Source organism: Camelus dromedarius, chromosome 16, assembly GCF_036321535.1.
Source record: "Camelus dromedarius isolate mCamDro1 chromosome 16, mCamDro1.pat, whole genome shotgun sequence".
NCBI lineage: Eukaryota > Metazoa > Chordata > Mammalia > Artiodactyla > Camelidae > Camelus > Camelus dromedarius.
In genome coordinates this window covers 47,573,561-47,714,799 of record NC_087451.1, presented here as the reverse complement: position 1 = coordinate 47,714,799, position 141,239 = coordinate 47,573,561, and the positions used below count along the sequence as shown (strand labels likewise).

The 141,239-nt window shown below is 51.1% G+C and overlaps 2 protein-coding genes and 1 non-coding gene across 15 annotated transcripts; 2 read left to right on the top strand and 1 right to left on the bottom strand.

Moving 5' to 3' along the window:
- The first annotated feature begins 11,820 nt into the window (after window positions 1-11,820).
- Window positions 11,821-24,352, top strand: PIPOX (pipecolic acid and sarcosine oxidase). The gene is made up of 8 exons (XM_010978952.3): window positions 11,821-11,999; window positions 13,235-13,383; window positions 19,598-19,811; window positions 20,086-20,268; window positions 20,795-20,947; window positions 21,335-21,493; window positions 22,083-22,158; window positions 22,457-24,352. The coding sequence occupies exons 1-8, from the start codon at window positions 11,886-11,888 to the stop codon at window positions 22,585-22,587; spliced, it is 1,179 nt and encodes a 392-aa protein (XP_010977254.1). The 5' UTR covers window positions 11,821-11,885; the 3' UTR covers window positions 22,588-24,352.
- Window positions 24,353-35,316: 10,964 nt separating this feature from the next.
- MYO18A (myosin XVIIIA) lies at window positions 35,317-126,764 on the bottom strand. 13 transcript variants are annotated; one of them, XM_064495859.1, is made up of 44 exons: window positions 126,667-126,764; window positions 115,892-116,970; window positions 80,276-80,419; window positions 78,338-78,425; window positions 78,022-78,128; window positions 77,739-77,915; window positions 77,171-77,384; window positions 76,773-76,915; window positions 76,067-76,167; window positions 75,169-75,232; window positions 74,822-74,966; window positions 73,202-73,213; window positions 72,441-72,617; window positions 72,131-72,221; window positions 71,679-71,871; window positions 70,798-70,884; window positions 69,309-69,450; window positions 68,998-69,157; window positions 68,589-68,775; window positions 68,027-68,270; window positions 65,477-65,586; window positions 63,411-63,476; window positions 60,183-60,311; window positions 59,321-59,464; window positions 58,841-58,930; window positions 58,584-58,703; window positions 58,277-58,388; window positions 57,817-57,944; window positions 57,359-57,513; window positions 55,414-55,537; window positions 55,125-55,325; window positions 54,457-54,567; window positions 53,903-54,007; window positions 53,506-53,652; window positions 52,982-53,095; window positions 51,513-51,629; window positions 51,239-51,322; window positions 50,677-50,814; window positions 48,437-48,622; window positions 47,911-48,050; window positions 47,118-47,162; window positions 43,782-43,904; window positions 41,238-42,514; window positions 35,317-36,699 (listed from the first exon to the last, which is right to left on the bottom strand). In XM_064495859.1, the coding sequence occupies exons 2-43, from the start codon at window positions 116,888-116,890 to the stop codon at window positions 41,242-41,244; spliced, it is 7,437 nt and encodes a 2,478-aa protein (XP_064351929.1). In that variant the 5' UTR covers window positions 116,891-116,970; window positions 126,667-126,764; the 3' UTR covers window positions 35,317-36,699; window positions 41,238-41,241. The 13 variants fall into 13 exon arrangements, with proteins under 13 accessions (XP_064351929.1, XP_031324291.1, XP_064351936.1 ...); XM_031468431.2 differs by having other exon boundaries at window positions 80,384-80,419; XM_064495866.1 differs by lacking the exons at window positions 41,238-42,514; window positions 47,118-47,162; window positions 115,892-116,970; window positions 126,667-126,764 and adding exons at window positions 81,610-81,687; window positions 83,538-84,239; window positions 86,633-86,692; window positions 95,009-95,029.
- Window positions 126,765-133,217: 6,453 nt separating this feature from the next.
- LOC116157981 (small nucleolar RNA SNORA72) lies at window positions 133,218-133,349 on the top strand. Its single transcript, XR_004142211.1, has one exon. It is a non-coding gene; the product is annotated as a small nucleolar RNA SNORA72 (small nucleolar RNA).
- Window positions 133,350-141,239: the final 7,890 nt, after the last annotated feature.

The following is a 141,239-nucleotide window of genomic DNA, read 5'->3' as shown; positions in this document are numbered from 1 at the left end:
AGCAGAATCACAGCAGCTTCCTAGAAGGCAGGGGTGGTGGGGGCCTTGGGGGATCAGGAAGCAATCTTTTGTCCTCTTGCTCCTTCTGACTGGGTGTGGCCTCCCTGCCCAAGGTAACAGCCTCTGACCCAAGTTCTGAGAGGCAGGGTCTGGCAATGGTGAAAGTACACACCCACCCACACAGACAAAGACACAGACACAAACACACACACACACACTTACTTGTAAAGCAGGAGCTGAAACAGACGGAGAGAAACCAAGGAAGAAAGGGAGAGGCAAAGAGAGAAAGGCTGAGACAAGATCCAGAGCTTCGAAACAGTGAAAGACAGAGATGGGGAGAGTCAGAGACAACGAAAAAGGAGAATTCAGCAAATTAAAATTTTTACAACTATCCAGCAAGTTGGCAAAAATGATCTCCCCTGCGGTCTTTCATTTATCTCATTATCTGACTCCTAATGTGCTTTTCCCCCCCTTTCTTTTCTCGCCACACTTGGTGCAGAATCTTATTAGCTTTTTTTTTCTGGCAAGGGCTTCATATAGTCTTTTTCATTACATTTCCTAATAAAAGCAATCACTCGGACGGCATGGCTGGAGGATTAAAAAGCCACCTCAGCAGCCTCCTGGCCAGCAAAGCCACGACTTGCTGTAGCCTTGTTCATGCTGCTGGGGGACCCGCCAGCCCCAGCAGGCCAGGTCAGGGAGACCGAAGCTGTGTTGTGATATGTTCCAGGGCTGGGAGAGGCATTACAGCAGCCGTGGCAGGTGCACAATTTTATGGCAGGTGTGAGAACAGAAGACCTGGAGGAGGTGGCCCTTTCCCAGAGCTGTTTCAGGGCAGGAGCCTGAACCCTGTGTTCTGGTTTTGCTCCAGGGCAAAGAATATGTGGGGCCTTTCTCCCTGGACCTTGACTCACCCTGTAGCAAATTCTTTTGAATATCAGCGATGTCAAGTCTTCACCTTTTGAAAGTAGATTTGATTTTGTTATCTAAACTTTTTGTGTGTGTGGTAAGATTCACATAACATAAAATTTACCACTTTATTTTTTATTTTTAAATGTACCATTTTGACCATTTCAAGTGTACAGTTCATTGGCATTAAGTACATTTCAATAGTTGTGCAACCGTCCATCTCCAGAACTTTTTCATCATCCCAAACTGAACTTTGCGCCCATTAAACGGTAACTCCCCATTCTCTTCCTCACCTGCCCTTGGCACCCACCATTTTACTTTCTGTCTCTATGAACTTGATTGCTCTAGGCACCTCATATAAATGGAATCATACAGTATTTGTCCTTTGGTGACTGGCTTATTTCACGTAATATCTTTAAGGTTCATCCTTGTGGCAGCACATCATAGAATTTCATTCCTTTTTAAGGCTGAATAATGTTCCATTGTATAAATATACCACATTTTGTCTATTCTACATTTTTTAAAAAACAGGAACGTTTCTATCCACTTGAGGAAAGTGAAAAGAGAAAACCCACCCAGATTCTTCTTCCTTTTGTGTTTCTTTCTTTTGCTAATAACTAAACAACCCTGTTCTTCAAGGACCATTCCAGATCACTCTGAGAAAGCAGCTTGGCAGAGGATTTGGTACTTGGAAAGGGCCAAAAGTTACCAGGAAACAGGTATGATAAATCAAATTATGGGAAAGGAAGGAACCCTCTATAAGGTAACATGACATTTTATCGCCCAGGTTATAAACTGGCCCTAAAGGTATTTCACATCGCCCTCCAAGATGATTTGGGCCACACACTGAGTCCCACTGGATTAACGACACAATCTCTCAGGGTAGCGGGTGACTTTGAAGAGAACAATGGTCATTTGGAAATATTTGGTTTAGTATGTTTAAAAATAAAAGTACAAAAAAATCAAATTAAAAGCAACTTTGAAATGGCTTGTTGATTTGGGGACCACTAAAGCCATCCCTGGTTAGCTGCTTCATTTCTTAGATATTCAGTCAGGGCTTTTGGAGTTGGTCCCAACCAGCATTTCTCAAAGGCCAGAGGGCATCACAGATTTAGGAGACCATCAAGGGTGTGTGTGTCAGCACCTATGGTACTTCAAGCTGCTCCCAGGAGGGGATCTCCAATCTCAGCTGCTGGTTCAGTTAATAATGGTAATACCCTGTAACTGTGTGGCCCTTTGGGAACCTTTACCTTTCATTTCTTTCCACTTTCCTCCAGGACCCCTTTGCTCTAAGTCTCTGCTGGCCTCTGTCCCTGTCTTAGACCCCATAAGATAGCAGATTCTGCTTAGGGAGAGTAGAAGCCCAGAGGTTACAAAGGCAACCTCACAGATGCCTTTTCCTTCCCTCATCTTGTGTCAGAGCCCCTGAAATGAACCATGGATTTCACTATTTTCCCTCTCGCTACAGAAGTAGAATGTATTTATTTTCCACATGGCCTTAAAAACTGGATCTTTTCCCTAAACATTCACATATACATACACACACATACACACCCTCTCTGTTTCACCAAATATCAGCCTTTTCTAGATCACTCCCCTTCTATTCCTGAGAAGTTGCCTCCTCCCTTACAGGAAGGCTCCAGGGGGCTTTTATTTTTCTTTTATTCTCAGCTCTCTATCAATCAAGGGGAGGGGGAAACACTTTATCTGAACCCTTGGTGAGCAACAGCAGCAACCAGCAGCTGCCAGGGCAGTGGGAACTTCATTTCCAGCGCTGACGTTTATAAATGTGGCACAGAATACCAGCAGGGACTCGAATAAATCAAACAGCTTCTCTAAAGGTCCCTGGGGTCTATTTTAGAATTTCTTCCCATTGAGGGTCATGCTCCTTCTCTTTTTTTGCAGGGGTCAGGGTGGGGAATGCTGTGGTTTGCAACATAGAATGAACCACACTCTTGCCCATTTTCCATGTAAGCACTGATCCTGGCACCCAGGATGTTTCGAAGCAAGAGTGTTGGGCCAGTCTCTGGATGTGGAGTAAGGCTTGGGGCTTGAAATCCTGGCTGGGGGTTGGAATGCCAGCTCTGTTACTTACTAGCTATCAGTCTCCTCATCTGCAAATGGGGGTAAAAATGCCTGCCCCGCCCACCTCACAGGGCTGTCGTGAAGGTTGAATGAGATGTCTATAGAGTGAGGGCCATGAAACCTTTAAAAAGCTTATGCAATGTGGTGAGGGGTTATTAAGGAGCCATGATAATAACCAAGGTTGTCCAGACCCCCGTCGTGTCCAGAGAGCTTTCTGGATGGCCTCCAGGCAGACCTCTCCCAGCCCATTCCACAAAACTGTTTTCTCCTTTCCTTTAAAATTCTGGGCAAGGAGCACTGATAATCTGTTCCAAACACAGCTGGACTCTTCCCAATATCTTTTCTAATACTTTCCTTCTTCTGTCCCTCTAAATATTGAGAAAATTAAGTTGGACAAGTATGATAGGTGGAGAGAGAGGGGTGGGGGACCCTGAGAGAGAGGGGTTTCCAAGGATGAGTCAGGAAGGCAGGATACAGGGGGTAGTTGTTTAATAATCTCCATGTCACTGGGAACTCAGCATGGATCCTTTCAAGATTCTGTATGAGATCCTGCTCAGTGAGGTGGGACCCAAATCCCACTCCCCTTACATTCCCTGCGTTTTCAGATGCTGCACACCACCTTTCACCTGCTTTCTGGCCCTTCTGTGGATTTCAATCCTACCAAGGCCAAACCCTGCCTGTGGTTGGGAGCTTAGGTGCAGGCAGGATGCTGAGGATGCCCAATGTCCCTCGCCCCCCCAGGACAGCAATTATCTGTACAGTATTTTCTTCTAAGCCTTTTCCTATATAACAAGATTCCACCCAGCTTCGTTCCCCAGAGGCAACTAGTGTTGCCAGTTTCTTGCTATCCTTATAGAGAGAAAACTGATTTTTCTTTAAATATTTGTTCAACACTTTATTTAAAGGGATTAGGTGCTGCAAAAAGGAAGGCTGAACAGAAGGCTGTGTTTCTTCATTGTTCTAAGCAATTCAGCTCTAGTGGACAATTGCATGCCCCATTCTTTGAAACAAAAGCTGTGAAGGAAGTAGGACCCAATGTCAGCTGAAAGCAGTTACCCTGGCTGGTAGTGGGGGTGGTCACAGTCTATACCCACACATTTTCAAAATAGTTTTTTTTTAATACAAACATAGTGATTCTCTAAAAGGCATCTGGTCAGCAAAATGCTCTTCTGTCTTTTTACAATCATGGTGATGCTTTATTGTTGCATGTATGTAGATCCTTCAGCCAAAGCCTCACTGGTCCCCTCCTAGATCTGACTCTCCTGGGGGCTATTATGAGATTCCCACTCTTGTTGCCCTCTGAGGTCATTCTTGTTGAAAATTGCCTTTTTTTTTTTTTTTTTTTTAAACTCTTGGTATCTGAGGAGGGAGGAGACAGGGGAATGTAAATGGAGGACATGAAGGGGTGACGTATTTTGGGTACTAGTAATCTGATTGCAACTGAGGTTGCAAGCCTGGTTATGGCAGGCTGAGTTATTTGGAATAACTATCTCAGTAAAAACAACTAGAAGTGCTAGATAAAATATCAAAAACATCTTAAAAGCCCCAGAGAGTTGACAAAATAGCAAGGAATTAATGGGCCAACATGAAAGAGAAAACCAGAGCACAGATGCCACTATTCCCTGAAAGAGCATCTATCAATCCTAGCAAATCTGAACTTTCATTTTGATCACCTGGAAGAGGGAGGGGGTGAGAAATCCAAGCTCAGTGTCGGCATATGGTGGAGAGTCTAACAGAAGATCTTTTCCTCAATACTCTGAGGCCCCAGAGGGCGACATCATCAGACTGAAGTCCTCCAGCCCAGGCTCACATTGCCTGGGTGATCCAGGGAATCTCAAACCAGGAACTTGGTTTAGACAGTTCAGGCCTGGTGGTACCCCAGTACCTGGTGGAAGTAAGCACAATCTTCTTTAAAGGAACGCCCCTTCATATCCAAATTATTCCTATGTATTTAGAATAATATATAATAAATAATAATTTGTTCAAGCGCAGTTACCAGAACTTGGTTAAAGAGAGCCAAGCCTACAAGAAAATAAGACTCCGTAAGTAAGAATCTAGAAACAAGAGACAAATGAAAAACAGCCGAGACTTCACACATTTGAACAATCAGATTTAGACTATTAATCATGCTTCCTGTGGTCAAAGAAAGAAAAGCTTGAAAATATTCACAGGAAATAAGAAATTGGGTAAGGTGACAAAATGAACTTAAAAAAAAAAAAAGAAATTCTGAAAAAAAAACAAACCCACAAGAACTGCAATTAAAACTCAACTCATTAATTTAAAGGCACCTGGATGAAGTGGAACAGAGAATTAGCAAAGTAAAAGGTAATAGTGAGAAATTACCCAGAATGCAGTACAGAGAGGGGAAAAAAGGGAGGGAGGAATAGGGAAGCTAAGAGATACAGTGGATAGAGGCCTGATTTAATTAACATGTTTAATTAACATCCCAGAAAGGGAGGAAAGAACAAATAGGGCAGAAGAAAATATTTGAGACGAGATAACGGTTGATCAGTTTCCAGAACTGATGAAAAGGCTCTAGTCCACAGATTCAAGAGGTCAGTAAATCCCAAGCATGGAAGTCCTGTCTAAACCAGCAGCCAAATGAGACAGGAGTGGGTGGTACAGCTGAGAGTTTCCTTCCCAGGCAGTAGGCTAGACTCCATAAAGCCTCCCACTAAGAAGCAGAGCCATGTGGCTTTGCTGCCTGAGATTCCCTGGCTCCCTTAGGCCCTTCTCTCTTTTCCACTGCCTTGAGGCCTCTCCTCCAGCCAGGCCCTGATACCATACCATCCATCCATCAAAGCCTTTCCTCAAACCTCTTTTTCTCGCCTGACCTCAAGGCTCAAGGCAGAAACAGAAAAAAGAACAAAAGAATAAGAACAAGTGAGAAAGCAGAGTAAGAGATGACTCTTGCAGGCATTATCACTTAGGAGATGGGCTAGACTGGCTTTGGGGGCGGCCTGGAGGCAACAAGCAGAAAACAGAGATTGAAGATGACTTAGAAGTTGCTATCCAGAACTCTGCTTCCCTTCCCTTCCCTTCCCTTCCCTCCTTTTCCCCAGGCCTCCCTCTGATTCTCTGCCTCTGTGACCTTACATCTGGCAGTACAGTGTGGGGAGGATCTGAAATCCCATACTCATCTACCTTCCCTAACAAACAGCAACATCAGTAGGTCAGGCTGCAGAGATAGGAGAGGGGAAGATCACATCTACTTGAAAACTGGAAAATACCGAGAGCTGAATCCCTGGAGTTAATCTTCCTGCATGCTACTGAATTTCAGTTGCTATTTGTCACCTGTCAAGCCAGCCCAATCCATGTGAAAACTACTTTCCTTTCCCTGCTCCCAATTCTCACTCCTCCCTAAGCTCCGCACCCCAGAGTTTCCAGGCTAAGAAGCATGGGAAAGACATGGAAGGGCAAGTGTTGGGAGGCTTCTGATAGAGGATTCATATGTAGTCTCTATTCCGGACACATCCTCACCTCCAAGGAGCGGAACTGGGACACCAATTCTCAGCACTCTGATTTGTCAATTCCTCCAATGTCTGCTGGGCTTTAATGGGACTTTCTCCAAAAGTCTAACGGTGGAAATATATCCATTAAGATACACATATATGTGAAGATGGCTACTTAGTGAACAATTGGGTATATCTTAGCGAACCACAGTCAGATGATTGTGCAAATATTGCACACTTATTTGTATAGAGCTGGGATAGAAAGACCTTGAGACAAGATTAAAAAGATTCTATTGTTCATCTTCAGGGACGTTTTTCCTTAAGACAATGAAAACACCTCCTCCGTCATTTTTATTTCATTTCCTCTTGTTCCAGTGAGATCTGAGGGCATCCTTCCATAGGTGGATTCCCCCATGCTCAGGCTAAATGATGATTTAATATTTTCTCAGAGGTTTCAGCCCTAATTCTAGGACTTACCTTATTTCTTCCTCCCTTGGAAACTGCCTAGTAATTAACTCTTGTATCTTGAGGGAGCAGAGTTGAACCTAATATTTGCAATTTAACAAACACAAAACAAAGGCAGAGCAGGAAGCAGAAGCCAGGGTCTCTGGGGATTCCACCCTCTACCTCCTGGCCTGAAGGAGGGTACTGTCCTCAGCGGCTCACAGAAGACGCTGTCCTCCTTTAATAAACCTTGCTGGGCCAGCCCAGAACAGATCTCTCGCCTCCCTGAACACCTAATACCAGCTGGCTGGCTAGAGAGCCACATGAGTGTAAGGTGCCTGTGACAGCCAGAGAAACCCACAGTCCATTCAGCAAACATGTATGGGTGCTTCTCTGTCCCAGATGCCTCCTCCACACCGTGGAATACTATGCAGCCATCAGGAATAACGCGCCAGTCCCAGATAACTCATGTGGAAGTTGAGTATAGGAAATGGAAACAGCAAGATGCTGTATAGTGTGCTACTTCTGAGACTGAAAAACAAAAAGGAATAAACCTATGTTTGTATACCCATAAAACATCTCTGGAAGCATACAAAAGAAAATAGTGACACAACATTGTAAAATGACTATAAATCAAAAAAAAAAGTTAAAAAAAAAAGAAAATAGTAATAGTATTGCATGTGACGAGGGGCAGGAAGTGGCTGGGATAGGGTGGGAAGGAGACTTCCTTTTCACAGTGTTCCCTTTTGAACCTTTTAATTGTTGTTCCATATGTCTGTATTACTTATGAAAAATGACAATCAAAAGAAGACCCCTTCTCCTTAAGGGGGAAGGGAGACATGCAAACAGTTACAACATTCCATGCTCATTGTTATCATGGAGATGTAGACAGGGTGGGAAGGGACTACAGGAGAGAGGCCATCCAACTCGGCTTGTGGGTGTGGAAGAATTTGGGATCATCATAGGAAATGCTGGAACCTCTCTCAGCTCAGACTTGCCAGAGCCTAAAGAGCACAGCGAGAAGGGACCCGCGGTAGAACTGTAGGAGCAGATAGAGGCCAGCACCCCTACTGCCTTCTGTGCCAAGCTAAGAGGGTGCAATTTTATCCTAATAGGAAATGGGCAGCTATTAAAGAATTTTCAGCAGGGGAATGACCTGTTCAGATTTGCTGTTTAGAGAGAGGATTCTGGCAGGAACACAGAAGTATAGTTTAAGAGGGGCAAGGATGGGGCCGGGAGACTCGTTATGAGGTTAATGCAGGAATCTAGGTGAACGAAGTAAGATGGACGACGCGGGGCAAAGGGAGCCAGGATGGAGGAGAAGGATGAAACCCAAGACAGGTAATAGGCTCGAAATGTGTATGGAGACCACATGCAGATCCAGCTCTGCTGCTCTTGGTTTTCTCACGCTGGCATTCTCTGCACATTCAGGGCCACAAACACCCCCTAGTTGGCAGGATGGGTCTGAAAGGGCTGCTTCCAGGTCAGCCTGCCTGTCTCCTTGCCCCAGGCTCCAGCTCCTTGGCAAAGAGGTGCAGAGAAAAGAGAACAGAAACCTCTCCCTTGCCATTCAACTCCTGGGTCTCTCTTATTTATTCCACGCTCTCTCTCTCTCTCAAGATTCAGGTCCTCTCATTATTTCTGAGCTGTACAGCTTGCTGCTTCCCTGGCTCGGCTCTCCCACCCCTGTCTGCGAAGTGTCAATCAAACCATCAGATGAGCAGTTCAGCCTTACATCCTTTACATCCTTGGTGGCTCTGCCCCAGGACACAGCAGCAATTGCTGACACACAGCAGCACGGTTAGGGCTGCTGGCTCTCCCTTTAATGGTCTTCGTATCCAGAATGGGTGTTAAAATGGAATTTGAGGGGATCGCTTCTCTCTGCCTGCCCCTATCAGGACAGCCACCGGACAGGCAACCCTGATGGAGAGGGGAAGCCTTCAGAAGCTGGTTTGCTTTTCATTTTAAGGTTGGCCAGTGTCAGCTTTCGGAGGAGTCGTTTGAAATTCTTAACAAGAAGCAGAATGCTTGAGTCCAGGAATCCAGGGCAGGCTTGTGAAGTAGGGATGGGGAAATGGAATTGTTATTTTATTTCTGAAGATATATTATATTAAACAAAGGAGAGGTGGGCTACAGAGCCGCTTTGTAGTTTCCCTGGAGGATGAACAATAAGAAATGTCAGGGGGCAGCTAGGAAAACGGAGATTAGAACAAAGGAAGAACTTCCCCGGGCCCTGGAACCAGTGACAGGGAGATCTGAAGCATCTGCTTCCTCAGGGGATTTCTCCTTATCCTTTTGCAAATTGTGAATGGAAGCGCAATTTTTATAGAGTATGGAAATTAATGAGCATTAAGCTCAATTACCTCGCCAAATTCTCTTTAGATCTTTGATAACACACACACATAGCTCGTGGTTGTGATCTGTGTGCGTCCATTTGTGTTCTGCTTCCCTTCCTCAGTATGATTTCACTTACTTACACATTTCTGCGGAGCCCACCGTGCTCACACTTGTCATTTTGAATCCTACCTAGTATTCCATTGTGTCAACATGCCAGAGTTTGTTCGGCTATCCCCTGTGGCTGGATTGTTTCCAATTTTTTAATATTGTAAAAGCACAGCTACGAATGTCTTCATACAAATGTCTTTTTCTCCCCTTGGATATTTCCTTGGGGTATAGTTCCCCAAGTCAAATTTCCAGGTCAGAAGCTTTGAACCATTTTACGGTGCTTGCATGCTCTCCAGGAAGCCCAGACAAGCTGAGTTGCCACACTACTCTCTCTCTGTCCACGCGGCACTGACAACATCAGATTTTATCATTTTTATTTATTTTTGCTCATTTAATAGGCACATAAGCATACCTTGAAGTTATTTAATCGCCATTTCTTTCACTGCTAGTGAGACTGGGCACACTTCCACGTGAGGATTTATTGTCTGCTTTTCCTCGTGTGTAAACTGTTCATCTTCTCTGACATCTTATCAAGAGAAATCCGGGGGCTGACCTTCTATATTTATATCAAGGCTTTACATACTTAAATAGTACATTTTTCTTGGTTATGTCTGCCATTTTTTACCCTAAGGGAGCTGTCCTGTTGTGAAGTGGATGCTATCTGGTCCCAGGTAGGGTGGGGTTGAGGTGACTTCTGGATTCTAGAGAAATTTCTTTTTTGAGAAGAAAGCAAAGCCAATCATATTACACCCCCTTTCTGGGCCCCCATCTTCCTAGGAAAGGAAGGGTTGGGCTGAGGATTCTTTGCTGGGGCTGCACATCTTCCTATGGTTATGTAGATTTCCTGGTCCATTATTTTCTCCCACTCACAGTACAGCCATGAGAGAAACAGCAAAATATTTAAATCAGATTCATCATCACAAGTCTGACTACTCTTCAGTTTGGCACAGTGGTTAAGGGAACAGGTTCTGGAGCAGAAAAAATGAAGTTCACATCTCAATGCCTCTGATTACCAAGTGTGTGGCTTTGGGCCTCTGTCAGCCTTAAAGTCTTTGGCATAAAGTGGTGTTTCAGTTATGGCTGCATAAAAAACTCTCACAAATCTTAGCTAAAAACAACAACCGGTTTATTCTATCTCATGATTTTGTAGGTCAGGAATTCAGATGGGTCTTGGCTGGTTGAGTCTTCTGCTCCACGTGGCCTTAATTGGGTCACTCAGTGGTATCTAGCTGGTGGCTGGACTGGGCAGGAGGGTCTAAGATTGCTTCATTCTTATATCTGGCTCTCTATGTAGTCTCAGGGCCTCCTTACGTGGTCTCTCCAACAGGGTGTTTGGACTAATATGGTGGCTCAGGGCTCCAGGAGTGAGTGCTCCAAGATAAGAAGAAGAAGCTGCTTTTAAGGCCTGGGCCAGAAAGGGTACCAGTGTACTTTCCACCATATTCTATTGGTCACGTGGTCACAGATCTTGTGATGGGAAGAGTGACCAAGAATTTGGGGCCATCTTTAATATGCCAAAAGTGGGGATAAAAATATTTTCTCCTAGGGCTGTGAAGCTTCAACTAAATAATGCAAGCAGAGGCTGATTTATTGTGAAGCTAATGAAACTTCAACCACCGGGCTCCTTAATTGTATGATTTCTTCCAAGTTCTAGCATCTAATTTTGTATTCACAGTTTTTCTTTTTCTTTTCTTAAAGAGGATCCCCAAATTGTATAAGAATTAGGCCCTATAAATCTTAGTTCTGTCCCAAATGTATGTTAAAGAACTCATTTAGCACACTGCCTGGCACAGAGGGAGTGCTCACTACAGGGGCCCTCATGCCCTAGGCTGGTGCCCGGTCCCCTTCTGGGCCTCAAGAGAAGGCTCCTCCTCTCACTCTGCCCTTTCCATTTGTTCAGGATCATTTCTCCTTCTCCTTTTTAAAAGATGAATGTAAAACATGCGGAGAATAATTTCATAATCACAAAACTGCCCTCCCAATTGTGGCCCCTGCGTCTACCCCACTAACCTCACCACCCACCAGAGGGGTGGGCCTTTCTCTGGGCATAGTGCCAAGTTCTTAGCTCTGATCTCTAGAATCTCCAAAGGAAATCAGGCTGGAGAGAGGGAAGCCAGCAGGGAGAAGCAGCATTCCTGGTGCCCAGCTTGGTCTAGGAGGCATTGAAATTCCAGGGCCGAAGTCCTGAGACAAAGATCATAATGAGACAGGAAGGTGGCATAGGAAGGAGCCCATTTGCATGACAATAATTGAGCCAAGAATAGAAAACTAAAGGGATGCAAGGGTGAGGCTGGCAGCTGAGCTGGGCTAAACCTCACAAATCAGACTACCCAGCTCTGCTCTGCAGGGGAAGCGGGGGTTGAGCCGGGTCGGTGCCAGGCTTTGGGGGTTGGGAGAAGTGGGGAGAAGGACTTGGCCCCAGGGGACTGTGTGAATGCTGGCCAGGATGGACTTTGCTTTACTCCTCCTCCTTCAGGCCAGAGCCTGCCTTCCCTTGCTTTCTTCTTTATATGTGGGCTCTGAGGCTGTAGGGCTAACTCGGTGGGCAGGATGGCGACTCAGAAAGATCTCTGTGACACCATCGTGATTGGAGCAGGCATCCAGGGCTGCTTCACTGCGTACCACCTGGCCAAACACAGGAAGAGGGTCCTCCTACTGGAGCAGGTACTGTGTCCCTTCTGCACTCTTAACCTCAGGGACTGTCCCTTTCTCCTCCCCTTTTCTGGAGCTAGCAGCTGTAGGGTGAAGGCCAAAGGCCTGATTATCACAAATTCTGCACAGTTTGTAGCTTAGCTGCCTGGTGTGCTTCAGTACAATGCAAGTAAAGTTTCATTCTTTCTAAGGTTCACTTTGGATTTCTAGGCACATTTCCTCCTTTTGCTGCTCTCCAGCTCCCACCCTTGACCAAGAAGTGTTCCAGGTCCCGTTCTCTTCCTTCTTGCCACCCTGTCTCTTCTGTGCCAAAATAGTTGATTCTGGCCCAGAAAAACAATCAGTTCTGCTTTGGGTAACCTTAAGTAAAGATAATTTTGCCTAGAGGCAAAGACTGATTTGTCAGCCTAAGAGGTAGGATTCTTTTCTGCACATTCCTGGCCTCTCACCCTGGAACACAGAAGAGGCTTCCGTTTTTTCTGCCGCCTCCGGATAGTAGCAACCTCCTTGTCTGACACGCAGGAAATAAGACTTAGGTCTTTTTTTTTTTTTTTTTTCCTTGTAGAAAAGGTGACCCCATGCAGTGCAGTCTACAGTGGCCACTGCACTGGAGACTGTGGGTAGGCCCTGAATATCCAGAGTCCTTTCCAGGGTAGGGCCACCCAGCCCTCCAAAGGTTTCTACCTTCCCATTCTGCCTCTATCTATCCAGGCTGGTTTTGGTTTACTCTTCTTTGTAATGAGTTGGATTGGTTAGAAAACTTTAATTTCTCTGTCAGTTTTCTCAAAATCTGAAGGATTTCTGGTCCAACCTTGCAGGAAACACGCCAACTTTTGCTAAATCCCAAGGTGGTTCCCAAGGTGGTGTCCTGAGTGATCTGAGGCCACATAGAAAGAGTCATCATCAGTTTTCTTGTCCACAAAATGAAAAGCCTAGACTAGAATGATCTTGAAGGTTCTTTCTAATTCTGCTCCTCTGTAAGTCCAAGTGTAGGGGAGGTTGCAGCAGGATGACTGAAGACTAACTAACAGAGGGACTTTGGGATGTGAATGATGTTAGCAAGAAGGAAGCCTGAGTTAGAGCTGCTGAAGAACTAGTATTCAGAAGCTGAGTCAGTAACTTGGCCATAAAGGGAGACTGTATGGAAATATTTGAAGAATAAGTGCTCCTGGCTGAGAGCACATGATGAGCTGGCTCCTAAATGCCAGGGGTGACAGCTGCAGTTGTCTCTTATTCTCCATTTCCAGTTCTTCCTCCCACACTCCCGAGGAAGCTCCCATGGGCAGAGCCGGATAATCCGAAGGGCGTACCCTGAAGACTTCTACACCCAGATGATGGCCGAGTGCTACCGGATATGGGCCCAGCTGGAGCATGAGGCAGGAACCCAATTATACAGGTTGGCTTGGGAGGGGAGATTCCTTGAATGATGGGGCTCGGCACCTGGGGGTTCTTTTACTTATGCAAGTGGGCAGTGCCACAAACACACGAACACTCAACATCCAGTGGAGGGACACAGGGCCTCCGGAAGTGCCAGGCACGTGGAAGCTTTCTGCTTGCTGTCATTATGATCTCTTCATAGGTCCCGCTGGCTCTTGCCAGGCTCTGAGTTCCAGGGCTGGGTTTAGACCATGTGTCCAAGGCTTGCAGAGGTTGTTTTGGGAAAACTGCTGGAAAAAAGACACTGGGCAGATGCCCAGAGCTAGAGTTTATATCTACATCTCTGTGGAGCGGTTGGAGACTCTCTTGGGTCAGGGATTGAAACAGAGGAGGAGGCTGCTGTCTTCTTTTTATTCCTACTAGTATCACAAACTTTCATGCTGGGTCCTCACCACCAGAACAACCCTTATAAATCCGTTTCATTCCCTCTGAATACCTCCTCCCATAGGAACAAATGGGGATGCTCCTCAGGCTGCATTGCTTGCCAGGGAATGAGCCCGCAGCTATTTCCCTATTGCCCCCATGGCCCTCTCCGGCCCTTAAGCCCTCCCTCACTGACCTTTCAAATACTCATGGGCAAGGAGGCAGACAACCCAGGAGGCAAAGAGAACTTTAACCACCCATCCCACCATCCCTCCCACCTTCTCTGTGGCTCCTAACTGAACTTCCTACAAAACCACGGCTCTACCCTACAGGGTGGCAGTTATTTTAATGGCCAGGAACCAAGAGGTTACTGTTCTGTTGCAAAAACACCATTAACTTAAGAACAAAGTGAAATCCATTATGCAAATACAGCTAGGGCAGCTAATTACAGATTTATACCAGAGGCAGCTAATGTACCCAGCACCCAAATAAAGGAGCATGTCTTGCTGAGGGGTGGCCTAGCAAAAGGACCCCTCTCTGTCAGCCATCTGTGAATACTGCTGAGTATCTTGTGCTAAAAGAACTGCCGAGGACTTGGAGGGCACACTTCGTCCCAGCAGACAAGGAGGCAACTAAGGATGTTTGGAGAGTGTCTGGCATCTTTCAGAGGGAAGACAGTTCTGGAGTCAGACAGGCTTGAATTTGACTTTGTGCTCTACCTCTTGTCAGCTGTGTGACCTTGAAAAAGTTTCTGTACCTCTCTGTGCCTCATTTTTTTCTCATAGGCCTTTGTGGGGATTAAATGAGACTCTCACAAAATACTTGGCATTGTGCCTAGCACCTTTGAATAAATGGCAGTTCCTACCACCTATTCTGGGTCAGCGGTATCCTATCTCCATTGATCAAGGGGGAATAAAGGCAAGAGGAGACATGGGATGCAGCAACCCTGGACATCAAGGGGAATGGCTGCTGAAGACAGGGAAAGGGACCCTCAGGTGGGAGAATCTCATAATGTCACAATCCTCCTCTTTGGCAGAAGGACAGGAACTTGGAAGGGCTTTGGAACCATGCAGGCCTGGCTTCTACATATCAGCTCTGACATATTCAGCTACCTGTGAGACTCAGTTTTCTCATCTGCAAAGTAGGAGTGTAATAATAGTATCTATTTCATGGGACTGTTGTGAGGATAAATACGTAAAGGGCTTAGAGTAGTACCTGACAATTCATCCTCATCATCACCACATAGTTTAGTGCTTATAATAAGAAACTCATGCTGTTCTAAAAGTACTTGATATATGTTAACTCATTTAATTCTCCCTACAACCTTATAAGAGGGTTTCTACTGAGTAGTCAGGGTCTTAACTTGTTAGTGCAAATTGTGAATTGTGCTACTTAGTCTAGAACAAGGCTTGGCAAACTTTTTCTGTGAATGGCCACACAGTAAGTGTTATAGGCTTTGCAGGCCATATGGTCTGCTACAACGATTCAACTCTGCCAATTACTCAGCTCTGCCATTGTGAAAGCAGCCACAGATAACATATAAACAAATGGGCATGGCTGGGTTCCAATAAAATTTCTGATAATTTTCATGTCATAAAATAGTCTTCTTTTGCTTTTTATCAACCTTTTAAAAATATAAAGATCATCTTGGCTTGTGGGACAGATGAAAACAGGTGGCAAACCTGACTTGGCCCCTGGGTCATAGTTGTTGGCTCCTGGTTTAGAAAATACCACAGACTGGTTACCTTGTCCATCCCCTGTCTCCAAACAAGTTCATGCCTAAATCATCCCAGGTCAGAAGACTGCTAACATATATTTAAAGACTGGGACATATCATAGCCTCTCTTAAAAGCCTATACCTATGCTTCACAGCCCCATTTATGGAAAATGAAGAATACAGTGAATGTTCTTTGAAAAATCTTTACAGTTCTATACAGTGCTAGGTACTCTTATTGTTGTTGTTGTTATTATTAATGAGACCTTTCTTATGGCTAATCTAATTTACTCAGGCACACTGATTAATTTGGTTCTTTTACTTAGTAGAGACACAGAACAGATACTTCCCATTCCAATTCCTTTAGCTTTTGTTCCTAATGCTGATTTTCTAAATGATTCATCAGCTGTGTGGTTCTTATTCTCCTAGATTCTTCTGGAAGAACCAGCACAATATCATAATCGAATGGATAGATATGAACATATTTCCTTAATGCTATTTGATGACAATTAAAAAAAAAACCTATATGAGTTGATAGTTAAGGTAGTTATACAATTCTTTTTGTTCTGTTCTGTCACTTTCTGTGACAGTGGCATACTAAATATGGGTGGACTCAGGATATTTGCATATATTCTGGGAAAAGACAATGACACATGTGTCAGATCACAAGGTCTGAATCTTTTGTGATGTGTACAGCCAGAATGCTGAAACCAAGAGCAAATCCCAGCTCTGTGGCCCATCTCTTTCCTGCCCCGCCTTCCCCCTTTGAGTCCTACTATCTAGCTCCTGACCCGGGCTGCCCCTGCTTAGCTGACAATATCAGACAAGATCACAGCCGTAGGCAGTACAGCTGCTGGCAGAACCTGGTGGCCCCCTCCGCAGCTGCTGCTTCCTGTGTCTGCAAAGTGTCTGGCTTGTCAGCCATGTCCCCTCCCCAGAGCAGTCTCTGTTAACCAATTCCACCTCGCCCCACTGAGCGGAAGATGAAACGCCAAGAGCTCCTCGAAAACCAACAAAGACAGAGCCATTACCAAGTCCCTGTTGGAGTCCCTTTCCCAAGGTGACTCTGAGAGCTGGCTTGCCTGGCAATTTTAACCCAGATAGGGAAAAGCTGGAGCTTGGGATGGGACATAGCAGGTGCAGGGAGAGCTGTCTGCCCCTCCTGATTCTTCCCCACTCCATCCTGCCTCCTGTCCTGCTATAGTAACTGGTGGAAATCCCTCATCACCAACTCCTGACATCATTAGAGGTTTTAGTCAGGCCATAGAGGAGTCAACAAGGCCCTTGGGAGGAATCTTTGATTACCTCTTCTTAGTACTAGATCCAGCTAGGGTTGGGAGGAAGGCAGAGTTAGTACCAAATGCTTTCCACATAGGTGACAGTGTTCTGGGACTTGGGAGTTCCTGGCACCCCAGCCTCTCTTCAAGGTGCTATCTTTCTAGATCAGCTCTGACCAGTCATTTCCTGGCCTTTTTTTTTTTTCTTCCTGTAATGCCCTTGTCCCTTCTCACCCTTCTCCTCCTCAAACTTTGTAGCCTGGGTCTGAGCAGAAAAAGAGAAGAGGGAAGCCCCGAGCATGGGGGTGAGAAATTGATGCAGAATGAGTAGACTGTTTATTGGGATCTAGGAAAAGCCATTAAGAAAATAAGCACTTAAATGATTTTCAATCTGCCCATGGAAGTCATCTATCTTCATACTGGGGGGAAAAGGCCTGTTCTCCAATCCCGGTTTTGACTGACTGATTTCCAATTCTCTAAGCATTTCCCACAGGAGCCTCTCACCTATCTCCCATAATGACAGGCCTTTGCATTTCCAGGCAGTGTTTTACATTTATTTCCGATTTTGCTCATAATGGTCAAAAATCTCTCTCCAATCCAAGGCATTTCTCCAGCAGTGCATTTCCCTCAGGCCAAATAGTTCAGCTGTGATCCACGGAAAATGAGAATTTCCCAAACGCATCTTCAGACTAGGGGAGGGTCCAGCATCACAAATTCAGACGGAAAATTTCCCACTGTTAGATCAATATCTGGGCTAAGAAATAAATGCTACAGGGGCAGAGAGCTGGAGCAAAATGATTACAATTGGCACAATTACATTCACCGGCAGAATCAGCTCGCTGATTACTCCTTGGGATGGGGAGACCCTGCTTCGTCCACCACAGGATGGCTTGGGAATTAGAACATCACTCAGCATTTCATAATTCGACAGATTTGCCCATTGTCTTGGCATGAGTTCATTCTCCCCACACCGTACATTCTTGTAAGAGGAATTCTTATTTCAAGGAAAAGAGGAAGGAAGGAGGGAAGAAAGGAAGGAAGGGAGGGATGGAGGGACAGAGGAAGGAAGGAAGGGAAAGTAACTAAATCTCAGAGTACATGAGAGACCAAGGCTGGTATGTTGCAGATGGGGGTTAAAATATGCTGCTCTGAAATTTCTGGGCCAGGGGTCTGACATTATGGCTGCTAAACTGAAGATTAAGCCAGGTTTTTCCCAGAATTCTACCTAGCCACAATCCCATTAGGTACAAAGGGCTCAAGAACGTACATTTGGGTGACTTACTTATCCTGTTGACCAAAGAGTTTCCTAGGCAAGTTTTCATTACCTGAGAACCAATCTGAAGTCCTTTTGGGGCCACAGGAAAAAGACTGCTGGCGTGGAGATTTCTACAGTGTCTTTCCTTTGCTGAGCTTTGAAGAGGCAGAGGCACTCACTGCTTTCTCACCAGTGGTGAATGCTGGGTAGGCGGGGGCCATGGCAAATGGATCGGGCACGCTGCGCAGCTCTGTGTACAGACACCGGCCCCAGGGCCCGCTGTGTCCCTACCCCCTTCCAATCTTCTCTTTAATCCCCCCAACCAGATAATGTGGGATTTGGAAGCATGTAATATCCATGAGACTCCATTATAGGCTATTACGAGCTTTATATACAGTACCTGGGGGATGCGTCAGGCTGATGCTGGTCACTGTGGCTGCTGAAACTGAGAGGGACTACAGGAATGGTCCCCAGGGCCAAAGTGACCTTTCTATTGTTTAGATCAGTTTCCACAAAAAGGGAGCTCTGATCTCTTGTGACAGAGAGAGAGAAAGCATTAAAGAGAAAAGGCTTTTACTCTCTTATGGAGTAAGAAGCAGAGAAGGATGTACAGGGAGAAACAAAATCACTGAATCACTGAATTAATTGCTGGAGCCCTAAGAGACCATTTACTGGTATTTCTACATGAGGGCACTATTGGCATTTGGGTGGAATCTTCCTGAGCACTGCAGGTTTAGCATCCCTGGCCCCTGCCCACTAAATGTGAGTGGCAGCCCCCAGCATTGTGACAGCAAAAAAAAAAAAAGAAGAAGAAAAAAGAAAAAAAAAAGGGTCCATGCCATTTCCACATACCCTTGGGTTGGGTCTGGTACCATCTGGTGTGGAACCACCAATAGTCCAACAGGCCTGTGTTACAAAGGAAGAATCTGGGGCCCATAGCAGGGAGCAACCAGAGCAAGGTCACAGAGGGGATGTCAGGACTGGACCTAGAGCCAGAGCTCCCAATTTAGGACCCTTTCCACAGAACAAGCAGCCTCTGAGAAGTCACCAAGAGATAGACAGACACACAGGAAGGGACAAAACATTATATGACAAGAAAAAGGGACAGGGAAAAGAAACAGCAGAGGGTGGGATAAGGGGGAAGGGGATAAAGAATAGAGATAAAAACAGTGAGTAGGGTCAGGGGACTGGAAGAAGGGGAAGAACTCATCAAACTCAGTGAACACTTACCACTTCCTAGTTGTAGAGAAAAAAGAAGACTTAGGCTCTCTCCCTTCAAGGGCAGGATGGATCCTGAGGAGGGAGGATGGATGGACTAGCAAACCAACAGTGAGAGCCAAGGGCAGATTTGGATGCACATGAACTGGAAACCAGCTCAACAATACTGGGACTCTTATGACAGAATAGAGGTGACTTTATCTGTGTTTTGAATGTGAGGCCAGGACTCCCCTTGATGCTTGGCTCCAGGTCCCTTGCTGAAGACTGAGAGAGAATGGCCTAGGGCCTGGATGAAGACACTCATCCAGGTGTGTGTGTGTGTGTGTGTGTTTTTTTTTTTCAACAGGCAGACTGGACTACTGCTGCTGGGAATGAAGGAGAATCCAGAATTAAAGACAATCCAGGCTACTTTGTCTAGTCAGGGAGTGGAACACCAGTATCTTCCATCTGAGGAACTGAAGCAACGTTTCCCTAATATTCGGTTGGCCAGGGGAGAAGTGGGGCTGTTGGACAAGTCTGGAGGAGTTCTCTATGCCGACAAAGCGCTCAGAGCCCTCCAGGTGATATCGTGCAACATTAGGGGTAATTCAGCTCCTACTCTGGGCAACCTGGGTCCCCATCAGCCATCCCCCAACACCCAGAGTCTTTGCCCTTTCAGGTTTAGTTTTGACTTTTTGGGCAGGGGAGTTTTATATACCCTGCTAGCCCTGGACAATATGGGAGAGGAGGTCTAGATTCTGCACTCTCTTTTCTGCCCTCATTGGAGGACTCTTTGTCCACTAGGGTGAACCACATACATAATGGGTTCACCCTTCCCTGCTCCTGTCCTTTCAGGATGTAATCCAACAGCTAGGAGTCATAGTACGTGATGGAGAGAAAGTGATGGAGATAAAACCAGGGCTACCAGTTGTGGTGAAAACCACCTCCAGGAGCTACCAAGCCAAGAGCTTAATCATCACAGCAGGTCCTTGGACCAACCAGCTCCTCCGTCCCTTGGGAGTTGAGCTGCCTCTCCAGGTAAGGGGAACTGAAAGCCTGAGAGCTGGTGCCTAAGAAAAGAAACTTTGGACCCACATGGACTTGAGTTTGAGTTCTCGAACTGCCACTTTCTAGTGGATGACTTTTGACATTTTACAGGTTATAAAATTGAGGCTCAGCAGACTCACCTCAATGAACCTCAATTTTATAACCTGTAAAGTGGGTGATAGGGCTGTTGGAGAGTTAAATTAAACGATATATGTAAAGACCTTAAGAGATGACCTGGCCTATAGTAAGCACTCAATAAACATGAAGTATTATTAACTCCTGGAGAGACAGAGAAGTAGGACTGGATGCAAGTATGGGAGAAGATTAAGAATGAGGGAAGAGACAGAGATTCAGAGATTTTTATGCATTATAACATAATGTAATATGCAAATGACATGAGAATTGAGTGAAACAAAGATGGCTGAGTTAAGCAGAGCATCTGGGCTTATATTAAAGGGCTACAGGACCCCAGAAATGCTTTCCCTCTTCATCTTCCACTTCTTCTCCCTGCTCTAAGACTCTGCGGATCAACGTGTGTTACTGGCGAGAGAAGGTTCCTGGAAGCTATGGTGTTTCCCAGGCCTTTCCATGCTTCCTGGGCCTGGACTTCAGCCTGGCTCCTCACCACATCTACGGGCTGCCCTCCGGAGAGTACCCAGGGCTGATGAAGGTGAGCGAAGAGGGCAAGAGAAGGCTAATAGGGGCCCACGCAGATTTGCGGCAGCTGTTCCCTCTCAACAGACTCCCCCAGATCCCAGTGGGCAGCAGCAGGAACCTACTTCACTATTTACAGTGTGCAGAGCAAGCCTCCCCCCAACCCCCCCGTCACACACCTGTGCTGGGCCCAGCAAAGGGAGCCCTTCCTTTGCACACATAGGGTTAGTGGGGGAATGGACAGCTAGGCAAACTTGTGTGGCAACAAACAGCATCTGTCAGGACTGGGGAAGGCTGGGATGATGGATAGGGGGCATTCTGTGTATAAGCTTGCCCCCCGGGCTGGGGGGAGTGTGCATGGGGGCTGGCCCTCCCAGCTCACACTGCTCTGATTGGGAGCCAGGTCTGCTATCACCACGGCAACAATGCCGATCCCGAGGAGCGGGACTGCCCCACAGCTTTCTCAGACATCAAAGATGTTCACATCCTCAGCCACTTTGTCCGAGATCGCTTACCTGACCTAGAGCCCGAACCTGCCGTTATGGAGCACTGCATGTACACGGTAAGGGTGTGGGCAGCCGGGCCAGGACCTCCCGCAGCCCTGGAGAGCAGGGGAATGAAATAGACCAGCCTTGGGCTGATCAGGCCGGACTCTACCTGACCCCAACAGAGTCTGTGACTTGACACAAATGAGCTCATTTCTGCGGGTCGGTTCACCTCCACCAGAGAGGGCCCATTAGAAGTTATTCATATTCCTTTTCATTAGGAAACTAGGCTTATGTCTGGCAGTCCTTCACTATGTTTCCCAGAAGAGCTCTAAAAGAGTTTTTGGCAAGATGTTCTAGTTGAGCAGGCCTTAGGGACAAAGAGAAGAGACAGATGTCACTAGGGCCTGAGGCATCTTGGCTAAAGTTAGTTTACATGCATTAACTGAGTGCCTACTGTGTTCGTAGCTCTATACAAGAAGAGACAGACGGACGAATGAGAAAGACGGGTGAATGGAGTTACCTAGGGCACTGGCATGCAGAAAGCATTCCTGTGCCCTATTCTCATTCTTTCTGGAAAGAAATACAGTCGAGGCCCCTCCCTTCTGAGCCTGCAGTTCTTCCTCTACCCTCTATCCTCACACAGGTGTGATTGTTTCTTTCTAGAACACTCCTGATAAGCACTTCATCCTTGATCGACACCCAAAGTACGACAATATTGTCATTGGTGCTGGATTCTCTGGTGAGCCTGAGCAGCAGAAGATGGGGTGCCTTAAAGCTGACCTGCCTCAGTGCCAGGCAAAATGGTGTTTTCCATGCTTTTAGCTGAACCAATAGGGGCCAAAGCCTAGACCTTGAGTGTATAAGGGGGCTGGGAAGGGCTATCAGAGAAGAAGGGGTGCTCATGGTGGGAGGCAACTTCAGGTTTTGGGATTTGGCCAGTGGGAAGGTTAGCCCTCTCTGGGGACCTTGTGGGGGACTTCCAGGAAGCCCAGCCCCTCTCTCTCAGGATGCCTGACAACCTATTCTCCTTTCCTCAGGACATGGTTTCAAGCTGTCCCCTGTTGTGGGGAAGGTCCTGTATGAATTAAGCATGAAATTAACGCCATCCTATGACTTGACACCTTTTCGAATCAGCCGCTTCCTTGGCCTGGGCAAAGCTCATCTTTGACCTCTGGCCAGCAGCCTCCCTTCTGCACACAGGAGCTGTGAATAAAACCCTTTGCTGGGAAAGACTTCTCAGAGGAAGGAAGGAAGGATGTGAGATGTCATCCTTTTCTCCTGCCTCTCTTCAGACACCCACAAACACCTGCCAATTGAATTCACCTTCTTTCCCTAGCCAGCACCCCAACCCCACTACTTTTTTGCTTCAGAAGTTCAATTAGATATTCAATAATCACAGAGTAGCAAGGACCTTTGAGATGGATGTCTCAATAAGGAGGGGGCATAAAGAGACCAAAGCACTTAAAATTCTCTTTGCTGAGGCATTTGATGAATTTGGGATAGGTTTGACTAAAGCTGCCCAGGGGAGGGTAAACAAGATGATCTGTAGACCACTAATGACCTTGGAGTTCTTTTTCATAAAACCAGAGCCGTCTTCTATCACAAACTTCCATAAAATCTGGCTCATCTTGGGTGCACAGTAAATGTTTGTTGAAAAAAAATGCGTTGAACAAACAGATAAGTGACTGCATTGCATGAAAGTCTGTGGGAGGCTTTATTTTCCATGTGACCTTGTTTCTTACAGAGTTTAGTTATCTAAATTAGCACCACAGAATCCATTACCCCAGGACTCCTTGGGGTCTTTATCCCCTCAATGCACTGCACCCTTTTTCTCTGGATTCTTTGTCTGGTTCTCATCCTCTCTCTGGTGCTGTAAAGATGCTCAGCTCCCAGTCTCTCATTAAGGTGTATTGTCAGGTCTTTATGAAGATGAAGCTGTTATACCAGAAAGGAAGAGAGAGACACACTCGCTTAGAAACCCTGTTCAATGTTTGAATGTTAAATGTGCCATTTTATTATCATTAGGATTGCTCCCACTTAATGAAACGGCATTAACACCGAGGCGGCTGGCCTCCTTGCACTAATTGCTTTGGAAGGAAACAGGCTCATAACTGCCCCAGGGTGGGTGGAGGGGTGAGGGGTGTAAACAGAGACTCAAGCAAGGTTAAGTGCACTCAGATGAAACCCAGGCAGGAGGATCCCCATACCCAGCCAGTCTGACCCCAGAGAAAAGGAGTTAAAGTGCTCTGCGGAGAAAAAAAACTGGGACTGGGTGGGGTGGAAATGTTCCGGGGAATTGCTGCGGGGATAAGAGTGGGAAATGGGAATAAGGAAATACAACACAGAGGAAATTACTCTTCAATTGCCATATAGGCCTAGGCACATGATTAGCACTGATTTCTCCCGGGAATTATAAAAGCCAGCCAATCCCATCAGCCCCATGCCAAGACTGCATTTTGGGTGCTCTCACTTGGTTTCCTGAACCTCAGCCTCTGTAAAGGGAATAATCCTATCTGTAAAATGGGAAAAATACTACATCATGAGTCAACCTAGAAGATATGATGCTAAATGAAATAAACCAGACACAAAAGGACAAGTACTAGATGATTCCGCTTGTGTGAGCTTCCCAGATTAGTCAAATTCATAGAAACAGAGAGTAGAATGGTGGTTGCCAGGGGCTGGGGGGAGGAGGGAATAAGGAATTATTGTTTAATGGGCACAGAGTTTCAGTTCGGGAAGATAAAAAATTCTAAAGAAAGATGGTGGTGACGGCTGCACAACAGTGTGAATATACTTAATGGCACTGAAGTATACATTTAAAAATGGCTAAAATGGTAAAAATGAACTATACATTTAAAAATGGTTAAAATTTTATGTTATGTACATTTTACCATAATAAAATAAAAAAAGAGTAATAATACTGACCAACTCTACAGGAGTGTGTGAGGATTCAGTACGATCCTTCATTCATTCATTCAATACACAAACATTTATTGAGCTTCCACTATGTGCCAGGCACTGTGATAGGCATGGTGAGTGTATCCATGAAAAAAACAGATGAAAATCAATACTCTTGTGGCATTTACAGTCCAGTGAGAAGAAGACATGAACAATACATATAAACAAGTTATGGCATATATTAGAAGGTGACAAGTGCGTTGTGGAAAACACAGAGCAGACTGAGGAAGATACAGCATGCCAGGGGAGGGGCTGCTCTTTTCAATGGATGTCAAGGTAGGACTCATTGAGGAGGGAGCATTTGAGCAGACTTGGAAGAAAGGGAGTGAGCCATGCAGATATCTGGATGTATGTAAGAGACTGTAGTAAATTGTAAAGCAAGGTATTGTGTTATGACTGAGAGAGGGAAAAATGAGGTACAGAGAGGGATCAAGATCCTGCCAGCTCCCAACGTGGCCAAGTTGGGGAGACAGAACGTTGGGGGCCTCTCCCCGCCTCTCATTCCATGGCTGCCCACAGTTCCCTGTGCCTCTTCTTCTCTCAGTGCCACCCTCCTCCCCCAGCCAGCTGCAGCTCCCCTTCCAAAATATCCAGTCTTATTCAGCTTGCTGGTGACAGCTAAAGGAGGGGACCAGTGTCTAGAGGAGGCTGAGAAAGGACAAGTGGGGGATGCTGACAAGCCCTGCCTGAGCTGGTGAAGGCCTCGACAAATGAGCTGGTGTGTCCTAGAAACAGAGTGCAAGGAGGGGCAGGGGCATGTGGGGTAGGATGGGTGTGTGTGGGAGGGATGAGGTCAAGTCAGAATGGAGAGAAACAGGAATTGGATAAGAAGAGACTGGCAACGTGCAGGCCAAGAAGGCAGGCAAGGACCTACAGGGATGCTGCACACCCCCGGAGCCAAAGGCAATGGGTCCAGAAAGCCCAAGTGGGAGGAACTGAGCATGTCTTTACTGGGGGTGGGGTGGGGTCACAGAGGGGCAGAGGGGGAGGTAGGGAATAGAGTCTATGGGTATGGGGGAGAGGACCAGCCATTGCAGGTGGGCTCAGAGGACAACTTGGGGGTTTTAGTAACACTGGAGGATTTGCCAAACAGACCCACTAGCATTATCTCTCTGCTTCCTTGCTTCCTTTCTGCTTGAGCGTGGCCAGGCATCCACTTTCAGGCAGACCCCACCTATCTTCAAGATGGAAGAAAATCAAAATAAATCAGGCAGGCAATAAGAGACCTCTGGAGGGGCAGCTGGGGTCTGCACAGGCTGCAGGGGAGAGATAAGGGCAGCAAAGAGAAAGAGGCCCGCATAGTTGCCAACCAGACTAAGGAAAACAGAGGCAGGCTAAAAATAGATTGGAGGTGGGGAGGAGGAGAGCCAGTCCAGAAAAGAAGGGAAAGCAGAGGCAATCGATGCCATTGCGACTCTGACCCAATTCTTCATCTTTCAGCTGCACCAAACTGAAAAATTAGGAGGTGATTGGGGGAAAAGGGCAAGACTGGGTACAGAGAGAGGAGGGTCAGTGGAAAGTAATTTGAATCCTAAGACCCTGGCAATTGTGGGATACAAATCAGTAATCACTACAAGGAAAAGAGGAGGTACATAGTGTAGTTAGTACAAGTTATACCCTCACCAGAGTTGGTATCCCAAAATAGGTTTAAGAGCTTAAACAGTATAAATCTAACTTGGAAGGAGATTCAGCTATCTGGAAAGGTATGAGGAGGCAACAAGGATGACTCATTCTAGGGACAGTAGGCTGGAGTGACTTGATGCCTGTGTTTTACTTCTCAGAAGAGTGATTAAAGAGAATTTGGTTATTGGATGTTTTATTTCAGTGGTGGGCTTCCAGTGTAGCAAGAGATTTAGGTCAGACCTCAGGAAATTCATCCCACTAAGTAGATTTGTGAGATATTAAAACATGTATATAAGCACTCTTACGGTATTCTTCCCTTGGAAATCTTTAAAAATGAGAAACCTATCTATTTGGGTATATATAGTCTTGCCTGAAGGCCAGGACCTCCCAACAAACCTCTGGAAGATGTCTGGCTAGAGAGGAGATCTAGAATTTGTGTTACCCTGGAGGTAGGGTCTGAAATGGATATCTGGGCAGGGCAAATGAATATAAGCACATGGTGGGGAAGGGGAGACCTAAGGCAGGCCGGATCTGTCAGGCAGGAAGAAGCAGCAGGGACAAGGGGCAGGATTCTAACACGCAGAACCCAGTGGCATTTACATAACTTTGAATAATGAATAAGCCCAGCTCTGGGGCTCCTAGTCAGCATGCTCATCTGCATCTTTATTAAGCTTTATAAATGATTCAGCTCCCTACCCCTTCCTCCCAGCCCCTGCCCAGCCTGCCCCAAGCATCAGGGTAGTTGATTGCTCATTATTTTAGACTAGATTTGTTTCACCAACATTCATTGAGGCATGGAGTGGGGGACACAAGAGAGAGGAACAAATCCAAAAGGTGGGCAGAGTGGAGGGGTAGGGGAGAGGATAGAAGCAGCCACGGGAAGGCAGGCAGACAGCTGTGAACTAGGGACGTGGGCATAATCCTCTAAAGTGCTCCTGGGGCCAACATCTTCAGGAGAGAAAGGTTTCTTAGATTCTCTGAAATGTGCTGGGTTCAAGTCCCACTCAATCCCAGGTTTCCTTTACATCTGCTGCCAAAACCCCAGCAGGCTCCTCTCTCAGCACCATCGCAGCACGGAGCCACTTGAGCAGCCAAATGAGAACTGCCCCCAGGGAAGTTCTCACTTTTTCCTGAGGCAGGAATTTTGCTATTCTCGTGCAAAAAAAGAAAATCTGCTACGCTTGCAAGGCTAGAACAGGCACCAGACATATTAGGGGAGAAAGTGGTACGAACAGACCCACATGGTATGTGAATCTGTAGAGAAAAGGAACACTTGTGTCCACAGAGAGTTCGAGCCTACCTTGAAAGAGAAGCCTGGAAAGGATAGGATACCTCGACTCCTCCAGTTAGGCACGTTAGTGCCAACTGCTCTGGTCTACTGGCTAGAGGCGGGAGAGGTATTTAACAGCCTGGACGAGGAGGAGTTGGCAGGAAACTGGTAGGGGGAAAGGTAGAGCATTTCTCAACTCTGGCTGCACATTAAAACCACCAAGAGGGTTTTGAAAAATACATGCTTGGGCCCCACCCAAGGCCAATTAAATCAGAATCCCTGAGGGAGAAGGCCCTGGGCACAGTAGTATTTCTTATATAGCTCCTCAATGTTGTTTGGATCCTGACTTGAACAAACTAACTTTAAAAAAAAAAAATATATATATATATACACACACACACACACACACACACACATATGTAATTTATTAAATTATTAACACATAAAAATTGAGGAAATCTAAAATTGACTGGCTATTTGTTATTAAATAATTATTGATAAAATTTTAAGGTATGATGAGTATTATGATTATATTTTTGAAGAGTTATTTTCTTTTCTTTGAGGCATAGATATTAAAAAAATTATCTTTATCTTAACAAAGTGATGTTATATCTGGAGTCAGCTTCAGAATAATCCAATGAAGGGAGTGAGGAAGTGAGTGGGGTGTAGACGAAGCAAGATTCACTCTGTGTTGATAATTGTTGAAGCTGTTCGGTGGATGAAGTTCATTGTACTAAGCTTTTAAATTTCTGTACACAGAACAAAACAAAAACAACTCCTTGAGTGTTTCTCATATACAGTAAGGTGAGAACCACAGCGCCAGGCACTCAGCAGGACAGGGGCCACCATGGTACCTCTGTGAGCACAACCAAGTTTAAGGAGACCAGGTTTGTGTGACCTAAATGACAGGCGCAAGTCCTGTCCTTGAACACACTAGGCCTCAGGCAGAGCCCCAGTGACCACTTGGGGCGAAACATATCTGGCAGAGATGCACTGGGAAGTCCAAGAGTTCTTTAGGCTTCTTCCCCAGCTAGCCCACCGTCTGGGGACTCAGAGCCCAGGCCAGGCGGTTGGACCCAGGGGAGCTTCCTGCCTGAGGCACCCAGAGCAAGCAGTCAGCCTCATTCTTCTGAGTCCCTGCCCTCTCTTGACTGACTCCACAGGAACCGGACCCCCATCTCAGCCGGCACCCACCCCCCACTACCCTCGCCACTGCCCGTCACCACTGCTTCCCAGAGCTGTCACTCCCTCGACGGGCTCATCTGCCTCTGCCAGGGCACATTAGCCCAGCTGACTTCATCAAGGACGTGAGGGGAGGCTGAACACCAGTCCACAGAAGTGCCGGCACCCAGGCAGCCACCCCCAGCGGCTGCCAGCGGAGCTGTCTGAGCTGCCGAGAGATTCCCCAGTAGCTTGATCTCATTTGCATATCACTCCTTTAATGAACACATTCAAATGAATCCCAAATTCTCAGTTTTCTACTATCCCCGACAGGCTGGATCTTCTCACACTTGTTCTTAACATGGGCCAACCATTCCCACGTTCTCCAGATGCTTTTGAGAAATAACTTCCTGCCCTGCTGAAGTGCAAGCTTCCCTTGCCACCCGCCCTGCCCCCGCCGCCGCCCCGCCCCGGCAGAATTCAGCCCCACACCCACCCCACCCTCACCCGCGGCACCACCAGCTCCACCATCATGCTCAGTTTGGGGCTCTCTCTCTCTTCTCCGCTCCATTACCTTTTCCTGATGGCCTCTAGGGGCTGGGGAGGGGAGAGAGTTGGAGGGGGTCTATTTAAGAGATTTTTGGAATCTGTGCCTGCGCATCACCCGCTGCCATGAGTTATTTCAGCGCCGATGTTTGTCTCGAGCTGATTATTCCAGCCTGAGAACAGGTGGAGCAGCCTGCGGTGGCTTATTCGTCAGCCAAGGCCATCTGTTCCCAACAAGCTGAGATTTGTAGCTGATTTCTACTGGGGAGCAAGGAGTGGGGGTGGGGAGGGAGATGAAGATCACCCCCGCCCCAGGGGACTTATTCCTCCCAGACCTTCTGCAATGACTGAACCCTCAGTTCTCCCCTTTTAATGCCAATACCTTCTCATTTTCTCAGAGAACTCACCAGTCACTTGACTCTCTGAAACAGCAAAAATACTTCTTCCTTAAGGGGCTAAACCTTCTTAGATGGAATCACATATGAAAAGCACGAGTCCATTAGCTAGGCACAGTCTGGCCATTGAGTCATGTTCGCCCTTACAGATCTTAAAAAAAAAAAAAAAGTATATAATCATGACACAAATATCCTAAATGACCGGCTTCTCCTCACCCCACTCCATCATCAGTCCCTTCATCAATGAGTCTCCTCGCCTAAACCTGTTTCCTGCAGGGCGCAGGCTGAATGGGAGGCCGTGTCTGGATGCTCTTCTCTCCCCCATCTCCTGCTGCCCTTCTCCCCTAAATACCCTGTTCAAGTTCCACCCTCCAATCTGTTCCTCTTCCAGCTTCCACTCTCGTTTATGCCAAGAGACGCCTGCTGCTTTAAGAATGGCTTTCCCTGAACAAGGAATCTAAGCAGTTTCTAAGTAGCTTTGCCACATGGTTTACCCCCACCACCCCATGGCTACTATTTCTATATATGAAATGCCGGGAAAGAAGCTACTCTTAGAGTCACACTAATATGACGATTTGGGACCTTCTTTGGTGTTTGACACAGATACACATCAGCACTGACTTAAAAGAAAATTTGTATGAAAACTTTATTATGCAGATACTTCATCCATAACCCTACATCCCTGAATAAAGCTCTCTCTAATTTTCAGAAGTCCCTCTAATATTTATTTATCTGCGTTTTCACACTTTTTTTTTCACATGTACTTTTGTCATGTGTACATGTTCCCTTAAGAACCCATTCACAGAGCTGCAAGACTGCCTCACTTTAGTTGGTTCTCTAGTCTTATTTTGCCAGTCCTGCGGCAGAAGCTCCTTTTCTACCATTAAATCCTGTCCAGTGGCTCAGTATATGGTCAGCTAGAAAGACTAGCCCCTACAGATGAGCTCCAGGACCCTCAAAGGCAGGCCATGGACCTGTGCTTCTAGTGCAGAACCTTTCAGGGCAGTGCTCTCCAGAGGACAGTATTCCTGTGGGGGCCAGAAGTAGCCTTCAAGCAAGGGTGCCAACCTTCAACTGATGCCAGTCCTCAGGATTTAATATGAGCCGTGAGGTCTATTTCACCACATACAGTTTTATATTTGCCTGGTTATCAGTTGTTGACCTGTCTTTCAAAAAACTAATATTTCTGAAGCTATTGGCTGTATTCCCATACCAGGATTTTTTTTTTTTTAATTCTCCACTTTCAGATTCCCTAGTGTCCTTTCTTTCCCAAATCCATTTGCTTCTTTCCTTAATCTCGTCAGATCATAGATGTGGCACAAAACATATAAAAATTTATTAAAATGTGGAAACTCTTTGACTCTTAAACCACCTCAAATATAATTTGCCTGGATGGTGTCAAAACTTAATATCCTTTTTGAGGTTTTTTTTTTTTTTTTTTTTTTTTTTTTGGTAAAACTGTCATAGCTGACTTTTGATATCTAAAGCAAATTCTATCCGCACATTTAAGTATTCCACTGGGAGATTTATGTCACTGACTTCAATTGCAAAGCACACATCCTTTTTGGAATCTCCCTTATATGTATAACCCATCACTGGGGCTTACACTACAGAAGACTCAATTTCTCTGTAAAATTCCTTCTAAATAAATCTAGCATCCTTGTTAACTCCAAAATGGCTATTGCTCTGGAAATCACTCCTCCCAGATCAAATCCTAGAGAATGGACTGGATTGTTCCATTGTACTGTAATGAAATTAGACTGAGGTGAATATAGCTTAAAATATGCATTCCAGGCCATGAGGAACTGTTACTCATATTGTTGGCACAGTGTTCTTGAAGCACAAATGTTATAATGTATGGGGGTTGCTCTGAAAATTGTTAAGGAGCAACAACAAATGTGAGGTTATTTCCACCCCCAAATTGTCAGGAAGTGCTTCCTTCCGAAGGGCCGGCCTTGGTGAATACCTGGCACACAGTGATTTGAGATAAGGCGCATGACAGCGATTCTTGGCTTTCTCCCCTCCCTCTTCATCCTCTGATGGAGCCAGAATAGCTGGGAGACGCCTGGCCAGTTGCTGAAACAGAGTTCAGGACCCTGCTAAAACGGGCGTCACCTCTCTGAGCCTCAGTTTCTTCAGGGGACAATGACACTTCACAGAGTTGTGATAAAGATTAAATGAGATTGTGCAGGCAAAGTGCTAAGTACTGGGGACACAGTAAGTGCTCACCAAATGGGAACTATTATTGATTTCCTTCTCCTCATCCTCCGAGTCACTGTCGACAGGCCTTGCAGGGCCCCTCAGCCCCAGTCGATATGTCAGCCTCAGCTCCTGCCGAGGACTTCCAGGAGCCCTTGAAAGGGCCGGAAATGATGTTGTTGGGTTGCTGAGCGAAGAGGCTGGTCCTTATGCTTCTAGAAGGTCAACGCTGACGGCTCGGCCCTGTCAGCAGCTGGTGAACCTTTTCAGGGGAGCGGCTTCCGGGAAGAGCAGGAAGAACCTCCAGGTGGGGGCGGAGCCAGAGGCCCTGTGCTCGAGGCCGAGGTCATGCAAATAAGATATGAATATGCTAATATGCCCGGTTTTCCAGGGAACAGGAGGGCACTGCCTGGACAGGTAGAACTCACAAGGGAAAAGGAAAGGAAATGAAGAGGACACGGAGGCTCATCCGGGCTGCTGGATGGAACCAAGTCCAGGCAGCTCTCACACTGGGAGAAGACGTCTGTTTCCCAGCATGGGGGTCTCGCTCGCTGTTCCAGCGGCTCCTCACCAAGGGTGATGAAGAGGTGGGGGTGAGAGGTTCTGTTGGCAGCATTAAAGGCTCTGCCCGAACTTAGGAGCCAAAAGGTTCCTGCCAACAATATCACCTTGTTTTACAGATGGGGAAACTGAGGCTCAAGAAGTCAAGGCCCTTCTCTAAGGTCCCAGTGCTAGTGGCAGAAGCGCTCAGTTTAGCAGTTTTTACTGGTCTGGTTTTGTTTTGTTTTCACTAGGGCACGTGGACACCACTCTGTAGGTGAAAAAGCAGCAGCCCCAAATGCCGCAAAACTTGGTACATTACCAAGCATGTCCCGGACTACCCACCAGCCTGGAGGATTTAGAAAAGACTTCCTGGGGAAAGATGAAAGGCATTGGGGTGGCAGCCAGTAGCAGTAGCAGGCAAGGACAAATGATCATAGACTGGTCTGGAACATGTTGCTATGTAAAAGGTGATGAAGTGTTTCAGCTTCCCTGAGAACCAGCTCCGAGGAAATGAAAGGGGAACAGAAGGATTAAGGTTAGATTTAAGGCAGCACTTTCTCCCAGGGCTGATAATGGGGCCCTTTATTTAATGACCAAGGAAGGCTGTGGGCTCACCCTGTCCCTCCCACTTCTGAGGCCTTTGGGAATCCATCTCCCTCCAGCCCCACACAGGCCTGCTTGGAGGACAAGAATGAATGACTGACTTTGAAAAGTCCCCACCACTCAGGTAAGAGATCCTTCCCCTGGATGGGCCTCCTGGGCTCTTTGCTGAGGGTGAGGACAGCAGACGTGCTGGCTCCGGGGCCCTGGGGGGAGAAGCAGCAGTCATGGCATCTCTTGCAACACGCTCCCTGCCAAATTGATTCAAATTGGCTTGGATATGAACATATGATTAAAGGAGCGGCACAATTCATTTATCAGGAGAGATTAAAGAGCGGCATCTGCGCAGCCTAGCTGGGGGACAATTAAGGAGCAAATCGCTAAGTGTCTGTGCCACCAGGCATGGGGGCGGGGCACGGGGGAAGGACAACTGGGATAATCTGCCAAGGGGACACAGGACAAAAGGAGGTAGTTCAGGAGTCACTGCATGCTGCTGTTGTTTCTGGGCACAGATGGGGCACCATGGGGAGCCCCACAGGGCTTTGGTCCTGCTCATGCCCCTTATCCAGGAGTCAGAGCAATCCTGAGGGTCTGAGATTAGAGAGGAGGATCTAGCAAGGCAGCTTTGAGCCTGTCAGTGACAGATTGCTGCCTGTTTTGCGGGAATCACTTAAATCTTAGGAACAATGAGTGTGTAGTTGAGGGCAGGAGCTTACCAAACTGTGAAGACACACTCAAAATGAAAATGGGCTTTGATGGCCCTACAGGCTTCTGGACTCCCCTGAGGAGTGGGGTGGAGGGAATCACCTCCTTCCCAGCCTGGAGCCCAGCACAGTGGCCAAGGGGCTTTGCTGCAGCTTGGAGAAGTATTGGTCTTGTGAGGTGATGTCTGGCTTCCCCAGACAGCCTGTGGAGTTCCCTACCACCATCTTTCCCTGCCTCAGTGCCTTTGCTTAGGCTGTTCTTTCTTCCCAGCACAACTGTCCCAGCAATATCTACCTGTGGAAGTGCTGTCCTTTCTTCAAGCCCCAGCTCAAAATACCAGCTCCTTTTAGAAGCCTTGCCAGTCCCTCCCACCCATTCTTAGTGAGTGTCTCCTCCCCACCCATAAAATGCCAAATGCAACTTCTTTGTCCTATTATGTCTCATATAATTATTTCCAAAGGGATCTGCCCTAGCCCTAATCCACAAACCCCTGGAGGACAAACACTATGATTTACTTGTCTCTACTCATCAAAAGCTTGCATATATTAGGAGGTGCAGTACCTACTTTGTGTGTCTAACTCCTCCACTAGAATATCCCCTGGATGAAGGAAGGGACCTCATCCATCCTCAGCACTTAGAACAATGCCTGGACCATAGCATACAGTTCTGAAATAGTTGACTGTTGAGTGAATGAACAGATGAATAATACACATTTTCTGACTTGAACACAGCTCTGTGCCCCAGGCCAGGCTATTAGAGACTGATGCTGGGACTTTCCCGTTAAACAGAGGCCTGAATCAGCGTGGGTGAACAGAGCTGGAATCTTGTCTGCAGGTGGCAGGGACTTTGTCACACTAGTTCCTGTGAGAAAAAAAAAAATGCACCAAGCTATTTGAAAGCAGGATTAAAAAAAATGAAAGAAAGAAAGAAAGCAGGAGTAAAAGATGTGAGTGACAGAACAGAACATGAGGAGCCAGCAGTTCAAAAATTTAAAAAGTAACTTCACTTTTACTACTTTCTCTATTCAACCTTGGAAGGGGGCAGTTTCTTTCATTCAAGGTGGATCCACTTCACACTTCTTTTCCATTCACTTTGGGGGTGACTTTTCTTGCTACTTTCCTTTCTTGCCCCTTTCTGGGTGGCTGACATCACCAGAGCATCAGCGTTCGGCCTGATACCCTTTCCTGCCTACCTGTCCAAACCAGGGGAGCCTGATCGACCAGCTGTAAATACTTGATGCGTGAGGGAATTGTAACCAGTCGCATTACAGAAGGTAGAGGAGGAGGAGGAGGGAATCATTTGTTTCCTGCCCTTCTGCATGAGCTGCTTCTTAGCTGTCAGTGAGGGGACAAAGTGTGGACTGGGGCACAAAGACAGAGACTGTGCAGGGCAGAGAAGCCAGCACGCCCAGCCTATTCAAGTTGCCCTATAGCCAGTGGGGTTGGGGGCCAGAGTGAGTTCTGCCAAGTTCTGATCAGAAAGTCATCTTTGGAATGACTTTTGGAACTTAAAAAATATATGAATAATAAGAAAGGCTTGCCTCCTAAACAAAACCAAACCACCTAGAGAAGACAGGATCTCTGTAATTGGTGAGATTTAACAATCAGAGGGACCTCAACATTCTCAAGTGGAGGCCAGGGTAGGATGAGGCCAAACTAACAAGCCACAAGTTCTTAAAAGGTGGGGCTTGTGTCTTCCTTGACCATTCCTCACATCAACTGCCTCTCCCTGCTCCAGGTGACCTGCCAAAGCTCTCTGAGTTGCTGGTCTGACGTAGAGGTGGGCCAGAGACCACGGTGATTCCCCCAGGTCCTCACCAGAATCCTCATGCTGCTCCCCTGTGGCCACCCTGGACTTTACCTGAGCCTGAGGGAACAGGCAGGAAAATTGGCAAAGCCAAGAGGAAAAGGACATTTATTTCCATACATCAGGTAAACAGGGAAGAGAGCACAGCCCAATGAGTACAAACCAATTGCAGGAAAGGAGGGGGACAGCAGATGGGAGCGGCACCAGGCACTGCCCTTGGGCCCCCGAGTCTGGTGGTGTTGGTGGGATGACCTTTAGGGTGGAGGCGGGGACTGTCGGTCCGCATGTTGTCATGTCTGGGATAAGCGTGTGTGGGCAAGGTGACTGGAAGAAGAAAAATGACTCAGGCTCAGGACACAGGGTGAGGACTCGTATCTAATATACTTTAGTACTGACCAAAACTTCCATCTTCAGTTTTTCTGATCACAAGCCCTCAACCCAAGGTCTTCCCTCTTAAGCTGAGCTTGTCATCCAGGAAACTTGGACAGAGGGGTGGGAGGCAGTGCTTGGATAAGCCCTGAACTGGTGTAGGTGGAATGGGTTTACTTTTAAATAGGTCATTGCACTTAACACACTGATGAGACAAAGAGGGGTGGGGGCTGGAAGTTCCGGCTGGTACGTATGCACCCCTGTCTGTGTAGGCTTGCTCACCCCAAACCCAGAAGCACCTGAGAGCCCCTCCCTACGAGGACTCTTAAGAACCTGGATCCACCTCTGCTCACCAGTCTCTCCAGCTGCACAGAGAAAAGACTGATCTCTGAAGAGTGAAGATGAAGCTGAGATTCCCCTAGTCATTCCCGGTGTGAGGAGGCGGGCTGGCTGCCACCGCAACCCCCTCCCACTCTCAGGGATGCAGCTGCGACAGAGAGGTTGAGTATTTAAATTAAAAAGAAAAAGACAGCAGGCACTGAGAAGAAAAAGCCCTCACCCCAAGCCAGGGGGAAGAAATTGCTGTTCCCTCCCCAAACTCCTCCCCATGGACCCAGCAACCCAAAAACGTCCCAGTAGGCAATCTGTCCACTGTCCCTGAGCTGGGGGCTGAGATGGAGGTCAACTTGCTGGCTCCATGCAGTGCCAAGCCACCTGCTATCGCCCAAGGTGGCCTAAGGCAGGAGCAGAAAGTTTTTTCAGAACTGCTTTTCCTCCCACCTCTTCCACGTAGAGACTTCAGATACCCACAGCCTTGGAAGCCCCCTGACCGAAGAAGGTCGGTGTTTCCCATGCAGGTCCACAGTCAGGTGGGGGAGACTCGTGCCCCACCATTTCCCGGGAGAGGCGCCGAGGCAGCGGTAGGCCGTGGGTGGGAGGGGTGTGCATCACTCCCCTGGGCTATGCATTGGTCTCTGTCTGCTTGGCCTCTGTGTCGCTGTCACTCAGATAGTTGTGGGAGTATCGGGGCCTGGAGGTGCTGTCGAGAAGGTCGTGCTCATCATCTGACCGGTCAGGGGCAAGGGACTTCCAGTAGCTGGTGGGGCTGCAGGGAGAGAGGAATGAGGTCACAGAGGAAGAATGCTCTTTACCTTCAGCAGCAAAGCCTTTGGTCCTGAGGAGGCCCCCCAAATCCTGTCACAGCATTCCCCCAAGGCCACAAATTGAGGAGTACAAACCTTCCCTGGATTCCCCAGAAGATACTCAGAGCAGTAAGAGAAAGGAGCACATCATTTTGACTCTGAAAACTTTTACAACTCCGAGGAAAGTGATGCCAAGAGCAGTGGGTCTCACACTCGCGTGTGTTAAGAATCAGCTGCAGATCCTCAGGTCCTCCCCCTGAGAAATTGATTCGCTAGCTCTTGGGTGAAATTCAGGAATTCTGCCTTTTCAGCTCCCTCCCCAGAAGATTCTGATACAGGCAGTCCATGGACCACAATGACTTGGAGACCGGAGGTCTGGTGATTACACAACTACAACCTGTCGTAGTAAAGTTATTCCTAGAAAGGTTCCTTCCAAGAATGAGGGGCTTTCCCCATTGAATTCTCCCAGATCATAACTCTTTTGCCTAATTGGGTTTTCCTAAGGCCAGTGAGAATTTCTGCCCTTGATCATGGCATCATCTACTCACAAGGAATGGAGACTCAGGATGTAGAAGCTGGCAAGACCTCTGTTTCAGGGTGGCATAGTCATCCCTTTTGTGGAACCATAACCCAACCCTGTAGAGTTTTCATCAGGCGACTGTAAGTCTTAAACTCTCCCCCAGCCAAGATGTGAAGAAGCATTAACCCTTGGATGGAGCAGACTCATGGCATCGAGCACGGATGGGACCTCATTTCCACCTCCAGTTACCTTCTCCTTTCTTTTCCAAACCTTAGCGCAGCCTTCCCCCGCCCCTCCCACCTCCGCTGCCTCTGCCAGTCCAAGCACACTGTAATTTCAGCACTGTTGGAGAAAATGCAGCCCAGGGTGGCTCACCCCTACCAGTGAGCTGCACTCAGTGGGTCCCTGTCCTGTGCTCTCTGGGACACAGACCCCAGAGAGCTTCATCTCAGATAAACAGGAATTCTGTGATCCCGCTGTCCACAATTCTGATTTAAGAATCTGAGGAGGGCCCTTGTTTACCAGCCCTTTTATAGTTCTTCTATCTCCAAATCAAAAGAGAAGGAAACAGCATGCTGCAAGAAAGAATCACATTCTAAGCTTTTCCAACTGCAGTGAAGAAAGGATTTGGTCACTGAGTACCTCCTGTGTGTGACACTGTCCTAGGCGCTCTGGATGTGCTATCTTATTCTTCACAATAACTCTGTGAAATGTCATGCAGAAGCTGGTTCAAAGAGATGAAGCATCTTGCCCAGGGTCACACAGCCAGTATGTAAATTTGAACCTGGGACCTTAGACTTCAAAGCCTTTTAGACTCCACCTCACTGCCAGACCAGTGACTACAGGAGAAAACACGACAAAACCTGCATTCTCCCCACAGGCCTGGGTGAGAGCCCGGGGGTGTGTAAAGATAGGTCTCTCTTGTTCTCCGTGGGGAGAAGGAAGAGCCTGATAGAATACATGTTCAATTATGCAAAATGGTTCAGGAATGGGGCGGTCTGGTTAATAGTTATCGTATTTCTCATGAATGAATTACCATTTTTAAAGGAATCAGAATAGCACAAAAAACATTTAATACAAACTAGACTGAACATAAATGAGTCTTACTTTGATGGGCCAAAGGCACTTAAAGACTCTGGGGTGTCTCAGGGACAAAATTACAAAGCTTAACGATGACTGTGCAACATAGAAAAAATTGGGGTTATTTTAGCTTTGAGGTTGTTTGAATTCTGAATTAGTGGGAGCCTGATTTTGTTTTCATTTTTCAGACAGAATTTCTGGGCACCCAATGCTAAGGTCTGCTGTTGGGCAAAGGAAGGACTGGCTTTGTGCAAGTTCAGTGGGGTTCTTTTGTGGGCAGAGGAGGGGTGAGGTAGACGGTAGAGGTTTGGGACCCAGGTGCAAATGGGGTGCTCCTTTCCATTCTCACACCTCTCCTCAGAGTGCAGCTGCAGCCCCTACTTCCATATTCCTGTGCCTGCCAGGCAGACACCTGGATAAATGACAGCTGGGTTTCAATACTGTTCCAACCAGATGCTGGGTGCAGTAGCAGAGGCAGCCGGGAGGGGTAAACACCAGGCCTCCCTCCCGTGCTCTGTGCAGTCACAAGATCCCCCTGCTCCCACCTTGGGTGCTCTTTAGGCAGTCTCCTTCATGGCTTCTACTGCCACAGCTGTCAGAGAGCCAACAACAGGCAGCTAGCCCCTTCCCCAGGGCAAGAGTCAGGGCTGCAGTTTGAACATTTTAACCAAATTGTTTAAAAAGCTTTTCTCCCCACAAGCCAGTGTCTCCTGCTCCACGCTGTCACAAACGATTTGGTGCATAAGCTAATTCCCGCTGGGCGAGCCCAGGGTGGCAGCCCCCTCCCTTTGCTTTGCTATGAATGAGTTCGTGTTCTGAATTCTCACGGGTCCCCATTGCCAGGTGGAAAGCTAAGCCACCACTCTGCCCTGCCCCCACTCTTGCCAGTTTGTTCACCCAAAGCCAGTTCACGCTGAGTCCAACTAGGTCCTGCCAGCTCCATGTTGGTTGGCTAGCTTCTGGCTGGGTGCCCATCTCCCAGCAGTGAATCCAATACTCGTTGGAGGTGGTGGTGTGCAGGGTTTCAGGACTACTGTTTTCCTGGTGGACAAGAGAAACTATGCTGGTGGCTGAGGAAAGAAACAGGCTTTGTGTTTTGTTTCCTGCAGGGTCAAGGGTGACCATGGGCTGAGTCACTGGGGTTTGAAATGCACCAGTTGCTGGTCAGTGTGGGATGGCCTGGTCAGGTCCATGTCTCTCTCTTCAGGTATTGGTGCAGTGCTCAGAAGGGCCTGGCCCCCTGTGCTTTCCAAATCTCCCTCTGTGGCCCATCAGCTGACTTCCTGCACTGGGGGAGCAGGGCACTCAGCAGGGCTGCTGAGGGGAAGGCTGAGGCAGTAGGCACAATATTATGACTCCTGTCTTTTCTCACTGTGCCACTGACAACAGCTCCCTAGTGCAACTGAGATGTTTCCTGCTCTTCCCAGAGCATCCTGCAACCACGTGCCACATGGGGGAAGCGACAGAGCAGGACTCAGCCTAAGGGCCTGGTTTCAGAGCCGCTCAGGGCCCAAGGAATCTGAGTTGACCATGAGCCTGGTCTGGGTTCAAGTTCTGCCTCTCCCACACCCCCTCCGCCAATCCCATCCCATCACCACCTCTAAACAGCTGCAGGTGACATTCACTTCCACTGGCTCCATTCCTTAAAACATGACTGGTCCCTTTCCATAGAACCCAGCCCAAGTCAGCATGCTTGTTCAGCTGCTCCACTGCACGAGAAGCCCACAAGCATGCGACAGGTGTGTGTTAGTTCATGCATCTAGGAAACACTGCCCATGCCCCAGGGGGCTGTGTTCTGGGGTCATACCACCTGGGAAGCAGCAAGCTTGCCCTGGGAGGATACTGTGCTGAAAACAGCTTCACATTACCACAGTGATCCAAATGTCACCGCCCACCAGGGAAACTGGCAACAATGGGATTCCAATGAGTCAGTCTTTGCCTTTCTTGCCGGGTAGGGGTGTGGGCATAAAGGGCCTAACAGCTAGATCTCCCTTCCCACAGGGAGAAGGCTGGGGGAGGCAGGAGAACCAGGAGGGGGCTGTCACTCAGCAGCTGCTAATTTCTATTCATTAAAACTTTACAAGAAGAGCTAAGACGAGGTGACGCCCATGTGTGGGCTTCAGGTGGGAGGGGTGGGGAGAGAGTCAGGCATCTCCAGGTCTGCTGCAGGGTGCAGTGCTGTGGAGGCTGCAGCTCTGTGAGCTTAGCACTCCTGGGCTTGAGATCCTTTCCAGAGTGGAGGGTAACACTGCTGGATGCGAGGAGAGCTGAGCAAAAGGCCCCTTAATAGCTGATGATGCACCAGCCCACACTTGGAGGGTCAGCTAGAGCTCTTTCCTGGGCCCAGCCTGTCAGGGTCACGGACAGAAGCTCCCGCATGGGTGCTGTCAGCCACACAGGAAACATTTTGGCCATGTGCTCTGCCTTGGGTCCTATGGAGGAGTGGTTAATAGCAAGTTGAAAAGACTCTTTGAATCCTGGCAACATCATTTACTAACTACGTAACCTTGGCAAGTGACTTAACCTCCTTGAGCCTTGGCTTCCTCTTTTTCTATGAAATGGGGCTAATCAGACCTTTGTTACGGAGTTAGTGTGAGGATTAAGTGAACAAAATGTGGCAAGTATCAGGAAAGGGGTGGCCCTTGGCCCAGGGTAAGGAATTGATAAGCAGGAACTGTGACTGATAGCACCCTCAAGCCCAGCTGATTGGGCTCAGGGCTCAGAATGACTAACCAGCTCAGCTGGCCCCTGCTCCCTGAGGTGGCCGGAGGCTCTCTGAGGCCAAGTCTGCCCAAGAAGAATGCGGGAGGGGCCCGGGTGGTGGTGGGTGGGAAGGGAGCACGTTAGTTCACACCGAGTGGCACACGCCATGCTCTGCACCCCACGCCAGGCACCACCTACTGCACTAGTCGCTCTCGGGCCGGTACAGGTACCGCATCATCAGGCTGTCCACCTCTTTCTTGCGCTTCTTCTCCTCCTTCCGAGATGGCCGGTGCACCTGCCCAGCCTCCTCGTTCTCTGCAGCTGGGCCCTTCTTCACGCTTGAGCGGCTGTGGCCCGAGGCAGTAGAGCCACTGGATGTCGACGAGGAGGACTCAGACTCCGTCTCTGTTCTCTTTCTTCTTGATTTGGACTTCTTCTTGCTCTTTCGAGAGCGCCCCTTCTTCCGCCGCCTGTGTTCCGAAGAATCTTCTGAGCTGGAGCTGGAGCTGGAGCTGCTTCTTCTCTTGCTCCGGCTCTTCCGGCTGCTGTGGGACCGGGAGACATCAGCGGCAGAGGCTGAGCGGCGGATGTTGGTGGACCGCTCTGGAAGGTCCAGTTGGGCACTCCGGGTACTTTGGATGCTCTTCCGGTCGTCATCCTCGGAGTCAGGCTCCAGGCTCCTCCGGTGGAATGGGACGGGCTTGTAGCTCAAGACTTCATTGATGGCAGCCTCCAGGTCTGGGTCCAGGTAGGACTGACGGCTGACAGGGCGGATGCTGGAGCCAAGAGGCTCATTCTTGGCAGAGGCCGAGACACGGGGCTGCGGTGGCACCGACAGGCTGCGGGCCAGCGACGGGTGGCTATACTGTGAGTGGGCCTCACTCAAGGCCACACTGGCTCCATCGTCCCAATCATCCAGGCAGCTCTGGCCCAGGGACAGGCGGGAATCGGGGCTCTCCCGACCTAGGGCCGAGGCCCGGCTCAAGGAAGGGCTGAGGGTCCTCGACAGGCTGTCGAGCCGGGAGCTGCTGCGGCGGGAACTGGGTGAGCCTGATAGCGAGAAGCTCATGGAGGAGCGGGTCCCGTCCTCACCGGAGCCACGCCGTGTGGCCGAGGAGGCCCGGCTGACGGGCGCAGAGACGGTTGAGGCCCGGTCAAAGTCTGAGCCCCACCGCTTCTCCAGCCCCCTGCTGGCACGGCCCCCGACCCCAGAGAAGACAGAGCCGCATTCATCAGGCTCCGAAGACTTCCTGCCCTGGCTCGGCTCCTCCCTGGGGCCCCCGCGGGCCTTCCGGGGGGGCCTCTCGGGGGAGGCGGCCCGCTCACTCAGGGTGGTGAAGAGTGAATCCTCGTCCCCAGTGCCCCCGATGGAGTCCTTCAGGGTGAGCCGTTTCCGATAGCTCAGGGAGCTCAGCACGGAGGCCGGCCTCTCCTCCACCCCTTTGCCCTCCTTCCCCTGGGTGTTGAGGGCCGTTCTGCCAGAGGGAGGTGAGGCCAGGGAGGAGAGAACCATGAGCGGGTTAGGGGCAGCAGAGAGAAAATGAGAGAGAGAGAAAGAGAGTTCGTGTTAAACCTGGAGAATAAAGGCACAGGGGGAGGGAGGAGAAAGGAGGAGAAATCAGCAGCAGCCCCGGCAAAGTGGCGGTGAGAGCGGCGGAGGAAATGAAGCAAAATAATTTGCGTCAGTGAAAATAGCTTCATGGAGAATGTCATGTAAATTAGACTATTGTTCTATTTCATCACTTTTTCCCCTCTAAAACGTTTAGTTCAATTTATTTCATTGTCAACTACCTGGAGCCTCATGCCACGCCGTGGTGAACGGCAGTGGGGCGGGGAAGGCGGCATTATCTGCAATAACAAAATGTTGTTTGGCCGAATAAATTAAACCAATTAGAGGGGGCCGCTGGGTGCTTGTGGTGAGGGGCTGGACTTGGGAAGGGGCCTCAGGGGACTTAAAGGAGAGGGATTATTTTTTCCACCCAGCCCATTGACTGTCTCTGGGAGGGAGTTGGGCAGGGTATGCCTTGGGGGATCAGGATGGCTCTGAGGTGGGAGGGGGGAGCCAGCAGGGAAGTGGCCACAGGAGTGGGAGCAGAGGGATGAGGGTGAGGTATGGAAATTGGGGTCTGGGTTCCAGGTAGCTGTGTGATCTGAAGACTGTGACTGGGCTGGAAAATAGGTAAATCCCTCCAGTGGATGGTTGTCAGCAGAAAGAGGCGGGTGGGGGCAAGTGAAAAGATTAGAGGAAGAAGAGAATGGGCAGAGACAGACAGAATTGTGTCTGTAGCTATGATGGAGTCAGAGGAACCAGAGCCTTCTCTGCTGCTGTTCCTACTAAGACCTCAGAAGTCCATGGCTGGCCCGGACCAGCTCTGTCCAGGGTTGTGGGATCCAGTGTCACCCTGTCTTGATTCCAACGGCCCAAACTATCAGGTAGTTTGATCAATATTTGTTAAGTGAGTAAGTGGGGATAAGGTTAAACTATACAAAACCAAAGCCCTGAGCCTGGTAGGAAAACATTGCCTGGGGAAAATAAGGGCACTGCAGACCCTGACTACGAAGAAACTGGAACATCCTATTCTCATTCCACATGCCGGGGGTGGGCCTGGGTCCCTCACGCACACACCATGCAAGAGAGAGGCGCAGGTGGTATGAGGCCCGCCCTCTTTAGGATCAAGGCGCTACCAATCCATCCCTAGGGCACGAGGTGGCTTTTCCTCCCAGCTAAGGCCACATGCTCACCTGGAACTCTTCAAGCTGCCATCATCAGAAGCCGTCTTGGAAGGCCCCTTGTTTTTCGACAACCACGACTTGACCCCGTCGACCCGGTCCTCCAGCTCCGAGTCCACATCGGAGTCCCCCTCACTGTGGGATGAGGAGCAGAAAGGTAGGCAAGGCTGGGAAAAGGTGATCACCCTCGGCCCAGGAGGCAGCACTAAAGTGGCAGCAGGTCTTGGGCAGAGGTGCGGTGTGGGGCAGCATGCGCATCAGTAAGTCAGAGAGAACAAGAGAGGTTAGACAGAGCACGCCATTCACAAGGACCGTGACTGGGCTCAGCAAGCCACGCTGTGTGACAGCCACCAAGAAGGCCCTGAGGAGCATGGAGGCACCTCCATCCCACTTTCTGCGACAGGCTGCTGTTCAGCCAGCCAATCCGATGAGAACGACAGGGAGGTCGTCCATTCCTCAATTACAGATAAATGGCTCTCGATTAAAAAGAGGAGTCCTGGGCCCTTCAGCTTCTCCCTGAGGCCTGTTCTGCTGTTTCTTGTCTGCCCACTCCCCAGAACGTGGCTACAGCTCCTGCCACTTTCTGTGCTTTCATTGCAGGAGCTGGGCTGCTGGCCATGGAGCAGAGAAGAGAAGGGCCTCATCATGACTTCAGGTGAGCTTGACCCTGGAGTCTCCTGAGCTGAGGGCAATGCCAACCTGGGCACTACAGTCCATATTTCAGACCCATCCCACAACTTCCCTTGGCTCTCAAGAAACAGAGAAAAGACAAGGAGAGGGCAGCAGCATTTCCCACAGGGCTGGCAACAGCTTCAGAACTTAACCTGCACCCTGGAGATCCAGGGGGGACCAGAAAATTCCAGACAAGGGCTCTGTCTTTTCCAGTCCCCTCTTCCCTCCCTCAGGAAACCTCCAGCTCCTGCTCCCCAGGGCTTCTTCTGGTCAAGCTGGCCTGAACCCTCTCGACTTGCAGGAAAGCAGGAAGGAGTCAAATTCTGACTCTGGAATCATGGTAAACTCCTCACAAAGCAACAAGGGCTTAGAGACAGCTTCTGAGGGAGAATGCTTCTAGAATTCTGCAAAATGTCTGCTCACCACATTCCCTGCTACAGATATGCTAGGATTTCTCCTTGATATAAATTTCCTTTCATCTATGTCAACAGGAGCAGCCCCATTCCTGAATTATGTTCCTGAATAAATAGCCACACAGGCGTGTGTGTGTGTGCATGTATGCCTGTGTGTGCATACACACACACACACACACACACAGACCACACACACACCGAGGAAACCACCAGACTCCTGTTCTGGGGGCTGTGAGGCAGCATGACTCGTGGGGTGGGCAATAAAGAGGCATATTTTATGGGATTCTGTCAAACACAGAATTATAACAAAGACGAGGCTGGCTGATGCCCCGGGTAAACAGGAGTTTAGGAGACAGCCCCGAAACCGCTAATGCAAGCCCTGTGCCTGTCCAAGCCTGGCAGATTTACTATGGTGCACGGGCCCCATGGAACACCAATACCACCTAATTTATACACCCGCGCAAAAAACCTCCTTCTCTAGCTTTAGAGTCTGTAATTTATCACCGCCGTTCATAACCATATTGATTGCCTTTAGAAAGGAGGTGCTGTATGCATCGCAAAATCTATGCCTACATGTTAAAAGCGTTTCTGTATAAATCTCCCTTAATACTGTGCTGTTTACTGCTTTCATTAAGGTTATGGCAATAACAACTGTATCTCTAAGTAAATCGAAACATTATTTTTCTGCCCGCCTTAGCACGCTCGCTCAATAACTTGGACCTGGGGCCCAGGGTTGCTGAGGAAAGACCCACACCACCCCTCTGCCATCAGCGGGAACCCAGCTAGGATCGCATGCCCCTGTGTGCCTGCGTGAGTGCACACTGGTGTGTGTGTGTGTGTGTGTGCATGTGCAATAGTTTAGAATATATCTTAAATGTGCATTTTATCAGCCCTCAAAGCTCCTACAGCCCAAGGATAGCAGGGCTGGTACACACTGGGGACAGACAGTCATGGGCCTGGAATACGAATTTGCCTCCTTATATTCAGAGCAGCGAATGGGCTGAGAAGCTGGCCTGCCTGCCCTTGCCTTCCCTTTAGTCTTAAGCCTATAGAGGATGTTTGGATTCTTTTCCTTAAATAATCAGGCCCGTAAACAAACTCCAGGGGCAGGTAGGCTCAAGGGGCAGTTGAAATTTTAAATGGTCGGAATTAAACCTCGCGTCAAATACAATTTATGTCCAGGCTCATGTGCTATTAGTTAACTGGGAGCCGAATCGCGGGGGAACAAACAAACGGAGACAGAACGGCGGGGGATATTAATTGTGTGTGACAACCGGGCTCCAGCGGCCCTCTATCACTGTTACACACTATTACATTTATCATTAGCTCTCGCGGAGTCCTTTGCGCTGCCGCCAGCCCATCCCGGCCAGGGGAGGACGCCTGCCAGAGGAGAGAGAGTAGGGGAGGAGACCCAATGCCACACTAGAATAACAACCTCTAAGACCAGCCCTGCCCAACCTGAGGGAGGATCACCCAGATGCACCCGGAGGCCGGCACATCTGCATCTCAGGCCTAGCTCCCACCCAGAAAGGAGGAATGGAGACGGGGTGGATTTGCTGGGCTCCCCACCACCTGATTGACAGCACTGGCACAAATGCCCGGGGCGTCCTTCTGCCCGCAGTGCCCACAGGGAGTAAAGTAAACACATCTGGCTGCGTTCCCTTCCCCTGCCATGGTAGAGCAGCCCGTGATTAGCTGCCTGAATGCTTTCTCCAACAAAAGATGCCTGTTAGATGCCCCTCACCTTCTACCCTTGTCTGCCAAAAGAAGGTGATGGACCTTTCAAAGCGAAACATACCCGCTTCTTTCAGGCAGCTCAGGCTCCAAAGGAGCCCAAGGATGTGGATAAATCCAGATCAGACTTTTCCCCAGAGATAAGGAGGCCAGGAAGTGGCTACACTTGGTTTCTGAGGGAGGAGAGGGCTGAAGCTCAGGAAGGCAGACTGTGGGTACCACCCCATGAGGCTGAGCTCTCTTTTCTGATGGAGCCCCAACCCTGCCGACCAACGGTGTGAGGGTCGGCTGAGCCTTCCAGTGTCGGGGCACCCTCACTGTCTGCCCCTCTACATCTGATGCAGGGCCCAGCCCGCCGCCCTGCCTCCCTCAGGACAGAGTGAGCCACGTTAGTGTGAGAGATCAGCTCAGAGGAAGAGCTGAGGCTGTGGGTCCACATGCGGCATGCAGTGGGGCTGGGAGTCCAGTGTTAGGGGTGGTTAGACACCACGCGAGGAGAGGCAGAGAGCGCGTGCGCTCCAGTCCTCACGGTTTATTCTTTCTTTTCTGATACTTTGTCACCATGTCCTGCAAACTGGAAACAGAAAGAAAATGGTGGGCATGGGGGCCAGAAGAAGACAGAAAAGTCAACCGGCAAACCAAGGTGGACCCCTCAGTTGAGGACTTCCTCTTTCCTCAGGAAGACACGGCTCTGGACAGCAGGATAGTGCTGTCCTCAGAGGGAGGTCCAGGCCTCCTCAGCACCTTTCCTCTGCTCCAAAGGAGCAGGCTCCCTGGGTGGCCCAGGAGCAGGATGGGGTCCACGTGGGATAGGGGCAAGTCTGGGGGTCTGCCCAGGGCAGCCTTGGAAGCTTCTCCAGGGCCTGACCCCACTGTCGGTCTGCCTGCCTCATGACTTCCTCCTCAGCCTAAGACTACAAATCTGTCTCTCCTAAACCATTCCCTGGGTGGGTTTTATGAGAGAAAATCTCTGGCACGGTAACAAGGCACCATGGCCCTTAAATCTCTGCTCTCCCCAGAGTGGGGCAGGCGCCATCGGAAATGCAGTTAAATGGGGGAATAACTCATCTTGAACAGGCAGAGCTGGAGAGCCAGGTCCCTGAGAGGCCTGGGGAGGAGGACCAGGAGGAAGAGGGGAGGACGTCTCACCCAGGCAGCACCTGTCCTGCCCTCAGCCACTGCAGGACAGGGTCCATGCTGGGGTCTGGCAATTACGGGAGGGTGGGTTGGTGGCTCAGCGGCAGGGAGACCAAGGTCGCAGCCGTTCTACCTGGTCACGAGGGCTTCTGTGCCAGCTGCAGCAGCCATCGAGGCCCCCTCACCTGTTGATGAGGTCCTCGTTCTCATCGCTCTCCATCTCATCCTCAATGGCAGCCTGTAGGTCCCCGATGCGCTTGAATGCCAGTTTCAGATCGGCCTGCAAGCTCTGGTTAGCAGCTTCCAGACTCTCCAGATCCATCTCCTAGGAGGGAGAGGGGGCAGTCTAGTCCACAGGAGGGCTAGTCTCTCATCCAGCTGCCCCAGAAAAGGCCGGTTTCAGTCTCTCTGGGCCAGGCAACAGTTACATGGGTGCTGCCGTGAGCCTACAGGGTTTTCTCTCTGATGTTGCTAGGCTGTTGGTGCCTGGCTTTACCTGATGGAGACTCTGGTACCACACTTGGCCCCCTGGCCCGCCTGCAGGGCTCTCGATATGTCCTCTTCCCTTCAATTCTCTAAACCATGGCCCTTAAATCTCTGCTTTCCCCAGAATGGGGCCCACCCCTACCAGCCCAGGGGTGAGGTTTGTGCTTGGTAGTTTCTCAGAGGGCTGCCGGCCTGAGGCCTCGGGGTCGGTGGGGCGGGCATTACCAGTTCATGCTTCTTGCGGCTTGCCTCGGCCTCCTTCCTGGCAAGCTCGCTCATCTCCTCCTTGGTGTCCCGGAGTTGTCGCTGTAGCCTCTTGTTCTGCTCCTTCTCCCGGTTCTCAGCTGCTATGCGCTGATCCCGCTCCTCGGTCAGCTTCTCCATGTTCTCCTTGAGCCGGCTGCCCAGGCTCTGGACAGGGCGGTGGGAAGAGAGGCCCATCAGCCAGGAGGAGAGCAGGGTGTGGCAGAGCTCTGGAGTCGGGAGGCCTTGGTCCAGCTCCAGCTGCCCCGCTCACTGGCTAGGTGGGCAAGCAACTAAAGCCCCCAGAGGTGGCTTCTTTTGCCTTTCCGTAAAAGGGGGAGAATAACACCTATTCCCCAGGGGTCTTTTAAGGACCAAACAAGGTAATGTATGTGAAGGCACTCTGGAAGATGAAAGATACTATCATTATCATTATCGCCACCCAGGTCAGAGGAGGACTCTGGCTAGAGCCTGGGCCTGTCCATACTGACACCATGTGTGGGGCCTCCACGGGCAGCAGGGCTTCCCTCAAGAGACCCTAAACCCAGAAGCTCCAAAGGCTAGATCCTATGCTCAGAGGTAAATGGCTTTACCGAGAATTCTGGATTAGAAGGAGACTAAACAGTCATCATATGCCAAACACAAAGCCAGCCCTCTAAGCCTGATGAATCTCTCTTTCCCCAGAAACTTGAACACATCCTTCCCTTCTGGGCCATAGTATGCTGAGCAAAAAATGACTAGGAGATTGGGGCAGAGTGTGAGGGCAGAGTCCTGCTTCTGGTCCTAATCCTAGTTCTCCACTCTTGGCCCCCAGCCCTGTGTCTCTAAAACAACAGAACTAGGCCACATGATCTCTGAGGGCCATATGTGCTTAACATTCTGTGTGTCTAGACCACAATACTGCCTTTCTGAGCAGAAGGGAAAATGAGAGAGAGAGCTGAGGAGAGGGATGGGGGCCCACAAGAAAAGAAGGCAGATGCAGCAGGTCTGCCCTACATCCACCAGACCAATGGCCTCCTCTGCCCCTTGGCAGCTTTGTGACCTCAGGCAAAGTACTGGACCCTTCCTGTATGTAAAATGTGAATCAAAACATCACCAAGGCAGAACATGGACTAACTCTCTCTAGCTCTCCTGAGGACTGTGACCCTGTCTTGGGAGGTTCAGCCATATTTTCTTCCTAAGTCAATGGTATTGATGCCCTCCGATGCCCAGTGCCAGCCCCAAAGTCACCTGGTTCCATCCCCACCCTCTTGCCTGCTCCACTGACTAAGGGTTGATGGGGAGGTGGCAGGGATGTTCCTCAGGACCCACACCCTGAACACGCTTCTCCTGGAGGCCCATCAGTGCTCAGACAGACATCTACACGCTCAAGATGGAGAAGAAGAACTTAAAATAGGGCGAGAGGGGTGTAAATCCAGAGAGATCATTCTGCAGGCCTCTTTCTTCCTACCTGCTCTGCTGGAGAGGGAGGGGGCTGGAGCACACTGGCTTCCAGAGAGTAGAACCGAAAGGATTAAATTAAAATTAAAGGAGATTACAGTTGGGAGGAAGGAGGGATGAAAAGGGAAGAAGGAGGTGAACAGGAAAAGGAGGAGCGTTGAAGGGAAAAGAATGAAAAGTAGAGGGAGAGGAGAAATGGGGTGGGGAGAAAGGAAGAAATAGGACAGGGTAAGAAATGAGATTGGGGATAAAATAAACATAGAAGGAGAAGAAAGAATGGGGCAAAAATGAAGGATAATGAAGGGAGAAGGAGAAAAAGCAGAGATGGGAAGAGTGGGAAGAATTGAGGAAAAAAGGGAAAAGAAAAGGGAAGGGGGAGAAAGAGCGAGCAGTGAGAGGAGAGGACAGACTCCAGCCCTCGCAGAAGTGGCGCCATCCGCTGCATATTTATGACCCTGCCAGAGAGCAGTGAGGGGACTGGCGCGGGGAGCACACGGTGGAGGAAAATATGAAGACGAAAAGCTAAGCTGCTCTGGTCCCTTGGCAGAAAACAAGCACGGAAACAGAATGTAAAGTAGGCAGGCTCCGCGATACCCAGAGAGCGGGCTGGGTGGGCGGGGGAGAAGGCACCCGCCCCGTCAGCTGGCCTGGCAGCTTGGCAGAGGCCTCTGAGGAGCGGCCGCAGGCCTGCCCAGCTCTGCTGAGCATGCGTGACTCCAGCTGCTGGGGCTGCTCTGACCTGCTGCTCACTGCGGACCAGACTGGGGGAAGTGTGCACCCACCTCCAGCCGCTTCACTTGGGTCCTTTCGAACTCCAGGCGTGTCTCCAGCTCTCGGATCTTAGCTTCTTGTCTGCTCACCAGGGACTTGTCCACCATGGACTGCTCCAGGAACTCCACTTGGCTCTGAAGGGCTTGTAGCTGGAGGGTGCAGGGCAGGAAGGGAAGAAAGAACTGAGCTTAGAAAGGGAGGGAGCAGGGTCTGTCCCCCCTTCCCTGCTGCAAGATCACCATCGTGACTAGAAGGCCGAGGGAGGGAGAGATGCCCAAGGGAGGTGGAAGGATGGGCCCCTGAGCCAGAGGCATTCCCCATCTGGCCCAGCACTGGCACGGATTTTGCTAAGGACCAGAGAGGGAATAGAAATGTGAAATGAGGCAGTGGAAGCCAAAATGTCTGCTACGGTGACATGGCTCTAAGCCTAGGCCTTTGCACTTGCTGACGATGCTCTGTGGATGACGGATGGCAGAGAGAAGCGGGTGCTGGTCTGTGAACTCTCGGGGGTTCATCCCCCCCACACAGCAATCCTGGCACCCTGTCTCTACTAAGGGAGACCCTGGTCTCTACCTTTTCCTGCAGCTCCTGCTTCTCTTTGTTGGCTTCTTCTAGCTGAGCTTGGAGATCATTCATCTGAGCCAGGTCCCGGGAGGCCTGGGAAAGGAGAGAGTGCTGAAGCAGGATCCCCTACAAGCACCAAATTCAGCCCACTCCACCCCACATGGAGGGCCAGGGCACGCAGGCACTGCGACCTCCCAAAAGAAGTGGCTGTGCTGGGGGCCTACGAGGAGGACCAGAGGACAGTGCCAGTGTAGGGTGTGGAGGGGCACTCCTGGGCAGGCACCTGAGCCACGGCTGCCTTGTGCTTCTTCATCAGCTCATTCATGTCCTCCTGATCCTCCTCCAGCCGGTTCTGGATCTCATTCTTCTCCCGCTGAAGACGGCTCAGCTGCTCCTCCAGCTGGACAGAGGCAAAGACAGATCAGAGAATATTAGGCCTAGTGTGCCTGATGGTCCTCAGTGGGAAGACTGAACCTCCCCCAGGCCACTTCCAATGGGAGGGGCTGAAGACGGGGCCAGGCCCACCTGCGGGAGTAGGTGCCAGGACCAGTGATACTCAGAGAGCTACCTGTCCTGCTCTGGGCTGGGAGCTGACGGAAAGAGCTGTCTTCACCACTCAGGCAGACCCTGGGCTAAATAACGAAGTTCTTTGAAGGCTAATGACAAGGCAGAAAAGGTTGGTCCAGAACCAGCGACACATCCTCCTAGCAGTAGCATCTAAGCTCTAACCTGTGCACACTCTGCCCCCATCAGGCCCCAGGGAAGGACCCCTCAAATCTGTAAAGCTCTCCTGGCATGGACTCTTGTTTCCTCTGGGACTGCCTGTTTCCCAGCCTTCCAGCCCCCACAGCGAGTCCACTCCTGGGGGGAAGGGAAGAGACAGCCAACAGCAGCTTCAGGAAATGAATGAATCTATTAGCCTGTAATTCCAAACCAAAATGACTGCGTTGGCTCCTTCTCTGCCCCATCCATCTTGTTACCAGGCTGTGGGGAGCTGGGGAAGCCTCCGCCAAGAAATTTATTAACTTGGATTTAAATAAAATGGTAATTTTATAACAGCCTTTTTTTTTTTTAACACAATTAAAGAATTTGAATTACTCACCTGAAAACTGCTGAGGAGCACAAATGTCACAGAAATAAATCAAGCCCAGGAGATTGGCATCTCTCAGCAGCCAGGTGACCAGCTTGGGGGCCAGGGAGCCCAGAGTCAAGCCCAGCCTCCTCCCCTGCCCCATTCCCTGCCCGAGGAGGTACTGGTGGCCGCATCCCAGTAATGAGTTTTCAGCCGATGGATGGGCCGTGGGAGAGGTGGGGAATTAAAAGGGAGGCATTAAATAAGCGCTCTAATTAGCTGCCGCTTGGGCTTGTCAGTGGGTTGGCCAGGGGCAGGGGAGGGAAACGGAGCCATCCCATCCTCTTATCGGTACTTCTGCTAATCTCTAGGTACCTGTTTACATCTCTCAGCCACATTAGCTGCCTTTATTTATGGTGCTGGGGCCTGCGGCCAAGCTCCCACAGGCAGGTGGTTAAGCAGGGAGATGGGCCCTTGCTGGCTCCCTCCTCCACCTCACCCCCTCCAGGTCTCTGCTCTGAGTGGGGAGAGGCAGAGGGTAGGGGCAGCTCTCCCTGCAGGAAGCCCCGGTGAAGGGGCTGAGCTGGGGAAGGAGCCCTGTTGAGGGTAAAGGGAGCCGACGTCACAGCTACACTCTCCCCCAGTCCCTGAGTCTGGCCCTGCACACCCTGCATTCTCACCGCTGTCTTGGCTTTGGCGATGTCATCGATCTGCAGATGCAGGTCTTCAATCTCCACCTCCATTGCTTTCCGCGCTTTCACGGCTGCTGCACAGGTGAACTCTGACTCCTCCAGCTGGACACAGAGCCACCCCCGCCCCAGAGAGAGAAGTCAGCCATCCCCCTCGGGGCAGGAGGGCTGTGCCAAGTGCTCACGGGGAGAGGGAACCCAGGAGCTCTCCTTCTCCTCCTTCGTTCACTTGAGACCCCAGGGCTGTGATGTGTTGTGGTGAGAGCACCACATCTCCTCCCGTGATGGGGTGGTAGGTGCTGGGCCCGCCCACAGCATCCTGGGCTTGGCGGTCATGCATACTGCATGGGCAGACCCTGGGGAGTCTGGGTGCTGCAAGTGGCTTCTCCCCACTTCTCTGTCACCTTCCTTCCCAAGGACTCAAGAACCACTGAGAGGCCAGAGGGAGAGAAAGAGAGAACTGAAAAACTAAGCTTGGTTGCCCCTGGAGCTTATGACTTCCTGTCTGCAGATACCTGGTTCTTCAGCTGGGCAATCTCCCTCTTGCTGGGTGCGTTGTTCTTCAGGTGGTCCAGCATGATCTGGGCATCCGCCAGCAGGGCCTTGGTGCGCTTCAGGTCCTTTCGGAGCCGCTTCTCTGACTCAAAGTCCCGCTGGTTCACCTGGGTGGACACCAGAAGCTGGGGCTTCCTCCTGTCTTCCCCAAGTCCACTCCTCACCCTGCCCTCACTCTCAGAGACCCCTCATGAGCAATGAAAGTAAAAGTGCCAGGATCACGCTGGCCAGTGAGAAAGCCCTGGGCTGCCATGGATGGTGATCACCCCCTCCCACAGGTGATGACAGCAGGCCCTACAGAGCCAGCACCCCTCCTGTTCCCAGCTCTCCCTGTGGCAGCCAGCAGTCTCCACTCACCTGGTCACTAAGTGTGGCCAGCTTGCTCTCCAGCTCCCGCTTCTCCCGCAGCACCTTCTGCTTGTCCTCATACTCCTCCTCAAGCTGTACTTCCATTTGCTTTAACTGAGGACAGGGGTCCATCAGTCCCTTTAGTGTCCAGTGGTAGCCAGCCCCTTCCCTGCTGGATCTCTCCATCCCAGGAAAACAGTGGGCCAGGGCTGAGCATGGATGACCCCAGAAGGCGTCAGACCCTGAATTTGAAGTTCCTAGAGTTTCAAGGCAGCTTGGGAGGGAGCCCTTGTTCCTAAGTTGGCAGGCTCCACTGGGCTAGGCTAGTTGCCTGCTGCTTGGCACAGAAAGGAGGGGGCATTAGCTTCTCAAAGGCCTGAGCTTCTTTACAGACCCTGAGAGCACATATCTCAGCCAATGCCAGGATCCTGAGTGGAGCTTCCCAGTCCTGAATGGCAATGGAAGACAGTGTGGCTAAGGTAGGGAAACAGAACAGCCCTTACTTTAAAGGAGTGATGGGGAACTGGTGTTTACACTGGACAGGTAAGTGCCCACGGCCTTACCTTCTTCTGACACGACTGCCGGGCCTCTTCTACCTCCTCATCCCGACTCTCCATCTCCTTGGAATGGGTCTGCCTCATCCGCTCCATCTCCATCTCGAGCCGCAGCTTGGCCTGGAGGTGGGTGGGAGTAGGGACTGGGTTTCTTTCCCAGCAGTGCCCTGACCCCTTCCCACCACACCCCAATGGGCCAGTCTCCCCAGGCTTGGGAGCAGGGAACATCTCTGCCAGCAGTTCCCTTTGCTCCCACCTTGCTCCTGCAGCAGCTGGCTTCTCCAGAGAAGCTGAACTCCTTTACTAGATGTCTGGCACAGGCCCAGAGAAGGCTGCTGGGCATGGGACAGCCCTGCAGCTTTTCACTTGGCCTCCAGGCTCTAGCTCCCTGAACTGACATGGTGGCTCAGTGGCAGGCTGGATGGGCTCATGGCCCTCCAGCTGCCATGCATCCTGAGTCCCTCACCAATGGAGCTCATTAAGATCTGTTCTTGTGGAAAGCACCAGGAAAGCTTAATTATCTTCACACTGTGGCTGGCACAGATCAGATGCTCCTTCAATATTTTGTGGGTAAGGGAACGAATGAATGACTGAATTTGGGATCTTGCCCTCCTCTGGCCCACACCCTGGGGTGGCTGTAGGGTCAGTGGTGCCTCCCTTGGCCAAGCCCTCAGCACCTGCTCCAGCATCTGGATGGTCCCCGCCTGCTCATCCAGCTCCTCTTCCTGATCCTTGACTTTAGCTTCCAGGTCCCGGAGCTGTTTCTTGACCTTGGCCAGAGAGGCCTCATCCTTGGACTCTTGGGAAGAAATGTCCTGAAGCTCAGCTTCAAGTGACACAACCTTCTGGGTGAACCCCGCAATGTCCATGTCTTTCTCCTGGTACAAAAGAGAAGATGAGGCTGGGCCAGGGCTGGCCCAGACCTGTGAGGGGGATGGGGTGTGGATGATGGGCAGCCCCACACACCTCCAGTTGCTGCTTCAGGCTGAAAGCCTCAGCAAGGAGCGTGTCTTTCTCCCGCTGCAGCTTCTCCCGCTGCAGCTTCTCCCGCTGGGCCTCCTCGTGTGCCTGCGAGAGCTCACTGTCAAACCTGTGAGGAAGCGTGGTCATGACGGTTCCATCAGATAAGGGAAATGTCCAGGTCTCCAGCACCCAGAGGCTGCCAGGAAGTTGTGCCACAGATTTGGACAAGACACAAGTCAGGGGTTGGGGGCAGTGCTGCAGCCTGAACTTGGGGGCGGTGGTGAGGTGACATTCAGGGGTTACAGGTCAGGACACGGAGGCCCTGCTGAGCAGCCTGGTCTGGGATAGGAGTGCATTTCATCAAGCAGGTCCACAGAGCCCTTTCAGCAGGTGGGCCTAAGAAGGACCCACAGACTGCTTCCACGGGAGAGGTGGACAGACTCTCCTCTAGCATTAAGCCTTGACCTTTCCCCTTCAGTAGTTCAAAGAATGAAATGAGGGGCCAGGGTGAGGGCAGAGGGGGCATCAGAATGGATAGAAATGGACAGACATCCTGCCTTGCCTAACTCACTTTCTACGGTTCAATTTGGCAACTCCAGATGGAGGAGCTGGCTGCTGCCCCACCTGTGGGCACCAATCTCTGGCCGGGCGCACCTTCCCCAGCAGTACCCATGTCACCCCCAGGACACCCCACACCCGGCTGGAAGCCCCATTCCAACTGTGCCCAGCTGGCAGCGTGCTTCAACGGGTGCACGGTCCACAGTCGGGGGCTTCTTTCTTCACTTCTCCATTTCCCAGCCTTCCATTTCCTGCCCAGTGACTCTAAATAAGAAGCAAATTGCTGAAATTCCTCTTAACACCTCCTCTGAATAGCTAATCAGGTTCCTGTCGAAAATTGAACAGCTCATCCCCATCCCAACCCCACATCACACACACACACTGACACACAAAAGAAAGTAAGAAAACTCCGGGCAGCTGAAACTTATTAAGTTGCCCAGCGAGGAGCGTAGCAAGACGGTAACTAGGCCAAGCTGGCACTGTCAACGGGGTGCTCAGAGAGGGGGGTCCCACGGAGGGTGCCTGCCTCTAGGTAAAAGGGGGGTGGGGAAAAGATAAGAACTAGGGAAGCAGAGTCGTGGTGCTGGGAGGGAGGAATATAGGGTTTCCTATTTCCCCTTGCTCTCTGCAAAGCAGCAGCCTCACAGGCTCTAGTGAGCCCAAGAGGCAGAGGGTAAGCCAGGGTCACTGGAAGGACTCAGCCCTGCCATTCTCATTTCCAGAGTTGTGGGTGTGGGGTTGCCCCTTCACAAAGGCAACTGGTGACTCTGTTGAGAACCCGTCCCCTGCAGAGGGGATCTGGGTGCTATTCCCACTCCCTGGGGCACCCTGCTGTTCCTGGGGTGTGTGGGTTCCTCTGTGTTACTAATAAAGGCATCCCATTCCCATCCCCAGCCAGGGAAATTAATTTAGATTGGATTTTCTCCTGTGAGGGCTGTGCCCTCCCTTTGTGTCATTACCATAATGAGATGGAAGTGGCACGGTAGTTTAATGACATTAGTCAGGAGAGTGTGTTTGTATGGCTGGGGCAAGGGAGATATAGGGAGCTGGGTGGGGGCAAGGGGCAGGGCTGCCGTGGAGTGGTTCCTGCATGGGGCTTTGCGGATGCCCATCCTTTCTGGTCCCAGGCAGGGTGGACAGGCACACGCTAGGGAGAACACATCGGAAAGTAGAGGCCTAAGTGAGCAGGCTGTCAGTGGGGATGTGGTCTGTGTGCTCCTCAGAGGTCAGGAGTGAGACCCTGACTCACATTCCAGGGTGAATGACCATGCAGGCAAAGTGCCTGGCCAAACTCAGGCCCTCCCTTCTTTCCTCCCTGAAGGGAGGCAGGGAGCCCTGTCTGTCATGGCTCTAGAAAGTCCTCTGCGCCCAGAGCAGGGGATCCACCCACCTTCTCTGCTTCTTCTCCAGCTCATGGTTGCGGACTTGCTGGCCCTCCAGGTGAAGCTTGGTGTCCTGCAGCTCGGCCGTCAGCCGCTGACACTTCTTCTTGAGCTGCTGCAGGGCCCGCTGGCTCTCGTCACTATCTGCCTGCAGGTCCCCAAGCTAGGGGATGAGATGGGGTGCAGGGTTGCCCAGGGAGTTTTAGTGGAGGGCGTGGAGAAGGAAGTGAATGAAGGAGGGGGGGGATCGGGAATGAGGGATGAAGCCAGGGTCATCCAGGGAACCTAAGACACCCTCGTAATAGTTTACCCTTGGTTGTTCCCTATACCAAATGGCTAACAAGTCAACCCTTCCCTGTTGCTCCCAGGGCCTGCCTGGCTCTGACCATTCACCAGGACAACATGCGGCACCAAGCTCCTCCCAGCCCTCCCAGGCACAGGCCTCTACTCTTTCTACCAGACTCACCCGCCTCTCCAGCTGCCTCTTGTTCTGCTGCTCCACCTCCAGCTTGTCCTCAAACTCCTGCTGGAGCCGCTTCTTGGTGAAGTCCACCTCCCGCACTGCTCGCTCATACTTAAGGCGCCACTCGCCACCTGTGTATTTGGGGCAGAATAGGGAGGACTGCGCTGATGAGTGTCCCCGAGAAGGGGCAGAGGAGATGAAGGATGGGGTAACAGATGGAGTCAGCCAGAGGGACTCAGAAAGGCTCCTGGAACAATGGCTTCCTCCCAAGACAGAAGGAGCCACTAGCTGGGAAAAGACTAGAGATGGCGATGTGGCTACGTGTGCTGTCTTCTCTCCTGGGACCGCCAGATCATGGTCCTTGGATATAGTTCTTGAACATCATCATTATCATGATTGCCCAGGGGTAGGTATCAGAGTTTGCCACTCAGGCCACTGCCGAGTCCTCCAGCCTCTGACCCACCTGTGTCATCATCATCCACTTCCCCGTTGATCTCAGCTGCCCGGATGAGACGGGCCTCCATCACCTCCATTTCCATCACCTCCATTTGCTTCTTCAGTGCATCATACTGGGTCTGCAGAAAGATGGTGATGAGGTGTGCAGTTCCACCCCTTCACTCAGTACCATCTGCACCCCTGAACCACACAGACCATGGTCACATGCTTACCCAGGGCAGACAGGGCTGCTGGGCTGGTGGCAAAGATGCCACCTGTCCTTGGAGGAGGAGATGGGCACCAGAGTGGCAGCCCTAGCACAGCCTTGCCCTCACCTGCAGCTCCTTCATCTCTTTCTCTGCCCGGAGCCTCTCCGCAGTCTCCGCGTCCAGCAGCTGGGAGGCGGACTCCCCTGTGTTACGTTCATCCGTCAGCTCCGATGTCAGCTCGGAGATCTGGGGTTGGGGGAGGGAGTCACCACCAGTTGAAATGTCTGCCTCACTCAGCTGGAACACCGGGAGGGTGGGGTGGAGGCTCCCGGGTGGCTGCCCTGCAGAGGTGGGCAATCTGTTGGGTGCTGGGTATCGCTCACCCGGGTCTCCAGCCGGTCACTGCTGAGCCGCAGCTCATTCCGCTCCTTCTCCACCTTCTCAAGCTTGCTTCTCAGCTGCTGGATCTCCTCCTAGGGTGCAGTAAGGAGGGCAAAGTGAGCCAGAGGCACTGCAAGAGGTTGGGGCTCGGGATCTGTACTCTTGGGGTGAGTGAAGCTGGTGAAGCTCAGGCCAGGACATGAGGGATCAGGAAGCCACTGCCTCCCTGGGTCTCCGTCGGTAGACCCTTCCCCATGTGCCAAGGAGGCCTGAGGTCTTATCCTAAGAGGATACCCAGGGGGTCAGCCAGCACGTCAGATGGATACCTTCGGTTTGCTGGGCATAGTTCAAGGACACTAGCTCTCTGGACTAAACAAAGGAGCACTTGGGAGCCCAAGACAAGCCGGCAAAACTCTTGCCCACATGGATGAAATCCAGCCCTTCCCTCCTGGCTGTGTGGCCCTGCCCAGGCTGTCACGTACGTCTTTGTTCCGGATCTGCTCCTCCGACAGCTGAACCTCGATAAGGGGTCGCACGGTGGTGAAGAGCTTCCACCAGGGCCAGTCCTTCACCCCTTTGTTCTTCTTGATGTTCTTCTGCACACAGCGAATGGCCAGGTCCTGGATCTAAGTTGGGGTGGGAGTGGCGCACAGCAGGCTCTCAGTCCCACGCCTAGCCAGGACCCTCCCCAACACCAGCCCAGCTGCTGGGCTGCTCCTCTGGCCACCTGACCTCGAGTTAAGCATTCCCTAAACCACCCTTGTCCCTGGCCTCCCTCCATCCCTCAGAGAGTGGGCGGCAGAGAGCCAGCCCCGGGAGCACTGCACTGGGCACTAACTGCTCCGCCGTCATTAGGAATAATTTCGTCTGCTTTATTTGCTGCCTGATTATTTCCAGCACCCTGGCCTAGATGTGCTATAAAACCTAATCTTGCTGAAACACAAGAGGCGGCGGTGCTGGCTGTTTTATGGACTTGCTAATAAGAAAAGGAGTCGCTGACACAGCTCCTTAATCTTCATGGAGCAGCCTATGATCCAGAGCTCACCTTTGCCTGGGCCCTGCTCCCCCACCACCCTAGCTCTCAGACCAGGCCACAAGGCCCCATTGCTGGGCACACCAGCACTCTCCCTGGCACGGGGGAGCTGCCCACCCCAATCCTGGCCCAGCCCAGAGCATGGTGCCCCAGCAGGTCCTGCCTCTTCTCCCCCAGGTAATAACTCACTGTCCCAAGACCAGCCTCCCGCCCTGCATGTCCCCTAGAGTGGCCCTCCTAACCCCCACCCCAGGAGCCAGCTCTGCCCGTCTAGGCTGGGCTGTGGGACGGGGATGTCCCTGGAGCAGCACCTTTTTCTTCTTGAAGTGTTGGCGGGCCAGGTAGCCCCGGCAGGCCGCCTGGAACAAGGTTAGGTTCCTGCTGGTTTGTTCATCCCGCTGCTCCTCCAGACGTGCCAATGTGCCCGCCCGGAAGAATACCTGTGGAGAAGCCAGCCAGGTGAAGGCGGGACCTGGGCCGGGGGCCACCCGGTGGAGGAACAAGCAGCTGGAACAGAAAACCAGCAGGCCTGGGGGTGTGGCTCTTGGCCCAGGAAGAGCCTGAAAACCCCAGTGTCCAAGAGAGGAGGGAAGGAGCAAGAAGAGGCCTGGGGAAGGCTAGGGAGGAGGGCCAGGCTGGGGGCTGGGAGGTTTTGGAAGGGGAGGAGTAAGGTGGGAAATCCAACTTCAAAGAGAGATGAAAAGAGAGAGACACCAGAGGGAAGGTATCTGGGACAAGAAAGACGGAAGCAGCTGCTGTCAAAGGGGGAGAGGACGCCCCTCAGCAACACCTATGGTGGCTTCTTCCCCCAGGGCTGCCAGCAGCTCTGCCCATGACCCTGTGCCCACAGCACACCGCAGGCCCCACCGCAGGCCCCACTGCAGGCCCCGGCCACCTCCGGCCTCCAGGTGCCTGGGATCAGGTGGACAGAGGTCTATGTGTGGAAGAAGAAACAGGTCTGGGAAGCAGTATGCAGAGAAGGGGGAGGAAGGGGGGCGAGGGGCTTCTCTGCACACTCCCCACTGGATTTCATTTCAGACTGTCTCCCCTTTCATGTGCCAACACCCCACCCCCACCCCCAGGTTTCATCTCATGAAAAAGCCTGTGGGGTGGGCGGGGGTTGGCCCAGGCAAGGGACCTGTCATACAGGTTTGGGGGCTGGAGGGCAGATGTGAGAGGAACCAGCTGGGCGCCCCCACACTCAGCCTCTCCTCTCTCTTTGGTGCCCAGAAATGGGGCTGGGTAAAATGTTCTGTGTTAAGGGAAGAAGTGGGGGGAAAACAGGTGAAAAAGAGACTCTGGTTTCCTTAAAGAGGGCAAAGAAACAGACACCTAGGTATATGCCACCTCCACCTTGCCCAGAAGACAGAAAAATTCCCTTTTGTGGGGCAAAGAGAAGATGTGAACTCCATGCGAAACATTCAGAACTGATAGGTACGGTGTCCCCAGGCCTCCCTGCAGGGAAGAAGTGGGGAGGGGCCTACACTTTCTGCTGAGAAACCTTTGCCTCTGGCAAGAACCTGGTCCCCTGAGGCCGGCCTGGGAGAAAGCCAGTTCAGTCCTGTGCAACACCCGGGGTGAGCACCTGAGATCTCCCGCGGGTCTCCAGCCCCACCTGGGCCTCTGTTTCCCACAATCCGTGAGCCTGAGATTCCACAGAGGGTAGGGAAGACCCAAGTCCCCGGAGGAGGTGAGCCAACATGCTAATGGCCAGCACACAGCTGTCTGACTGGGACAGAAGAAGTGAGGTGCTGGGGAGGGGGACAGAGAATGGCCCAGAAACACACTGAGCAGAGAAAGGGTGGTCTAGAGACTAGGGCAGCAAGCCTCACACCTCTCCTAACAGCTGCACATTTGTGAGGTTGAGTCCTTTTGAGAATTAGGTGAAATCTCAGGGCCATCTCCACACCCCACGCCCCCGCCAACATACCCATCCATATATATTTTACAAACAACATCAGGAGGCTCTCAGACCCCCAGACTCCTTGCCTAAACCCCCAGGGTCCCGTGGGCTTGGATTGAGACCCCCTTCCTCTGAAGCAATGTGATAAACACACAGAGAATCCTCGTTCACCAGCCATTGTTAATCACAGCCGAGAAGCCCTGAAATTTCTCTGCCAAACCAGATGTCAGTGAACATCCGACTTTGCCTCTATTCTGCTCTGAGCATGAGTGGGACTTGCCTCCTTCAGCCAGGCACCTGTGATGATGCAGAGTCTGAGATGGCAGCTGGGAAGAGGACCAGCCCGTACAGGCTCTTAGCTGCCCAAGGCATGTCTTGGAGGAGGTGCCACCCCCATGCCAGCCAGCAGCAGCTTAGCCTACCAGAGGGGCAGGAGCCCACCCAGGGAGAAACCAAGAGGCCGCAGTGAAATCTTTGACTGCAGGCTTCCCAGGGAGGAAGCTCAGCTGGCAGCTTCTGAGCTTCGAGACAGTGGGGAGGAGGAATGAAGGAGGTGAGCCAGACACAGCTGAGACCAAAACCAGAAGGATGACACGGAAAGAGGGTGGGACCACAGGAGAAACAGAGAACCAGGAAAGAAACAGAAAATAACAGAATCTGAAACCAAGGAACAGATACCAGCAGGGACTGCCAGGGCCAAAAGGAAAAGAGAAAACCAGGGACAGTGGAAACAAAGAGTGAGGGGTCGGGGAAGGGATTCCCAGTGGCTCAGAATGCAGAACAGGGAGAACAGAGCCGACAAGCAATACGGGAGCCTCTTTCGGGGAGCCTCCCCTTCCACCTCATACTCCCCATGACTTCCTTTCCTCTCTGCTGACAGATGGACAGGCCAGAACCCTCCTGGGGACTCCCAACTGCTCTCTGTCCCACCTCAGCCCTTGGAGCACATACGTGGATGCCGCTGTCAAGCCTCCTGGTCTTGGGAGAGAGGGGTGCACAGGCTCCCGGCCCCGTGGGAGGGACGCTCGGCTGGCCCTTTGGTGCCGGTAGATGCCGCAGACTGGCACCTGGGGTGGGCGTGCCTGCCTTTTATGCACCGCGTTCCATTCAGATGAGGAATTCGGCCTGTGGGCAGGTGGCTCGGCACAGCCTCACCAAGTCCTGCTTGCTTTCTGGGACCCTGACAGCCCTGGACAACTCCCCAGAAGGGGGCCCTGCCTTCTGGAGCACCTGCCGACTGCCTTCCTGCTTCTCCCAGCTCTCCTCCCTCCTGCCTTCCCCACTCCCCACACCAGGCCTCAGGCCAATTCAGGGCCATCTTCCAACCCACTCCCTCCTGATATCAGAGAGGTGTTCATGGCACTGAACAAGCCCAGTTATTCAAAGGGAGGGGGAGTCACGTTTGCTGCAGTTGGAATATCTAACTTCCTGGGCTTAGCCCTGAAGGGGGCAGCTTGAGAGGAAGGGTAGCCCCAGAGTGATGGGGCAGGAGGGGCTGGGGGGCAAGACCTAGAAGGGGACCCGAGAGACTCCTGAAGTTGGACAGAGCAGGGAGAGCAGGAGGGGAGGGCCGATCATCTGGACAAGGGTGACCAGAGAGTGAAGGCCTGGCTGCCCTCCTGTAGGGGCAACTCACCCGGCTCAGGCCCATGCTGCAGCTGCTTTTCTCCAGGTCCAAGGATTCTAGTAGCTCCTCCACTGCCTGCAAAGAGACACCTCTGTCAGAGAGCCCACCAGGGTCTCCCCACCTCCACTCAGGCTTCACCCAGTCACTCAGTCCTTCCCGTTCTCCATTCGGACGGTCCACTATTGATTTAGTGAGCGCTACTGGTGGCTTCTACAGCATCCGGCACTGTGCTGGATTCCGGGGACATAAAGATGACTGCAAGACGAACAAGCTATCTTGTTGGGGAGTGAGACGAGAGAATCAGTGAAGTACATAGAGGAGGAGGTTGTGTAAGTCAGACAAGGGGGCTGTGGAAGGCACCCGGAGGAGGTGTTGCTTGTGCTGTCTTTAGATACAAGTAAGAATTAGTCAGACAAAGCCGGGGAGAGGGCATCTCAGGCAGAGGGCCTAGCATGTGTAAAGGCATGGAAGCACAGAGGAAACTCGGAGTCCAGTATAACTGGGGTGAAGTGGGTGGGAGGGGGCAATTAAAGTGCAATTAGAGAGGTGGGCAGGGGCCAAAGTATGTGAGCCTGTGTGCTCGGAGAGCCCTTGGAGGGTTCTCTCAGGGAGGGGCATGATCAGATTTGCTTTTTGCAGAGATCCCACTGGAATATGAGTGGAGGATGGATAGACCCCTTAGGCAGCTCCTGCAGGAATCCACAGGAGAGAAGGCTAAAGCCTGACCCAAAGGGAGGAGAAGAGGGGGAAATACAAGAGATGTTAAAGGGATGGAGCCTTGCCTGATGTGGGGGAGGGGTAGGTGGGAGGGGAGAATCTAGGGACACACTGAGGTTTCTGACTTATGCAGGAAACGGATGATGGAGCCATCCTCCAAGGACGGGAAAACAAGAGAAAGCGTAGGTTTGGGAGGAAATGTGATCAGTTTGGTTTGAACACGCTGAGTTTGAGGTGCTATAAGGCATACAGGTAGAGAAGTCCAGAAAGCAGCTAGACAGAAATGCGTGTCGAGTGGGAGAGAGGCCTGGGCGAGAGGTATTGATCTGACCATCAATATATATGTGGTAATTGAAGTGATGGGTGTGAATGAGGTTGCCCAGGAAGACAGTGTAGAATAGAAAGCAGATACGGCCAAGGAGAGAGACAAATAAGAAAGAGACCTTTACTTTGGGGAAAAGTGGAAGAAGGGAAGCTTGGAGGGGCTGAGAAAGAAAGAACAAAGAGACAAGGGGGAACCCAGGAGTGGCAGCAAAGAAGCTGAGTAGAGAATGTTTCAAAAAGAACAGAGTCAACAGAGTCACATGTTGCCAAGAAGCAGAGAAAAGTGCCCATGAGCTCTGACAACATGGAGGGCGTGGTGGGACAAGACTAGTCCCAGGGGTCAGGGGTGGGGACCAGGCAGCTACGGGGGGAGGAATGAACGGTGGTGAGGCAGGAGCAGTGGGAGGAAAGTAAGTACTGAAGGTCCAGCACATGAGGGAGGGTGACAGAAGGCTCCTTTCCAAGAGCAATGTCTGCGGAATATTCCTCCACTGAGAGAAAAGAGCCAGCAGAGAAGGTGAGGCCGAGGGAACAGGAGAGAGAACTTATGCTGATGGAACAGGTCTCCAGAGGGACCAAAGGGAATGGGTTCCGAAGCACAGGAGGAAGGGATCAGACAAGGGGAGGGAAGCCTCTCCCACTCAGACAGGAGGGATGGGGAAGGAGGCACCTGGAGAGGTGTATACAGAAGGCAGTCCCTCACATGGGAGTCAAGGCTGAAGGGCCCAGATGCTACGAGTGGGGTACCTAAAACCCTTGTTCTGATCTGCCACCTGAGAGGGTCCTGGAGGATTGTCTGGCTCATCAGAGAGCAGACACGCTCATCTCGGGCCTTCGAAGTGGTGGCTCTTCTGTGACTCCTGTAATCCATGACCCAGGGTGCCTTCCCTCTATGCCACAGCCTGGCTGCCACATGTCCCTATCCTGGCCCTGATCGGCCAGCCCGGCTCTCTCAAGGGGAGCAAGGGCAGCTGCTCAGAGGCGTCTGAGCAGAAGAAGGACGGTCTGTTGGGGCTGGGGGTGCCCAGACCTACCCGCCTTTCATCCATCACAATGTAGTTGCGCCCGTGTTTCTTGGTCAGGTGTGGAGCCAGGACGTCGAAGCGGCGGCGGAACTCGGAAAACACCATGTGATCAGGGTAACCTGGGGAGACAGCGGCCCAGAGCCAGGCCTATCGGCCTTGCCGGCTCCCAGTGTGCCCCAACAGCCACTGGTGCCCTGGCAGAGTCACCTGACGGGGAAGAGACTGCTGGGGGAGGAGAGCCTATGGTTGAAGCAGATCTGGGAAAGGAGAGCAGAGAGGAAGGAGGCAGGGGCGAGAAACAGGAGGTGAGAGGACAGCTAAGGCTGCCCCACAGTGGGACTACCAGGTTTAAAAAGGGAACAGGTTCTTTTAGAAGGAAGCACCTGCCTCATCAGTGAGGATGCAAACAGGGGATGGCTGACCACTTGGAAGGAGATAAAAGCCTGCATGAACCCTTAAGATGCTTTCTAGCCTCCAAGTCTATGACTCTGTGATAACCCAGAGAATGATGTATTAGGGATTTAATAAGAAAAAATAAATAGGGCATCAGAGAATAGCAGAGAGGAAAAGTGTGTAGGCTTGGGGCTGGAATCCTGTCCTGGCTCTTGGTGTCATGTGACCTTGGACGAGTCACTCAACCTCTCTGAGCCTTGGTTTCCTCATCTTTAAAGGAGGGCCCTACTAGTTATCTTGCATGGTAGTCATGGGACTTAAATGAGAAGATATGGAGAAGGTACAGCTTGGTTTAGTTGGCGGGTGTTCAGTAAAAGGCTCCCTTCCTTTTCCCAGTCCACTGAAGCAGGGTATCAGAAAGGGCTCCCCTCCTGCCCACATCCTGACGTTGGGCCCTAGGCCAGGTGACCAAAAACTCTTATAGATTCTTTTTCTCTAAAGAGTATTACTTCTAACAGAGATCTCCTACTGTCTGGTCTTAAGGTCAGGGCAAGGAGGAGGTGGCTTCTGACTTGGAGCAAGGTCAGGAAGGTGGCCAGCGAGAGGTTACCCTGAGGTACTTCAAGGACACCAAAGGACCCAAGCAGAGGACCAAGAGACCCACTCCTATAGAAACACAGAATTTCAAACCAAAAAGGCCAGACACAACTCATCCCCCAGACATGGAAACTGAGGCCTGGAGGTAGGGCACCTGGCTTGTTCAAGGTCAGTCACAAAGGCTGCAGCTAATGGTAGAACTGGACTCCAGACCTGGGCTCCTGACAGCCACTCGGGGGCTCTCTCCACTACATGGGAATAGTAGCTCTGGGAAACCCTCCAACTGGGAGATGAGGCTGATGCATGTGCCTGATAATTGAAACAGGAGGCGGGGGCCGCTGAGGGGCCAAGACAAAGTGAGCTATTGATTGTATCTGAATTGCAATTAAATTGATGGGCTGGGATAGCAGGTCCGGACGCCTGGCATCTTAATTAATCATCAGTGCTATCGATGGTGGCTGGGGGCTGGGAGAGGGGAGGGGGGCTGGCTGCTGCTGGCCTCATCGATCTGCTTGTTTGAGTAAAGCACATTGATTTTGGTTCAGAGCGGTAACAATCTGGTTTTGAAATAATAAACACCAACTCCATATCACAACGTGGGGACAGATCGATGATTTATTTAGAGTAGGGCAGGGAGCCCGTTTCCTGGCTTTGGCTGCTAAGAAGAAATGACAGTACCCCTGGGGATGTCTCAAGGGGACCTGGCTGTGGGTGAGTGGGACACTGCCCACTCTTTCCACTAAGGGACAAAGGCAGAAACCTGGCAACTCATAACTTCTCAGGCAAATGAAACCCTACCCAAGGGGCATGAACTCAGAAGCTGATCTGCTTGGGTCAAATCCCACTCTGCCACTCACAAGCTGTATGACCTTGGGCAAACTACTGAACGTCTCTGAACCTGTCTCCTCATCAGGGGATGATATTAGTACTTACATCTCATGAAGTTGTTGTGAGGATTGAGTTCATGTGTGTGATGAGTTTAGAACAATGCTCTAAGGATGTTTTTATTATTATTGTTGTTGTTGTTGTTGTTATTATTATTATTATTATTATTATTATTATTATCATCATCACCCTCTCTGTCCTCTCCTCCAGATGGGTCCACAAAAAGGGTCTATCTGACCTTTCTTGGGAATTTTAAGTTTTTCAGAAAGATTTAGCACCTCATTTCTCATTGTGGGGCTGGCCTGCTCTTAGAGGCAATTTCTCCATGAGGGTACTGGGTCTGCTGCCGTGGGCAGAGCTGACCCATCCAAACCAGGGAAGGGGGAAGGAGGGAGCTGTGGGAACAGGGCATGTAGAGTGGGGAGGGGAGGGGATGAAGAGGACAGGAATGTGGAAGGGAAAGGATAGCCAGCAGGCTGGGAAGAAAAAGAGAAAGGAACAGACTGGGCTGGAGAGACACAAGGAGAGAGCCACAGAGGAGGCAGCAGCAGAAAGATGTATGGCCAGCAGGAGGCAGGAGAGGAGCAGCACCCCTCTAGCCCCATGGGCCATTTGGGAGGTGGGGAGGGGCAGGGGTAGCTCTCGGAAAGAGAGGCAGGAGTTGAGAGGGAAGGGGGCCCCCACCTTGGCGGTACATGCGCATGGCATCAAGCAGGCGGGAGCCCCTGAGCTGGGCACGGAGCAGGGGCACGTCCAGCTGCAGGAGCCCAGCCTCGCAGTGGTCTCCTGGGGGCAGGTCCAGCTCACTGCTGCTGCTGACTCTGCGGGAGGAGGCGGAACGGGGCTCCCCAGCCCAGCACTCTGCCAGAGGCAGGAAGCAATGCACGAAATGCAGCTTTGACTTCTTGATGGTGTCGATGAGGGCATCCTGCCAAATAGGAAGATACAGCCCTCAGTGGGATCTGACAGCCAGAGCCCAAAAGATCAGGGACCAGCAACAGCATCTCCCTTCCATGCAGGATAGCCGGTGTCCCATCCCTGGCCAGAATGTCCTAAGCCTGGACAACTCTGCCCATACTAGGCCTGGGTGGCCACTCACAGGCAGCAGCACTGAAAGAGGACCCACCAGCAGTAATCAACGCAGGTGGGCTGCTGAGTGGGCACTGATGACCTGAGTGTGCCCAGGAGGCCCCGGTCACCTGCCAGGGGCTGGGAAGTGCCCCGTGGCCCGAACTGGCACACTTACCACCTGCAGCTTAATCTGTATGCACAGGGACTTCTTCTTGACAGCTGCCATCCCCATGGTGAAGGTCTTCCGCATGCTGGTGGCCCGGCGCAGCGCCAGCTGCGAGCTGCCCTCCAGGCCCGCAATGGAGCCTGAGAGCACCGTGGCTCCACCCGCCCGGCCCAGGAACAGGTTGCTGATGATTTTTCTACCAAAGGAGGGGAGGCAAAGGAAGGAAAGAAGTCACATTCACGGAGCAGTAGAGGTTGTTCCTTCTCCCAGAGCCTAGGACACACAACCACCCCCATGGCCAGGGGTCTGGCTTATCTGGGCTGGGGTTGCACGTCCCACACCCGACAGAGACACTGCAGAGAAATCTTCAAACAGTAAGAAGAGAAGCTGGGATGGGCAGGGTGAGTGGCGCTCTTACTTCTGGGAGTCCTGCAGGAGTCGGGGGGCATTCTGGGTGGCTGGGTTCTGTTTGGTGTAACTCAGCCAGCCAGCCGTGTTGTACTCCACCCAGTTGGTGCCGTGGCTGTGGCCCAGGAGAAAGTGGTGCGGTTTGCTGCTGCGCAGGAGAGGGCTTTGGCCTGAGAGTCCAGGAAGCAAGGTTCAGATCATCAGGGCACAGGCCCCAAAATGCCCGTGGACTCAGTGAGCTCCGAGCAGTGCCAACTGGCCTGGTATAGGCGGTTCTCTGGAGAGGAAGCAGAGGAACGGCACTCCAGGGGTGCCACCTACCTTTTTTGTCACCTTCCTGGGGGCCATAGTAGGAGAAAAGGCGCTCCAGCAGGGCGTCCTCAGTGGCCCCTGGCACCAGCGCCTCCTCTTCCAATAACCACAGTAGGCCCCTAGCCTCATCTGTGCGGGCCAGTGAGCGGACCTGTGGGGAAGCAGAGAAATCCCACACTGTCACGTGGAGCCCTGGCCCCAGCCACACACTCTGAATATGCTGTGCACGTGCGTACGTGTACACACACACACACACACACACACACACACACACACACACTGCAGCTCCTGCCCCTCACTGCTGCATCTGGTGGAAGAAGTGGGCAGCAGGGAGGAAGAGGGGCCGGGAAGAGATCAGAGAGAGAAGCCCCCAGCACAATATGATTCCTAGGTCTCATGTGCAAAGTCAGCAATGATTGAAGTCTTCTCAGTAACCCAAGCCTACATCCAGAGCCTCTCCTCCACCCTCGGCCCCTCAGAGGTGGGGAGGGCTGGGCAAGCCCCATGTTGCCCTCACCCTCTGGGCATCACCTCCCAGGCATATTAAATGAGACCCACTGCTGCTCCTAAGCCACGTGGGCTGACGTCTCCACACCTCCTGGACATGGCGAAGGCTCTCAGGGGAGGCCACCGCAGGGGCCCAGGTGACAGGAAGAAAAGCCAGCTTCCCTGGGGGGATGTGGAATTTGGGTACTTTAAGTACCTGTCCCAGGGGGACACACCCTCCCTGGGGCCCTATGCCCTGTGCCAGCCTGACAGGGCCTTCTCACAGGAAGGAGGGAGAGGGAGGCAGGGCTCAAGGCAGAGGAGAGAAACCAGCAACCTGGCAAAAATGCCAATTCTCCAATAAAGTGCTTTATACAATCTTCCTAATTGAAGACATTCACCAACGCCTAGTGCTCATCAGGCCAGCCAGCCCCCCAGGCAGCAAGGTGCCCAAGACACTGGCCCAAAGGGTGACAAAGCCCATCCCCAGAATGAGGGGCGATGGCTCACATCTACACAGCCCCTCAGTGGGCGTTTATATCTTCTCTGTTTGGGCGGAAGGCCACCTCCCCACCCTGCTCTGCTAGGCGGCACCAGTCTTCTATGTGGGGACAATGGAGGGGATGACCAGGTTCCTCTGGGTTCAGCCAGGCCCTCACCACAAAGGAGGTGGTACCAGGACTCCTTGTAGACACACTCGAGGCACGGCTGGGAAAAGGCCTGAGCCCAGCTGGTAAGAGAAGAGGTATATCTCCCGCCTGGCTCAGACACCCAGCGGCGGTGCTCCCCTTTGCACCAGGGCAGAAGAAAGTGCCACCTTCCTGATCACACTGGCTGAGAGCCGAGGGGCAGGGCACGCAGCACTAACATGCTTGGTGTCTGGGCCTGACTGCTGGGCGCCCCCAGCCCACGGTGGCACCGGTGACAGCAGCTCCCACAGGGAGGGCTCTGCTGAGGGAGAGGGATGGGAGAGGCGAGAGAGGCTAGCCCAGGCCCTCCCTGGGATTCCTACCAGGGACTGATGGGAGGCTTGGTCGACAACAGCCACAGAGTCGTCCGTGGCTGGCTCCAAGTCATCAAACGCCAGCTCGATGTTCTCCTAGAAAGAAAGGTGAAGCAGTGGTGAGAACAGGGCCTGGTGTGGGGCACAGCGTATGAGCAGGCCAGGAGGGGACGTTGGGGTCAGCAAGGCCAATCTCCCATGCGAGCAGGAGCTCCCCTCCAGCAGCCCGACTGACAAACACTCCACACCTCTCAAGGCACCAGCCTGTATCTCTGGTCAGCTAACCTCCCTGTGCAGTAAGCTACAGTCACGTGCCTATTCCTGTTACTCATGCTGCTAATTAGGCTCCATGGAGTGAGCCCACTCTCTATTGCACATGCTCATCCTTGAAACACTTGAAGACAATGATCATTTTCCTCCTGAATCTTCTCTCAACCAAGATAAACATTTTTCCCAGCTTGTTCAACTCATCTCCATACAGGTAGGGTTTCCAGATCCTATCTGGGACACCCCTTTATGGGGGAGGGGGGCTAAATACTTGGTCACCATCCTAACAGATCAGGAGACAGGGAAGGCCAGGTCTGACACATGCGGAGGCAGGAACTGCATGGCTGTAGTACCCAGGTGCCTTACAGGTGGGCAAAGAGGGGCTCCCAGGAACCCTGAAAGCATCTTTGGCTTCCTGGAGAGCAAATTCTCCACAAAGAAAGAATGCAGCCTGGGCAGGAAAAGCCTCCTGCCCTGGAGAGCAGAAGGGGACAGAAATGTCAAAGGGTAAAGAGCGGGGAAAGTGGTGCCTTCCTACATCCACAGATGCCCTCCCTGAGGGTGCCAAGGTCAGAAGACGAGCCTGAAGGTGGAGGGCAGGCAGACGCAAGGTCAAGTGCTACCTCCTTGTATCTTTCCAATTCCTGTACAAAGGTGCGCTCGTGGAAGAGCCTCTGCAGCCGGTCCTGGGCGTAGTTGTGGCACAGCTCTTCAAAGGAGGCCCCGCGGGCTGACCCACCCTGCTCAGGGTTCTGGAAGCCGGGAGTGTCCACAATCATCATAGAGCACAGAGAGTGCTGGCTGGACTTGAGAGCCCTTCAGAGGGAGAGTCTTGGTCAGAGCTGTCCAGGGCAGTGTCCCTGCCTCAGCAGTGCCCCCTGCACCAAGCCTGATCCCCATCCCTGTCTTAGTGCCCAGATCCTGTGGGGACGACGGGCCTCTCCTGCCTGCAGGGACAGTGAGCCCTCTGCTGGTGGAGAACGGCTTTGCCTAGCGATCACATAAGCACAAAGGCATCAACCCCACCTTTGTCAGGACAGGAAGAGGGAGCTCCTGGGCCCTGCCTGGCACTCACCTGTTCACCAGGGAGATGAGAAGCGTGAAGAGCTCGCTGTAGAGGCCAGACGCCATGCCCTCCAAGCACTCCAGCGCACTCAGTTTGGGGCCTGTGGACCAGGAGGGTCAACTGTATCTCCTGCTCCTTGGGACTCCCCACCTGGGTGTGCTCCCTACCCACCCAGGCCAAGTCAGCACACAGCCCTGGGCTGGGTCTCTCCTCCTAACTGAAGCATCTATTCACCCCAGCAGTCTGCCTGCCCCAGAGATGGCAACCAGCCCTGGAAGAGGCCTCCGGGGACATCCACCAGCAAAGGGGCTCAGGGTACCTGGGCCGTCCCCTAGGCTGCTTTCTTCAGGGCCCTGGCGGAAGGAGGTGGAGCGCTGCAGGGTGCCGCCCTGATGCTGGTGCTTGAAGATGGCCGAGGAGAGCTCTTCCAGGCTGCAGCCCAGCAGGTACGCAGCCTTCTGGGCCCACTCATGGCGGGCAAACTGCCTGCGCCCAGCTATGGGGTAGAAAAGAGGATCTGGCATCTTGGGTCTTCCTCCTTAGGCTGTTTGATAACCACTGTGCCCTTCAGCCCCCTCGATCCTAGAGGACAAGGGAGCAGGTTCCTTCCAGAGGGTAAAACAAGCCCTGAGGACACCAGCAGGGCTTCAGGCAAAACAGGGACAGCAGGCAGCTGCCAGCTCTTCCTGTGTCCCTTGGGGCTGGAGAGAAAGAGCAGGTCCTAAAAGAGGAGGTAACTCCAAACTGCTGCCGCCAGAGGGCTCCCAAGTCGGCTGTGAAAACCCCTTTAGAGGGCTTGGCTCCAGATGCCAACGTGGGCAAGGACAGACAGGCAGAGCAGGAGCCAGCTCTGCTACGATGAGCACAAGAACCACCGAGTCTCAGGAAAGCACTGGTGCCTCCCCGTTCCAGGAACACATTAGGACCCTCCCCCTTACCCCTAGACATCTGCCAGGGGAGACCACAAACACCCACTGCGGCCCAACAGCAGAGAGGCAAGAAAGCCGCAGGGGAGGGGGAGCCGCCCACAAGCCTCTAATCGCGGCAATTAGGGAAAGCTAACAAGAAACAAGGTTTTACCTTCGGCAGCTTCTGTAAGGCAAAGGACCAGCATGCAGCATGCAAAGAAAAACAGCGTGTTAGCAAACAGTCATCAGCTGAGCCCGCTGGGCCCAGGGGAAGGGACCATGGAGGGCGGGGCTTTGTGAGGATGAGCAGGAGAGAAAACACAACCCCATTCAGACTCAGAAACACGAAAACACACACGTGAGCACACACTCACAGCATCAAAAGAGTCTGTGGATGTGATCACACTGACACACACAGAAAGAGACCCACGAGACCCACAAAGACTTTCTACCACATACACGCACACACACCCCTAGAAAGTACTGGAAGCTCTGAGGAGGTAACAGACTCTGCTCAACAAGGTCCACGTGCTGATGCACTGAGGTTTCCCCTTGCAGTCAGCGCTGAGCAGGGTTACAGGAAACCTGGAGGCTGTCACCTCAGAGTGAAAGAACTTCCTCAAGACATAGCCACATGCCCACCCACCTGCCCACCAACACAGGCTGGAGGCAACTTCTTTAATTCAGAGCCTGCTTCCTCTTTGGCAGGAATGCCACCTGCTGGGATCATAAGGAACCTAACACCCAGACACCTGTTACTGCATGCACCCACCCTGCCATCCACCCACCGGTGCTTCCTCACTTCTGCTAAGCAGCCTGGGGCCCTTCACATCCCAGAGGAAGATGAAACCAAAGCCTGAGATGCTGTTCAAAGGCAGCATCCCTTTTCCTAAACTGGAGGAGAAAAGGGTGAAGAGGCGCTGGGAGCACCAGCCCATCAGTGTAATCTCAGAGGAAGGCAGAGGAGCTCCTCCAAGCCACACCAAGCTCTTGCCATTCGCAAGACCCCAAGCACAAATGCTGAAGCTGCAGTCCATTCAATACTGCGGTGCCTGCTGCCCTCTAGTGGCCTCCACCCTGACATGCAAGAGGAAGAGGCACCTACTACCAAACCAGTGGAGAGAAGGGAAGATCCAGGGAAAACTGGCCTTGGGGAGCCCCAGGAGTAACACACCCTCCCCCACCTAAGCCCTATAGAGGGCATCCTGAAATGGAAACAAAACAGGTAGAAGCAGCTATTTCTGGAACTCCAGAGAAGCCCCACTGCCAGCAGGTACCCTCTTTACCCTCAACCCTGGGGCTTCTCCCAGGCCAGTGCCCTCTGCTATGACAGACCAAGCCCAGCCCCCAGAGAGAGCCCAGGGCAAGCACCAAGACGGGGCAAGGTGGCCCCTACACCCCCGGAAGGGGTCAAGGTCAGTTACCCGCTTGCTCCTCGAGAGCCTCTGTCAGGAAGGGAACAAGAAGGAGGGTTATTCCAGGGGGACGGCTCTGAGTTAGTGCCCTTCTCTTTCTCCTAAGCCTCCAAACCCCCAACCCCCTCCTCCCACTCTTCACAATGCTCCCAGTCACCGCCACTCAGTCCTGGCCTCTGGCCATCACTGGCAGAGACACTTCTCCAGACATGTGGAGCCTGCAGCTCTGATGAGGGGGACTGGGAAGCAGCACAAGCAAAAGAGGGGGGTCTGACAACAGAGGAGCCCGTGCTGGGCGAGGACAAATGGGAGTGGGCAGGGCCCCCCCACCCCCCCCCAGGTGACCAGCCAGGCTGTGGGGACCCACTGCAGGTTACCTTTGGTGGCGCCAGCAGCCCCCAGGTGGTAGATGGCAGCCAGGATGAGCCAGCAGACTTTCTGTTCATCGGGGGAGATGCCCAGCACCTTCATGGCTGCCTGTAGCTTACTGAACTGTTGAGCTGCCTTCTGCTTCTCCTCCGGCTGCAGGGACAGATGGGCACACTGGCACCAGATCTCAGAGGGGCTCTCCCTTCCTGCTGGACCCTCAGGGGGGCCAAGGCTAGGATAGAGCTCCCTAGCCAGAGCTGGGCTCCTGTTACTCCCAGGGGGCACTCAGGGCCATCTGAAGCTTCTCCTACCCCCAGGCCCAGGGGTGCCAACCCTGTCCCCACAGGCCCCTCACCTTGGCCAGTGGCACAATCCCAAACACGTTGTTCTCTGCCAAGTGGTTCAAGTGGAGCTCTGTCCTAGGGGTACAAACGAGGCATCAGCTCGGTGCTTGGTTGCCATGCCAAGGCCCTCTCCCTACCAGGCTGGAGGCAGACACTCAGCTTCCAGATCCAGTTCTGTCTGTCCATCATGCCCTCCAGTCAGGCCAGCTGCTGCTGCCTTTCCTAATTGGCCTAGACACTTGGTTGGACCTAGGATAGGTCACCAGAGATGCCCTTGTGAGAGTGTCCAGCCAGACCCCTGGACGGGAGCAGGGAACCTGCCTGAAGGCAGAGTCCAGCCAGGACAGAGACTGTGCCCTTATTACAAGAAGAGCTAAAGAGGATAGTGCCCTGGGCTGCTTGCTCAGCCTTATCATTTATCCTTTATTTCAGTGAACACAGACAGCAAGTCTGAAGGTCTAAAGGGAAGAGCCTGGCAGAGGAGCCAATGTGGAGGCAGGGAGGCCAGCGTGGAGGGCACTGGAAATGGCTTGGGCTTTTGGCCCCTGTGTGGGTTCAAACATCAGCTCAGCCCCATATTAGCCATGTAACTGCAGGCAAGTCCCTGACCCCCAGATCTCCAGAACTGGCTTCATGCGCAGCAGCGATCCTAGCTAGGCCTTGGGTATGCTGAAGGGTCACCAGTGCCCCTCACATATAGCCAAGACCCATGCCCAGGACCAGGGAGCTCCTGCTAGGCAGGGCCTTTGGCTTATTCATCTCGCCATCCCCAGGGCCTAGCTCAAAGCCTAACCCGTGGCAGGCATGCAATAAACAGCCAGCGTGGGATGCAGTCAAGTGGCAAGGCCTGGGAGCCGCCAGTGCGCGGGAGTCCAGGGCATCCTCCCTGTTCCCTCTGTCCCATCTCACCTGAGGGTGCCATCCCCACAGGCTAGCAGGTAGTAGAAGATGTTGAATGTGGCCTCACCAGCCGGACGCCGAGCCACACGCAGCTTCTCCAGAAGCATCGTCTGCGGCACAAGATAGAGGGTATGTGGGCAAGGAGGGAGGTGCTGGGACAGCTCCTCCCTCCCACACCAGAAAGAGCCAGGCCCAAGGGAACCAGCAGCTGCATCTTATTCTCAAGGTGCTCAGCCAGAGGCCAGATTGCCTCACGGTCAAACCTGGGGCAGGAACCAGAGCTAGGGAGGAGAACACAGGCCCTGCCACCCTGCCCAGCCCCCAGGCACAGCACAAAGTTGTGGTGAGATATTCCATTTAGCATGGAAGGAATCAGCCTCAGCCAGGCCTTACTCTACTGACAGGCCAGTCCTCCCTGGGTCAATCAGCCTGAGAGAAGCCCCTGAGCAGGGGCCGGGGCCCCAACTAGGGTGCGGGCAACCCCAGGATGGGCAGGAAGCTGAGCTGGGCCCTGTGCAAGGCAGGAGGCATGTGTTGGGGGGTGGGGTGGGTAGGGGCAGAGTGTGAAGGCTAGGGCAAAGCAGGCCAGCCCTGCTGGTGCCAGGATCCATTTTGTTGGGGCAGAATCCCAGGAAATTGAGGCACAGGAGAGAGCCTGATTTCTAGGGCATGAAATCAGGCGGCCAATCTCCTACTCTCCTGAGTGTCCCTTCACCTGGAGGGAGGCTGAAGCCACCTGGCCGGCTTGGTCAAAGTCCAGGGAAAGGATCTGGGAGAAGCGGGTGGCGTTGCCGTTCATGACGGTGGGGCTGTTTCCAAAGGCTTCCAGGAGAGTGTACAGAGCCTGCCACTTGTCCACTGCAGAAGACAGGCCCAGGAGCCATCAGGAAAGCCAGGGACAGCTCGCCCCCAGCCACAGGCTCCAGAGGCCCAGCCCATGTCTGTTCTCCCAGCACCTGAAAGCCTAGAGTTAGTCAGACCAGAACTATCAGGGATAGGGGGGTTTTGAGGACATGGAAAGGCCAGAGAGAAAAAGAGCTGGCACCTAGGTGAGGCCTCCATCCCCACCCCCACCTCCAGCCCATTCTGTTTTCCCAGTTGCCCTTGCCTCACCAGAAAACACCTTGTTCCCACTGGTGCCTGCAATGGTGGCCAAATACTGCACCAGGTGCTGGCAGCTGGTGGTCTTGCCACTGCCACTACTGCCCAGGAGGATGATGGACTGGTCCTGACGGCTCATCAGCATCGCCCTGTACGCAGTCTGTGCCACGGCATAGATGTGGGGGGCCATGTCCTCCCGTCGACACCCCTTGAACATGTGCATCACCTTGGGCACAGGAGAGACAGAAGGAAGCGATGGAGGCTGTAAGCTGGTCCCGCCCAGACAGCCCTTATCCCCAAAGCCCCCATCTTTCTGGGTTTTCCACTCCAGAGGAGCTGGGGGGTTCTTAGTCTAAGGCCATGCATGGAAATGCAGATGCCAGCCAAGTCCTGGCCTCTGTGAGAGGTCAGGGGAAGGCCTTCTGTTCCCACTCCTTGAGATGACTCCTCTTCCCAAGGTCACTGTGAGTGGACAGGAGCCCCATGGGATGCCAAGGGGAAAGGGCAGAGCCCAGGAATGTGGAGTGGGTAAAGGGTGGGTGGATCCATGGGGTTGCATGGCAGCCGAGGGGGTCCGCACCTTCTCAGAGTACACAGCCGGGGCCCCACGGGGGCTGAGGACAAGCAGGCTGGGGCCGGCGTATGTGTGCAGCAGGCTGGCACCATAGCGCTGGCGCAGCGTGTGCAGGACACTGGATTCGTTGAGGTACACCAGTGAGGCCAGATCCTCTAGACGGTCGCAGGAGGGAGCGTTAGCCTGTGTGACAGGACGGGATGGCAGTGAAGAGGCAGCTCTGCTCTGCCATTGGACAGCCTGCCTGGCCCAGCCTACCCTCTGTGCCCTCCACCGGCCGCCTACGAACCTTCTCCACATCATCCTCATCCACATCCAGGATAGCTCCGTCATGGTCTAGCTTCACACGCACCTTCCCCTCAGGCAAGCTGAGCTCCTCGGATTTGAGCTGACTGGCTGCACAGCAGGGACAGACAGACATACATGGGCCTGGGCAGCCATGACAGCCCTCTTTGGAGCCCTTCATGGTCTTGCCTCCTCCCCACTGTATCATCAGCCTCTCCTCGCTCACCACCCAGCCCTCTCCAGACCCGGAGGCATACCCACTGCCCAGCCCTGAAACCAGAAAGGTCCAGGCATCTGCCCCTGGGTCTCCCCAGACTCACCCAGGGAGAAGCCGTCCTTATGGACCAGCCACACCTTCTCTGTCTCATACCAGGCCTCCTCTGCTGCGATCTGCTCTTCTGTCTTCCCCTGTCAGAGAGAGGGGAAGAATAAAGAGTCAGACCCTGTTCTGGAAAGCAGACAAGGACAACAGGAGAGAGGACACACATGAGGGGAAGGGCTTACGGATGAGCCACTGAGTGAGGGGGACAGGTGGGTGGCAGACACTGAACAGGAGACATCAGAGATGTCAGAGGAAGAAGGTGGGAAAGCCAGGAGGGAGTGGTGGTCCTGCAAAGCCCCAAGGACAGGGACACAGAGCTAGGGAACATGCCAGCCCTGAGGGTCTGGAAAGACAGGGACACATGAGGAATGTACCCAGGAAAGCAAATCACTACCTCCTTCTTGCCCCCTCCCTGTGAAGCCTGCAGGATGAGTCTCCTGAGCCCCTCGCCCGCACCCTGGGCCACAGCTACTATGACCCCTCATGTCCAGCTTCTCCGTTCATCCACCTGATAGGCCCTCCCTCACCAAGCTGGGAAAGGGCATTTCCTCAAGATCTGAGAAGTGTCTACTGAGGATGTTAGTGCAAACTGATGGGTGGGTCCTGAGTCCTCACCTTGGCCCTGGCCTTCCCCTCCAGAGGATGCTCTCCTGGGCGGGGGCAGTGCGTAGGTGCACGAGCCAGCCCCCTGCTCCTCCTCAGGAGGAAACAGGTGCACAGACCCACATGGACATGCTAAGGCCACACAAGGACATGAAGCAGCAAGGCCAGGGACACAAGGTGGGGGCGGGGGAGACTTGCATGCCACGTGGATGGGCATGGAATGGGTACAAAGGGGCTGGGAGCCCCTGGCGACCCCAGCGACCACCAATCAGAAAGAAGCATTCACAGGCACTGTCAGGCTGTGGGGCTGCCAATCCTGGCACCCACTAAGAAGACCTGAGCTGGACAAACAGGAGAGGGGCCCAGCTCCATGGCCCATCAGGCTCCTGTAGGAGAATGGTCACCCCCTGTGGCGTGAACAACCACAGCTCCAGCTATGAGGTACAATCACTCTCCTGGAGTCCCCCATTCTCATGAGTCCTGGGGCCAAGGCATAGACCCTGCTTTGCAATACTGACTCCTTGGGTGAGGGATTGTAAATGGCAAGAAAAAATAATAAGTATGTTCTTTGTTACATTTCTTGGAGCTGAAAGAAAAAGATCTGGGTTCTACTCCCAGGTTGGATTCTGGCTTCAGGTGACCCCCTCCCTTGCTGATGGTCCTTCTTGGCTATAGAGCCAGAAGGCGGGACTACACAGCAGTCTCCAGACTGCATATCATGGACCAGAGAAATTACCTTTCAAATAGGAGGAGGACTATGGGGCTGTCAATGCTTTAATTTGCGTGAAGATATCAAAAAAATGCTAATTTTTTATACTTGAAAAAATGTAATTTTATAAAACAAAGTTACTTTTTTTCCAAATCATGAGACAGGTGAAAACTTCGTCTCGCATGGGCATGTTCTATGGATCAGGTATTTGCAGACTGATGAAAAAGGTGACATCAAAGGATCATGGCCTATAATTAACTCCTTCAGAGCCAATCTGAAGATGGCTTCCCACATTGGCCAGCAGGTGGAGACAGAGGATGTGCGTCGTCAGGCTTAAGAGTGGGCAGGGGGCGGGGGTGGGGGTTGGTAGAGATTCAGACTTTTCAGCTTTCTCTACCCAGAGAGCACAGAATTGAAACACCTAGAAACCAAAACTCTGGCCAGGCCCTTGGGCTTCAGTGGCTAAGAACCATGCACTGCAGAGACCAAACTCAAGTGGTGACACAGTCTAGACACTGCCCCAGGGCCTGGCACAGAGCTGCCCCATCTCAAACTTCTGGCATTGCCTCCCCTGGGGGTCCCCCCAGACACCGGGTGGGAGCCGGAAGGGAAAAGAGGCCTTACACTCCAGCACGAGGCCCGAGCACAGACGCCAGCCCAGGTACAGGCCGGGGGTGGCGGGTGGTCACCGGAGGAAGCGGAGGGCTCCTGAGGGGGGCAGGAGTAGACTACCTGGCTGTGGGCAGGAGAGGCAGCCTCAGGGTCCAGCTACCAGCAGCAAGCAAAGAAGAGAGAGAGAAGAAGAGGGGTGAACACAAGCAGATTGGCACGTCCCCTTCAGCAAGCACCCTGGGCCAAGTGGAGGTGAGAGAGACTCAGCACCGGGAGGTGGGGGGACCTGGGGGGAGGCAGCCTGGGCAAGTGAGCTGTACCCAGTCAAGGGGAGGCCAGACCAGGAAGGAGAGGCCCTGCTTGGTAAAAGGAAACACTTCGTACCGTAAGATCCCTCAGAGATGTTCTGATAAGTAATTCCCTGTGACAGGAGAGTGCCTCTCTGCCTCAGGCCACAGTCTGTCCTGGGCTGGCCATTCAGTCCATTCTGAACTAGCCTCCTCTTCTGTGTGCCAGGAGGGGCCACCTCACCACAGACAGGGCCTGGGCCCCCTGGGAGCCTCTGGCCTTATCTCCTGGGCACTTCCCAACCTGGCTCCCTTGTAGCCACTGGACCCCAGCACAGGCTGTCCCTGACCTCCAAACACACACCCAAGGGTGTCACTCCCCATGCCAAGGGCAGCCCTTCAGAGCTGTTACGCCTACATATTTCATCAAACAAGCCCACCAGCAGCCCTAAATCCAGGACCCCTTCCTCAAGGCCCCCACTGCACACCTTTACCAGTCACCACCCCATGGCAAGCACAGGCATCACCCCATCCAGGGTCACCCACCCACTACCCAAGAACCAAGGGACTGTCAGCAGACCCTGTGGCCAGCCTTGATCTCTCTGTCTGGTTACTTAAAGGCCTTTCTGGGGAAGAAGGGGAGTCAGCCACTCCTTCTTAGAAATGGGCAAGGAGTTAACAGGCCCCACCTAGGTCTGGAGAGCCAGGGCATCAAAAAAGGGGAGTGTCAGCTCCCTGCCTCACACCCACCAGGCCCTGGCACCAAGACATGTCCTCCAGAGCAAGAGACTGGCACCAGAGAAGGGGGCTGGATCTCCAGCCAAGAAGGGCCCCTCCCATGGGCTCCCTGGAGGAACAGGCCTCCCCGTGCTCAGACCCTTCACAGAGCCCTTCTCTCATGTTTCCAAGTGGGAAGCCCATATGAGGGCCCCCAGTCCACCAAGGAGCCACCCTTCCATTGTCAGGTGCTCCTAGACACAGACACACACAGTCTGGCAACCAGCCCCAGCAAGAGGAGGACCAGGGACTGGGGAAACCACAGGTGAGAGGTGGCATTACAGAAGCTGTGAAGATCCTCTCAAGCCGCTGGTGGGCCTCCTCTGTGGGGGTCAGCCGGACCTCGGGGGCAGCTCCTGCCTAAAGGTCAAATCACTATTAGTCCTGGCCCAGGGAATGGTGGGGACACAGCATGCCAAGCTTCTAGCTCAGGAAGCCACTGGGACCCCATGGGTAAGTAGAGTAGGGTCAGGGAGGCAAGCCAAGTGAGAAAAAAACAGGTGCCTGGGGGTTCTAGGGTTATTTCTTCCCACCACCCCAGCACAGGACGGCCTTGTTCTCCCATACATCCTCTGGCCCCTGCCCTAGGCCCAGGTGACAGGGGGCTGAACTCCAGGTCAGGGCCCATCTCAGCCCAAATCCACCCTAGTGAGAGGCCAGAGGGAGGGCAGCCGGCCCAGGAACCAGCACATGTCACTCTCTGGCTCCTTGAAGGTTCTTAGGGACTAGTGGTTCACCTCACAACCCTGCCTGTTGGGCCAAAATGCCTCTGCCAGCTCTTGTGTGCCAGGAGGTCACCTCCCTGATTCAGAGTGAGCTAGGAGGGTAGGGGAAGCCACCACCTGCTCCTCTCTGAGTTCTAAAAGCTCAGGAAGAATGGAATGGGGAGCAAGGAGGGTTCTGGGGCCTGAGGAATCCTAGGAGGTAGCAGTCAGAGAGGGCCTCTAGGGCCTGGGAGACAGGACAGGCCTTAAGGTGGTACCTGCCCCCCATCCCCCTGACTGTCCCCTTCCAGCCAGAAGTAGCATGCAAGAGCACAGAGAAGCAGTGGTGAAACCTGACGCATCCCACCCGCCTCACGCAACCCCATGAGGCCCCAGAAGGATCCACAAAAAGAGAAAGCCTGAAGAGAACAGTCCCCAACCTAAGGACCAGCCAAGCAGGCATCACCTTCCAGAGGAAAAGGGTGGACAGATCATCCTCGGCCCTCTCCTGTGCCTCTCAGCCTCCTGTCCAACCCAGAGGGCACTTTGTGGACAGGAGAGGCCCCAGATCCGAAGGGGGCCCACTGTGCCCATTTGCTACCCAGGCCCAGAGCTCCTCAAGAGTCCTGCCGCCAGAGGGGACTGCTGGGCAGGCCTAAGGAAGTAGCGATGGCAGTGATGGTACCAATAATTACTGTTATCAGCATCACTATCAATGAGACCATTTACTGGGCACCCACCAGGCCAGGGACTGGACGCGGAGCATTCATTCCCTATATCCTTTCTAATCTTCACAGCAACCCTTCAAAGCACAGAGTATCTCTTATTTGCAATTCCAAAATCCAAAAAGTCCTCCAAAACAAAAGAATTTTCTTGACTATTTTGGTGGCAAAAGCTGTTTATACTCTCTTCCTCCTGTGGCATGAACATTCCTAATTTTCCTGTGGAAATATTCATGTGTTTGGTCACAGGTTGCTGCTCATTATGTCATTTGTATGACACTCTCAAATACAAAAATTACTAATTTACAAAATACTTCTGGCCCCAAGGGCTTCAGAGGAGAGACTGTTAGACCTATGTTACCCCCATCTGACAGATGAAGGCTCAGAGATGCTAAGGTCCCACAGGAGTGAATAGCGGGGACGGGATGCGAGCACAGGTCCCTGACCCCAGAAATTCTGTCCTTCTGCCCTCGCACTGATCTACTAAGACTCTGATCCTCAACTTGGGATCTGAGGCCTTAAGCTGACACCGTGCAGCTGGGGCCCAGGCCCCAACTCCCACGCAAAAGTGCAGAAGAGCAGCCACATGCTAGTTAACAGGCCCCCTGGGTTCCGGAGTTTGGAGAAGGAAGGCCATGCAGCGCTGCCGTCAGCACATGGCCCGGGCCCAGCTTCTCAGTCATGCAGGGCTTGCTGAAGAGCCTTGGTGAAGCCAGCTGCCAGGCGGCCAGCCCTCAGGAGAGGGCAGTGAAGGGAACGGGAGATTAGTGACGCACTCAGATACCTCCTGCTGCACATCAGGGACTGGTGACTTGTTCTGCCGCAATCCTGTGAGGTTCAACTTTGGGCCAGCAGAGCCTGGGTCCGCGAGCTTTTCCGGTGGGGCTGGGGGACACTGCTTTCCTGGGGTTTCAGGCCTGGCTGGGGAGCCTGGCTTCTCTGAGGAGTCCACTGTCTCCGGGGAGACTGGTTTCCCCGAGGAACCTGGCTCCTGGCTGGAAGGCTTCTCCCCCTTTCCGGGAGACTGCCTGCCACGTGGCTTGTGGTCCTTGCCCCTGCCCCGGGACATCAGGCTCCGCAGGCCCACGGAGAGCTCATCCTTGGCTGCCTCCTTCTTCACTTCAGGCTTAGGTGGGGCAGGGGGAGCAGGAGGGGGCGGTGGCTTGGGACCAGGACCTGCCTTCTCGCCCCTCTTGCCTCGAGCCGGGTGTTCAGGGGACCTGACCCCTCTGCCTGGAGGCTCCTTGGCACTTCCAGGCTCCTCGCCAGGCAGCACCTTGCTCACCACCTTCCTCACTGCATTCGCCACCCTCTTCCGGGACAGGCCCTGGGCCTCCTCGCTTGGGCCTTCTGCCGAAGCAGCCCCTGGGCCATTCATGGCGAGTGTGGTCGCAGGGCTCTTGGCCCTCTGAGGAGTCTCTGAGGGGCTGGTGGGAGGCTGAGGACTCCTAGATGGGCCACTGCCGTCCTTTGAGCTGCCCTCTAGCTACAGTTACACAAACACAGGGAGACATTAGCATCAGCCCCTGTGGCCCTGCCCACCCCACACAGAGGTGCACACTCATGCTCAGCCCTGGAACAGACCTTGCATTCATCCATCAAACAACACAGCTCCAAGAGGCTACCCAGGAAGCCCTCATTCCATCTTTCAAATAGGACAACTGCATCTGAGAGTTTGGCTTCTCTTTCCCACAAAGCACGGGCAGGTACTGCTGTCACCTGCTGTCTACCTCCAGGCTTAGCACAGAGCTGGGAGAGGCCAGCACAGAGAGCCCTGATGCCCACGAGGTGCCCCAGGGTTACTGGCTATGTCAGGACAGCAACCAAGCCAGGATCCAGGCAAGCCCCCTCCCTCACGGCCCAAACACAGCAGAGACAGAGCAGGGAGAGGTCAGACACGAATCCGTACCATCAACCTTAGGCCTAACTCTGGGGCTTTCTGCCTTTGTGGTCCCTGATTCTTCTATCACCTGGTTTTCTGGGCAGTCAGACCCAGAGCCTGCCCATCCCAATGAAAACAATAGCCAGGAAGTAATTCTTGGCCCCGAAACATGCCAAGTCTCCTGCCTCCTCACTCTTCTGGTCTGTGGCCACTATCTACCCCTCACTCACACTTTCAAGAGCTGCAGAAACCCAGTGCTGGCCCAGGGAGCCTCCACTTCAGCCTGCTTTCTGCCAGCTTCCTTGCAGTTTTCCTCATGCAAGCCTCTCAAGGGCTGGAGACCTCTTAGTTCCCAGAGTGTGCACATGAAACAATGGGAGGAAGAGGTGGCAGCTGCAGAACTTGAAGGGTTAAGCACTCAAGTGACCGCAGCACCACTCTACCTAGAGCTGGAGCCCTGGCTCCGTCCCCAGGCACCCAGGAGCCCACTACAGATGCTGGCACACTGGGCCTGGTGGGAACTGCTTGTAGTCCTAAGAGACCGCCACCGGCAGGCCAGGCTAGCTAACGGCAGGGCAGTTTCCTGCAAAGCCAGCCACATTATCTAGGGGAGCAAGATCAACCTGGGGGCTCCTTGCTTGTCAGGCAATGCCCTGCCACTAATGAGTTGTGCTTGAGTTCTCAGTCTCCAAAACAATGACCTTGGTTCTGGGGTGTACCTGGGTACTGGGCTCTGCAAGGGGCTGGCTGCCATCTCTGCTGAAATGCAGGAAGATGCTTACAGAGTGGACTGACCTCCAGCTGCCGTGTGGAGAGGTTGCCCCACATCCCGAGCAGAGATAAGCCAAATGACCTCAGCCCAGGCCTCAGCTGTGGGGTGTCCCTGCTACAGGAGTGGGGAGGGGAGGGCTTGAAGGTGCCTCTTCCTCAGCATCTAGGACTAAGAGTGTTCCATGGCACGTTAGGGCCCTGCAGAGCCTGTGTGGCCCCAGCTGTTGGGTCCCACTCCCTTCCCCTCGCTCTTCTGGCTTTCCTCCCATGCCCTCTAGTCAAAGCTGATGGTGACGATGACAATGATGATAATGACAGTAAATGCTAACACTTATACGGTACTCATTATGTGCCAGGCAGTCTCCTAAACAATTTACATGTAATTTTGCCCTCAAATCCGGCATATTCCAAGACCCCTCTCTCACAAATCTCAACCATATCCCCTTGAAATCACCCTGGGCTGGCAGGACTGCTTACAGATCAGGTGGAAGCCATAACACCTGGCTAATCAAATCCCCATCCAAGGAAGTCAGGGAGCCGGGACAGGCACCATCTGGGGTAATGAAGTACAGATATGTTTTGTGACCCAGCTCTGTTCCAAAGTCCTGGGCACTCCTGCCCCCTTTGTGGAACTACACATCTCTAGACCTGGCTATTATGGAACTGACTCTTCTCTCATGCCTTAAAAGTGTCCAACTTTATTCAGGGTCTCAATCCCAAGGCAGAATGACTTCGTGGGAGTGGTAGCACTGCGTAGCTGGAGCTTGCCTCCAGGTCACTGGCACCGAGCAGCTGACAGGGTCTTGGGAAGAGACAGCAGCAGCTGCAGTAAAGTCCCTCCCTGCCCTTGCCTTGTGCCACTCAGAGCAGGATGAAGAGTCTCAACAGCTGAGCTCTCATTTGGCGCTCCATGACCTAAAAGTTTGCCCACCTAAGCCTCTCCAGCCCCAAAGAGCTCAGGAAACCAGAACTAAAGGTAGGAACTAAAGACAGGGGTTAGGGAGAGGTCCCCAGCATGCCTTGGTGTTGCCATCTCGTTCACACACCCCAGGCTGGCATCACACCGGCTGCCCTTTCTGTCACTTTACTAGCTTTCCCTCCAGCCACCCCGAATGGGAAGGGGCACCCTGCCAGCTCTGTGGAACTGCCTCCCGGATAGGCTCGGGCTGGCGGACACAACCCACCCATACACATACTCACACACACACACTCAGAGAAGCACTTACAGCCCCTTCCTCCTTGGCAGGAGGGCCAGGCTTTGGCAGAGTTTTGTCCTCCTCTTTGACCTGAGGGAGCAGACAAAGAAGTCACTGGTAGGTCAGAGGTTAGGGTGGGGTGACCCTGCAATAAAAGCATGGAAGGAAAACATCCAAGGAGTCCTGGGGATAAAGACGTGGGCAACAGATCTCCTATCCTGGGGTCAAAGTTGTCCAGCAGCAACTTCAAGGATGAGGAGTCTCTGTGGCGGAGGGGAGAGCTAAAGCCAAGCACTCTTGCCCTCAGTTACCAGCCACATGGCCCCCTTGGGCTGTCTAAAGAGGTCCCCCCATAAGAGCAATATTATGGCCATGATTCCAGGGTGAAAGATCCGGCTAATTCAACTCAGGCTAAACTACAAGAGCCATTCCCAGCTCAGACAGGACATGGTCTGAAGCCCCTGACCTGGGACAGAGCGGGAAGGGATGACCCCAGTGTGGGGGCCTGCTGAGCCCCCAGAGCTCAGTGTAGGGGGAATGGCTGACTGGCCCCTATCAGGCTGGCTTAGGCTTGCTTCTGGGTCTGTATGATTTCCCCCAGCACAAAGCCTGAGTGTCTTCCCAACCAGGCAGCCGAATTCTGGCTGGTGGCAGGAAGTGGCACAGAGGCAGGGATTCAGGAAGCCAGATACCTCCCCAACCCCAGACCCACAAAATTCTGCCAATCATGCAGCCTAGGAAGGCAACCCCAAGGTTTGGGGTTGGGTGTGGAGGAAGGAAAGACACTTGGGCTCTGGGGTTAGTGCCCAGCCCGGGAGCTGGCTGGCCCGAGGCAGAGGCGGGGAGCAGAGTTGGGGGCAAACGGCAGATACCGCAATGTATCTGGGAAAAGGACAGACAATGTGGCTGCTCTGATGGTTCTTTCAGTTCAGAGACTGGCTCAGAAGAGACGCAGAGGGCCAGGCCTCAAGTCTGGGAGAGCCTCTCCCCCTCCCCTTCACTGGCCTCTCTCCCTCCCAAAGCTCAGGCAGTCTCAGTGGGTTTCATTTCTCTTCTTCCTCCAGCCACTTAGGACTACAGGAAAAAAACAGGTCTGCTACCAGCCCTACCTTATCCTCAGCATGACTCTTCCCCAGCACAGTTGGGGAAGGAGCATGAGAAGGAGTTCTTGATTCCTACTGGAAAAGATCCTTAGAAACTCATCCAGAATCATTTTAATTATCCACCTGGGGGGACTGTCCATTTGTAACCAGGGTTCACGGCTAATTTTGAGCTCTAATTAGCGGTGCCCAGGGCACTGACCAGCATGATGGCTGCTGCAGTTTTAAAGCTAATAGCCCATAGAGCTATTTTCAATGGGCTCAAGCTTTTCAACGTTAGTTCACACTGCCACAGTCAGAGGGAAAATGGCAATTATTCATCAGCATGGACTCTGCTACTTTAGAAATTGGGACTGGAGCAGAGAAAAGGAAGGGGGAGCTGGTGGAGAGGAAAAGAAGAGGAGTGGGAGAGCCAAGTCTGCGCCTGCTGCCCCCACAAATGCCCATCACTCACCCCCATCACACTGTGCATCAGCTCCCCGGCACACAGGTTAGAGGGACGGCAAGTGTCCACACACCACCCAGACACACTCGTTACTGCACACAGTGCTGTTAGCGCGGGCTCAGGGATGACCCAGATTCCAAGTTCACTCTGTGTCCTTCACCAGCTTCTAAGCTGCCCTCCTTCCAGTGGCTCGAGCTTGGGACTCCCAAGGGTCTTACCCAAGTGGTGAGACATTGGGGGAAACACTGGCTGCCCCTGAAATGTCTGGGACACTAGGCCCAGCTCTGAGCTCAGCTCTGGATTTAGCCTGAGGCTGACTCACCCCCACCCAAAGGATTCTGTCTGCTGTAGGTCACTGCCCAGCTGGGGACTGTGCACAGCATAAAGGCACGCCCAGGTCTGCCGCCAGAATCACCCTCTGGACCCAGTCAGCCATCTGGCCTGTCTTCCCACTCTTGGCTCTTCTCCTTCTACCCATCACAGCCCTCAGACTTGGGGAGACCCAGTTCCAAGCCCTCAGAGCCAAAGCCATTCCTGGTGGCCCCTTTACAGCAGCTCCCATTCCCGGGCGTGAGTCAGAGCAGCAGCAGGGTGGGAAGGGTGCAGAGGGGTTAACTTGGAGGAGCACCAGAGGGACAAAAGGCAGCTCAGCTTACCAGAGGTGGAGCTCAGGGGAGGAGCATGACTCAGCGCAGGAGCCCATCCAGACACAAGGGTGAGTTCACGGACCCCCTGGTCATTCTCCCCAACCCCCAAAGACACACACCTGCCCCCAATCCATCGCTAAGCTTCCAAAGCTTGCTCTCTCATAAGCCAGTCTCCTGCCTGCACACACCATGCCAAGCATATAGGAAAAGCATAAAGATTTTAAAATACAACTTTCCTTTTGCTCCCAGAAGGCGAACCTTGACGAAAAGGCCATGGTGCCGGAAATGGCCCACACCCTGGGTCAGAGAAGAAATGAAGGGGCAGGGTCTCTCAGGGACTCGGAGTCTTCCTAAAGGCCAGGACCTGCCGGGACAAACACTGTGGGCAACAGAGGAAAGGAGAGATAGAGTAGAGAGGGAATGAATACAGAGCTCAAAAGTTAAGGAGAAGGAGTAAGGAATAAAATACTAGAGGAGAGGAAAGGCAAGGTGGGGTACAGAACGCAGACCTTCCTGCCTTTGGAAGCTGTGTGCCCTTGAATAAGCCACTTCACCTCTCTGGGCCTCTCTGTGGAATTAGAGGATGGACTAGTCCAGATAACAAACAGCTAAAGTCTTTTCCAGGTCTGGCATCCTAGGAGTCTGGGTAGGGACAGCCACACAAGCCCTTAATTCACTGAACCAAAGTGGGCCCAGAGAGGGGATTAAGGAAGCTGCTGTAGGACTCCAGTGGCTGTGCCTTTTACCTGCAACTCACCAGCACCTGCAAGGGGCAAGAGGCCTGGAGAACTGCACGGTCACCCCATCCAGGGATTAGAAACCAGAGCTGGTCCTCTTGAAACTCAAGAGGCAGAATCTGCCTCAGCCCAGAGTCAGCCCAGGGAGAGGCTTCATCTCAAGAATCCATTCAAGTCAGTGGAGTTTAAGAACTGGTTCATTCTTACTAATTCTTTTATTTTTGGGGGGAGGGGCAGTGGGTATGTAGTAATTAGGTATAGGGATTTATTTTTAGTGGAGGTACTAGGGATTGAACCCAGGACCTCATGCATGCTACGTATGTGCTCTACCACTGAGCTTCCCCTTCCCCTTAGAACTGGCTCATTCTTATTATTACTTATCACGAATTGATAGCAAAAAACAAAAACAAAAACAAAAACAAAAAAAACACACACAGAAGTTTTATTTTCAATGAATTATTTTTAACTTGTTTTGTTGACTTCTTTATGCTATTATCCAGTTCACATGATAGACTTTAAGTCTGTTTGTTTGTTTAATTAACTCATTCATTCTTTGATGTCCTGCTCCAGTTTTCCTCTGTGTCCAGGGAGAGGCCCACCTACCCGAGGCTGCAGGGACACCAGGACACTCACACCAGCCCATTCCTCTGCACAGCTGTTCCTGATGAGCGTCACTCTGGACACAAATGTGGGTTTCTCCCTGCAGGAAGGTCTCTCTGTGGCTTCTGTGCAGAACTGTCTGGATCTGTTGCCTCTCTTCCTTATTACTGGGTTTTAACTAAGATTTGCTCAGGCTCAAGAATAACCTATCTTTATCCAACATGGCGAGGAACACAGGTCCCAAAGATGGTGCAATATCTTCGCTACAATCACCCCGGGGGCTGAGAACTACAGGTCTGTGGAGCAAGGGTGCTTGGGAGCCAAAGCCTCTGTCCCCTGCCCTGTTCTCTCTCTGGAGAGTTCAGACACTTCCAACAATAGTAAGTACTGAATATGGAACACCTAGAATGAGATGTACCCTGTAAAGTTGTTTAACATATATATTTTTTTACTTTTTAAAAAACTATTTTTCAAACACTTTTTATTGAATTATAATCATTTTACAATGCTGTGTCAAATTCCAGTGTAGAGCACAATTTTTCAGTTATACACGAACACATATATATTCATTGTCACATTTTTTTCTCTGTGAGCTACCAGAAGATCTTGTATATATTTCCCTGTGCTATACAGTATAATCTTGTTTATCTATTCTACATTTTGAAATCCCAGTCTGTCCCTCCCCACCCACCCCTAACATATATTTTTGAATATAAATCTTACAACAGCCTCATGACATGGGAATTATTATTATTCCCATTTTACTGATGAGGAAAAAAACTCAGAAAGAGATTAAGTCACAAAGCTGGTAAGTGCTTCAGAGCTGGGATTTGAACCCAAGTGGCTCTGACTGCAAAGCCGGTGCTGCTCCGTTGGAGGCCCACCATTTCTGCTGTGTTAGGTCAGAGGGGCCGAGGCATCCTTAGCAGTCAGCTCTGGTTAAGTTCCTCAACAGTGAAGGGGTCAGGAGGCCTGGCTCGAGCCAGAGCACAGATTGATAGTGTGGAGTTTACTAGTGTTCAGCGTGCCCAAATGGAGTTTCTAAACTTGCAAAGGGGAGAGCTCACCATGACCCCACCACTCCCTGAGGCTCTGACCACCTCCTCCCTCCCTGGCACTTCTGGCCTTTTCTCTTCATGGAGGGGAAGAGAAACCAATGCTCACTGGATTCTCACTGGGAGTCAGGCACAGTGGTAGGTACGTCACACTGTGTCCTCATCAAATCCTCACAACAACCCACTTACTAGGTAAAGAAATTGAGAAGGCGAGTATCTTGCTGAGGGTCCCCAGCTGGTAAGTGGCAGCACTGGGATTCACAACCAGGGTGGATCTTGGGCAGCTGTCTGTGTGTCTATGACATTCCCTGGATTGTGATTTCCTCGCTGCCAGGACTCTGTTTTACTCATCATACTGCGGGCACTTAGTAAATGCTTGCTGCCTAGAGGAGCTGCAAAGGGGGTTCTCTGCACAAACCTCTTACTCCCAGCTAGACTCTTCCACCAGCTGTAAATTATGGAGAGTAAGATTTGTCCATCCTGATTCCCAGGGATGTGGGAAAAACAAGGGAGGTCGAATCTCTAAACTTAGCAACAGTAAGTAGATATAAACCCAATTGCCATGGGGATGAGGGGGAGGGCAGGACACTCTGAAATTGCTTAGTAGCTCTTTGTGGAACAACAATAGCCATAAAATACATCATCCTCTGGCCCGGCTGTCCCACCTGCAGGAATGTATAAGCAATGAGCTGACTTAAAGAAAGGAAGAGAATACCCTCACAGACCCATGCAAAGACTTAAAGATGCACTCTATATAATAAACCTAAATTGGAAACAATGAACTCCCAAGAATTAGGGAGGGGGTAAGTAAACTATGTTACTTCACTACAATACACTGTTATGTTGCTATTTAAATTAATAAATATGTGGACAATGTAACCAACCATATGGAAAACTCCTCCTAAAATAACATCAATCAAAAAAACCCAAACTGGTAGTGATGTTCTAAAAGCTGGTGCACTGAGTTAGTAAATACTGAACCATTGCTTCTAGGGGAAATATGTATATATTTCTCACATAGATTACAATCTTAATCCTAAAACAACTCATCCTGGTAAATTCTGTTTTATTTCACAAAAGTAAAAATGCTATAACTATCTCAAAAAGTTCCATTTTTTTTTTAAAGTGAAAATGAGGTTCAGAAGTGTTAAGTGACTTGCCTGAGGCCACCCCACTAGCAGGTGCCAAAGTTGGAATTCAAACCCTGTCCAACTGGCCCTAGAGCTGGAATTTCTTGCACTACATCGCATTGCCCTACTGGCTCTGTCTTCTGGTTATCTTTGTATAAGAGCTGAAACAAGAAGGCAGAGTGGAGCCTTTTGACTAACTTAACTTAAAACAAACAAACAGAACACCACCCTAGAACCTAAATAGTAAACAGTGATCATAATGATCTCATAAGTTGTGCGAATTAGGCACAATAGAGACAGTTGGTATTTATTTTACATATTTGTTACTTACTGTTTATTTCTATTATAAGGATGGCTAAATAATCAATAAAAAAGAAACAGCAGAGGAGATAAAAGCTAAAGGCATTTGTTGTCAAAGAGAAAGCCAAGAACTGTGCTGAGGGGCCCATCCACACTCAGCCCCAAAGACTCCCCACTCTCCAGGGGCTGGGTCAGGCTGGGTTCCACCTTCTGCATAGCCATCAAGGACCATCAGCCCTTCAGTTTCCATCTTCTGTGCCCCTCACAGGAGGGAAACAGGAGTGCACAAATGCCCCCAAGAGAATCATTCCACCCACCAGGCACCCCTCAGGCACAGAATGCCCAGCCTGGACAAATGCACTGAGGCCCAAGTGTCCATGCCAGATGTCCACCCACTGGGAGCCCCCAAGGGCAGCGGGTACCCTGAGAGAGAGTGTCTAGAGGAAGAGAAGATCCCATGGCCTGTGGCCAAGGGAACTTGGCACCTCTCTCTCTGCCAACACTCCAAGCTTCTCATTTGGAGAAGAAAGAGACATACTATCCTTCTCTCTCCCATTTGAACACAGAAGGTAGCTCCCAAGGGACCCTCTCCCTGCCAGTCCCAACCTAGCACCAACCTATCTAAGGATGGGGTGGGGAGAACAGTAGTAACAGTAATAACCGTTAGCCTTTATTGCACATGTGCTAAGTACTAGGCACTGTGCTGAACACTTTCCACGCATTATCTCATTTCATCCCTACAGCAGCCCTTTGAAAAAGATACTAGTATGATTCCTACTTTACAAATAAGCAAAAGGAGGCTCAGAAATGACCTGCCCAAGGCCTCAGAGCAGCAAGAGACCAATTAGAACTCATACCCAGGTCTATCCTCCAGCAAGAACATCAGAGGCTCATGTTAGGGGGTGGAAGCAAGCCCTGCCCCCACCTCCCTTGGTTCATCTGTGCGACTGTCCTTCCATGACATCACCTTCCAGGGCAACATCTTGGGTAGAAAGCAGGGGTTTCCAGAGATAAGCTACCCCTCCATCCATGACCAGAATAAGCTTTACACAGAGCTGCTTGGGAGGAACGGGGGCTCTGCAGGAGTGGCCTAAAGGCCAGGCTGCCAGCCAGAGGAGGAGGGGGAGAAGCTTGGCAGGGACACCTTGGCCCCTTTGGTCCAGCCTCTAGCGAGAGCCCTCCCCCAGACCAGGGCGGAACAGAAAGTAGCTGAGCAACACAGTCAGTGTCGGCCAGGCCAGCCCAGAGGAAGCAGGTACACCAGGATGCTTCCTGCTGCCGCTGCAGTTGCAGAAGGCCTGGGCTTCCTCCTCCAACAGCTGGACCTGCTAGAGGTCCCCTTCCCTGGGGATACTCCCTGCCCCTCTGCAGGGCACTCTTCCATCTGCCTGGCAGTCATCATGCATGGCCCCAAATCTGTGACCTGGTGCTAGGCTCTAGAGGCCCAGGGTGGGGCGGGGTGGGGTGGGATGGATTGTAATCTCTACCAGGAAGCACCCACTCTCACCCCGACACATAGGCACTGATGCCAGTTTTGTGGCTGGGGCGGGGCAGTCCTTGGGCACATCTCAGGCTCCTGATACACCTCCACACCAAGCCAGCCCATACCCTCTGCCAACTGCTGACACAACTGAAAACCTTACCCTTGGTGGCCGGGAGGGGTGGCATGGGGGGAATGGAACAGACTGGGAGGCAGCTATGTCGCTCCTCATTTGCTTTTTAAAGGAACTTACTCCTCTGAAGTAATCTCTGCTAAAAAAGAGACCTACAGTCAGGGCATCCCAAGATGCCATCTGTGCCCCTTCTGAGTGTCTGATCCACAGAAATGGAGGAGGCCACACTGAGTCCACTCTCAGGGACACTGAGAGGGGGACCCCTGACAACTCCAGGACCACCCTTCTCAAGCCCCTCACTCTTGTTCACCAGGAGGAAGAGGGGGTGGAAGACTACACTGGTGACACAAAGCAGGGACAAGACTCCAAAGGCCTGGGAAATGCTGGGGTTCTGGGCTTTGGAAAAAAATAGCATTCCAAGGAATGAAGGCCTCAAGCATTCGTGGTTTGTGGGGAAGGCGTGTCCCAGTGTGTGGGGTGGCTGATGCAGTCCTTGGACACTGAGGTTTAGAAGATGGTGCCCCCTTCAAAACTCCCAAAATCATGAGTCAGGCCCAGGAGCCTCTGCCCCTTGCCTCTGAGAGGTGGAGGCTGTGGGGCTGGATAATTCCTTCCCCACCAAGAGGCACAGAGAGGATCCCAAGGCAGCCTCACCCCTCCCTCCGCACCTCCTTCAGTCACATCTAGGGAAATAACAAAAAGGCCCCTCCTTTCCTAAATGAGGAAGCAGCATGAGAAGCCTGGGACATTTCCGGGTGGGGGGTCAGAGGGACACTCACCCGCATGGCCTGGCCTGGAGCAGCCCAGAGCAAGGAGTCTCCTCTCCGATGCTGCTCCGTTAGCGGCTCAAAATAGCACTGGCAGCAGCCCCGCCCCTGTTCCCCTCCCTCTCCCCAGGCCCCTCCCATCTGGAGCTGCCCAACCCTGGCCAGAGCCAGTTGGAGACAGTGAGTGGCCTGGAGGACTGTGGGAACCAGGTATGCCGGAAGGCAGAGGGTGATCCAGCCTGCGTGGAAGAGAAGGAGAAGACTCCTAGAGTAAGATGGGGTGGGGGGCAGGCAGTGTTGGAGGGTTAGGGGCAAGGGACAGGGAGGGTGAGATTTTCTGAGTGACACACACCCAGGCTCCTGACAGCTGAGCTGATATGGCCCCTAAAAATAGCAGAGGAATTTGAGACCTGCAGCCCCCCGGCCCCACGGGCCAGGATGAAGACAAGCATATGCGTGCGCGCACACACACACGCACACACACACACGCACACATACACACACGCCATGCATGAACACTTGATCACAGCACAGTGTTCTTGAGAACACACAAATCATAGGCTCACCCCAGCCATCTAATTACCGCGGCGGAGGCCAAGACAACCACCAATGTCACATCCAGTGTAACACATGGGGCCCACAGCACGCTGTGTCCTAACATCAGCCACACAGCCGTCCCGTAAAGTCCAGCAGGAGCAGAGATCCATACAATCGTTCAGAGGCCCACTGTGGCCGCCTCACTGTAATAAATGCACCGGGGACATGCAGGGAATCAATCGTACTCTGTGTACACGTCCCTCTCCCCCACACAGCCAGTGACTGCGCAGGCACAGAGGAGGGTGGGGTAGGTGGCGCATGGTGGCTGAGCCTTGGCCCTGCAGAGGAAATCGTGGGTGTCTGGCCAATGAGCAGGGGCTGCCGGTGAAAGGCTAGTGCCCCTCATGAAGAGAAGCCCTGGCCGGGCTCTTCAGTTAGCACCACAGGATGCCCAGACCAGGCTGGCGACACCCGTAACGCTGAAACCGGAGCTGGGAGCAGTGGGAAGGAGCCAAAAGATAGATCTTCTGAATCTGTCAGAAGCTGTCAGCTCTGCAGAAAAAAGGAAATAGTCATCGTCTCTTTCTTCCTCTCTGAGAAGAAAAAGGGTGGGGTTAGGGGAGGTGCTAGAAAGCTGAACAGAGCTCTCTACTAACCGGTGTCCACAGGGGGTCTGGAGATCCCAGGCCTGTGACCCTGGCCGGCCTTGTGAGCCCAGAGGGTCCTGTAAACACTATTACCTTCTCTGTGAAGAAGTTGAGAAGCACTGCCTGAGAGGACCAAAGCCCACCTACCACTCGCTGTGCTTCACAAGTGCTTCACACACGGCCATTAGGATGAGGGGCTCATGCTGCTGCATTCTCCGGAATGGTGTGTCTTCCCAGGGAGATGGTCCGGTCCTTCTGGGGCACATGGCATGTCACAGGTCTCTGCATCTCCTGTACTTTCTTGACATGATAGGGCCAACCTTAGCAGCATACTGAAATCCCCTGTGGGGATACTGATGCCCGGATCCCACCTCTTCCCCTCGGTTTCTGATTTAATTGGTATGGGAGGGTGGCCCGGGCTCTGGGATTTTTAAAAGCTCCTCTATGTGATTCTTAAACGCAGCCACAGCTGAAAGCCACTCAGCTGGAAGGCCAGCATAAGGCTGAGTGCAGAGAAATGAGTGAGTCAGTGGATGAAAGAATGAATGACTTAACAGTGTGACCATGGGCCAGTGACTCAAACCCCTCATCTGTAAAATGAGGATGTGCTGTACTGACATACTATGCGATGGGTGAAATCTTAGTAAAAGGGCTTTGGTTCTCAAAACGTGGTCCCCAGACCAGCAGCATCAGCATCACTAGGAACTTGTCAGAAGCATAAATTCTAGGCCCTATTATCCCAAACCTACTGAATCAGAAACTCTGGATATGGGACCCAGAATCTGTGTCTTAACTTAGCCCTCCAAGTGATTCTGAGAACAATTGCTTTAAAAGAACTAGTCCCAGTGTACAGTGGTTAAGTCAGTGAGATATCCAGAGCCAGACTGCCTGGCTCAATCTTAGTGCTTCCATGCAGTAAACACCACAACTTAACTCTGTGCTTCAATTTCTTCATCTGCAAAATGGGGAAAATAACAGTGCCTACCACATAGGGTTATTGTAGGAATTAAACAAATTCGAACTTGTAAAGTTCTAAGAACAGTGTCCAGTCCATAAGTTTTCATTAAGTTTTAACAATTATTATTTATTTGTGATCATTACGGGGCAGGGAGCATCACAAGCAGAATTTCCAGGTAACTGAAGCCTACTCCCTTTAAAAGAGAAAATATTTTCTATTTTAAGTAGTTTCCTAAATTCTATTACTATTTACTATCATAAAAATAACATGTTATAGACTCTCTAGCTTTCTTAAGTAAAACACCATGAACTCATCTCAAACATCTTAAACTCTGCGCTTTCCCTCTTGAACCCACTTGTTCCCACTCCAGCCTGTACCACAGGGCACGTCGTCCCCGTGGCAATGACTCTTGACTTCCAGCCTGGCTCCTGCCCCACCAATGCCGCAAATCACTCTCAAAGGGCACCAGCCCCGTCTAGGCACCACAGTCAACCTGAAGCCTCACCCTGCCCCCCCCAAACCCCACGCTGGGAGGGCCAGGTGCTCTTCTATGTCCATATATCTGCTTCTTAGTTCTTTTGCCCCTTACCCCTGCCAGACCACCGGCTGTCACTCTGCCTGTCAGCATGCCTGTCTCTCCAGCAGTCTCACCTCCTTCTAATATGCTGTTTCTGCCAAAAGCTGGAAAACTAGATAACCAAGCCGGATAGAACAGAGTCCAGAGCAGAGCAAGAGGGATGTCAGCAAACCTGCAGGCTGCCCTGTGAGTGAAAGACCTGGGTTTTCACATGCAGACTTGGGGTCCTCTATTTTGGCTGCCTGAGGGCCTTCCAGGCCCACCTGCCATTCAGCAGTGCCCTGGAAGATGACTTCCGGGTGACCGAGTATCACTTTACCTGTACAGTCTTATTCTGACTTACTAGTAACCACGTGCCCATCCACCCCACATTTCTACTCAGATGACTAGCTCCTGTCTGTTCTGTCTCCAAGATGCTTGGTGTTACTGACAGAGACCATCTCAGAGCAGTTTCACTTCCCTTAGTGAAAAGGGCAACCTCTTCATTCAGAGGGGGAAGCAGTCCGCTCAGCTTCACATAACCACAGCCAGTCCCTCTGCTGCTCAAAGCTCAGTGCTACCTCAGGGGCTGGTCCATAGGCCTGCCCTATGGCTCTGGGGGCCACGTGGTCACTCCCACAGCCAGCAGACCACCCCCAGGCGCCTCGGCCTGTCTCCAAGGACGGCCACAACCTAGTCCCTCCCCAGAACTTCACCCTCACATTTCTCGCCCTCTCCCAGCACGCCTGGCTCTCACTCTCTCAGCCAGATCTTCCCACAGCTCCCTGACTACATCACCCCCAGAGCCTTTATTTACAAAAATCCCTCCACCAGCTCCTCCACCTTCCCAACCCTCCCCATTTCTCAAGGTCCATCTCAAGTCCCACCTGCTTTATGAAGTCTTTCCTGAAACACAAGGCCTCTGTGGTGACATAGTGCAAAGTCTGAACCCTGGCTCTTCCTTGCAGTCTGACCTGGCGGAAAGTTAGTTGACTTCTTAGACTTTCCACTCTTTTGCCTTATAATAGCATAATTACCTTACAGGGTTGTTGTGAGAATTAGAAAAAATAGTACATGTAAATCACGTAGCATTAGGCCTGCCATACTGTAGGTAGTGATTAAATTAGTACTAAAAACCACAGCACTCACTGTCTATCCCTAAATGTCACCACACTTGCATGGTGGTTCTTGAGTAAACCCAACATGGTGCTCTATTAGATGCAATGAAGTCACACACCACATGAGGTTAGATTTTAAAGTCAGCATGTAAGGCAAAGATAGAATATAGTCAAAATTACTCTAAAAAAATCCCTTATTGCTCACAAAGTATAGTACACATGGTTTTGTTTATATTATTCTGTATCTGAAAGCACATGTATACAGTCATGTATAGCATATAATAAAAATCCACAAAATACGATGTTTACAATTTCACACTACTCTGATATAGTTTCTTACACAACCATGTACAGGTATCCCCTGCTTTTTGAAAGTTCACTTTATGCAACTTGGCTTTCACGAAAGACCTACATTAGTACCTGTTTTCAATAACTGAAAGAAGCCAGAAGAGGCTTTTTTTATGAAAAAAGCAAAAATAGCATTCAGTGCCTGTTTTGCAGCAAGCCAAGTCCTCACAGAGGCAGGGAGCACCCTGCGCTGCACTGCCAAGCTCCTTCCCCGGGAACTACACTCAGCAACTCAGCACATCAAGCTGCAGCAGCTTTGAACTGAATCTGTGAGCAACTGTGCTTCACCTCAATTTATTTTATGGACCCATTAGCAAGATGTGTCCTAAGATAACTGCTTCTTCACTTTATGTTATTTCCACTTGCAAAAGGTTTCATAGGAACCCTCTACTTTCGTATAGTGGGGGAAACCTGCAGTCAAATTTATTGCTGTGTATATCATGATTAAGCTGATGTTTTGATGGTAATCTATTTGTGTCATATGTTTAAGCCTTCTCTCCCTGGAGAACAAGAACCATTTCCTACTTCTTTTAGATACCACCCCACTCCCCAGCACTAGGCACATAGTAGGTGTCCAATAAACATCCATTGGATTTAACTAAGTGATCTGAAAGGTGCATGCGCAATTAGCCGGGTGGAACAGAATAGGGAACAAAAGAACATCCAAATAGAGTAACAACTTCAACTACTCTGCGTTCCCACATTGGGTGCCTGAAATGGGAATGAAAGGTCCTTGGCTCTGTTTCAGGCACAGGCCACCAGAGTGGCTAAGCAGAGCTGGGTGCAGGCTAGACTGGAGGCTCTGAGGAGTAAGTTGTTTACTTACTCAACTAGTGGTGGTGTGTAATACCTCAAGGTGAACACTGTGGGGAAGCACCACGCCTGGTTTGAGGCTTTGGGGGTTTTGTTTTTGTTTTTCATCCCCCCAACACTGACTGTGAGCTACTTGTGGTTTAGAGGGAGATAAGTTTGTAAAACGTTGAGACTGATGTTCTAATTAACATCCTAACAAAAAATTGCTCCTTTGACCCTATTTGTCTTTCTAGTCCCCCTTTAAATCAAAACTCTCAAACAAACGCTGTAAACAGTTTCCATAAATGGATACTAATTGTGTAGTGCCTGCATTATAATTAATTTGCAATGTATAAAACGTCATAATGAACTCTATTTAGGGAGGCGGGGGGTAGGGGGATGGAATCCTGCTTCAGGCACTCAGTTCTCAGGACTGGGGAGGGCCTGGAGCGCTTATGCTTCCTGGGGTAGGAGGCTCCCCACCACCATGTGACAGACGCATTCTCTGGGAGGGCCACTTCAAAGCTTCCTCAGCACCAGTGCCCTCCCTCTCTTGGGAATGATTATCCTTTATTACCGCCCCCCCCCCTTGGTGTGTAACAAACGTTTTCTATGCAGTAACAGTGTAACGGTGTTAGTAGACAGTGACCAATATCCTTTGAGATATCAATTTTTTCATTTATTTAATTTTACTCATTAATGACCAGTGGATCCCAAAGTGTGAGAGAACAGACCCCCTGAAGAAGCCCAGAGATGGCCGCAGGGAGGGGAAGGGGAGCTGAAAGGAAACCTGCCGAGACCAGAGGTGCACGCCCAGGGCTGGGTGCAGACAATCCTGCCCAGGAGGCAGGTCGCTGTTCGGAGAGTCAGCCCCAGGCCTCGTCCCTCCAATCCCAGAGGCCTAGCTTCCTGGTCCCGCCAGAGCAGGGGCGGGGCCGGGGGTGGGGCCAGGCCGGCACTTGCGCTGGAACCCAGGGATGCACCCGCCCTGTAGCTCCGCTGGAGCCCGGCAGAGGGCAGCCGCGACCTTCTCAAGGGCCCGCCGGCACCCAGGCCGCGGGATTGCACCTCCCTGGGGTTGCCCCTCGGCCCGGCGACCCCAGGGAGCTGGAGACAGAGAGGCCCGCAGCGCTAAGATGGCCTCTCTCTTATCCCTGGAGGAATATGGCAAGAAGAGGCAAGGATGAACCATCACTGCTCCATCCCCACAGCCCAAAAAAGTCCCTGTATATGGTAGGCACTCAATAAGTGCTTATTGATGGAATAAACTGGATGGATGGATGACTGTGAATAAACAGAAGATTCTAGGGACGCCTTGAGCCTGTGTGGTGGGGAGAGGTCTGGGACAAGCAATCCAGGAGGGTCAGTGGGCTTGGGGGGGACAGTCCCAGATCACTGCCCCAGAAGTCACTGAGGCTTAGGGCTCTCCAACCCCTGCCTGGGCACACCCAAAAGTCCGCTCAGAGCCTGTTGACACCACACCATCTCACGAGCACGGAGCCCAAGCAGGGAAGTCTGGGCTTGTCCTTGCTGATAAGACCAAGAGTCTCATCCCCTCAGGGTCCCATCCTGGCTGCCTGTGGGGACCACCTGACTGGTGGTTCCAGAAGGCCTGCTGCTCCGAAGACTCAGCTGCTGGGGATTTCCTCATGGCCCCTGGGGATTTCCAAACCACCTCTGCTTGCCAAGCTCTTGCAAGGCCCAAAGCCAAGGGCCAACCCTGAGGATGGTTTTTCCAAATCCTCCACACTCCTGCCCTAAACCCCACCACGACCTGGGGCACTTCTGAGTCTACTAAATGCACGACACACATAGTCCCATCCCCACCCCCTCTGGCAGACAGCAGAGAATAAGCATAATGAAATATTGTTCTTTTTTTCACATGCAGGAAACTCTTCTCTATTTCCACAGGAGAAAAAAAAAAACCTGTTTAAGGGTCAGCCACAGCAATTTAAATAAAATATCAGGAAGGTCTTCTAGGGTGTGAGTTGGAGCCAGTGCTGTTTATTCTCAAAGTCAGAGAGGATCCTTTAGATAAGCCTCAGGGTCCTCCAAACACTGGACATTCAATAAGTGTTTGAGGATCTGTGTGTTCACCTCTGCAGGCCCCTACTGGGCTTGTTTCTAGAACCCTCTTAACTCAAAATAAAGCACAGACCCAATCTCCACAGAAGCAGGAAGGAAGAAGCAAAAGCTTCTCCTTTTCCTACCAACCCACCACCTCCACATTAACAGCCTGGGCATGTGAGCACCTGTGCGTGACAAGGCTGGGCAGAAAACATGCTTGGTGAGGTGGGGAAGCACTGCCCCAGTTGTGGTGGCCCAACGCCAGGGGCCTGTTGGCCCTGGGGCATCAGGATTCCAGAGCTGGTGAAGTGTAGAAATTGCCAGAGAGGACAAGCCTTTCTTCCTGAGAGGAAGGGAAAACACCACCCTCCTCGGCCTCACCACGGGGACTGCAAGCTTCAAGAGCACCCCATCATTTCTGAATGAGCTGTCTAGAGCAGCACTATTCAATATGGTAGCCACCAGCCAAGCATGGCTATTTAAACTGAAGTGAAATTGAAGGGGGAGGGTATAGCTCAGAGGTAGAGTGCCTGCTTAGCATGCATGAGATACTGGGTTCAATCCCCAGTACCTCCATTAAAAAATAAATAAATAAATAAACCTAATTACCTCCTCCCATAAACATAATTTTAAAAATTTAATTGAAACAAAGGAATATTTCTGGTTAAATAAAATCAAATAAAATTTAAAATTCAGTTCCTTGTTCACACTGGCCACATTTAAAGGGCTCAGTAGCCACATATGGCTAATGGCTACCATGTTGGAAACCACAGACTACAAAATATTTCCATCTTTGCAGAACAAACATCCTGTTGAACATGTCTGTCTAGAGGATCCCCCTTTCAGCTTGTCCTTGTCATCCTTGTCATAGACTCCTTCAGGTGTTGCCCCTAACACCCACTGTTCTCTCCCACCCCTGCCCCAGAGTCTGCTTGGACTCCTGTCCCCAGGTGCCTGGCCTTGACCCCTTGGCCACAGAAAGAAGTGGAGGAGGGGACTGTAGCCATAATTTAACACCCAGCCTGGGAGCAGAAGCCAGATGCAGAGGGGCTGAAAAGGCAAGGCTGAATGAAAGGCAGCCCCCACCCCCAAGGGATCCCAGGCCTGGGAGAAAGCCCCTCAGTGCCACACAATTGTTCCTTGTTTCTGCAGAGTCTCTGGACCATGCCTGGGTAAGACATCAGGAATGTAGTGGCCTGAGGGCTTCCCCCACATCACCCACTGCTGGACTCTTCTGATATTAGTGCTCCCAGAAAGGGAAGTACCAGCAGAACCATGAACTTTCGAGCGCAAATAAGGCAATGAAGCCGTGTACTGGGCAGAATGCCAGGGGTTGTGCCATGGGGCAGTGGGGACCGTAACTGGACACCTCCCTGCATTGCCAGCTGGATGAATCAAATGAGGAAGAGGGAGGGGAGGGAATGGTGGAGAAAGGACTCTGGGTCATGCTAGAGAAGCTCCAATAAGCTCCCCCTGCCCGGCAACCCCCACTCCCCAGCCCTGGATCCTCAGGGAAACAAGGGGACAGGGCGTGGATCTGATTGTTACCACATTCTATCACAGGCACTTAATTTGAAAGGTTTTGCTACAGTAGCTAGAAAATCCAAGGTGGGAGTGTCTGGGCAATCTCATATGTGTGTGATAGAAAGAGCAGAGTACAGACCTGGGAACTGGTGGGTCAGGGCTGCTGCTTCTCTGTTCTGTGCCTCAACTCCGTCCTCAATTCCTGCTTAGCAGCCCTAATCTAGATGGGTTGTCGGAGGCAAGACAGGCATGAAGAAACACAGTAAGTTACAAAGAGACCACAAAAAAGTAGTGTTTGTTTGTTCAACTGGAAAACGAGTAGGTAGAAAGAAGCCTGGTCTTCAAAAGCTATTGGTAACAGCCAAGAATTTGACTGGGGAAAGTCAGAGGAAAAGCAGCATAATTTTGAAAACTGGCATCAAACTACAGATTAGATTGAAAGCCCAGGGCCAAGCAATCCCACTCTGAGGCTAACATGTGGCCCTGAGTAAGTCTGGGGACCAGTCTGGGCCTTATTTCCCCATCTCCACCTGGAAGGCCCTTTAGGCAAACGCACCATCCCAAGAAGAGCAAACCCCATCCTCTCTGCCCCATCATGGACGGAGCTGAGTCATCGACAAGCTGTGGCATTCCTGTGGGCTGACGGCTGGCAGGCTCCCGGGCATCCTGGGCAGCCCATGCTTCCGAAGCGTCAAAGACAGATCGATGATGATGACACCATTCTAAGTAACTTCTATGTATTGATTCATTAACCCTCAAAACAACCTTACAAGGAAAGTACTATTATTCTTATTTTACAGGTGAGGAAAACGAGGCACAGAGAAATTAATTTGTCCAAGGTCACCCAGCTAGTAAGCAGCAGAGCCAGGAGTCAAGCCCAGGCAGCCTGGTTCCAGAGCCCAGGCCGTGCCCAACACATACCAATGTATTAACAATACATACACGATTACACGCAGCTCCCGACTTGTGGGCGCTCCCGACTTGTGGGCGCTCCCGACTTGTGGGCGCTTCCGCCTATGCTGCCTTCTTCCTCTTTTGTCCTCCCCCAAATGAGCTGAAAGTAGTTCCTACAACCAAAACCAGCCCTCCAACTTCATATTTGCTAAGCATCTGTTTCTATAGCAACAGTAAGAGCTGCAGTTTGGGAATTTTGAAGGGGGTGGGGGTCAGGGACCCTTTATATAGCAGTGGCTCCTCTTTCAGAGGCACAAAGAGAGACCTCAAAACCAGTGGTCTAAGGAAAACACAGGGGCTGAGTGGGGAACCCAGGACTCTCATAAAAACAGGAAAACTGTGCCTTCTTCTGCCCAGGAAACAATCTTTTGAGACCTGGGTTTGAGACCAGGTCTGGTTTGAGACCAGACTTCCCCTGCACAGAGAAGGTGAAGGCTGGTTAGGACTGGAAGCTGATGGCAGAAATGCTTTGGAAGGGTCTAGGTAAAAAGGACAACCTGGACTAAATTGTGTGTGTGTGTGAGTGTGTGTGTGTGTGTGCGCGCGCGCGTACGTGCGCACAAGCTGTTTCCAAGCTGGGTGTCCCATCACAGAGCCTGGTTCAGCTCCCCAGGTCAGGGCCAAGTAATGATGGGTGGGGGCAGGAAACAATTCCTAGGAGAGGAATGCAGACGGGCATCAGAGTGCCTGGGCAGGGTGGTTCACCTCCCATGAGGGAGCACGAGGGCATTTTACCAAGCAAGGTGTTCAGGCTGGTATCCCTCACCTTCTCCAAGCCTAAGCCTCATTCCTGCCTGAACCTCACCTAAACAAGAAACTCCTGTCATTGTCCAGAAATCCGGAAGCCAGAATCAGGATCACTGCAGGCTGCCTGAGCAATGGGTGCTCTGCCAAAGTGCTAAGGGGAATAAGGGTGTTTGCTGGTCACTTGATTCCAGGAAGAGAGCCCACAGCGGTCCCCCCAGGCTTCTCAGGCGCTGTGCCCAGTTTGCCTCTCGCCTCTATTGATCTTGATGCGTGACCAAGTGAGTGGGGAAATGACCTCGCCCTCTGCCTGTGTCCTTTAGGTAACCTAGGCTGCCTGTGGAGGAGGACGCAAGGCTGTGCCAAGCCCAGCACAGGCTGGGTCCCCTGTGCCTTAAGTGCCAGGTGCCCAGGCTCCCACAGCCTGACAGCTCCAGGGAGGCTGAGATAGAAGATGCCAGCCCACCCGGGGAGGAAACCTTTCACTGCTCTGAGGTCGGTGCTTCTGCAGTCAGCTCCACAAGCAAACTGGTCCACAGAAGAGGGGGGTGGGGGTGGGGGTGGGGAGGAGCAGGATGCAGGCCCCCAGCAGGAAGAAGGAACAAGGACATTGCATCAGACCCCTCCCCTCGCCTTGTCCCTGGAAGGCTCCACGGGACTCTCCAGACACTTTCCCCTTGATGGGATGGGGCTGGGTGTGAAACTGGGTGTCACGGAGAGTCATGACCGTCTCATGCTGCCTGACAGTGCTGTCACTGCTTGGCCTCTAGCCCATGCCACTCTGGGCTGAGATCTATCTTTTTGCAGATGTCTTCTGTTCTAGAGAAAGCACAGGCTCCCTGATCACAGGGATGACATCTTCAGCCTTTCTCCCCCACAGAACCAAGCCCACCGGGTGACACAGAGCAGGTGCTCCTCAAGGTCTCCTGACAACTCGCCCTGACTGCCAAGGCTCCGAGACATTCCCACCTGGTCTCCGCTATAGCCCAGGGCCAGGGCCCTCCCCTCCCCACCCCACCCCTTTTCTGCCCAGAGCCAGGGGTAGCATCATGGTCCTGCTGCCAGAGAAGACAGCCCTCCAGGAAGTGCCCTGTGAGAGCTCTCTCCCACGGTGGGTACCCTGCTTGCCACAGGGCCTGGCAGTGACAGAAACTGGGGGAGGAGGGAGGGAGGAAATGAGTCAGCTTCTTGCAGAAATGGGAATGGGAGGGAGGAGCCAGCATAACTGAGATCAGAGGGCAAAGGGCATGGGGGCTGGAAAGGTCACTAAGAGAGGGAATTAGGCCCTAGAGGTGTTGTGGGGCCCAGAGAGTGGAGGACCGATACAGGTGACAAACTCAGCAGTGCTACCTCCTGCCAAGGTTGAGTGCCCCCTATAGGCCGGAGAACCTGGGTCTGGCAGGCACAGCCCCACCTGAGGATGGAATCCGAGGCAGCTCCCTTCCTGACTCATGTACTGGCTGGAGGAAGTGAGGCCTTGTGGGATCTGGTCAGCCACATTCTCGCCTCACTGCTGTGGAGTCTCTGGTCCCTATGGCCTCCCACTGCGTCTCCCGAGCCCCAGTGCTCCAGAAGCCCAGGTTCCCCCTGGCCTGGCCCAATGGGGAAACAGATGTTTGCATCTCCCAGAGAGGATGGGAACTAAGTCGGGCCCCAAGAGCCAAGCAGCTGGGGCTGCCCCAGAATATGCCCCTGCCCTCTCTGACAGGCCCTGCCCATGCAGGAGCTGTCCCCAGGCTCCAGCTGGAATCTGTCGCTCTGACTGGGGAAAATCCTTGCTGTGAAAATTCCCAGCCTGCCGACATTCCAGTACACAGGCAGCCCAAGGAAAGCAGAAGGGAAGAGGAGCCTTGAACCCCGCAGGGCCATATTCCACTCCAACAAGACCTGCAGCCAGGAAGACAGGCACATTCCTCCAAGGTCCCCTGGGCCGGTCACTATGTGACCCCACATGACCCTGAATCTGCTTCTCACCCACACCTGGTGCCTTCCTGGGGGCTTCAGGGTTGGGCAGGAGGCAGAGCCCCTTCCGCAGGCTCTTGCTCCTGGATGTCTAGAGCCCATCTCCCCTCCACTCCTGTGAGGGGTGCCGAGTCCCCAGGCAGGCACACAAGAAACAGAGGCGCAATGTAGTCACCAAGGACAAGTCGCAGATAAGTCACCAAGGACAGTCAACGGAGAGGGTTCTCGGAACCAAAACTGAGCTAGGTGAGGGAACCTGGACAGAGAGATGGGAATTTCCTGACTAGAGAACCATCTTCTTCCCCTCAACAAATATCCACTGCTCTCAAATGCTCCAGCATGGCATTTAATTACAGTCTTGATGAATGCTATGAAGGAAAAGGATGAGGTGCAGACCAGACATGGTCTGAAGGATCAGGGAAGGCTTCCCTCAGAAAATGATATTCAGACCAGGGCCAATGTGTATGAGTACGTGAGGGTGGGCAGGAAAAAGCATCATAGACAAAAGGAACAGCAGGGACCTGATGGTAGAAGCCAACAAAAACTGCGTGGCACACCCATCACCTGCTAGGCACTCAGCCGGGCCGTGCCCCTCACCTTTTTCCCAGAGCACATACTGGGAAACAACATGTCCATTCCCTGTGCAACAGAACGGGACCTGTCCTTGGTCAGTGGTGACATTCAAGGGTTCCTGTGACTCCAAGTGCTACAGAGGTCAGTACCAGGATGTCGGTAAGGGCCAAAAGGGTGAGGTAGCAACGTGCTTGGCCTCCAGCATCTAGCAGGGGAGACGTATGAGGTGCAAAAGCACACCCCTCGACCACCCCAGGGGCCACACCCTAATGCTGCCAAGGCAAGTGCCACTACTCAGCTGCCTTTTCAGGACTTGTCCCAGCTCCCTCAAGATTAAATCCTACCCGCTGCCACTTGGGCTCACTTCCTCTGGCTAATCCTCAGGAGAGACTGAGAGCATCCATCACCGCCTTCTGCAGCATGCCATCCACAGAGCACAAGTGGCCAGTCTCTCCTGGCTCCCCCTTTCCTGCTGGAGAAGAGGCTTCTAGTGACAGGGCAGAAGGAATCAAAAGGCCCAGGCCTGGGCTAGGCAGTGGGTGTGTAAGGAAATCCAGAGACCGCCTCCCCCTCCCCCGGAGAGCATACATATCCCTCCTGTGTGCAGTGAAGGGCAAGGAGCTGATGCCTTCAGTTCAAATCCTGACCAGTCACTCAATAGACGTGAAACCACAGGCAACTTAACCTTGAACTCTCTGTAATTCAGACCTCTCTGTAATCCAGTTTCTTCATTTGCAAAACTGAGATGATTCTAATACCTACTTCAGAGGGTTGCTGGGAAGATTAAATGAGTTAATACACATGAAACATCTAGAATGGTGTCTAATGGAAGGAGAGTGGACGCCAGCTGTGATCCTTGTCCCTGCGACTGTTTTTCATGCCCTTCCCTCAAGGCATTTCTGCTTGGCTGAATCTTTACCAGATCAATGAAATACCACTTAGGGAGCACGTGTGTGCTACACACCATACCAGGCGCCATACAGAACACTGGGCAGACGGCCTATGGTCTTCCCGGCCCCGGAATCTGTGCAGAGTGGCTGGGCTGAGCCAGGCCAGGGCAGAACACCACGCCCTGGTTCTGAGGAACATATGGCGGGAGATTAAGGGAGCCAGAGTGGTGTCCCAGGTCTAAGGAAATAGTTTCCCAACCAAACTAGATCCAACAACTGAAAAAATAAGCTTTGCTGACACTGTCCCCTGTATTTAACAGAACAGAAGCTGCTGCCAAACACCACGCGGGACTCAAGGGTTGGCTGGGGCCCTCCCCAAACTGCACAGCAGGCGGTGGGGGGCCGTGAAGTCTGCCCTCCTTGGCAGTGCCAGTCTGACACGGTGGGTGCCCACTGTGCTGCGGATGCCTGGGGCACATCCGTACCCGCTGCCCGGGCTGACAAAGGAGGCACCAGGCAGCCTGCCCAGGCAGCAGACCCCAACTGGTCACCGACCCCCCACCCCCACAGATGCTGCTCCCCACCCCAGGCTCCAGTGAGGAGGATCCAGCAGCTTAGTGTAGTGGGGTGGCGGGAGCCCTGCTGGCAGGCAGAACGCGTGCTTGTGGTTTCTGGGAAATGCTGTAGAGATTTGCAGCATTTTTAAAATACTTGTGTTCCCACCCGCCACACACCCCCCTTCGCCCCACTCCTCACCCACCCCCAGTCTGGGTTTTTGCATATCTGGTATTTTCCAGAACCATTTCAATGTAAATAAGAGAGATTAGAAGGGAGAAGAGGACAAGGTGACCAAGGGTATCAGGGTGGGCCGGAGGGGTTCTGGCCAGGGCCGGAAGGGGTCAGAGCAGCCTGCCTCAATCAAGGACCTGCCCCTGCACCAGGGCTCCAAGCCATGCCTGCAAAAACAACCAATGACCATGACATGTAACCACCCAGTTCAATGTGGCCTGGGCACTGTGCCCACCACCCACGGGCTGGATGGCCAGGGCACTCTTGGGTTGTAGTTTGTATAATGTCTCATTGGAAAAAGGCAGAATGGTCCTCTGAAGACAGGAGGGAGACCTAGCAGAACAGAAGTGACTTAGTCCACCACTCTGTCCTGCTGGTCCATGTACCCCACTAATGCAGGATCGATAACCCCCCAAAATGCTCCCACAAGGTCTTTCAACCCATCAATCTTCAAGCCCTTGATGCCTACTCACCAGCCTCTCATTACCAAAAAGACATAGTTTGGGATCTGCTCTGAGCCTTCAAATCAAGGATCTCATACAGTGAGACTCTGATGCCAGAAATGCCAAAAGCTTTGGCACAAAATGAAGTAAAAATTTCCTGGAGTCACATTAGGAACAGAAGCATTCTAGAACACTAAGCCCAGGCAGCCCCCAGCTGCTCCACCACCTCCAGAAGTCTCTGGGAAAGTTCACTGCTCAGAAGCTGGCCTGGCAGAACTGGAAGCATCACAATTTCGAGTCCCCCCCTTGAAATCTTGCAGGCCCTACTCCCGACAGCTCCCAGGGGTCCTGGGGACAAGGGTGATGAGGCTTATACTGTTTCTGCCTCAGGCTCTTGGGCTTCCACTACAGCAAAGGGGCCCCTGCCTTCTCCCAACTGCAAGCAACCCTGACTGGCCAGTCTCCTGCAAGGCCATTGATAACCACACCTGCAGGCCTGAGAAACTAGGCTCTAAAAAGCTGGAAAAAGCAGGAGGGCATTCAGCATCCCCTCTCTCCCTCCAGCTGGCTGTCTTTAAGGACAGAGCTACAGAGAAAGTTTGGACAAAAGCATCCAGAGTCCCATTGGAAAGAAAACCTTAGCAGGAGCAAGAATGGAAGAGCACCAGAATGGACTGATCAAGTAGGCTGCAAAAATACCTTTCCTGGATGGCATTAGAGACTGGGCAGAGGAAAGGGTGCCAAGCTTCTGGAGCATTTACTACCTGCCCAAGTCTACATAAGTGACATCATCTAATTCACAAATACGTTCATCTTTTTATCTTAAATAAAGACCCACAAAGTATGGTACACAGAATACAAACCAAGTCTCCCTTTAGCTCTGATCTTTATTCTCCTTCTCAGAGAAAACTGTACTAAGTTAGTCAGGTGTGCATCCTACTGTGATTCAGCCTTCTTAAACTCTGGATGGGAAGACAGAATAGAGCCCGTTCACAGAGATCAAGGGTTACTTCCCCCTGGAGGCCTCTCCAAATTGCTGCCCCTTCTCCCTCCACTGCATAGCTGTACAGACCCCTGTGACAGCAGTTATGGTGCCTGCCTGCATTTCTTTACTTAGGTCTATGCTTCTTCAAGGAAAGATGATATTTTATCTATTTAATCCCTTCCTGCCCAGGAATGTACTGGTCATTACACAGACTTCATTAAATGTTTAAGGGGATAAGTAAATTGAGGTTCAGAAAAGTTTGGTAACTTCAGTAAAACTCAAACACAAGTCTCTCTGGCTCCGAAGTCCATGCTCCTTACACTATAATATGCTCTCTTCCAGATTCTCCTGAATGTGGAGGTGGTTTAGATGGACACGATGACCACTTAAGGAAACTTACAGCCCTCCAACCTTTGAGTACAAACCCCAAGGTCCAACAGAGGAAACTATACTGTAGATCTCAAGCAAATGCCTGAAAGCTCCAGGGGGCTCAGGAAACCAGACTTGACTGGGAGGGAGTGGTGGGCCTTCCTCCCCAACCTCTCCCCTTCCACCACATCCTCCAAAGCTTAGGGAAGCAGTGCTTTGTAGGTAGGGCTCCCATCCAGGCCAGCTGATCTGGTTCTTGGTGGCAGGGGGACAATCACATTGGCCGGGGTTTGGCCAAGTGGGCTTTCCTGAGCTCAGCAGAAACATCCTACATTCCCAGACAACACATTTGCCCCCATGAAAGGCCCACTGAGAATACAAACAGACGGGATGGGCTCTCCCCTCTCCCAGGCCTCATTCCCACTGGGCTTCTACACCTTCTTAATGGATATTGACTTTCCCACTCAGACACATGGAACCAGAGGAAGGAATTTTGACCCAGATGGGGTTTTAAGATCCTCATCTTTACCAACACCTCCCCTAATCTCACCAACTCAAGGAACCCTTTGCCTTTAGAAAACTTAAGAGTAATTAATCCAAAAACAGATGTCCCTAAAACATTTTCCCTGAGGAGCCAAGGAAAGAAGTTAGCATCTTCCCCTAAACCTGGAAGTCACATTTGCTCCCTCCTTTCCTCCTTCCCCTACCCCAATCGATCAGTAAGACTACAATGCACCCCAATGTTCATAGCAGCATTGTTTACAATAGCCAAGACATGGAAGCAACCTAAATGTCCACTGACAGATGAATGGAAAAAGAAGATGTGGTATATATACAATGGAATACTACTCAGATATTAAAGAATGAAATAATGCCATTTGCAGCAACATGAATGGACCTAGAGATCATCATATTACGGGAAGTAAGTCAGACAGAGAAAGACAAATATCATATCACTTACATGTGGAATCTAAAAAGAAAATGATACAAATGAACTTATTTGCAAAACAGAAACAGACTCATAGACCTCATAGACATAGAAAATAAACTTATGGTTACCAAAGGGGAAAGGGGGAGGGATAAATTAGGAGTTTGGGATTAGCAGATACCAACTATTATATATAAAATAGACAAACAACAAAGTTCTACTGTGTAGCACAGGGAACTATATTCAATATCTTGTAACAAACTATAATGGAAAAGAATCTGAAAATTATGTATATATATATAAACTGAATCATTTTGCTGTACACCAGAAACTAACACAACACTGTAAACCAGCTATCTTTTAATTAAAAAAATTGAAAAGACTACAGAGCCTACCTCAGTTGCTTGTGTCTGATATGTCTCTCCATCTCCACTGCCTCTACCCGAGTTCAGGCCTCCATCCATTCTGCTAAGATCACTACAACAGCTCCCTCACTACCACTATCCTTGCTACACCTGAAAGCATTCTCCATAAGCAGCCAGAGAGATTTTCGAAACCCTGTTCCTATCACTCACCCTTAGGTTAAAGCTCACATTCTCTAGCACAACTCACCCTTAATTAAATTGCTTCCTCACCCTTAGGTTAAAGCTCACATTCTCTAGCACAACTCACACGGGCCGTCATAACCTGGCCTTTGCCTCTCCTACTGCTTCTCTCAATACTGCCCCCCACACTATCTCCCAGTCTTATTCCCCAGATGTGTCATTCTCTCCAACCTCTGGCTCTTGACATGTCTTACAGCCTTTCTCTTCCTCTTCTTGCCTCCTCGACACTCATTTCCCACCCGGATGTCAATTTTCCCTGACACATTCCTAAGGCTGTACTAGAAGTCCCTCTTCTGTGCTCCCTAGGACCGTGTCCTGGCCCCTGTCATTGAGCTTCTCAAGTGGCATTATCCTTGTCTGCTATTTGACCATCTCTCCCACTAGACTATGAGTTCCTTGGGGCTGGGATTATGTGCTGCTCACTCCTGGACTCCAGGACCTACACACAGGAAGTGCTCAACAAATGTCTGTTTAATAGACAGGAGAGTGGAAGACCAGACAGCAGAAGAGGAGCTGCTCCTTACAGGCCAGTTGAGTGATTCCTATCAGGCCCCAAGTCTATCTTACTACAGTAGTTCACCCCTGCTCCCAGCGGAACCCTGTCTAGCAGCTACAGGGATACATGAAGAAGGTGTGAGCCAAGCACTCTGGACACACACCATGTGAGAAGGAAACCCAAGGGGCTGTCTCTCCCTGGGGCCTTCTGAAGAGGCCATGGAGAAAAGCCATGGGGCCTGGCCCCCATCTGTGTGCAGAAAGAGAGCAGATGGCTAGCCAGCTCCCTCAGAGCTCCCTGGGGACAGGCAATGTGTGGACGCAGTTGATGGATGGCCTGATGGGCAGGGTGGCCGCCAGGAGCTGTCCCCGTGGGGTTAGAGTTGTCAGGGTACCCCGCCCAGGAGCCTGGAGGAGGCGGGAAGACTCTTTTCTTGGCATGAAACTGGGATTAGAACTGCTGCCAAGAAAAGGAGCAGAAGTAGGAGTGGGAGGAAGAGGAGGAGATAGAGGAGGAGAGCCGCAGAAGAGGCTGCAGCACTCCCACACCAGCTCTGGGGTCCGTCCCAGGAAGCCGCAATGCTGGGCTCACTCGGCTCCTCTCTGCTGTGGCCTGAGTCCCTACCACCTTTCCAGGTAGGAAAAGACCAGGGGCTTCTCTTAACCCCATTGTCCTGTCAGATGGCTCTAAGAGACTCATGAGGATGAGGCGCTCTACTATGTCCCCTGCCCGGTCCCACAGGTGAAGGAAGAAGTCCTCTGGGCACCAGCTGGGTTTGCTCCACAGGGACAAGAATAAGTCAGCATTTCAAGGATACCAGCTGTAACATGGAAACCACTGGGGCCTCCAAATCTAAGCCATCCACTTCCCCAGGGATGGGATAGCAGCAGTTAGCTGCGAAGGGAGAGTGGCTAGGAAATTTGAGATGCCAGGATGATCCCTGCGCTATAAAGACAAAACTAAACAGCGTCTGGGATGCCAGGCCCAGGGCCCCACGGAGGCCTGCTCTGTAGTTCAGCAGGGAGCTGGCAACAATTCCCCAGGGGGATTCATTCTTTAAGAATAAGAAAATTCCATCTGTTACAAGCAATGGTAGCCTGGTAGAAGCAGACAGACTTGGCAACATGGTATGATCTTTGGTTCTGAGATAAAGACCACTGCCTCTAAGCTGTGGTTCCCTGAGTTCAGTCTAGCCTGGTGGCTAACCCATAGTAGGTGCTTGATGTGCGTTTCCGGAAATAACAAGTCCGGGTCCTTCCCTGGACTCCGTGACAGGCTCCCTCTCACTCACAACCCCTTCCTGACTAGCAAAGCTGCCTGACCCCACCAGCCCCAGGATAAAAGAACATCTGGAACCCAATTCCAGTGCTTCCTGCCAGAGCCTGACCCTGCCGCTCCCAGGCCCTCCAGGCCCGAGATGCTGCCAGGCTGGATAGCCATCTGAGCATCCACTTCCCCTCCCCGGGAGAAAGCTAGCACCAGGACCCTGCCTGCTTCCTTAGCATTTCCTCCCACTTCTGACTTTGACGCATCTGGCTGGTCACTTAGTGCTGAAAGGTCCTGGCCAGGCTGTGCAGTGTTCAGGCTGCAGGGACCAGATCTGGACAGTCCTAAAACCTCAAGCTGGGAGAAAGGGATGGCCAGAGGCCAACTTGTCCCTCATGTACTGTCTCTAGGCAGAACATTCCAAACTAATATGTAGCCACTCTATGAAAAGACCCCTGGCGTTAGAGATCTCCGTCCTGCTTAGAGATGTGCATACATCTAATCTCAATCTCTTCTGGTCCTCTGTCACCCTCTTCTGTGGCTATTTCGTGTGGGCAGGATAACAGCTGGGATCTCAGGGACAGTCAAGTCATACTCTCTCTGTAGGGTTGATCCTTGTTGCCTTTCCAGGGCTGTGCTTTTTCTTCTTCTCGGAGATAATAAAGACTCTTGGAGCCCAGGTGATCTCTAAAAATCAGATCCAGTCACTTCCCTGTTGAAAACCCTACAATCATCCCATTTCACTGGGATAAGATCTAGGCCCTTACCATCATTTACAAGGTCCTCCATGATCTGACCCCTGTTTATCTCTGCAACCTTAACCTGGTCTTCAACTCCTCACTCACTCAGGAGTAAAAGGAAGCCTGAGGTCATCGCCCCAGGAGCTACCAAAGCAGTTGCGCATCACAGATGTTCCACATGAGCCCTGATTTGAAATAATTTATCTTCTTTTCACCTCCAATATCTAAATAATGGAAATCCTATATTTCAGTTCAGATACCAGTCTGGACTTATAGTAGTCCAGATCATCTCTCATACCTGAAGTGGCATATGTTAGCCTCTATGCCCCAATTTAGGGCTCAGGAAATATGGTGCCTAAACCTCTAACCTACCCTAGTATCAGGAAGCTTGTATCGCCAGGTATCACACCTGCTGAGGTTGCTCCTCCCCACAGGTCAGGTAAATTGTCCTGGAGTCCAAGGAGTGGCATGGTTTTACCACTCCCATACTCGCTAGGCCCTGACAACAGCTCTTGGTTACCCAACCATCCTCCCAAGTACAATCACCGGAGATGCCAACATCCCCAACCCCTGCTCGCCCCTGGATGCCCTGGTAAACACTCACATGGGCTGGCTCCCTGCGGGGTCCCTCACCACTCCGCAGCCAGCTCCGGCTCAGCTCACTGAGCTCTGGGATGGGCTGCACCTTGAGCCGCACGCTGTCCCCAGACTGCCGGATCATCTCCACAATCTCATCCCTGGACTTGCTCTCCACGTTGTGTCCATTAATCTCCACCAGACGATCACCTGGCACCAGCCCCAGGGCCAAGTCCTTGGTGCCCGCACCGGGCTCAGCAAAGTGAACCACCTTCCGATAGACCTGTCCCTCGGGGCCCCGATCCAGCATGGTTGTGCGCCGCAGGGAAAAGCCAAAGTCCCCTGTGGGCCGACGCTGCAGTTCCAGCTCCCGGAGGGCAGGGGGTGGTGGGGGTACCACGGGGGGCAAGCGCAGGTCAGCCGGGAACCTTTTAGACACCAGCTCAGGGACTCGGGACCGAGGTCCTGGTCGAGGGATGCCTGGGCCAGGATGTTGCATCAGCTGTCCCTCTAGAGTCCTCACCTCCACCTGTGGAGACGGGGCAGCAGAGTGCTCCGAGGGGGTGGAGGTTTCTGAGGCACTCTCATCCCGGCTGCGCTGGGAGAAGGAGAAGCGCTTGACAATCATCTGTGAGTTCTGCTTAGCCAGGGAGCCAAACTTGGCTGCCCGCTGCAGCACAGAGCCGCGTAAGCTGCCTTCCTCACCCTTGAGGTCATCACTGGAGCTGGCGGTGCTCAGGTGGCCTGAGTCCAGGATGACGCTGCCCCTGTTGCTGTCGGAGTCAATGTCGGTCAGGTGCAGGTCAGAGCCGCTGGCCACTTTGATGGGGATGGGATTGGAGATTTCCAGGCGTGTCTTAGATTCACGCTTGGAGGAGCGGTTCAGATTGAAGAAGCCACGTCGCAGGCTCATCTCTTCCAGGCTCCGCAGCTCCGCCGCTGACATCCGCTCCTTCTTCTCCTTTTTCTCCTTCTTCTCCTTACGCCCGCCATCTTTGTCCTTGTCTTTCTTCATTAGGTTAAACATGGTGGCAATGCTGGCTCTAGGGGTGGCAGCCCCAGAGGATTATAGGTGCTTAGCACGGGGCCTTTGTGTCCCACCTTGCTCTGCAAGGAGAAACAGAGAGGGAGAGAAAGGTTATTCAAGCAGGGCCTCCTCTGTCTCCAGTCCAGACGTGGCCAACTAATGAGCGCAGCTATCTCTCACTGAGTACCAGCTATGTGCCCGGTGCTCTGCTCTACATAATACTATCCCAGTTAAGTTAACCTCATAACGCTGCTATGAGTAGGTCTAATACTACCCCCATTTTATAAATAAGGAAACTTGAGGTTTCGATAAGGTTATAAAAGCCCAAACTCCAAAGTCTCTCATTTCCTGTAATCCCTGATAGACCCAGGCTTAGGTGTGCCTGACAGTGGCATCTGGGGGATCTAACCTTCTGGTAAGAGGATGCCATTAAGCCAGCCTGGAACCCAACTTAAGATTCAAACACAAAGGAAAAAGGAAAGGAGCTCTGAGCACCATCCCCTCCCCAAGCAACAGAACTCACAGGGTCCTGGGCTCTTCCCTAAGCCTGCTTGGAAAACAGCAGCCTTAGCCACTGTCTGACAGAAGACCTCAGAGAACGAGCACTTATTTAACGACTACCACTCGCCAGGCATAATGCCAGGCACATTACACCCACTATCTCATTTGAAACTCACAGCATCCCTGCAAGGTAGGTATCATTATCTCCACTTTCAAACAGGGCTGAGAAAATTAAGTATATGTTACTTGTCACACAGCTAATAAGTGGCAACTGCAGGATTCAGTGGCAAATACTGTTTTCTTTCTAGGGCCTGGGAGCCCAAAGTGAAACAGGGAGGGAAGTAAGGGGAAGTTCCAGACTGAACAGAGGACAGACAGTTGTGAGGTGGGGGTGGAGGTGGGGTCTGCTGGATAAACAGGATCCTGAAAAACTCACATCCTTTTCCCCAGACCAACACCTAAATATAGCCTCGGGAAGAAAGTTGCGGCAGCCTGAGAGAAAAACCCCCGTTCCAGGGCTTGAGTGCTTGTGGCACCGACCTACTCCCATCCCTCGGCACACCCGACTGGGGATAGGACGGAGAAAAGCCTGGTGGGGGTGGAATAGAGAGAGCCTGCCTTGTTCTAACCAGCAGGGAACAAGAAGTAGGCCATACCACCTAATTAGAAATTAAATGTAATTTTTTTCCTTTCTCCATGAAGGTCCCCCACCCTGACTTCTAGACACAGGACCTACAAGCTTACTCTTTGCAGCAATGAAGCCCTGGAGAGGCCTTCCCTCTCTGTGTACCCCACCCCCACAAACAAGCAAGGCCCTCCAGGCTCCCCATTCTACTAAGAAGGACCCCCCAACACAGGTTCAACTCCTAAGAAGGCATCAAGGCCAGGAACACCCAAGGGCCCAAGGACCCCAGGGCCCCAGCTAAGTGCCTCTCCCAGCCCTCCTCCCAGCACCTTGACCCACGTGGTTCCCGAGAGATCAATGTATCCTCTCTAGAGCAGTGCTGTCCACAAGAAATATAATTCAAGTCACATACGTAATTGTTAATTTTCTAGTAGCCACATTTAAAAAGATAAAAAGAAACAGGTGAAATTAACTTTAACAGTATAGTTTAATATAAATACATCTAAAATATTATCATCTCAACATGTAATCTGTATTAATAATATTGAGATATTTTACATTCTCTTTTCCTTTAAATCTTTGAAATCCAGTGCGTAGTTAACACTTAGAGCACATCTCAGTTCAGACTAACCACATTTCAAGTATTCAACAGCCCTGTGTGACTTGTGGATATCAGATTGGACAGTGCGAATTCTAGAGAAATCCTGAGTTGTAGAGCATCTCCAAAGAGGTGGGAAATCTGAGCAGGCCCAGTCACCTGCACCCTGTGGACCTAGCAGGTGCCCCCCCCCTCTGGCCTCAGTTTCTACATGGTAAAACAAAGTTCCCTCTAAATTTTTTGGTTCTAAACGCTCCATGCACAGTACTTGGGAGTAGAAGACAGGAAATCTAGGGCCCAAGAAGTGCAAAGCCAGAGACAGCCTTGGCCAGCTGAGTTTGGACTGATTTGGGGTGGGGGAGTGCCTGGCAGCAAGCACCTCTCTTCAGGGCTCTACTTTAATATGGGGAGTCTCTCCTCTCCTCCTGAACATTGATGGAGGTGTGGACAAACCGACCATATGCCAGGACATGGGATCTTTGGCTGGGCACTGCTCACCTTTCTCTCAGCCATCACAACATGCACTCTCTTAAAAGGCTGTTTTAAAAGATGGCTCCAGGGGCACCTGTGGGGGAAATGAAGAAAGAAACCCATGCGAGGGACTTGGAGGGAACAAACGAGTATCTTGGCCTCAGCCCAGACACAGAGAATCCCACTGCCTACAATGCTGTCCCATCAAGACACCTTTTATGGTCTCCAATTCTCAGTCTGCAGTCCCTACCCAATCCTGGCTCTCTGCTGGGGGCTAGATATCTGAGCAGTATCAACGGAAAACAGCCCCCAGCATCCTAGAATCTTTGGGCTGTCTTGGCCAAAGCTTTTCCCTCACTCATTGCAACAGGCAAAAACAACAGTCATGGCAGCAGCACAGGGGGATAGGGCTGGCAGGAAATGCTAGGAGATCTGGTATCTAGGCCTGGATCTGCCAATAAATCGCTAGGGGACCTTGAGCCTGTCACTTTGCTCAAGGTTGGACTAGATGATCTAGGTCTCTTCTAGCTCTAAAATTCCAAATATCTAAGTCTCTTGTGGACACAGGTTACTTATTAACTTTCTGCCAAAGTCATCCCAACCCTGGGGCCTTTGGAGGCTGGGTCCATTTCAGCCTTTCCCTCATCACCCCTGTCCTGCCACTGTTATCTGCACAGCTCACAAGGTACCCCTTCCCCACTGCTGTCCCTACAGTTGCCAGACCTGGTCGTGGCCTCTGTTCTCTCCACATGTTGAGAGCTACCTGCAGCCTACCCCCTCTACCCAGGGTCAGACCTACAAGGCACCTGCAGCTGCTCCTATGCTTCTCAGCTCCCAATTCGCCGGAGACCTGGGCTCTGTCAACTTCCTGTAGACCCTGGACTTTCCAGCATCTCCTGTTCTCAGGTCCAAAGTCTCTAGCAGCAATGACATCACTGCCTCCTGACTCTCCATTCCAGGCTGCAGTCTCTACCTGCCTCCCCTTCATCTCTTACCCTCTCCAGTGTTAGGTACTTTACAGTTTTTCTGACCTCCTCCTCTGCCTTTCTCCCCTCACCCTACTCTAGGAGGCCTTTCCTAATTTTAAGTGCAGGGAAGGTATGTCTGTAAATTAGAGTATATACTTATATCATCCTGACCCTGGTGTCCCCCAAATCGAAGTACCATTGACTCAGTCAACTCAGCTGCTTTAAGACTGAAGACATTTTGAGGGCAAGGACCACTCAGCTCAAATACACATGTATCAATTCATCAACACGAGAAACAAATTACATATTCATATGATGGAACACTATCCCAGCAATAAAAAGGAAACTACTGATACACACAACAGGGATGAATCTCAAAAACATTATGTTAAGTAACTGTAAAAGAAGCCTTTGACATACTGGTATGATAACTATTTATATGAATTTCTAGTATAGGCAAAAGTAACCTAGGGTTAAAAAAAATCAGAACAGTGGTTACCTCTGGGAAGTAGGGGAACGGTGGAAAAGGGCATGAGGGAACTTTCTGGGATGATGTTCATGCTACATACCCTGATAAGCGTTTAAGTTGACATATATTTTTTAAAAATGTAATTATGACTCTCAAATATGTACATATTTTATTTGTCAATAGTCATCAAATAGTTCACATGAGATTTGTGCATTTCATTGTGTGAGGTAATCATTCAAAGGCAAAAAAGAACTGTAAACAAATACTGACCTCTTGTTGATGATATGTATGGTAAAGTATTGGGGGCAAAATATATTGGTGTATGCAACTTACTTTAAGATGCATCAAAAATGTAAGATGGCTTTAAAAAAAGGTAAGATGGCTTGATGGTTGGATCAAGGGATAATGATGTGATAAACAAGAATAGTAAAATTTTCACTGTAGAGTCTGGAGGGTGAAGGGTGTTCACTGTTAAATTCTTTAAGTTTTCTGAGTGTTTATGATAAAATGTTGGGGGAAATATGTATTTATCAATCACCTACTAAATGCAAGGGATATAAAGATAAAATTCATGAAACAGTTTAGGCTTCACATGTCAGGTAACAAAGCTGGGAACAAATTCAAGTTAATAGTGATGCAATTTTGGACAAGTCGTTTAAGGCCTTGGTGTCTCCATTTTCCCATTTTTTAAATGGAGATAATAATAGTATCTACCACATAAGGCATGGGAATTAAATAAAATATGTATATATGCCCTTCATATAGCCCAGAGTAAACCCTCAAGAATGGCACCCAATAGTAGCAAGGCACATTCTTGCCATCTAAATGGGATGGTAGAGAGGATAATAAAATACACAAATGACTCTCAGCACAAGTATGACTAAAATAAGTCTAGACATTAATGCTGGACAGGACCTTTGTATATGAAAAGTAAAGCTCAAAGAAGTGAAGGCAATCCAGTGAGCACATGGCCAAGCTGGATCACACTGGCTCAAGTCCAGAGGCCTCATACAACTACTGCCAAGATAAGGACAAGCAATTCATAGATGCAGAAATGCAAATGGCCAACAAACATGAACAGGTACTCAGCCTCAGTAACAGCCACAGACATGTGAAATAAAATAGAGGTATACTGTGTTCACTTAGCAGTTCAATTAAAAAAACAAAAACAAAACAAGACTAATAGCACAAGTCAATTAGAAGATGGGAAGCAGGGTGTCTCACTCCTTGACAGGACAATTCTACTTGTAAGACATCTATAAATACATTCACACAATAAACATGGCTAATCTTTGCAGCATTGTTTACAATAGCATTGTTCTAAATTATAGAACTAGACAGTTATTTAAAAGAATGAGGTAGATTTGTGTATACTGACCTGGAGAGATTCTGTACTATATTGTTAAGTGAAAAAAAGCAAGTAGCCAGACAGTATATAATTTTTAATAAAATTTTTAAAACTATGTATATGTGTGCGTATGTACACATGTACATTATGTGTAATATTTGCATATGCATAGGAAAATGTATGCTTTAGGGAAGAGACAAGGATTTTGGAGGGGCCAAAGTAGACTTGTGTTTAGTCTATATTGTTTTAATTTTTTACCATGAGAATATTTAGCTGGTAGGGGTATGTGTGTATGTGTGTGTGTGTGTGTGTGTGTACATTTAAGCCTAGGGGCTTTAGATAGTAGAATTATATATAATTTTTTTTCTACTTTTCTTCTTGTTTTTTATTTCCCACAGGAAAAAAATTAATATTTTTATATAAAATTTCATTTATGTAACATACAATATATTAAACTATAAATATATAATATATAAAATATTTATAACAAGCTTTAAAAAAATAGTCTGGAATGATCCATTACATAAATTTATCGGTTTTCTCTGCAGAGTAGGAACAGAGGGGTAACACTTCAGTTTTCTACCTAGTAAACTTGCTATAGATTAAACCTTTTTTCAGCATGTTACTTTTGTGATTTTAAAGATTAAAAAAGAAAAAGAAAGGTTTGACAAAGCAGTAAGCAATCCATTTTGCATTAAAGCTGTGAACAGGTTTGCAGTAGCAAGTTCAAAGCATGCCCTCTGGAGCCCTGAAAAAGTTTCAGTGACTTGGGGGACTTGGTTAAAATAGATCTCACTGGTGTCTTGTGGCTTTAAGTAGGGACGGATTTAAATGGGTCACCCTGCAGCTGGCAAAGTAGAAACCCCAGGAAATGGAAACTATAACGTTAGAATCCCAAGACAAGGGCGCCCAGACTTGGCTGCTGTGGGTGGATACTTAAAACGGTCGGTCCCCCGCACCCCCACCCCCAGACCACACTCATAAATAAATACAAAGGAAATACTTTCCCAAGAGAGCCGGCCTCTCTCGCTTGGCCTCTGACCTCCCTAAGCGGCTGTTTCCTAGGGCCGGAGGCCTCGATCGGGGCACCGGCCCCCACAGAGGACTGCACGAGCGGCCCAGTGGTGCTCGCCCGGCACCTGGCTCGGCCCGGCCTGGCCCGAGTGGTGCAGGGTGACGCCTGTCGCCGCGGAGCTCCTTCCCCGCCGGTCCTGCGGAGCTCCGCAGCGCCCCGTGTCTCACTGCCAGGTCACACGGAGCTTATCTGGCTCCAGGTGTGCTCACTCACTCCGACTGCACGCTTCTCACATGACATCAGCCGGCTCGCCCGCTCCCTGCTCTGCTCGCAGCAGCGCCGGAAACCCAGCGGCCCTCGGCACCTCCAGGCAGCCTTGCCGGCGCAGCTGCAGCCCCGCGGCGCCTCCGCTACGATACCGTCTCCACTGGAACGCAGCAATCCCGCAGGCCCCGGGAGACGAGAGAGCGGGAGAGGTGCCAGCCACCCTGCCAGGTCCCCGGTGGCTCTTCCAGCTCTTCCAGAGCCTGCCGCAGCCCGCTGGGCTCTGAGCTCAGCTAACACTGCCCACCCCACTACACCCCACCTTCTGTGTGACCTTGAGCAAGTTCCGTCCGCACTCTGGGTCTTAGCTATTCCAACTCAAGCATCTCCATGGGCCTGAGACTTTAGATTTAGTTCCAGGCCCTTGCCTTTGCTAGAGAAGTATTCTGCTCAGCCACAAACTGCAGGTTCTAATCCCACACTCCCTCTGATTTGCTGTGTGACCTAGAGCCCAGCATCCAACATCTCTGAATACCAGAAAATAATAAAAATAATTCCTTGTAAGTGATAAAGTACTTGGCTGAGAGAAAGGGCCCTAGGCCCTGTAAAATCGTCAGTCCACAATTTAAACTGCTGCCTGACTGTAAATTATTTGAATTGTCAAGGGAATGTGGATAATTTACAAGCCACACAATTCCTACCTCAAGAGAAAGGGCAGGAAAGTGGGGGCAGGGAGAGTGGAGGCTTTCCATGTCTGCTCCCCTCCCCTCCCAGTTCAGCTCTTGCCACTGCACCACCCCACCCCCTAATTCAGGCTGCCTTAGAAAATGGTGATGGGGAGGTGAGGTGCAGTAAGCAGATCTTAAAGAACCATGGGCCTGAGCCAAAGCAGAACTTAAAAGCTCTATCAAGCCCCCAACCCAAGTCCTGGGAAACCTGTTAATCATAGCACAGGGTGGGCTGGGCCCTCCTATCCCCTCAAACCTTTCAGCTACCTCAAGCCAGAGTGCCTCAGTTCTACCCACCACACCCAGGCGAGGCCTGGGGCCCAGAGCCACCATCAGGACACTGCTTACATGGATGCTCTGGCTCCAGTCTGTGATGTCCACTCCAGATGAGGGAGGTCTGACTGGGGACAGACCTCTGGTTGAGAAGCAGTAAGAACAGCCCTCCTGCCCTGGGGACAGGTGACAGACCAAGTCCGGGTTAAGGCTTCCTGAGATCCAACAACTCTCTGCTCCACCTGAATAGGGTGGATTCTTCCTTTCACATAAGCCCCAGTTCTGCCCCTCCCAGTTCACCTTCAGGTACCTGTCTCTGGGGAACCCCAGAGTTTTCAGGCCCAACTTCTGAAGACACATGCAACCCTCAATGAGCAGCCTCAAGCTAGGCCGGTGAAGGGAGCTCCAGGCAACAGGCTGACTGTCCAGACTGCCAGGCAGTGACGTTGAGGGACCAGGCAGGAGTCAGGAAGGGCACAATCCACCTGAGGGCTTCTCAGGAGAGCCTGGAGCATGGGAGGAAGCTGAGCCAGGCCAGGAGAGAGTAAACAGACTAGATCCTCAGAGCTGCCGGGCACCAGGTCATCAACTGTTCAAAGCTCAAAGCTCCCACAGGAAGTGACCATCAGCACTCTACCCCTCCCTCACATCTGTGACCCTTCTCATTCCCCTAACCCCCAACACAATAGTTTCCCCCATCATCTTCCTGGAATTGAAGCCCCGACTCCAATGTTTCCAACCCCAAATGGACAAGCACACCTCCACCCGAAGCTATATATAACCAGTCATGTCCAGCAACCAGGAGGACGTTTCCTGGAAAGTTCTCATCACAAAAGGACAGAGGGGAAGCTGAGGAGGTGGCAGGTCACTGACAAAGAGCCAGGGAGGTCTGTCCGGAAGCCAGAGACTTCAGGAGAGCAACTTTCAATATCCCCAAATAGAAAGTAGCCCCTGAACTAATAGGGTGGGGAACATGACACAAGGCTGGGCCCACTGCCATGACAGCAGGATACCAATCTGCCCAGGAAAAGGGCTCCAGACCTGGTAAGCATGTGGGAAGGCAGCTTGAACCTCTAGATTCAATGTCTGGCTAAGGTGATCTTGCTCTTAATCGCCTGGATGACCTTCTTTGCCTTCCAGCATGGCCCCCGTGCATACACACTCGTCACAGTTCACTCTCCATGGGGGGATTTACCAGGCCTCCACAGCCACAGACATGCCAGGCACTCCAAAAGGCAAAACGAACCCACAAAAATCATTGGCCAGTGAAGGGGGAAGGGAATCCAATTCCATAACCTGGGTGGACCATCTGAGGGCAAAAAGGTCGTAGGCAGGAAAGCTCCTCCCAGGAAGCATCGTCCCTGGCTTCCCTACACAAACAAACCATGAGGACACTGCCAAACACATGCCAGGTTGGCCAAGTGACCAGGCAAAGGGAGTACCGTCCAAAAAACCAACTGGCAGCCTCCCCCATCCTCACCCTCCCCACCCCACCCCACCCCCAGCTCATTCTGGCGGGCAGCATTTCCAGCTAATCAGCAGGACACATGTGCCTTGCAACAGGGTGACACCCCCATTCCCCCACCCCACCCCCACCCCCAAACAAAGCTCCAATGTGTGGTGTGTCCCTGCAGGCCTTATCTCAGCCAGGAACATGACCCACTCCTCACCAGGCTTGGTACCAGTAGCACCCCAACACGGGGGTGGAGGGCAGCGAACCTTACCACCTCCTCGTCCCATTGGCGAAACAACTGGCATGACAGGTTCGCAGGGCGGGGCGTCAGGGCAGTCTCTCCCAGAGGCCTGGGGCAGGCTGTCCGACCTTCCCACACGAACCCCACCCCTTGGCAGGGAAAGGTGAGGTGAGCAGCCAGTCGCAGGGGACAGCCTGCACTCCCTAATCCCCAAAGCCTACTGTTCACCTCCCCACCCCCCCATCTTCTGTCCCAAGGGGAGGGGGCCCGGGAAAGCGGGGTCTCCATTGTTTTGCCAGCTGTCTGGCAGCTGCTCCTTTGAGAGGAGCCCGCTGTCGGCCTGGCAGTGAAAGGGTGAAGGCCGCTGGGAGGGATAAAGGGCTCGGAGGAGGTGCTCGCCTTCCCCGCCGCCTTCCTCAGGGCTTCGGTCGGTCGGTCTCTCTGGGGGGCCTGGGCCTCGCCCCGAGAAGTCCCCTACCCCCCAGGCTGCAGCCTCCACCCCGCATCTCGGGGCCACCTGGGCTCCCGCGAGCCCTCAAAGCCTCAAACTGAAGGCTACCCTGCCCGGCCTCCCCGCGCCCCTCAAGCTGGCAAAAGGGGCCGGAGCTCGCCCTCCCACCCGCGGTCCCGTTCGGCGAGCTGCGCGGTGGGGCCAGGGACCGGAGCCGGGAGTCCGGGCCGCCGCTTCCAGGGGACAGGGGAGGAGGAGGAGCCCGCGGGCCCCGCCGCCCGCCCGCCTTCCCGGCTCGAGCACACCCCGTAGCCCCACCACTCCGGGCCTGGCCCGCCACCGAGCGGCCTCCCCCGCCGCCCCGCACTCACCGGCCGCCGGAGCCCGCCCGGCCGGCAGCAGGAGCGGAGACGCGGCATCCAGCGGCCCCGGCCCGGTCCGGGCTGGAGCGCAGCGCGGCGCAGCGCAGCGCCGCCCCCCACGGCCGCGCGAGCCGAGCCGAAAGGGAGCTCCCTGCTGGCGGCTCCGGGGATAAACGGCCAGCCTTCCTGGCAGCGCCTGGGCGCTCCTCCAGAGCGGGCCAGGAGGGCACTGGGCGCTGAGGGCACCGGGCACTGAGGACACTGGCGCTGCCCTGAAGACCTCTGTCCGGGTCCGAGAGGCCCTGCCTTGGAGGTCCTGTCTGCACTGAGCACTGAAGGCTGCTGGGCGTGCCCGGGGCTGGGCCAGGGTCATGCTGAGTATACAGAACACGCTCTATCTGAGGCGGGCACTGGTGGACTCTGCTATGTCCAAGACGGTGCTGCCCGGGGCAGTGCTCTCCAGAAGGAGCAACTGAGTCTTGCAGGCCACATCTTCCCAGGTTGGCTCTGCAAGGCAGACAGAGAACGCTGCTGGAGGATGCCAGATGGCCTAGTCCATAGCAGGCACTGCCTGCCGTGCCCAAGGTGGCACTGGCAGAATGTACTCCCCAAGGTGGACACAGGCTCCTGGTGGCTTGGTCAGAGAGAGCTCTGCCCCAGGTGGAGCTGCCTAAGGGGTGAACCAGGGCCCAGGGGACACTGCCACAAGAGGCACTTGCTCCCTAAAGGAGTCCAACAATGCCAAGATTAACACCTTTCCGAAGCTCTTTGGAATGAGGTCTGCCTCTGGGTCCCTCATGTCCTATAAATATCAGGTGAGCTGCTCTACCTAGTGAGTGAGAAGGAATTTTAGACTTTCTGGATGAGGCTAGAGGTATTTAGAGACCAGGCCTCCAAGATAGGTGCTATGACTTGAGCTTGGAGAGAGAGAGAGAATATTTCTCTCTCATTAAGAGAGGTGAACACTTCTACAGGCAGTGTCCATAATGAAGGGAGATACCCCAGAATGTGGAAGAAACTGGGTGGGGTGGTGCAGGAAAAAGGGTGTAGCAGACAAGGGCAGCTGCTTCCATAAACAGCCCAACCAGGAACTTCTCCAGGCAGAGGTGGCTCAACCTGACAGACCAGGGAAGATTCAAGCAAGGGGGCTCAGGAACTAAGAGCTGAGTAAGAGCTAGGAGACCCTGAGGAGTAGACCACACCCAGAATGTGCATTTTGGATAAAGGAATAGTATGCACCCCAAACTCAATCCAACACACTTTTACTGAGTGCCTGCTAAATGCCAAGGAAAGCACCAGGCACTCTTAGGGACATGGAGATATCAGACTTGGAGACTCTCCAGGGAACTCACATGGTGCAGTGGGGGATGGAAGTGAGCTGTGAGCAGTAGGATTCACCACAATGTCATCACTTGGATGATGAGATAACACTTTGATGGATGACTTATTTGGCTGTAGGAGTGAAAGAAAGCTGCTCTGAGGACATGACATTTGAGTGAAAGCTTGGAAGCTAAGTAGGACAGTGACTATCACTGTTACTTTCTAAGCACCTACTATGTGCTAGACACTATCTCTATTCCTCACACCAAACCTATGAGGGAGATATTATTTTTATAGATAGAGATTAGATGCATGGACCCCAGAGCCAGGTTGCTTGGGTTCAAATCCCAGCTCTGTCAGGTCTAGCTGTGTTACCCTGGGTGACTTACAGAACCTCTCTGTGCCTCAGTTTCTTTATCTAAAAAAGTGAGGTAATAATGCCTACCTCGAAGCTTATTTTGAAAATTAAATGAGTTTAGCCTTTTCAACAGATGGTGCTGGAACAACTGGACATCCACAAACAGAAACAAAAATTGAGTCTAGACACAGATCTTATGCCCTTCACAAAAATCAAAATGAATCATAGGCCTAAATGTAAAACATAAATCCATAAAACTCCTAGAAGATAACATAGGAGGAAACCTATATGACCTTGGGTATGGTGATTTTTTTCACATACAACATCAAAGGAAACACTTTAGGAAAGAAAGGATTAATACCCTGGACTTCATCAAAATGAAAAACTTCTGCTCCATGAAAGACACTGTCAAGAGAATGAGAAGACAAGCCACAGACTGGGAGAAAATATATTCAAAAGACACATCTGATAAAGAACTGTTATCCAAAATATACAAAGAAATCTTAAAACTCAACAATAAGAAAACAAACAAACCAATTTAAAAATGGGCCAAAGACCTGAACAGACATTTCACCAAAGAAGATATACAGATGGCAAATCAGCATTTGAAAATATGCTCTACACCACGTGTCATAGAACATTGCATTAGAATGGCCAAAATCCAGAACACTGACAGCACCAAATGCTGGCAGGCATGTGGGGCCACGGGAATTCTCATTCATTGCTGCTAGGAATGCAAAATGGTACAGCCACTTTGGAAAACATTTGGCAGTTTCTTATAAAACTAAACTTACTCTTCCCATATGATCCAGCAATTGGCCTCCTTGTTATTTACCCAAAGGAGATAAACACTTATATCCACAAAAAGAACCTGTGCACGGATGTTTAGAACAGCTTTATTTATAATTGCCAAAACATAAGAAAACAAGATATCGTTCAGTAACTGAATGGTTAAACTGTGGTACATCCAGACAATGGATTATTATTCAGAAATAAGCCATCAAGCCATGAAAAGACATGGAAGAAACAAATGCATATTTGTTGACTAATTTATTTACTAAGTGAAAGAAATCAATCTGACAGGGCTCTATGACATTCTGGAAAAGATAAACTGTGGAGACAATAAAGATTGGTGGTTGTTAGGTTGCCCTCGGGGAAGGGAGGGATGAGTAGGCAGAGCACAGAGGATTTTTAGGGCAGTCTCTATATGATACTACAATGATGGATGCATGCATACATTTATCCAAACCCATAGAATGTACAACACCAAGAGTGAACCTCATGTAAACTATAGACTTTGGGTGATGATTTGGGTGTCAATGTAGGTTCAGTTGTAACAAACACACGAATGTGGTCAGGGATGTTGATAGTGTGGGAGGCTGTGTGGGGGCAGGTGAAGAGGGTATATGGGAACTTTGTACTCTCAGCTCAATTTTACTATAAACCTAAAATTGCTTTCAAAAATAATTTATTAATTTTTGTAATAATTAACTGAGTTAATATGTAAAAAGGACAGTACCCAGCACATAGTAAGCATTCTATAACTTTAGCTTTATTAGCCTGACTTTCCCAACTCACAGCTATGAAAACTAAGGTACAGGCACATTTGTGACTTGCACACAGCCTGCAAGTGGTAGAGTCAGGATTCAAACTGAGGTCCCCAAGGCTCAAAGCCCACCTTCTTTTCCCTACACCATGGCAATGAATGAATAGGCATATTAACATTGATTTTATTCATGTGTGTCCATGTCTTGGGGTAGCACTTGGGGTAGCACATGGTGCTCCTAAGAGCTCCTCTAGCCTGAACCAGGAACCGATTTCAGAGACCCAGCAAGACAGAAACACCAGAGCAACACCCACAATAACTCTGGCTCATGGTCATTTGTTTTTTTAGTCTTTTACTTCTCAAAGGTCAGGATAAAAGTAAAAGTAAAAGAAATAAAGCACCCTCTCCTCCTCATAGAAAAGTGTCAGATGAGTGTCCACATAAAATAGCACAGATGACCATGGAAAGGCCTGTTTTACCAGAAAACTCCTAAGCTCTTAAAGCTACCTGATTTTAATTGAAAAGTCCTCTGAGCGAGAAACCTGGTAATAATAAAAATCGCTCACATCAACTGAGCCCTCACCGTGGGTCAGCGCTGTGCTAACCCCTTGGCCGGCGTTGTCTCATTTAGTCCTTACCATCACCCTATTAGGGAGGTGATGTTATTATCCCCATTCTGCAGATTAGAAACCATCCTGAGGAAGATGAAATAATTTGCCCAAGGCCACACAGCTACTAAATAGCAGAGTCCAAAATACTTGCTCTGAATCACTCATCTGGGTTGTGTCCTGGACAGACTGAAAAGTGCCTGGGCTTTGGGGCCACATGGCTTGAGAGGCCCTTGTTCTAGCAGCTGCTGGCTAGTTCCTTAAAAGCCTCAACTGCCTTGTCTGTACAATGGGGATAATAATAGTGCTTACCTTAGAAGGGCATGAGAGGATAAAACAAGCAACTTCACTTAGAGTGATTAGCCCAGCATTTGATATATAGTAAGTGGTTAACAGATGTTCACCCTTACTAATCTCTCTGAATCTCTTCCCATCTGTAAAATGGAGGCTGATCATAATATGTAAATCATAGCCTTATTGTGAGGCTTAGAAGAAATGGCAAGTGTAAAGCATGTGAGTGATACTTGTTACATGATAAAGTACCACAATATGACCCTCCAAAAAGGATCATAAATAGTCAAGCCAGTTTTTTTTAAAAGCATACCTGCCTGACAGCAAATGATGTTCAGGTGACAAAAGTTTACGTTGAGAGGGGAGGGGTAGATTAGGAGTTTGGGATTAACAGATACACATTACTATATATAAAATAGATAAACAACAAGGACCTACTGCATAGTGCAGGGAACTATGTTCAATTTCTTGTAATGAGCTGTAAAAGAAAAGAATCTGAAAATATGTATATATGTATGTGTAAGTATAACTGGACCGCTTTGCAGTACACCTGAAATTAACATTGTAAATTGGCACTTCAATTAAAAAAAAAGAATTTTTAAAAAGTACACATTGAATATTGTTCCTTAAAATGCACTTATTAGCATAAGATCTTTTATTCCTTTGCATATATGCTTGAAGTGTGGGTGGAGAATGCTCTCTAGGAAATGTGATGCTAAATTCTTAGGAGAGTACCTGCTGAATATTAGCCCAAAATAAAGAAGCACGTCTCTGCAATGACATAAAAAAGTTTTATTTGGGGAAAGTTCAAACACAGACAAAAATAAGCAAAATAATATAACAAACCCCCAAGTACCCATCACGCAGCTTCAATAGTTATCAACTCATGGAAATCTTTTTTCAACCATACTCCCTTCTACCAATATAACTTTAAAACAAACCCCAGCTATCGTATCATTTCATCTGAAAACATCTCAGTATGTATGTCTAAAAGATAAGGGTTATTTTTTAAAAAAAACCACATACCATTGTCATACCTAAACTTTTTTAACAAGTCTCTAATATCATCAAATAATCAATGTTCAAATTCCCAGTTATCTCCATAAAGTTTTTTTAAAAACTGCTGCTTGTTAGAATTGATTCACATGTTGCAGTTAGTTGACATGACTTTTTTTTTTTAAACAATTCATTCAATGGTAACTGGTAATCATCAAATTAGCAATAGTTATCTTCAAAAGTTATTCCACTAGTTGTGCTGCAATTTCTCGAGGTTGATCAGTTATAGGAATGGAAACTGGGAGGTTAAGTGATTTGATGAAGTTCTCATGGCAAGTAAGTGGCAAAGAGGCTCAACTTCAAGCCTTATGACTCTGGAAGCCCATGCCCCAGCTGACTCTGCAGCTCTGCTTATAGTTGTCTATGGTCTAGGACGCTGGGCTCGAGGCTGCTGGGGCTCATTGTAGAGTCAGGCAGAGGCCATGAAATTCCTGGGAGCATGGACGGGGCCCCACAATTATGTGGAGATCAATTCAGAAGGAGTAGGCTGCAGGTTCAGACAAAGGCCAACATGTAAACTGAGGCCATCAAAGATTTGTAAGAGGGGTCATATTCTCTGCAATAGCTGAGCTCTTAAAAAATATTTTTTTCTGTGGTAAAATATACATAACATTTACCATTTTAACCATTTTTAAGTGTATGATTCAGTGGCATTAAGTATGTTCACAATATTGTACAACCATCACCACTATCCGTTCCCATTACTTTTTCATCATCCCCAACAAAAACTTCTGTACTCGTTAAACAAAAACTCCCTGTTTCCTTGTCCCCCCCCCAGACCCTGGTAACCTCTATTCTACTTTCTGTCTCTATGGATTTGCATATTCTAGGTGCCTCGCATAAGTGGAATCATACAGTAGTTTTCCTTACATATCTGGCTTCTTTCACTTAGCAAATGTCCTCAAGGTTCAATCATGCTGTTGTATATGTCAGAATGTTCTTCATGTTTATAACTGAATAATATTCCATTGTGTGTAAACACCACATTTGGTTTATCCATTCATCTGTTGATAGATGATTCTTTTCATATTCTTATACTTCTAATAAAGACAATCATATATATCTGTTGCCTTTGTCATTTCAGAGACAAGATGCTATATGCCATCTGAAGAAAGAAGACCATGCCATCTATGAAGTATTCTTCCCCTCAAAATAAAACTCAAATTTGTTCAAGACTCTAGATCTATTTACCAATTTATAGGAAATACAGAGGCCGGAACATCATATTAAACTACTCCCTGGGAATGCAATCAGTCAAGTCCAGACTGTGGGAAATCTATAGGACACATGACCTAGTTTCTTCCACAGATAAGTTGCAGGGGGGGAAATGAAAGAGCTAGAAGAGAAACCTGCAGATGAAAAGATACTTAGAAGCCATGTCCTGTGAATATTCTCACTACTCTGATTTTGTAATAATCAGGACATGCTAAATATTTGCTATACTTAGACCATGACTGTGTCCCCAGACCTACTTCTTTCCTTAGATCTGATTTTATAAATGCTGGTGATAAATCAAACCTGATGTACATGACGTATCTTATGCAGGAAATGTCTGTAACTCTAGGTATCTGATCAACCTCAAGAAATAGACATCAATAGCCTGAGGCCCAAGAAGAACAGTTTCCATTGCAGCAAGCAGGACTCCAGTTAGACCTTGGAAAGAACTTTTTTTTAGCTGTTAAAGGATTGTTAAAAATTGGCCCAAGTTGTGGAAGGAGATGGAGGAATGTCCATCTCTTCTGGTTTTCTGACATGCCTCAGGGGAAGCCCTCTCTGGCCACTCTTAATTCTGGTCTAAAGACATCAAAACTAAAGTAAATCAGCATAGATGAACCGAGCCCGTATTCTATGCAAAGCACTAAGTTAAGAGCAGGACTGTGTGTCCTATTCCTACAAAGCACAGCATCACCGCCCCCCCACCTCCCGCCTGTGACTGAGGTGCAAAGACCAGTCAGAGACATGTGCAAAGTTACACAGCAGGATGGATTTGAATACCTCTGAAGGCCACAGTAAAGGGGAGTCACAGCAAACAGTGCATGACTAATTATCAAGTGAAATCGTCACGGAGACTCGAAGGGGGAACAGACCAGATGAGGGGTCAAGGAAGGCTTCACAGAAAGAGGCTAGGTTTTGAGCCTATAATAGGAAAATTTAGAAAATAATAGCACTGCTTGCTGGGAAACACTGTGCGCCTGGCCCTTTATTTACATTATCTTGTTTAATCCTCACAAAAACCCCGTGATGTGGGTATTATTAATCTCTTTTTATACAGGAGGAAACTGAGCCTAAAAACACCAAGCAGCTTGCCCAAGGTTACATAGCCAGTGAGTGGCAGAGCAGCATTTGGACCCAGTTAGTTTGGCCCTGAAGCTGACCAGGGCAGCACTCCGCAGGAGAGACTGGAGACAGTGCGGGAGGAAGACCCTAAAGTTCTGGGCACAGCTCCGAGTGTGGCTGGGGAGGGAAAGTGTGGAGAGCGAGGTCTGGGCTGGCCCGTGGAAGATGCTGGAGGCCAGGCAGAGATACTTCAAGGGGTTAATTCAAGTGGAGAGCTGACCGGGAGGCAAGTGCAGGTTGGAACTGAGGGAGGGGACAGACGGGGCAGGCAGGAAGGTGCTGGCAGGTAAGCAGTAGGGGTCCAGGGCAGTGAGAATGCAAGTCTGAGCCAGGGAGGTGACATGGGGACTGGGTAGGAGAGAATAGGAAGGAAGGTTTGTGTGGGGACTTGGCTACCAGGAGCCATAGGAGCAAGTGAGGGGAGACTTGGCAACTGATGCCACAATTCTGAGTGGGCCAGGCAGCAAGGCAAAAGCATCCCTCTAGGTAGCTAAGGCTAATACAACGGCTAATGTTTATTGCGACTAGCTACTACCAGTGAGTACTTCACACATATAAACTCATCTCATCCTCAAAACATTCTTAGGAGGTAGGGTTTATTATTGTTCCCATTTTTCTGCAGGTAAAGGAACTGAAGCACAGAGAAGTTAAGCAACTTGTCCAAAGTTACATGGCTGGTAAACGGGAGAGCTGTGATTTGAACTCAGGCAGTCCAGTTCCAGAAGCCTTGCTCTTAATCACTTAGCTCTCCTACATCTGTTGAGGTAATGCTTTCAGGAGGAAGCAGGGTTCCCCACTCCCTCTCCACATTCCCTGCCCTCAAGGATCAAGCAGGAGAGTGACAGTGATGGCAGGATTGTTCGCTGGGGGCACTGCCCAGTCAGACCGGGCTGGCTGCCTCTCACCATCAGGCAGAGAGCCTGTGCTGGGGCCTGCATGGCCCAGATCTCCACCTCTAGGCAAGAGGACACCTGGAGCCCAATGCTGTCCCCATCAGAGTGGAGTAGGGGGGAAGGACAGGCCACCCTAGAAGTGGCAGCAGCTGACGCAAAGAGGGCCTGGCAGGGGAAGACCCAGCCCCTTCAGATTCTGGAGGAAGCAGCCCTCTCGCACCCCAAATATGAGGTTTAGGAAGATCAGCTTCTCTGTGATCCTGATCACAAGGCAGTCAGTACTAAGGTGACCAGGGGCAGAAGTAGCAGTGAAATAAGCACAGAACATCGGACCCAAACAGAACGTATTGCCCCATCAGGAAGGCCAACCCCATAAAGGCTGCAGCACCACGTGAGCAAGGTAGATGGCCAAGACCTCATGTGACCTCAGGCTGGGGTCCTGGGCTGCAGCCCCCGGGCATATGGCGAGAATCCTCTCTCCCACCGGGAACTGTCCCTCTAGAAAGTGAGAAGACCCCAGGAACCCCAGCCTGGGTCACTGTGGACACAGAAATCACAAGCTTTAAGGAAGGAACTGAGGTAGGAAGGGAGGAACAGGGAGGGAAGTGGTGGTGGTGGGGTACTATAAAGCCCTAGAAGTTGGATATTTGCATAACTATTTCTGGACCACAGCAAGAGCTCCAGCGCCATCTGTGCCTGACGCCCAGGCGTGCCACTTGCTGCCTGACAAGGACAAGAAGAACAAGCAGGCAGAGAAAAGGACACTGAGGAAGAAAAGATGGAAGCAGTAACTCTCAGAGCTTCTCTCCAACACAACCCCAAATTAACCAAGACAACCTGCACACTTAAGCTGCAATTTGGCCTCCGTTGAAATGTTCCTAGCTGATGGGCTTTTGAAACTTCCAACCATCCTGGGCTTTTTTCTTTTTTTTTTTTTTTTTTCAGATTTACATAGCACCAGGCATGTTTTCCCCAAGATGCCACAGCAGACTATTCATAACTTAGATTGTTTCTCCTCCAGGTGCCAGGGTCACATATGACGTTTGGTTACCATGCCAGGATTTGGAAGAGACAGGTCTTACATCCCCAATCCTGGCCAAGTGGACACTCTCTAAGGCCTCATGCTGCAAAAATCTCACCTTACTTTACATGTCTGTAGCTTCTGATCCCGGGAATTACTGAAAACACTTCCAAAGCAGAGTTTGAGGGGTACTGACACCCATTATCTCCACCAGTCCCCTCTTTCAGCTTCCCGAATGCACATAACCTCTAAGTACAGAAGCAGCATCATGCTGACTGTGCAAACTCAGGGGCAAGACAGGACCCCAGCCTTCACCGCTGCCTTGATTGCCTCCCCTGGTTCCCTCCTAGACAGAATCCTGGAGCTGCTGCTGGAGCCCCTCTCTGTTCCCCTTCACTTTCAAAAAGCCAAGTTCTCAGCAGGAGTGAATGAGGTTTGATGTTTCTGGATGCCAGGACTTTAATGGATGAGAACATAGTCTCTCAGGAGAACTTTGAAAATGGGGCAGAGATCTGTCTGTGCAGGCCAGGGTTTCTCACCCTCAGTTTCAGCCTCAGCACATGGACAGCTTGGGTCTGATAATCCTCCATTATAGGGGACTGGCCTGTGCATTTAGCAGTGTCTCTGGCAGCCTCTATTCACTAGATGCCAGTAGCACCCCACCCCCACCCCCTATCAGGACAATAAAAAATGTCTCCAAGTGTCCTCTGGGGAACAAAACTGCGAACCACTGGTCTAGGCTAATCTTTTTTAACTTTTCCTGCTTGGAGGCAGGGGATGAAAAAGTTGATTCTTTAGATTCTAAGATCCAAAAGGAGAAACTCCCAAAGAGGTAAACAAGATGCTGTGACTGGCTAGACGTCAGGGAGGAGAGCAAAGGCCTCATATCCTAGAAAATTGTGCCGCTCCGGCCAGCAGCCTCCTTAGTGAGAGACAAACATTATTACAGGGGATAGAGCACAGCAGAAATACCTATACATCTCTTTGATCCCAGTTTTTTAAAAAATGCCACCGAACCTGTCCCACAGACAAGGACTGTCATGGAGACTTCTCCTTCTCATCAGCAAGATATTCCTTCAGTCAATTCTAAATCCTTCTTATTATGGCTCTGGATTCTGAGGACCCTCAGAACCAGGCCCAGCACTATTTTACCTGAAAGGGAGGGGAATAGTTGTCACTGAGAGCTGGAGGCCAAAATAAATCTGCTGCCTGCTCCAGGATGCTGCAGACCAGGAATTGTGCAGAACATGTGCTGTTTATCCCCAAGCCAGGGGGACCCTGTGGGAGAAAAACTCAGAAAAGGGTGGGACAAAAGCTGAGACGCACATTGAGCATTCCCTGTGTTCAAAATCCTACATATTCGGCTCAGCAGAAGCCACGAGAATCCTCCTACCCTCCAGCATTCAGGACCTGGCTGTGGCCATGGCCCCATGGCCTGCCAGTTTTGGGAAATAGCCTCCACAGGTTTGGACACCCTGACGTAGTCACCAACGTGGAGGGGCAGGTGAAGCTGGCTTGGAAACCACCTGGCCCCCAGGAGAGGTTGGCTGGCACTGGCAGGAATGAATCAGATGCTGGGGCTATTCCGTCCCAAAGTGGAAGTTTCTACCAGCGAAACTCTTTTCCCAGCTTGGTGGAGGGGCCCCTGGGAAGTTTGGGGATGATGTTTAGGAGTTCCTCCCCAGGAGAGAGCCCCCTTCTCCAAAAGACTTCCCTGTTTGGCCTTCCTAAGGTCTCTCAGCAGTTCCTGAGTCTGAAATCAGGGACCCGGGGCTCTTTCATTTCCTGTGTGACGTGGGGTGACTCAATCTACCTCTCTGGTCCTCATTTGTGTGTAACAGAACCAACAAACATTGGATGGCTTCCTGGGGCCAGACTCAGGAACTTTACATTCCTTGCCTCATTCGTACCCTCTCTCCAACCGTGTGAGGTTGATATTAAGATTCCTACATTGTAGCAGAAGAAATGGAAGACCAGGGAGTTTAGAGAACTCAGCTGGTATCAGTCAGCTGGAATTCAAGCCCAGGACTAGGTGACTCCAACTCCACAGATTCTCATCATAAACTGTAAAATTACTCAACACAGCATAGCAAGAATGAACCTGGCCTCTCCTGCAGGGTATAGGAAATAGCTGTGAACTTTGTACCTATATTAAGCCATATATTTTAGTTGACTCCCAGGCCATTTTCGGTTCCCTCTCTGCACCAGGATTCGTCAAGGTGCCCCTAGGCAAGTGTGCTGGCACGCAGCCCTCCTGTGTCCACTGATTGGTGTCACTGGGCCGTTTGTTGTCCCGCACTGGGTTACTGCTGAAATGTCCTTTATTTCTTGTCTGCTGGCTTTCTTTGCTAAATCCATGCCAGGCTTGAAGGCCCAGGGTTCTTGCGGGCCAAGTTCCCATCTGCCCCGCCCCCTCCATTCCCTTTTTGCTGCCCCAGGCTCTCTCACCAGTATACCACAGGGTCCCTCTCGCTGGGACTCATGGTCACCAGTGAGTCTTCCCTTCCCCTTTGGTTCTTCTCCCCTCAGCCTGGAGGAAACTCCTCTAGTTTCTGAAGGGAGTCCCACTCCCCTCAAATACCCCATCCAGCTTTCCCTTATGATATTTTCTTCGAATATTCAGTCTGTACGCAGAGGCTTCTGTACTCCCCTGAAGGCCAGGTTTCTGGAGAGCTAGGCCAGAAAGCAACTTTATTCCTGAGGCGTTATCCTCTGAGGCAATGAGCACAGGATAACCCAGCTCCTTGAAAAGGGGGCAGTGCTGACAATGAGATATTAAAATACCACCAGTAAAAAAAATAAAAATGAGTAAGGTCTCAAAAAAACTTACATCAATAATCGTATACAAACTTATTATTCTTTCTCCCGATTCCCCTTTCCTTGAGGGCAGAGATACAGACTTGCAGGGCTTAGTGCAAATAATAGCAGTAATAACAGTAAAATTAATAACAGTAGCTAATATACTAGAGGCCTTGTTATGGGCCAGGCACTATGATAAGTGCTACATCTACATTATTCTGGGGGGAGGGTTTAGCTCAAATAGTAGAGCATGTGCTTAGCATGCCTGAGGTCCTGGGTTTAACCCCCAGTACCTCCATTAAAAAAAGAAATAAATAAACTGCCCCCCCTTCAAAAAAATTATATCATTCCATTAAATTCTTGTGAAAATCTTATGAGGCAGTTCTTATTATCTCCAGGAAACTGATCCTCCAAGAGCCCTGCCCCAAGTTCATACAACCGGTGGGTGTGGAGCCTAGTTCTCACCTAGTTTCCTGACTTCAGAGACTGTGCAGCAAGCACTGGGCCACACTGTCCAGATGTGCCATAAAGACTCACTAGTTGGCTGACCAGTGTCCCTCAGGCTGCGCACTCACTGGCGTTGAGAAATATTGTTTATCAGCAAGTCAGACAGGCACCTCCCCTACTGGGGATGTAATGGAATGTTGGCATGAACTGGTTTCACCTGCGGAAGTGAAGTTGGCTAGGAAGGAGGTTCCTCCCAAAGACCAGAAGATCAGACTGCAGGTCCTTGGCCCACCTGGCAATGGGCTCCCCAGCCAGGCTTAGCATTGCCTGGGGTTCCAGGCTGGAGCCACCTGCAGCCTGTCTTCCCGCTTGTCCAGAGGAGGCTGGGAAATCATTGCCCTAATCCAGGGTCCCCTCATCCACCCTGAAGTGAATATGGGTACCAGGAAGTGGTGTCAGATGAAGCAGGTGCCAGCAGTCTGGCCCTGGGAGGTGAGGAGTCAGTGTAATTAAATTAAATATTTGAAATATTTGAAAGTCTACCACTTCGCAGGTTTTCATGCTAGGTAGACACTGAGCCCATTCCTGCTTCTCACAAAAACAAAAACACAAACACAAACCATCAATAACAGAAAGAATGTCAACTTCAGGAGGAAGCTGGTAGGTGAACTGCATTGTAAGCCCCCCACTCCTGCCTGCTCTTCCTTTTATCCAATCCTTGCCTGCAGTTCTCGGTCCACCCAATACTCACACCTGAATCCCACCTTAGCCCTGAACTCCTCCAGCCATTCTGAGCCTAACCCTCTTCTCTACTCCAATAGTTGTTTTCTTAAAGACCAACTAGGAGTAAAAATGAGCCTAATTATTCACATTTGTGTCACTTTATATTTCTACTTTCTCCAGTATAAATGCTATTTATTGCAGAGGAACCATGTGGTAGTCCATGTGCCAGACTCTGACGCCCTGGGATGAAGACCTGGGCCCTGCCCTCCTCACAAAAAGCAGGGAAGAGAATTAGCAATGTAATCTGATGAGATACAGGCATACAGGGGCTCCAGAGGTGGGGTGTGTGTGTGTGTGTGTGTGTGTGTGTGTGTGTGTGTTTAGGAAGATCCTGGAACCCTGTGAACCCTGTGGAGTTTTTACAAAATATCAGCACTGGAAGGGATCTCACAGAGCAGTTAGTCCCATGCTTTCATTTAAGTTGTGCAGAAATTGAGGCCCAGGGAAGTTAAGTGATTTGCCCAAGGAAACACAGCAGGTGAGAGTAGCAAAGCCCACACTGGGAGCGTCTCTCCCATACTCTTCTTCCAGGTCTCATCCACTCTGCTCTTGCCCCCTCACCACATTCCCTCCTAAGATGATTCAATAATAATGATATTTTAAGCTTTGTAAGTGCTAAGACACTGCCTGGCACTGTGCTAAACTCTTGGCATAGATCATTTATTACTCACAGCAGCTTTAAGAGTTAAGTGTGTTTTTAGGTTCCTCTTTTATGATAATATTGAGTCTTACGTTAATTGACTTGCTCAAGGTCACCCGGTTAACATGTGAAAAAGTCAGTATTTGAACATAGGTAGTCTGAATATAGGGCCAAGTTCATGAAAAAAAAAAAAATCACCAGGTGACCTTGCTTCAGATACAATTTCTGGGCCCTGCCCCCAGAAATTCTGACTCTTCAGGTCTAGAGTGAACAAGCTGGAGCTTGCATTTTAGCCATGCATGCTAGGTGATTACAATTTGGTGGTCCTCGGGCCACACCCTGAAATACCTAATTCTCTAGTATCTTTTTTTCTAAATTCGGAGTGTTCCGACAGAGCCCCTCCGTTCCCCAGGGACCTGCTTTAGAAGAATGAGGGTGCTTTAGGGACAGATGTGTGCCCCCTGGTGGTCAGAGATTAGAGGC

What these genes read in the sequence shown, in the direction of transcription:
- PIPOX (XM_010978952.3), top strand. Translation starts at nt 11,886, where the DNA reads ATGGCGACTCAGAAAGATCTCTGTGACACCATCGTGATTGGAGCAGGC. An exon ending in GGGTCCTCCTACTGGAGCAG is followed by an intron (nt 12,000 to 13,234) that starts GTACTGTGTCCC and finishes CTCCATTTCCAG; the next exon opens with TTCTTCCTCCCACACTCCCG. An exon ending in GAGTTGAGCTGCCTCTCCAG is followed by an intron (nt 20,269 to 20,794) that starts GTAAGGGGAACT and finishes CCCTGCTCTAAG; the next exon opens with ACTCTGCGGATCAACGTGTG.
- MYO18A (XM_064495859.1), bottom strand. Translation starts at nt 116,890, where the DNA reads ATGTTTAACCTAATGAAGAAAGACAAGGACAAAGATGGCGGGCGTAAG. An exon ending in CTCATCTCCCTGGTGAACAG is followed by an intron (nt 71,872 to 72,130) that starts GTGAGTGCCAGG and finishes CTCCCTCTGAAG; the next exon opens with GGCTCTCAAGTCCAGCCAGC. An exon ending in TTGTGATGGATGAAAGGCGG is followed by an intron (nt 63,477 to 65,476) that starts GTAGGTCTGGGC and finishes GTCTCTTTGCAG; the next exon opens with GCAGTGGAGGAGCTACTAGA.